Source organism: Adiantum capillus-veneris, chromosome 25 (assembly GCF_014529385.1).
Source record: "Adiantum capillus-veneris isolate H3 chromosome 25, ASM1452938v2, whole genome shotgun sequence".
Lineage (NCBI taxonomy): Eukaryota > Viridiplantae > Streptophyta > Polypodiopsida > Polypodiales > Pteridaceae > Adiantum > Adiantum capillus-veneris.
Window position 1 is genome coordinate 39,165,558 of NC_140955.1, and position 137,968 is coordinate 39,303,525.

General features: G+C 43.7%; 2 protein-coding genes across 6 annotated transcripts; one reads left to right on the forward strand and one right to left on the reverse strand.

Moving 5' to 3' along the window:
• The first annotated feature begins 12,343 nt into the window (after window positions 1-12,343).
• Window positions 12,344-15,476, forward strand: LOC147424752 (high-affinity nitrate transporter 2.1-like). The gene is made up of 3 exons (XM_086499594.1): window positions 12,344-13,645; window positions 14,141-14,547; window positions 14,857-15,476. The coding sequence occupies exons 1-3, from the start codon at window positions 12,809-12,811 to the stop codon at window positions 15,203-15,205; spliced, it is 1,593 nt and encodes a 530-aa protein (XP_086355720.1). The 5' UTR covers window positions 12,344-12,808; the 3' UTR covers window positions 15,206-15,476.
• Window positions 15,477-29,511: 14,035 nt separating this feature from the next.
• LOC147424753 (protein S-acyltransferase 10-like) lies at window positions 29,512-115,376 on the reverse strand. 5 transcript variants are annotated; one of them, XM_086500314.1, is made up of 11 exons: window positions 115,150-115,376; window positions 114,961-115,075; window positions 114,468-114,542; window positions 114,244-114,318; window positions 100,403-100,492; window positions 73,777-73,810; window positions 73,557-73,666; window positions 73,160-73,249; window positions 72,908-72,991; window positions 30,408-30,473; window positions 29,512-30,324 (listed from the first exon to the last, which is right to left on the reverse strand). In XM_086500314.1, the coding sequence occupies exons 1-11, from the start codon at window positions 115,160-115,162 to the stop codon at window positions 30,153-30,155; spliced, it is 924 nt and encodes a 307-aa protein (XP_086356440.1). In that variant the 5' UTR covers window positions 115,163-115,376; the 3' UTR covers window positions 29,512-30,152. The 5 variants fall into 5 exon arrangements, with proteins under 5 accessions (XP_086356440.1, XP_086356441.1, XP_086356443.1 ...); XM_086500315.1 differs by lacking the exon at window positions 114,468-114,542; XM_086500317.1 differs by lacking the exon at window positions 100,403-100,492.
• Window positions 115,377-137,968: the final 22,592 nt, after the last annotated feature.

The window sequence follows — 137,968 nt, forward strand, 5'->3', positions numbered from 1 at the left end:
TGGAGCGAGCTTTTTTTTCTTTTTTGAGTGCTGCCCTTCCTCCTCTTGTCGCCCATGTGCTTCCTCCTCTTCCCTTCCTCCTCCCCCTCAGCCTCCTCCTCCAAAATCCTTCCTCTCCTCCACCTCCTCTCTCTCCATCTACTCCTCTAACCACCTTCCCTTCCTCCAGCTCCTTCTCTAGAAACCACCATCCCTTCCCTAAAGTCCTCCTATCTCCTACTCCCTTCTTCCTCTCTCTTTTCTTAGTCACTCTATACCCCCCCCCCCCCCCCCCCCCCCCTCTCTCTCTCTCTCTCCCTCTCTCTCTCTCTCTCTCTCTCTCTCTCTCTCTCTCTCTCTTGTCTTACCTCTGTGTGTGTGTGTCTCTCTCTCTCACCTGCCACCCCTCTCTCTCGTTGTCTCCCCCCCCCCCCCCCCCCCCCCCCCCCTCTCTCTCTCTCCCCCCTCCCCCCCCTTGCCTTCCCTCCCTTCCTGGAGTGAGATCCACCCCTCTCTCCCCCATGTCTTCCCCCCCCCCCCCCCCCCCTCTCTCTCTCTCTCTCTCTCTCTCTCTCTCTCACACACACACACACACACACACACACACACACACACACACACACACACACACACACTAGGATGAGAGGGAAGGGTGGCAAGGGTAGACTCTCTCTCTCTCTCTCTCTCTCTCTCTCACACACACACACACACACACACACACACACACACACACACACACACACACTAGGATGAGAGGGAAGGGTGGCAAGGGTAGAGGGAGAGAGAGAGAGAGAGGGTGGAGAGAGCTATTGAAAGAAAAACAAGGCACTAGCAGTATCTCTAGTGCCTCCCTTTTTTTATAAAAGAGGGAGAGAGGGGGAGAGAAAGAGAGAGTGATAGTGGGAGGGAAGGAGAGAGGGGGGCGATTGGGAGGGAGAGAGAGATAAAGAGAAGAGGGGTGACAGGTGGAGAGAGAGTAGGAGACTGGGAGAGAGAAAGAGACGGAGTGCGCGCGGGGGGGGGGGAGGGGGGGTTGTACAGGGTGAGCCCGTCTTTCTTTAAAAAAAATAAACAATACACTTCACCTCTCTCCCTCACAATTTTGTCGCCCCCTTTTCTCTCTCTCTCTCTCTCTCTCTCTCTCTCTCTTATCGATCTCTCTCCCACTGCATCTTCCTTTTTTCTTTCTCTGCCTCTTGTCACACTGTCGCTTGAGTCCCTCCAATCCCAATGAGAAATGAAATGAAATGCTATGTTAACTGTCTTCAAAGGGCCAAAATGACCCATGCGACCAAACTGATACATTCTTGGTGGATCTAATACAATGTCTCGATACAAAATAAACTGAGAGAGAGAGAGAGAGAGAGAGAGAGAGAGAGAGAGAGAGAGAGAGAAGGGGGGAGAGGGGTCCGCAAGGGAAGGGAAGGGTTGAGCGGGCGGGGGGGAGGGGGGGATTGTGAGAGGGGGAGAGTGGAGTGTAGTTTGTTTTTTTTTAAAAAAAGGGAAAGAAAGGGAGTGCAAGGGGTGCTTAGGCCAAAAAGGTTAGAAAAAAATCATCCAAAGACTATTGCTTTGGATGACTTTTTTTTTGTTTTTTTTTGGCCTAAGCACCCCTTGGACTCCCTTTCTTTCCCTTTAAAAAAAGAAAAAAGAAACTACACTCCACTCTCACCCCTCCCCCCCCCCCCCCCCCCCCCTCTCTCTCCCTCTCACTGCAAGTTCGAGAGTTTGAGTACCACACACTTCTAGAGTGCTCAGCTTTTGGTCACATGCAAACTTACTTCCTTCACATTTTCAACCATGACCTAGACCTATACACTTTCCTCTCCCAACCATAGTGTAGGCTCTCCATTGCGACTCTCATCACCACAATTTTGGACCATCAAGAATCACTCATTATCGACACAAATACTACATCACATGTAACTTTGGTCCCATATGTCATATTTCACGTCCGAGGACGATAATAAAATCTATCTACCTACCTCTCCCTTCCCCGTTGGCCCCTCCCTTTCCTCTCTCTCCCTCTCTCTCTCTCTCTCTCCTCCCCCCTCTTTCTCTCTCATTTGCCTTTGTACCTATGCAGATCCACCAAGACCGTATAGTTTGGTCTAATAGGTCATTTTTGCCTTATGAAAATTCTTAATATAGCATTTCATGCCATTTTAGTTAATATAACAATTCATTCCATTTCGTTTCATTTGTCTCTAGGGTTGGAGGGACTCGAGGGGTGGCAAGTGGAGAGAGAGAGAGAGAGGGAGAGAGGGAGAGCAGGATAGGAGGGCATATATATATATATATTATATTATATAAAAGAGAGAGAGAGAGAGAGAGAGAGAGAGAGAGAGAGAGAACAGGGGGCAAGAGAGGGAATTGGTTGGAGGGATCATGAGAGGGATAGAAGGGGAGCGGTGAGAGGGTCTGAGTTTTAAAAAAAACAAAGGCACTAGCAAAATCGTTGATATTTAGGGTTTTTTAGAGAGACAGAGAGAAAGAGAGGAGAATTTTGATGTTATAGAAAAGATAGATAGATAGATAGATAGATAGATAGATAGAGAGAGAGAGAGAGAGAGAGAGAGAGAGAGAGAGAGAGAGAGAGAGAGAGAGAGAGAGAGAGAGAGAGAGAGGAGGTCCTTGGCTACTCCAATGGAGGGAGGGGTGGCAATTGGCGGTGGTGGTAAGAGTAGGGGCGGATCATGGTGGTAGTAAGTTAGCACTACTAACCACCAGTGGTGGGCTAGGGTGGTGGGTGGTGATGGTTGCTAAGGGGCAGCAATGGGTACACAACGTGAGATAATGGTGCTTACTATTTTCCTTCTCGCGCTTCCTACTCCCTCCTCGGTTGTCACATTGCTCAAAAATTGTCAAATCCTGTTTTTTAGCGAATTTTAGCTCTTGTATGATTTTTTTGATGGATTTCATGATATCCAAATGCAGTTTTGATTTTCTATGTCTCATATTGTAACATAAAGCTAATATTCCTTGAGTTTTGGGGCACCTAATACCCTATTTTGCATACTAGACAACGATGGTTGATTTTTTTAATTATAGAAGAAAACAAAACATTCTAGTATATCAAGTATATCTTTTTCAATATTGTTAGTTTCTTGTGACAACTACATGCATTTTGTAGGTAGTAACCATATTTAGTCATAAGGATCAAATTTGGCTAGATATTGAATAGTTTCTATGGGATTCTACAACTCATAATGTTGAGCCCAGTTTTTTCATGTTTCATGTTTGCTGTATTTAACACTTCATCTTTGTCCCCAAGATTCCCCTTGATAAGAGATGTATTATTCTTTTGACATGCTCCATGGATCCTTATGAACCTAAAGGACAATAGGGAACTAAGAGAACATGCATATATTATTTGTATTGAGCGTGGCTATAGAAACTTTGATGATAGGTTTGCAGAATGGTAAAAATTCAACTTTTTTGTACCTATTTCTTTTGGCAAAACAAAAAATAGTGAGTGAGAAGCAATCATATGTTCAGATCACCAACCCATTGAAGTTAACTAGGGAATTTATCTCAAGTCCTACAAAAATCCCTAATCTTATTTTTATGCAACAAAATGTAAGAAATGACTGTTGTGATGAAAATGTACTGGTCCATCAACTTTGGAGGCTTGGTGTGACCAAAAGATGAGAAATTTTACAAGTTTCTTATTTTTTCCATGTGTAGTAGGCCTTGAACTATAACCTCATGAAAGGATTTTTAAAAATGAGTGGATCTACTATGGTTTTGGAGGTTTTTTTCAAAACCCTGAAAGGACACTTTTATGTCCTGTTAGGTTACCAACCTAGTGTTAACCGTCCCCTATCTGAGTTAGACTCTATCTTTACTGCTCATATAACACAATGTTATGAGAATATTCCACTAACAAGTTCTTTTGGTCTTCTAAATACCCTATTTGATCTCATGCGCATAGCATTTGCACATAGAGCTACTCTTGGATATACATATATTTCAATAAAAAAGAAAACTGGTTGGGTAAAAAAGTCAAAACTAACAGCCCCGATGTTTTTAATGAAGATGATTTATATAAGTATATTACTTGGATCCTTAATAAGTGCTTTATCCAACTAGGGAAATCATGCTACAGGCAGGTTATGGGTATTCTGATGGGCTTTTCTTGCTCCTCAGTAATGTGTGACCTTTATCTAATATACTTTGAATACAAATGGCTCCTGAAAATGATAAGTAACCATGCTGTGACTCCCTTGCTCACTCACTTTATGCATTCTTTTAGATTTATGGACTACCTTTGTAGCCTTAATAATCCCCTATTTGAGGAAACACTTAAAGATATATACCCTCCTTGTCTGACGATTGAACCTACCTACTTAAACAAATTATATAGTCATGATAAGTGGGTCATTGCTAAAACTCACTTTTTGAATATCATAATCACTATGAATCCTCCATTCATGGGAAATTTTCAAACTCGCTTCTTTTGGAAGAGAAACAATCTCAAACTCATGTCTTCAGACACAATCCGTGCATCAGTCTGCAGCAAAGCATAGACTGACCCGATCGACCAAACTAATATGGGAAACATTCCAATCTGAAAGCGTGTGTGACACACACACACACACACACACACTTACTTGAGTAGGTGCTTTGATCTAGACAAATGTTATAAAGCTGAGATCACCAAGGATTTTCTCCCAAGCAGCCTCATATAATGCAATCATGCCAACCTGTAATTCATAACTGGTAAATCGACGATATTTGAAGGTTTTTACACAAAGTTTCTCTAAAGTTGTAGGTTTTCTCACCTCTTCAAATTTAAATCTTGAAGGTAAATCTCAAAATTTGTAGGTGGGATTATACTAAACCTAGGTATTTTTGGAGCATCGGTCTAGGCGATAAGTTGATCATGTCATATTCTCTAATGCAAAATAGGGCTTGATAACATAAACCTTGTATTGCAGGCCTTTGTGCTTTTGTAGTAGGACCACCCTTCGGGTGCTTTGGTTGCTTACATAGTATGACTAAGTTTTGTTGCTCACAATTTAAGATATATCACTTCTTTGATAATTAGCGTACTGCTAGCTAACATTTAAGAGTGCTCATTATGGTTATGGTGTAGGGTAAGGACTCCAAGAAACCTTTAACATGACCATGTGGCGATTAGCAGATGTCGATAGCCACCATGGGAGCGTGTTTCCTAAGGAAAGGTCTCCAAGAGGCTTTTCCCGATCCTGAAGGTTGGGGGGAGGGGGCCAATAGGTAGCTGAGATTGGCGACAATGGGTGCTCTGAGTTCAACTCTGTGTAGGTGCGAGAGCCATGGGGGAGCATGCATTGCAAGGAATGGTCACCAAGCGACAGAGTCCCCACAGAGATGAATTAGGGGGAGAGGGACCAATAGGCATGTGCCAGATGGCAGGTGACATCTACTGTCTCTTTTATTACATGCCTGACTTGGTGTGCAGTCATTGGAGTAGACAGGTGATTATTCCGAGAGTTGAGTTGCCATGCAATCAGTGGTATTGATGACTGGGAATATTGAGGAATTATTAGAGGAGACAAGCGATGCTTTCGAGTGCTGAGTTGGACACCGTACATTGGCGTGCACACTACGCCTCTGAGATTCTGAACATTAACACAAGAAGATTTAGAAATTTTCTCATGTATGAAAAGGGAGCCTTTTTTCAATGTTTTTCATACAATGCATAACATCATGAGCTTCTACTCAAGAGGCACCGCATACCTAGCTAGGTACGATTGGGGGCAGGGGACCACCGCCCCCCCCCACCGGGCTGACGGTCCCCTACCCCTAATCGTATACCTAGCTAGGTACGATTGGGGGCAGGGGACCACCGGCCCCCCCACTAGGCCGGCGGTCCCCTACCCCCAATCGTATCTAGCTAGGTATGCCGTGCCTCCCTCACAGAAGCTCAGGATGTTGAGGTAAGTCATAATGTGGGAATTATTGTGAGAATCTGTCCAAAACTTCTTGTGAATGCCAACGGGTTGGACAATGGAGACCTTTTGCCCTCCGACCCCCAACCTTGACAATGTAGTGGAAAATAAATCTCATCATGGGTATTTTTGATTTTGAGCATTGTGCCAATGGGTCTTCCTGCTCAGTTCGTTTTCTGGTTGTTTTGAGCATGTTATAAGTTGAATGGTTAATTCTCGTCAATCCTTAAGAGTACTATTCTATAACTTGGGCAATTTTTGGAGGCTTTAACAACACCTAATCGATACAGATACAAAAAAAATTTGATATCCTTGATATGGTGATTGCTGGTAGGATCCTTTTAAAAGAAAATTTGACTAAGGAAACACTAACTATTGCAAGATGAGTTTTGGTCTTGGGTTTGGTATCACTTATCGTACATATGAATTTATGCTTCTTACTGTAATAATTAGACCCCCTTTCCTAGGTATGGGAAGTGATAATAAGGTGCATCCGAAAAGTCTATGAGCTAGATATTCTTAGTAAAAGTAGGTCCTATGATGCTTGTCAATCTCAGTTGATTGTCAAATACTTATGTTTGGTTGGTTTCTTGCCTTGGAGATGAAGGTTAGCATTCCTGACACTGAGGAAAGCCTTAAAAAGAAAAAACAAAAGATTTGTCCTATAAAACTGGTCCTGCCTAGTTCGTTAGGAGCCCAAGTGTTTCTAAATAATCATTTCTATGCTCTACCAAAATCCATGAAGGACTGGGGTAGTATCTCTAATCTTGCTCTACCTAATTTTGGAAGTGGAGAGTGGCCACTACCAAGCTCAACAACAAGTGAAATCTATAGGTGCAAAATCTTTTATGAAATCCAAAAATGTTTAAATTGCAAGCAAATAGAGCAGAGTTTCAATTTTTATGCCCATCATTTTATTTGTGATTTTTTTGCAAGGGTAGATGTGAAAGTGTCTAGAACAATGATGTCAATTAAATGCTTATACGTAGAAGATATGCTAGCATTTATGGATGAAGATTGGACTCAAAAATTAGTGAATGGAATCATTTGAAATTAGCAATTTAGATCCATTGCCTGTAAATACATAATCCACACCCAAAAACTTCATTATAACATTTTTTAACAATTGGTGATATCATGTGGGGACCGACTTGGTCCCTTTAGATCAAAACATGTATAATTATCATGAGAACCCCATCCAAAACATTGATTTGTGGACAAACAATGAATACCTAGCCACCTTGAAAATAAGATCCATGTGTACATTCCACTAAGTGAGGAAGGCTATACACAATGAAGAGATAGATTTTTGCCTACATCTTTTGCTTTTGAGATAGATGGAATGAAGGTGTATAAAAAATGATTTCTTTATTTTTGCCATCCTTTGCTTCTGTGAGTCATAGTCTTACTTTCTCTTTTTTATAATATTGCTTACGGATCCAAGAAGGATTGAAAAGAAATTTCTATGCCAAAATGTGCAGAAGGGATTGTGCATCTACTTCCAAGCTTAAAGCCTACTCCCTAGTTACAACCCTACCCTATTGCCAGTATTGTTGGTAGTTTGTATCAATAGTTGCCTATAACTGGCATTTTGCACAAAATAATTTAATATCAATAATAGTTACTTGTTTGTTGTAAATGTCTCATCTTGTTTGTAAGGTTTTTCTGTGGTTGATGTGGAAAGGTGTGCCAATGTCATGCCCTCAATATTGTATGGTTTTTGTTTTTTCAAAAAAACAAAGTGCTATCTTATCACAATATTATCATCCCCTTCCTTCATAACACTATAAATAGCTCAACCCCGGTTTCCCAAAGTCACCCATCCACATGCAAAAAAGGTGTATGCAGAGCTTTTTCCAACCCCACCATATTTGCAAGGGGGGACACACTTTAAAAACTCTCAAATGACACAATTTATAAGAAAACATACTTAATAATTTGTATGGTACAATAGTATTAATGCAAAGCTCTTGATTTGGTAATGGAGAGATAATAGGGACCACTTAAAAAACCCCAGTCCAATTCAACCTATAATAGAGATTAAATGAGCGAGGAGAAAGCCAAGCTTTCAAAAATGCAGGAGAAATGAGTGGGAGAGAAAGAAGTGTGTGCCCAAGTGAAAATTAGGCAAAAATGAGTGAAATAACTTGTTTAAGGTGGCCTCCTTTTTATATAAGTGTGCATAAATACCTAAGCAAGATTTGATTTTGAAATTTGAAGCTAAAAATAGACCGTTTGGCACAAACTTCAAGGCTCATAATTGAGAGGCTATATATAGTCTAAAATTCCTCTAAACATCATTTTTACCAAATCCATCTAATTTTCTCCAAAACTTCGAGTGTGACCATCTATTCAAAATGATGCTCAAAGGACATAAAGATGCATTTCTTTTTCCAAATTTTTTTGTTGGTGTCTTCCTTACACGAATCTACAAAACATGAATGCCCATACGAGTACACTAAGCTACTCCTACACAATTTCATCAGATGCTTGTTGCATCCTCTCCCATTTCAAACGTGTCCTCCTTACGCAGATTTAATGTTCCTGGAGGCCCATTTGAGCATACTAAAATTGCATACAAAGGACGCACTTCCAAAAGTATGAGAATTTGATTGAATTTTCTCTAACATAAAGTGCGTCCTCCTTACACAAAAATAATGTAAGCGGATGCCCCTCCATACAAGATATTTTTGCATAAGGACACTTGCTTAATGCAAATGGAATAGGTTGATGCTTTGATGTGAACACCTCCGACCTCAAAGTGTCCTCTCTATGCAAATTTAGTATAATCAAATAGCCCTCTACTTATACTAGCACATAAGAGGGACACCTTTCATTAAACTATATGTTTTGATTTATAGAAGATAATGTGATGTATTTGGTTGGGTGTGGTGAATATGGTGGATGGGTTAATCACTTTTTTGTTTTTCTCTTTTTCTAGGGAAGCCTTCTGGTAGGAGGATTTTGATAGGCATGGACATTGAAGACGTCGAAAAGGATAGTTGATGATATATTGATGAACATACTCTACAAAGTCAAGCAATTGCAAATTTAGTTTACCTTTAGAAAAATCTTCAATGTTCCCCTCCAGATGGAGAGCTTCCTTGGAGGGTTCAACAATGAGACCTCAAACCTTCAACCTTCAAAAGTGTTCATTAACCTTACAAAGGATTTGAACATTGGAAACTTAAAGCAAGGACCTTAACAAAGAGCACATGGGCCAAGGAGTTCACATTACTCCAAGATGAACGGATGAAGATTCATAATCCTTGTGAGTGGCATGGAAATATGGGTTGTAAACTTGTGGTTGAAAACATTGCAATCTTGCAATTTTCAAGTCTTATTCCAATCGAGGAGGGAGAGAGCAAGCCCTCTCAAACAAAAACAGGTGTTGTGAATGATGTTGAAGTTGAAGAGACACTTGAAGATTTTAATTCTCAAGAGATTGAAGAAATGGAGAAGATCCAAAGCAAAGAGATTTTGGATGTGGTAGAGTTCAAGACAAGGAACATCACAAAGGTAGAGGAGTCCACTCATATCCCAAAGAAAGAGCTCGATCCCATGCTATGCACAAAAAATCCGTACGCCTACAAGATTAACACTAAGGATTATGTATTGTTGCATGACATACAAACTCCCTTTGATCTAAGAGAGGACTACTGCCTTGTTATTCTAGCAAAGTGGGCAGAGCATGATAAAAGATTTGTGGATTACAATACACCATGTCCATTATCAATGCTTGACATAGCATATGATAAGTTCATTGATCATTCTACTACAAGAAATCATGTAGTATATATTTTCCAAAGGTATAAAGAGCAAGGGCTTCCCATAGAGGAAGAGTTCTATCAAATACAGAAAAGATCAAGATAGAGCACATGGGAAGAAAAGTTTTAAGAGAAAGCAAAGAGCAAAAGCCGAGTTTTTCCATTGACTTGTGGAAAGAGGACCGTTTTGAAGATGATGAAAATCGTGAGGTAAAACAAAAGCACAATGTTTAGGCCAATGAAGATTTGTTTCCATTTAACTAATTTGAAGTTTCTTTATACAGATTGACATAATGTGCCTGGCAAGTTTTTAGGGAGACGGAAGGGATCCAAGCCTTTGGATCTAAAGAGAGATCAAATTTTTGGCCATTACATTGGGAAGCTCAACAAGGAGACAATAGCTATCTACCATAGAAGGCTTTCCCAGTCACCCACTCTCCCCATGCTTGCAATAATGGTTCTCTCAAGGGTGGTAGGTTCACATCCAAAACACCTTGGAGTGAAAACAATCATCCTTCTTAAAAAGCAAGAGGCTATTAGAGTTTTTGGACTTGCTCCATGATTTATAGGCTCAAGAAGGGCATTATATGGCATAGGCAAACAATCGTAGGGTTGCAAGAAACAAGAGTACTTGAAGTGGAGGGGAAAAAATGAAAACCAGGATGTTGGCTCAAGCAGCCACAACTGATCCTTGTATTATTCTCCAATTTCTTCCTTGCCTCTCTCTAGTAGAAATCCATTGTAAAAACCTTTTACTTGCAGATGACTTACTGTATGCATCTTTTCTTTCTTGTATACTCCTTTGTATAATTGTAGCAATAACACAAATGTCTAATAATGTTTTTTTGTTTCTTACAGTCTTTTTTTCTTGTGCCACACTTGTCCGTAAATCCATTGGACTACCTCAAGTAAGCTATTAGCTCTTTCAGATCCTCCATCATGTCTAGTGTGTTGAAGAACTTGGTTCTTACTTGGTAGTTGGACTTCTCCATACCTTGAGTAGACCAGATTGGCAAGCTTCCATATTTCTTTATAAACCAAAGAGTGTAGTTGTAGATAATATGTTTCACAGATAAGAAAATTCATTTAGCCACTTATGAAAGTGTTAGAGATAATATGTAAAATCATAATTCACAACTATTATCATGTAATGTGTGAAATACTCTAAGCTCCAAGCATTTGTCATAGATTTCTTGAATCTGTTGAGCTTTTTATTGAAGTTGGAGAGGTCATTCTTTCCCCCAGTGACTTTTATCCTAGTAAGGGAAGATTGCATCCAACGCTTCCCACACTCCTTCTAATTTCTTACTCTACAATCAGCTCCATGGTCCTTCACTGCAACATTTTGTAGGGCCTTCTGTTGGTTTTAGTGGACTTTGGATGAACCCCTTTCCCATGGAAACATAAGAAGGTGTTAGCTTTCACCCCGACAATAGAAGATTTTTTGGGAACATTATTTCCATTAAATGACCTCTTGGAGTCTATTTCAATCACCGCATTTCTCCCATGAAGTCCAATACTAGTCAATACCCTTTCAATACTTTCTATGGAAGTTTCTTTGGATGCTGATAGACGTTATAGTTTCCATACAAATCCTATTTAAAGGCGCACAATCTTCTCAATGATTCTACACATTGCACGTAATGTGCATAGGTGGACATTTGAGAGTGAAATATCTAAAAATACGTGAAAATTTGGATCTTTTAGAGTGTCTTTCTGAGGCTTTGATCAAATTAGGAAGATTCAGCTCCTTTACAGCACCCATGCAATAGATACAAAGGCCTTTGACATTGTCACCCTTTAATACTTTGTACATACACTTTTAGAGTCTTTAGGTCTCTCCCTATATGCCATTCCACCTTGTACCTGCCAACTTATTTATTGTTATCTTTGATTGGTCGAGTTGATTTGGGGGGCCCGGGGGTGTGGGGGGAGGGATGTATTTGCCCCATGGTTATGGGCTCAACCCCTAGTTGGTGCAACCCAAATGATTATACCCCAGTGTTTTGGGAAAAATATTTTTCACAAACATACAAAATTCCCTCTTGAATTGATCTTAACCCGAAATTTTGCAAAATAACAGATTTATTTGGGTAATGTACACTAGTTTTAGGAAATTTCCGAGTGGATTTCTACCTCTGCTATACCGGTTATTTTGATTTATCAACTGGCTCAAGGCTAAGCTGAGGCACACTTTTCCCGAACATTGATATACCCTGTGCAAATATTGTAACGGGCCAACACTCTAGCCTCTTGCTCTTGTCTTTGATATGTGGGGTGTCCTCTGTAATTAGCCGCATTTTAATAAAAAAAAGATTAAAATGTCTCAAATTTCCGAAGGTTGTTAAGTTGACTTGAGAGGAGAGAGTCGGTCTTGCTATGTTGCGATGGGGTGGCTCTCCTTGCTAGCCGATGTACCTTGAGTCTTAGGTCTGGTCTCTATCGGTTGGTGGCCCGGCTCGGCTTGAGCTGGTCAGGTGATGTATTTTTTTTTGGCTTTATTAATCTAATCTTTCCACCCACCTATTGTGGGTTTTGCTTTTTTTTTTTTTTTTTTTAAAGTTGACTTGAGAGGAGAGAGTCGTGAATCAGATGGGGTGATTCGGGTGGGGTGGGGGCGATGATGCCCCATAAGGCAGGAACTGGGCTATGGGGCATCCCAAAAGTGAGGTGTACGGTTGGGTTGACTTGCAGAGAATCTGTAGATTTGTGTGATGTGGAAACCAGAATCTAATTGGACTCATGAAGCTCATGAAGAGGAAGCCATTACTGTATGCAGAAGCTTGGGGGCCGGGGCCCTCTCTCTCTCTGTGTCTCTCTGAGAAGATCAACGCCTGTCTTGTCCCCGCTGTACTTCGAGCTCGTAGACCCCTTTTTTAGTCCGTGGCATAATATTGTGACATGAGCCGCGCCTGTTCTTGCTTATAGCCGCGTCTCTGCCTCCCTTCTTTTAATAAAACCCCCTCTCCAGGCATCAATCATATTGCATCACATTCATGGTTGCAATACACAGCCACCTACAGCACATGCCGAGAGGCACAATCCCACCCACCAGCTAGCTGCTGCTTCATCCTTGTAGCCAGCTTGTTGGGCTGCCTGTTTCCGGCCGCCTCATCCCCCCCGGCTCCCATGGCCTCCACCAACATTGGCACTGACTCCGTCGGCGAGCCCGGCGCCTCCCTCCATGGCGTCACTGGCCGCGAACCCACCTTTGCCCTCTCCGTCAGCCATGACCAAGACCCCAATGGCACCCCCTCTAAGCCCAAATTCGACCTCCCCGTCGACTCCGAGAACAAAGCCAAGAAAATCAAGCTCTGGTCCTTCAAAGCCCCGCATATGCGCACATTCCACCTCTCATGGATCTCCTTCTTCACCTGCTTCGTCTCCAGCTTCGCCGCCGCCCCGCTTCTGCCTGTTATCCGCGACAATCTCGACCTAAACAAGCGTGACATTGGCAATGCAGGGATTGCCTCTGTGACAGGATCCATCGCTTCGCGTCTGCTCATGGGTGCGCTTTGCGATCTGGTTGGCCCGCGCTACGGATGTGCCTTCATTGTCATGCTCTGCGCTCCTGCCGTATTCTGCATGGCCACCGTCTCCACGTCAGTCGGATTTTTGCTCTCTCGCTTCTTCATCGGCTTCTCGCTCGCAACATTCGTGTCGTGCCAATATTGGATGAGCTCCTTCTTCAATGCTGAGATAGTCGGCTCCGTGAATGGCATCACGGCAGGCTGGGGGAATTTGGGTGGAGGGGCCACACAGCTCATCATGCCACTTGTGTACGACCTCATTCGCGGCCCTATTGCCTCGCCCAACTTCTCTGCGTGGCGCCTCTCCTTCTTCGTGCCGGGAGTTATGCATGTTATCATGGGCCTTACCGTCCTCATCATTGGGCAGGATTTGCCTGATGGGAACTTCAAGGAGCTCAAGAGCAAGGGGACTCAAGTGAAGGACAGCTTGTGGAAGGTATATTTATACTAATTAGGGCATGGTCTAGCATGTTCATCTCTTGACACAAAATGCAGGAACTATATTGTGTGTGTGTGTGTGGGTGCGGGCTTGCATGCACGTCTATCACAAGAAGATTTAGAAATTTTCTCATGTAGGACAATGGAGTCTTTCTCAGTGTTTTTCATACAATGCATAACATCATGAGCTTCTGCTCGGGAGGCACCGCATACCTAGCTAGGAACGATTGGGGGCAGGGGACCCCCGGCCCTCCCACCGGGCCGGCTGTCCCCTGCCCCCAATCGTACCTAGCTAGGGATGCGGCCCCTCCCTCACAGAAGCTCATGATGTTGAGGTAAGTCACAATGTGGGAAATATTGTGAGAATTTGTCCAAAACTACACACCCCATAAAGCCTATTTATGACAACTTGCAACGTTTTGTGGCCATCAAAGACCGAATTACCAGGCATGTATCCATGAAATGCTTCTAATGAATGGCCATGGAAATGCAGGTGAGTCTATATGCAGTGACAAACTATAGAACATGGATCTTTGCCCTCTCGTATGGCTACTGCTTCGGAGTCGAGCTGACAATGGACAACATTATAGCCCAGTACTTCTATGACAGATTCAATCTAAATCTGCACATTGCTGGAATCATTGCCTCACTGTTCGGTATGGCAAATCTGGTGACTCGCCCATTCGGAGGCGTTTTGTCAGACTGGGCGGCACGCTGTTATGGAATGCGGGGGCGCTTGTGGGCTCTGTGGAGCGTGCAAACTTTGGGTGGAGTTTCCTGCCTTGTATTGGGGCTTGTTGGAGATCTCAAAGGGGCTATTATCATGATGATTATCTTCTCAATTTTTGCAGAGGCCGGCGCAGGGCTTACCTTTGGCATCATTCCATTCATTTCTCGCAGGTTTGAACTAATCCATATTTTATCTGTTCTTTGTCACAAATGCTTTCTAGGGCTATTGAGGTGGGAATTGAGCACAACACCTCGTGCCTCACAACAATGCACGAGTGCGTGTTTACTCAACCATCTCCGCCAGACTCTGATCTTAGACTTAGACTTGGACTCTTATGCACATCTCGTCCAACATGAGCGACACGACTTGCATATGCTCAACTCTCCAGATTGAGCTAAACGCACACTATAAGATGAAACATAAAGAAAATCTTTGTTCTGCATTGTGTATATTAATTTTTTGTCTTGTTATTGGTGCAGATCTTTGGGAGTGATATCCGGAATCACTGGTGCCGGAGGGACATTCGGGGCGATGTTGACACAATTGATCTTCTTCTCTACCTCAGCATACTCTGATGAGCAGGGCATAACATTCATGGGGATTATGATCATTGCTTGCACATTACCGTTGATTGGCGTCCACTTCCCTCAGTGGGGAGGCATGATCTTGCCCCCCTCAAAGGGGGCCTCCGAGGAGGAGTACTACCGCAGCGAGTGGTCAGCGGCCGAGCAGGACAAGGGCATGCACAATGCTAGTATGAAATTTGCAAGCAATGCCAAGGGCGAGCGGGGTGGCGGCCGTGCTGCCCCACCCACCTCCTCTGCCTGAAGACACATGATTTGAGAGCCTCTTCACATCTCCTTGATGTACATTAGGGACTTAAAGAAAACACACAGACACATACATCAAAACTTAATACTCTAATCAAGTGGCTTCACATCTAGATTGATAAATACTACCCTTCTAGCATTTTTTTAAGTGGTTACATCTGGTTTCCTCTCGACCCAAATCCCATAAAGACTTGACTCTTTGTATCAGCATCCTTCCAATGCCATTCCATAATTTAGATGAGTTTTCATCTTTTTAATTTCAATCTAAATCTTCCTCTCAATGTCTTAACTCTTCATTGTGTACTCACTCTCTTGATCAATATGTTATCCCATTATTGTGGTGATTGCAAGTATTCCCATTCTCAACCCCTCTGGTTAATTATCTCTGTTAAATTTCTTAAATTTTCAAAAAATAGAAGGCCCCTCATGTTGAACTCATGTGGTGTATTAACATGATTATATAGTGGACCCCCTGAGCTCCAAGGAAAATCATGAGCATCAATCAATCAATCATTACATAAGTTGTGGTCTCCTTTTTCATTCAATGTAGATCCCTTAGAGTCTAGAATTAGTCAAGACATAACCCTTAGAGGAAATACTATATCTAACTCTAGAATTGGTCAAGACATAACTCTTAGAGGAAAGAGAATATTGTGGTCAAGACATAACCCTTATTAAAAAAGAAGATTGTGGACAAGACAAAGTCATTTAAGTGAGAAAGAGTTGGAATGTAATGCAATTGAGAAAGAGTAGGAAAATGATCTTTGCATATCAATACAAAGAAATCACGAATTTTCTATCCTCCACAACAGATTTTAAGGCTACTCAATAAAAGTTTTTTCCTTGTAACTGTTGGAGTGTGCGAGAAACGTACCAAACATGAAAGGGCGTTTTTTCCCTTTTTATAGCTAGACATATGCTAGAGACATATTTTGTATATTATCTTCAAATGTTGAGACAAGACTTTTTATATACCATATGTGCGAGGAGGTAGTAGGGAGAAACTTTATACACATCCATGTACTTACAACTACACATTGTTGTGCAATGAAGGTAGTAGGGAGAAACTTTATACACATTCATTACACCTTGCTATGCTTCTTGGAACAAATTAATGTGAAGGTAGAAATTGCCTCAAGGAAAGATTGTAATAGAATGAAGATGTGGTAAATCAATCAATGTGCAAAGAATCTTTCATCCTGAAATTTTGTGTGGTATTGCCAAACACCAGCCTTTTGAAATTCTAAGCCTTGCATTTTTAAACCTATCATTTACAAACCCTACCCTCTAGCTAGTGTGACCTTGAAATGTGTGCTTCTATCTAACTATTTTAGGTTTCAAATTGTGTTATTGTTGATGTGCTACAATGAGTGCATATGTAGTGGAAATTGATATTTTGTTATTTATTGCAGCTGATAGGTGGAAAAAGTTGATCGAGTCTTGGGCTATGTGAAAAGACATCACGTTTATGTATATTTTATTATTCAAGTGCTCTTTATGAGCTACGGTCATTTATGTCAAGTAGGTCAATGTATATTCATTTTGAGCATTCAAAAAATCTATAAATTAATACGTGCAAAAGGAAAATGCTCACTCTTGCACGGGGGGAGATTGCACCCACTGTTTGTGTTTATTCTTCTCTCCTTTCCCGCCATGCCGGTGTAACACTCCGCTCTAGGAGGTGTACCTGCACGCACTCTTATGCTCTCATGATCTTTGTCTCCCTATGATCGCGTGTAGCTTTGCCTATGTATTGTTGAATTCGTCAGATATGCAGATCTGTTAGTTTTATGGCATATGTTATGTTATTTTTCATATTTTGCAAGGCCTTTCGCACCTCTATTTGTAGCAGTGGTATCATAGATTTGACAATGCTATGTCTATCGAAAATCGTAAATATGATCAAAGCTAAGTGATTTTTCTTTCTTTATTCATGTTTGCAAACTCTATTGATTGGTTAAGCTTAATTATACCAATAGATAATCATTAGTCATTAATTACATGAAATAACAAAAGTTTCCTTTAGATTTTTCTTTCTTTATCCATGTTTGCAAATACTATTGATTGGTTAAACTTAATTATACCAGTAGATAATCATTAGTCATTGATTACATGAAATAACAAAAGTTTTCTTTAAAGTTCGCTTCTTCTCTTTATGTGTATGAATCATTGTAATTACATTGACCAAAATGAACAAATTATATTATTATTTATTTCAAGATTGCAAATGAATCAGGTAGAATACTTTGGATTACACGAAAGAGTTTGTATATGAACATGAACGATTTTTTTTGTTTGTAATAAAGAGAATGGTCTAGAGTTAGGGTTTGAAGAAAGATTTCGTAGAGGAGAGTTATTTGGCAAGAGAGCTTTATTAAAAGAGACGAGTAGAAGAGGATTTAATGAAGCACTATGAGCAATTTCAAAGGTCCATGAAAACTTCGAGTTTGAAGTAGAAAAAGAAGAAGTAGAGATTTTTATGTCGTAGGGACAATCCAAAGAGACCTCGTATAGACAGGCTCAACAAGTCTCAAAGTTTAGACCACTTACTCAAGAAGAAATTGAGATAATCAATATACCATACTTAGAAGCTTCACCATTGTAGGAGGAGGACACCTAAGCAATTTCAACGGGTGGGACAGCACCCCACGTTGTAAATTGAAGCCTTCTTTTTTTCTTTCCAGGTTCACCTTCTTGTGTCAAGCAAAATTTGCATGCATGATGAATAAACTCAACGATGTCCGAATTGCCGATGTCGTTGCATCATCAACTACCGTCCTATGATAATGACATCCTTCGACACCTCATGAAGAAAGATGCCACGTGCTAGGGGGTTGCTCGTGAGTGCTTAAGACACAATTGATTAAAACACAATACACAAGTTCTATGAAAGAGAAGAACTGCACAGAGACACGTTTGCAGTAGTTATGTCGATTCATTTATTTTGTAATGTTAGATAGGTGCACTATGTTGCACCGTTACATAATGGTTGTATAGATTCAATTGTAATGTACCCAATATTTTTTTATTAAAAAATATTTCATTTACCTTGCAAAAATATTTAAGGTTTGCATTCTATAAAGTCATAGAGCATTCGCACAAAACAATCGGATAAAAAATTGGACTCTAGAACTATTAATTATGTCTCCTATTCACTTGGAAACAATAGGTTGATATGAGAAACTTAAGCCTCAAGACTATATCTAAAGATAAGAGTTGACCCTTAAGAAAAAAGAAGTAATTTTAGGAAAGAAAGAGTATTTTAAAAAGAGAAGGAGTACTCTCATAAAAGAAAGAGTATTTTTAGAAAAGAAAGAGGAGTGAGTCAAGTTTAGAGCTTCTTTTCTTGGAAGCCAATCTTCTTCTAAAATTAGAGACTCAAAATCTATATCAGCAAGCATGTCCGCACAAAAAGAAAAGTTTACAGTCGCGAACGTACGCGAACTTATCTCTCTGCTTTTTGCTATTCTTAGCTTGTGCTTTTGGTCCTTGAGAGACTATATAAAGACGCCCCTCTCTCAACCTCCCTCCCTCAAGCTCTCACCCTCAACCCATTTCCATCTCCAACTCTTTTTCTACCATCATCGTGCTGTCCCTCAAATTCTTGAGTTCTCTTCTCTCTTTTCCTCTTCTCTTTCGCCATACGACGACCCTGAAGCGAGTGACTCAAAGCTTGAAGGACGCTCATGCAACTCAACCTCCAAGAAAGGTGCAAAAGAAGGCATCAACTACTCCAAACGTAGCTCAAGCCGAGGTATCGACTGCAAAAGAAGTCGAAGCCGTCTAATCTCAACCATGAGAGGTAGTTGAACGTGTTGCTAATCTGGTAAAATGAATTCATAATTCTACATCATTATACATGATGATTGGTAAGTCAAGTTTAGGAATTCCCTTAAACTGTCCAAGAAACGTGATTATATTACAAGAAACAAGCATATGATTTCATAGAGTAGTGAAAGAATAGTTTGATTTATAATTATTGTTTGATAAACTGTCTCTGTTTGATATTAAAAGATTATTAATAATGCTTAAAAAATTGCTTCAAAAAAAAAAAGCTAAAAGAATATCTTATTTTCAGATGGAACTCGCGGTTAAAGAGGTAATCCAGCAGTTAGCGGAGAATAAGCTGAGATTATCATCTCTCTTTTTGTCTCTTGCGGTAATTAGGATGCCTTGCGGTTAGCGAGATGCTCTCTTGCGGTTAGTGACTGGAAAAGTTTACGTATTTCGCGATTGACAAATAAGTAAATCCTTTGCAAAAGCTCTGTTGGTTAGACAAAGAAAGTCCGTAGGTAGCGGCAAACTTTTAAGCATAATTGAAAGATTCGTTTTTGTTGAATTATAGAACTGTCGTCATTAGACCATGTTTGAGATTTTGGTAATGTTTGAAGGGCTGGATGAAAGAACATATCCCTAGAATTAATAAAGGAACATTGTTTTTATATGTAAAACAACGTGGTAGTAATTAGAAAACAAGAAAAACGGGTGAGTGCGGTGTGGAAAGTGGGAAACTAGTATCCTAACGGATTTATGTCTACGGACGGGTGGACCCAATTAGTCGAGTACTTTTCACAAGATTTTTAGTTAGTTTAGACTAAGTCTCATATCATATTTATGGTTTATGGATGGCGGCTGGCCTCTTTATTTGGCAGTTTAAGGAAGTCAAACCTTTAGTATTAAGAAAGTAATCAAAGAACAACGTTTGAATTCAAACAAGAAAAACGGTTAGCTTATTTGAATTCAAAGTTTCCCCCCAAAATCTAACAAGGAAAACCATATCATGTAGCATATCTATGGAAAGAGCTCAACACGTAAATTACAGATCTATGATCTCCACTCAATTCGGAGAGCATATGTGGAAGTTATGAAAGGCCAAAATTTGTAAAATTGTCCAACTCCTTTTTGGGGAAAAAGTGCATCCTTTGACCACTCTTACACATCTCTTACACACCCACCATTCTTGCACACATGGTGTACACCTATTCGTCAAAATGTTAATCACCTCCATAAGCTCATGACAAATAAAGAGGTCCTCCTACACCCCATCTTCTTCCTAATGATAGGCACCATAATCTCCAAGAAAAACCTCCATTGGATGTTCGAGTGGGCTATAGTCATGTAGCCAAGAGCTAACTCCGGTCTTGTAGTAGGTAGCCCCCGTATCAAGATAGCAGGTTTGAGAATTTGGTGGTCTGTGTCCAGTAGCCATGAATAGACAGAGATCAGAGACATCGTCATCAATACTAGAGTCATTCAACTCAGTAATGTTGGCTTGATTGCGCAATCGGGAAGATTTGCCACACGTAGTCTTTGTTTGGTGCCACGTTCATGTTCCAGATGTCTTTGCCTCTTGTAGAAGTTACACACTAAGGCAGGGTTAAACGAGGGATTGTAGTTGTTCCCCCTATAGTTGGGATTGCTTCTTTGCACATTGCGAGATGATGAACTAGGAGTCCTCACATCACTCAACGAGGGAGTGACCCGTTAAATGATCGACCAACACTAACACAAGGTCTATTTCTAGACCGATTAGGAATTTGTGATCCCCCAACAGTCATGACCAAAGAGGTTTGAAGGTGAGAATTTACAATTGGGGTAGACCTTGCTCTTAATTGGTGGTCTTCTTGATGCATAAGTGAGACTAGTTCAGTCACAGTTAAGGCAACATTGTTGGAGTGAGTAGTAATGAAATATTGCCAATCCTCAGGTAGGGCAGCAAGGAGGATCGTAACTTGAATCTCCTCTGGAAGCTTGAGGCCTGCAATCAGCAAGTCATCAGATGCCTTTAGCCATCCATCAAGAAAAGCATCAATTGATTTGAAAGATTTCAAATGTTAATTCATTGAATTGTAGTTTATGTAAAAAGACACGCGAAGCCATGTTGGTCCTTTGGTATTGCTGCTTCAGTAGGTCCCACATTTCATGGGCTGTTTTGGATTGCCGAACGAGCTGCAGTTGCTTTATACCCAAGATGGAGGATGATTTTTATACGTGCTTCAAGGTCCTTTTTCTTCCAAGAATCGATATCAACCTGGTTTGGAGCAGCTTGTCCTTCAGGTACAGGAGCAGTGTGATTGGATTTGGTTCAGAATCGTCGACGACGCCAAGGTTGACTACCTTTTCGAGAATCATTTCTAGTGTGAGACTCCAAGGAAGATAGTTAGTGCCATTTAGTTTCTTAATCTGGGAATACTTAGAATAAGAAGAGGAAGACGTAGCAGCCATGTCTGAGGATAACTCCGGATCAACTCGTCAGCAACAACACACAAAAATGTTTGGTTGGTGCATGTGGGACTTGGAAATCAGTGCCCTATATTGATACAATGTGAGCGCTTAAGACACGATTGACTAAAACACAATACACAAGTTCAATGAAAGAGAATAAGTGCACAAAGACAAGTTTGCAACAGTTATGATTCAGTTCATAATGTTAGATAGGTGTTGTATGTTGCACTGTTACATTATGGTTGTGTCGATTTAGTTCTCGACAACTGTTATGTTCTTTTAAAATTGTTTTCATTTGTGATCTGGATTATTTGTTATTATTATTAACGCCAACATTGGCGACTGTAGGTATGAGTTCACCTGATAGTGTGCATGGGCAACCTAATCTTTCTGTGTGTGTGTGTGTGTGTGTGTGTGTGTGTGTGGTGGCCGCCCACCACAAAACTCCCATTGCCCGTGTTTTTTAAATTCTTGTTATTTTCGCCAGCATATAACATTGGCTGTTGTGTTGTTTTACATGTGAAGAAACTTGACTCGGCATCATGCGAGTGTGTACAGCCACCCCACTTGTGGCGCACACCAAGGACCACAACCATCACTTTGTAGACTCTTTTTCTCTATCCTCCCACCCACAACTGCTATTCTATGTCACCCTTTTGGATGGGCTCTAGTTCAATTTCGGCCTGCTTGGACGCGCCACACACACACACACACAAGCCAATATCCTGGTCAGTTCGCCCCTCATTCACCAGGCGCATCCCACCGATCTCGTTTCTAGTCCCATGCTCTTCCTTTGCTTAGATTTATGAAGAAGCACATGGCCTCTCTCCCGTTTGTTGGATCTTGCAAACATGCCTTTGTCTCTTCCTGAAGATCAATGTCAATTTGGGGAGGCGATCTTTGACTTCTTTCATGGTCTCCTTAGGAACTGGTACGACAATTTCCTCCCTCTGAGGATATGCTCTATGTGTATCAGCTGCTCAGAGGATTCGCTCCCTTCTTTCAACCTCTCTTCATCTATTCCCTCTTTGGATTTGATTTGTGATGAAGCCCCTTGTACACTCCCATTGCATAATAACTTTGGGTACTCGACTTGGCTGTTTCATGAATGCATGGCGATACGGGCCAAAGTCGACGAAGCGTGTATCATTTCTTCAAGAGCTCCCATATACTCACTTTCAATAAACTATGCTCTTACAAAGAAATCTCAGATGATTACATTCCAGATATTGATGTTGAGTGGGTCGAAAGTGATGCCCTCTTCCATAAGATCAAAATCGTTGTGTATAGATGCCATGATTCGAAACTCCTTGGTGTCGACGATAAATCTTTTTATTGTCTTCATGAACTTGCACAACACCCTAACAGGGAAATTGAGGACGTCTTTGAACATGCCATTGATTTCCTACTGACACCTTTTGCATTCCATTCTTCGTGTAGAGGATGTACATTCCTTCAGTGTAGGGAAGTTGAGGGAGGGAGGGTGCTCGTGAAGTAATCTTGTGTTGTGGTCCCCATTCATAGCATCACGGACAATGTAAAAATGTGGGATTCATTTGATCTTCTACGCAAACTCTAAATTGTTGTACACAATTCTCATGCTTTTTGAAAATATTTAGAATTTCTTTTGAGCCATGCTTGTAAATAAATAATAATAATAATAATAATATATAGCGATTGTAGTTAATTAAAAACAAAAGCTTTGAGGATAGCAGCAATGCAAGTAGACTTGAGCAAGAAGAAGCATAACTCACACCACTACAATTATATGAGTACTTTGTGTGTGGTTCTTTTACTGAATGATTGACTGCTAAGTTTCTGTCGCACTGCGGTGGATAATAAACAAACAAATTACTTAATCTCTAAGTCAAGTGAAAATTTCTATGTATACATTCTCTTGCCACACTTTATGATTAGCACTTTTTTAAATTGGACGTACTAACATAAAACGGTTGTTGAAAAAGCATTTGAAATTTATCAGTTATGACCATATTTAGGAGTATGGGTATCCATCCCCTCATTGTCAGCATGTACCCAACAAATTCCTCTCTTCTTACTTTTTCTAGGAGCCGTTAACTTAAAAATGTACAATACTCTTTTGTAAAATGACTAATGTTACTCAAAATTACGTACTTATTGCTATGTCAAAATTTGATACAACAACATGTATATCACCACCCTTCCTTTTAATCTACCCAAAAAAAAAAGTCATTCACCATCATTTACCTATGTGCTTCAACATGAGATCAATAAATACTTGTTGATTAGCTTTGCACTTTATCAATTTTAGAACTCATTCCCAAGTATAATGTTATATACTTGCATAATCACTTAGGGATAGACTACTTGGCACTTGTCTAATCAAGCCCCATGGTTAAGTCTTTTATTTGGATTCGTTAATGGAGCTCAATACTATTGGAATATGAGCCCTATATCCCCACTGATTATCCAACCCTTGCATACCACTCTGTAAATTTTGATAGCACCTTTATTATCCGCTTGTTTGTACTAAAAATTTTCTTGCTTTAATCCCAACTTCGCATTAATTTTATAATTTATGGCTTTTAAAATGTTAATGTATCTAGTGTATGATTAGATTGTTGTTAAATTTAACAAGAAATCATTTTTAGTGCTTTGTTTTTTAGAAACACTTTTGCAGATAAAGCTTGATATAATGTTATCATATCAAGCTCCAGATATTCTCCAGCTATGGCCGTTTATGTCGGACCAACCAATGTGTTCATTTTGAGCATTCAAGAGATCTATAGATAAATATGTGCAAGAGAAAAATGCTCTCTCGCATGTGGGAGATTGTACCCAGTGTTGTCTGTGTCTTTTCTTCTCTCCTCTGTTGTCATGCCGGTGTAGCACTGCGCTCTAGGAGGTGCACCTACACGCGCTCTTATGCTCTCATGATCTTTGTCTCTCTATGATCGCGTGTAGCTTTGACTATGTGTTGCGGAATTCGTCAATTATGCAGATCTGTTAGTTTTATGGCATTTGTTATGTCATTTTTCACATTTTGCATCGTCTTCCGCGCCTCCGTTTGTAGCAGGATAAATTTATTTTACCCCACTCAAGTTTTTTGTTTAGTATTGGTGAAGGCACTCCAACCTTGCTCCCTGCTTTTCTTATGGTCATTTTTTGTGAACTTTAGCGTGGCATTGTCTTAAAGAAGCTTGACCAAGAGTGAATGGTAGCTTAATTAGCTTTTCATGTTAGAGTTCATGCTTGGTTCCATGAGAGTTATGTTTGGTTGCATGCTTGACATTGTACCATGTAGAATACTTGCGTCAACTACAACATGAGGCAAGTAAAGGAGGCTTAACCTTGTTCATGTAACACCACATAGAAACATAGAATAAGCATTTCATGGCCCAAACAAACTTAGTGAAATGGGGATCTTTTGGCATAATCATTGGCCTACTTCCTTCATATGTTGATAGAGAAAGATGATAGATATCGAGAGAATAAATTTTGGATCGATCAAATTTGAGATGACCCTTTGTGCCACCTCCAAAAAAAAAAATTTATTGAGAAAACAAGTAAAATATGGAGAGGACGGGAGATAAGTGAGAGGAGAGGCTATAACATGCATATACCCCGAGGGATCCACTATTTGAAATATCATGTATCATGTGCCAAGGTCTGAATTCAAATCCACTTCACACATTTTCACGAAACTAAACGACCCCTCTTTTTATAACTTGTCTTTGGATTTGGCTTTCTAAAGCCCTTTTGCACATGTAATTTTGCAACTTTTTGAAATTTTAAAAACCTCTTGTAAAAACATCTACATATTTTAAGTTGAAGTTCCCGAACATTCACATAATATGGTGGAGATAGAGCATTGGAGGTTTATAAATTTTAGGTATCTAAACAAAAATGATTACGAAGCACATGTATAGGAGGTTGAGAGTCCATATTACTATGCGCACACAGAGAGAGAGAGAGAGAGAGAGAGAGAGAGAGAGAGAGAGAGAGAGAGAGAGAGAGATTACATTGTAGGAACAATCTCCATATGACTAGTCTTGAACTCACGAAGAGAGAGGTAAGAGAATTTAGATTTTGGAGTCGTGCGATGCCACGGGTATATACACCATAATATCCACGGGTTTATGCGAGGGTAAATCTTACCGTAACTAATTTGAAATTCCAAAAAAACAAAACTTCTCCATGCATGCAATGTGCAAAATTATGCTATTTTGGATTGCATCTCCATCACCAAAAGCTCTCCATCTTCCTCTTTGTCAAGATCCACCTCCTTAAGCGCAATACCTACACAGCCTCATAAATTGTCAAGATACCCTATGTAATCTCACTCAAAAACCCTGAATCACACAATCCCTAAATAATGTATCAAAAAGATGTGTGGGAATCTACAAAGCAACAATAGATATGACACCCATGTGTTCGACCCTCAACGATACCTTGGCAGCGTAAATATGTGTTCAAGCGTAATCCTTTCAAGAATCCAACCTACATCCATACTCTGCCCCAACAACTTAGCTCATGCTCAAGCACACAAGTTTCTAGGGATCTTCAGCCTTCAATACCAACATATTAGTGCTACTACTCTTGTGTGTATGGCATCACAAAACATACTGACAGCGAAGAAAGGGGAAGTCTGAGGTCTCTTTGCCCCTCTAGAATCCCGACTCAAGAATAGCTTGCATAGCTCATGCTCTGAAACACCGCTAAAAATGCTCTCCTTTTGCCTCACAAAACAGCAGAAGGTGATATGTGCCTGTTAGTGTGTGGTATCACTAGCTCCTCTCTTGACACTCATCATCATACCACAGAGAGAGAGAGAGAGAGAGAGAGAGAGAGAGAGAGAGAGAGAGAGAGAGAGAGAGAGAGAGAGAAATGAAATGAAATGAAATGTTATATTAACGTCTTCAAAAGGCCAAAATGACCTATGAGACCAATCAGTTACAAAATAGTGAATCTAATACCATGTCTGGGTACAAAAGAACTAGAAAAGAACTAGAAGTGGAACAAAATACTACTACTACTACTACAATCTAAAACTACGTGGGTGTAGCAGCTGATACAATAGGTACCCGGTAAACTGGATGTAACAGTGTGTGAAACAAAGATGGAAGAAATGGTGAGGATCCATCCTCATCTGCACTCTGGATGTCGAGAGAGTATGGCTCGAATCTTCTGTTGTAGTCTCCGTCGATGCTGTGTAGCTCCTCTCCTCAGTCGCGGTCGTCTGTATCTCTGTAGCTCCAATGCTCGGTCGATGAGAGTGCCAGTAGTGGTCGAATGAGTGTGGGACGAGCTCTGCAGTGGTGGCTGCTCCTCTGGCTGTCCCATATCTAGTGAAAAGAAATCTGTAATGTGTCTCTGGGACTGCCTCTCTCTAGCTCTCCCCAGTAAAGTGTCTCTATACCTGTGTAACTCAAGTAGATATAGTCCAAGACATCTCTGATCCTCATAACTCATGACCCTAGATAGAGGACCAAAACCCTCTCTGAATAAGCAGTGGAAACGCCCCCGTATCTCATAGAACACTGTGCAATGACATATGTAGTGCAACTCTGTCTCTGGCTCTCTCTGGCATAATCGGCATATCCTGCTGTCTGCTGGTATCCCTCTGAATCTACCGGTCTCAATCTCGAGCTGATGTGAGGATGTGCGTATCTGACCAATGGCACAACGCAAACCATGAGACATATGTGTGTCCATGTAGCTGGGTCGAATCACAAACCCATCTCCTGTGAGGTGGAGAAGATGCTCTCTATAGAAAGCCATCTTTGTGCTCAACTCCTGAGGCGGCTCTATCCATGTCCTCCTGGTGTCGAGCTGGATCAGGTCCTGACGAATGAGTCTAGTGATCTCCACCCGTGTAAGAGACAGCGAGGGTGCCTGAAGAGAATACTGGAAAGGGGGCAACCTGTCCATGGTGAAGCCATGCGTCTGAAACCATGAAGTCATCTGTGCATACCAGCATGAAGTGTCCCCCTGTAGAGCTAACTGTCTGGAAGACTCAAGGGCCAATCTAGCATATCTGTCTCTAGTAGTATCCCATAGGCTGTGCACAAAGGACACTGATCTAGTAAGCGCCTCAATCTCCATGGGGGGGGCAGCTAGCTCTGCTCGAATGATCGCGTGAGGTACGGAGGCCTTGGCTCTAATCAATCGGGAGATCATAGATACCAAGGGCCTCTCCATACCTCTCCAACCATCCTGGCCTACAGAAGGTCCCCATACCTGTACCCCATACATCATAGCTGAGGCTACTAAAGTATCAAAGAGCCATAACTTTGTCCGAGGTTCCTGGAACTGAACCTGCGAACACATCCTCTCCAAGCCTCCCAAGGCCGCATAAGCTCTGGTCAGTCTAGTCTTTGCTGCTCTCCCCAAAGAAAACCTCGGCCCAGTGAAGACTATCCCAAGGTAAGTGTATGCATCTGTATACTCCACAATCTCTTGACCATACGTGAAGGTCGGTGCCGATCTCCTGATCCACTGCGGTGTGGTGTTAAACACCATGACCTTGGTTTTACCAAGGTTTACAGACAATCCACTATCCTCTGCAAAACTGTGTAATGCATCCAACTGTCGCTGCATACCCTCTGGTGAGTCAGAGATCAAGACAATATCATCAGCATATAACAACAATGGGATCCACGTCCCTGCCAGCTGGGCACCTCTATCACCCTCTCTGTCAATGTAATCAGACACCTCATCAACATACATACCAAATAGAGTAGGAGACAATGGGCAACCCTGTTTCACCCCGATAGTGGAGTGAACTAAGTCAGATATCCCCTCTGGGGTGCGTACATGTCCCATCACTGATCTGTATAAAGCCATAATCCCCCAAATCAACACTGTGGGCACCCCCATCTCCTGCAGTCTGCGCATCAGTCGAGCTCTCGGTACCATGTCAAATGCTTTGCGGAAATCCACAAAGCTACAATAAATCCGTCTCCCATGTGACCTGCCCTCCTCAATGATAGCTCTGAGTGTCAGAATATGGTCAAGAGTGGAGAAACCCCTCCTGAAACCTGCATGTCCCTTTGCCCGTACACCCTCACCCTCTGCCCAGTTACTCAACTGCTGCTCAATAATGGATGCATACAATCGTGCCAGTGTGTGTCCAACCATAATAGTGCGGTAATTTCCAGGCTCTGTAGGATCACCTGCCTTGAATATAGGCACAATAGTAGACAACCTCCAAGTCTCAGGTAATCCCTCACACATGGCACGATTGAACAACACTGCAAGAACCTCCATCAGCATATCCCTAGCATGTATAAAGTGCTCCGCTACTAGACCGTCATGATCGTAAGCCCTCCTGGTCCTCATCCTGTCAATGGCTCTCTTTACCATCTCAGTGGTAAAGAAGGTGCTCGTAGGTGGACATGGCTCTGTAGGATCTGGAAGGGGATCCTGCCCAGGAACCGTATATAACGATGTCGCATACTGGCCCCACACATCAGGAGAAGTAATCACTGGGGGAGGGGAGTGCTCATGGAAGAGTCGCCATGCCTAGCCTGAGTCTCTACTCAAGAACAACTGATACAAGTCTCACTCCATCTGGGCCAGGTAAGCTCGTTTCTTCTTTCGCACAAGGCGCCGGAAAGCAATCCGCGACTGTCTGTAGGTGATGACTCCTAAATGAAGATCCCTCTGAAGCTGGGCTCTCATCTCTCTGCACTCCTCATCATACCAACTATTATGGGGCATGCTCCCAGAATGTCGCCTCCGATCCGGTTGAGTGTGTGGGTATGCCTCTGATGCTGCATCATGTAGTGTCTCAGTCAATAAAGTAGTGCACTCCTCTACTGAGAGAGAGAGAGAGGATAATTTTTAACGTCATGGGCAAATATCCCAAGAGACCTCAAAGATCTATTTGACGAGAGTTGAACTCGAGACTTGTTAGTCAAGAGGGAAATGGCATACCAATCCACCAGAGAGAAATATCCTTGCAACCATGACCTAGAGATTTCAATTGCTTTAATGATAATGATATTCAAGTTACAGCTGCTAAATCATTAAGAAGACCAATAGCATAGCTATATCACAAGAAATCCGTGTTCACCAAAACCATTACTTTCTCTCCCATGCTTCAATTCTTGGCAGCATTTTATCATCACAAATAATGGGAACCTACAGCGAGTGTCTGAATCTGAATCAAATACTTAACTTTCTTCTATTCTCTCCCTCCTAATGAATTTTTGTAGCTTGATTACAACTGAATATTAAGTTAAATGTTCTTGGAGAGGGCATTGTCTTGGAAAATGGCTTGTACAATGACAAATCGTCCATAGAATCTCTAATTTTGCATTAAAAAATCTTTACAGACACATTGCCCAACTAATGTGAATAATGGAAGAGTTTGTCAGATGGGGAGCCCCATTCAAACTCCTGGCTTCTGGATTGTGATCAACTGCCTTGATGATGTAGATGTTGACGAAGGCGTGCCTTAGGGTTTCCTAGGGAACTTCATCAGATGTTACTACCTCCAGCACGCAGCCGTCCTCAGGGTGCTCCCATTGCGAAAGCTTTCATGTACATCTCTTCATGAATGCTGCAAGTTCTTCCATCTGCTTTGCCGAGTAAGGTCTGAACCCCATGGGGCCGTTCCGCCTCTACCAAAAAATCCTCAGAGCCTACGCTCGGCAGGACAATGCCTGCCTTGGCTCATGCTTTTATACAGTTTGATCCAAAGGGCCCAAAACAGGCTAACCAGACGCGTCATGATGCTAGCAAAAATTGAAATATAATGCTTCTCTCAAAGATTGGTTAGCCCTTTCCTCCAAGGCATTGATACTAGGCATCCTCTCTATCTCATAGACTCCAGAAGGTGCACAACAAAAGGAATATACATTTCTCACGCAGCCCTTACTGTAAGGTTTTACATTTTCTGGTATGTTTCTGCAATAAAGAGCGTCAGATTGGACTACTGTTCAATAGAAAAGAATGAAAATGACCCAGCTTTTAACACTAAAGATGCATACCTGAATTCCGGAATACGCTTTCTCCTTATTAACTCGTGGGTTGTTTGATTTGTTACCACCAAGTAGCTGCAAAACAGTGTAGGAAGGCATCATTGGATTGTCTCAGTAGTCAGCAAGTTCAAACAACTAGCATACCGCAGCTTGCATCAAACTGGAAGCTGTCAGTGACAATTACTAGAATACTTCAGCCATAACAAAATCTGTTTTCACGTATATGATAGTCGGGGGGTCCGGGGGACAGGCTCTCTGGGCCGTCCATCAAGACGACCTTCTGGCACAGAAACAGTGCCTGCAGCTGACGTGTCAGCCATGCCACATTTTGTACTCGTTCAAAACTTACAAAACGTTTCTTACGTCATGCTTACCAAAAGTTTGTGAAATCAATGGTTGCTATAAACATAAAAAATCATGCGCTACAGGTTTCATACGATTCTATTCCAACATACTCACGCACATTTAGCCTATATATATAGCTAGGCACTATCTTTGTGTCCAGCATTTGATGGCTCATTGGATGAGAGTTTAGACATCTTTGTTCATCTAGGATCTGACTCTTACTTCTACATGGCCGTTTGTGGAGACAATGGCCTGATCTATCAATGTTTGTTTGAACTTTGAAAGCGTGGTGTTGTAACTTGTATATAATTGTTGGCTTTGTACCTTTTTTAAGGTAATTTTAAAGTAGGAATATAGATATCCTTACATACATGATTTTTCCAGCGTTTCAAATGCTTCATACCTACAAAACGGGGTTTCGTACATACGTCCTGAATCAGCCTGGGAACACTGCACGCCAACAGCCGAAAGGAAATCCAGACTCCTCCCTAGTGTGCGCTAAGTCAGCAGCAGAAATTGCTGCCAACTCAGCACGCAGAACCTGTCGGCACTAGCTCACTGTCGGCGTTGCCACTGCACCTGTAAAAAACGCCATCTGTAAACCCCCCCCCCCAACCGACTATAAAGGCCGAGAAAGGATGGCTGATGTCCTTTACCTACACCTTAATGTTCATTGTAGTGCATCACCTACCAACAGAAAAGAACAGACTGAACAACTTTAAGCACTCAAATAACATTGATGCACAACAGACGGGACGCGGAGTTCCACCCCAAGAGAACACTGGCCCCAAACCTTGGCGCCCCTTTCGGTAAATTCTTTATATTGCTTCATCATGGTACAACTTTCATGGCTCTGCTCTGCATCTTCCGCGGGTAGACTGCCAGAGTGAGAGCCCATGGGTCATATTTAAAGGCCCTTGGCCTCTAAAAGCAGTTTACATGAAAAGCTTCAAAATCTAAAACCATCTGGTCCCAAAAGCTAACGCCCAAAGCTGCCAACACGTTTCACGGAAATTCGTACGGCTACCATGTCATCAACGTAAAATGCGGACGTCCATACAGCTGCCACGTCAGCATGTTAGCACGAATTGGGACAGTCCGTACAGTGTTTGCCACATCTGCTGTTTATGCCAGGTCTTTTTTGGGTCCTGCGTAGCTGTATTATAGGCCCCATCGAACGGGGTCCCATAAGTTGGTAAAGACTTTTTCTGTTGCTTCTTCTTAGGGTTTAGGCCCCTTGGCCGGGGTCTGCATGTTGGTTCCGATCTTCAGTGGCTTAAAAGAAGAGTAATCGTCCGCGATTACAAAATATCTGCAAAACAATTCAAGTCAGCTCAAATTTTCCGAGGTTAATTCTGAGGGACAATCAGCTTTCTCATTCCAAATCAGACCTCTTCATATCCTGAGTCATTGACTTCCCAGAAGAATCTCATCCAAAAAGGAGTATATTCTCATTCCAGATGGGAGCTCTTGATTTTCTTGCATAGCAAAATTAGCCATCACACCCAAACCACGTTGATCTCTAACGGGTGTCTTGATGCACTAAAATTACATACCAATTAGAAATATTCCATGGTTGGCACATCACAATGCAACACAAATGCTCACATATACATGTTACAAGACGCAACGAATAACGCCGCTAAGCACCCCCCTTGAGACAGATGGTCTGCGATATGAAGCTACTCAAAGACTACCTCGTCACTCCCCTCGCAAATAATCTAAAAAGGTTCAGGCCATGAGCTCAGAGGACTAACACAACCAAACGCTAACCAGACCGCAACCTGTATCGCTTGGAGGTTTCAAGCATACAACCAAACGTTCCCCAGACATCCCATCTGTGTCGTTCGGAGGTTCAAACAATACCAACACAACATTTTTCACTACTCCACCCAAGAGTAAATCACCAAGCATTGAAACCAATATTAAAACTAGAGTCAAACAATTCAAATCGGCACCAAGACACGTTTAAAACAGATACCATCCATTTCAAAAAGATCCCAAACAGAATCACCAAACAAGTTCTCAAAGAAAACTGCTAAATCAAACTGCAAAAGCATTCTCGGCATCAATCAAGCTGTCCTAAAACCTGCACCAAAAAATTAGGGTTAGGTTTCTTCCAAAAACTTGTAGCCGACCCACAGCATGGTCCATAAGCTCTTTAATTGTCAAAACTCACTTGGTCAAATAGTGTTCTTGTAGCGGTGATGATAGTCCAATGATATAGCAATCACACTAGGCCTCCAAGGTGATTGGTTTAAGAAGAGAAACCTGCTGAAAGACGTCGAGAACTTTCAAGTTGTGATCTGCTAGGGTTTCCGTGGCAAGCATTTCAAGATACCCCACTCTGCCAGAAGCTACACTACAAGCAAGATGTCTAAAGGCATGTAACTTCGGGTAAAAATTTTCTTGAAAGCTTGCCAAGTCCTTGGAGTGTGCGGCTTGGTAGCTATAGACTTCTACCACTGCATGGCACTGCTCCTGAGAAAAACAATGGCTTATGCCCCGTAAGACAGAGCGATCAAGGGTGGGAGTGCTAATAAGTTCAGTGCGGGACATGAAGATTCTTTGATAAAATTTCCTGTAAAACTCGGAAGCTCCATCTTGCTCTGTCTGCTCTTTGGTAGGACTGACATGCTTTCAGAAAAGCACACGCCTGAAGCTCTAATACCACTGTAACGGGACGGGCACCACGTGCCAACGGAAACAGACTGAACAACTTTAAGCACTTCAAATAACAATCATGAACGACACACGAGACGCGGAGTGCCTGAGTTCCACCCCAAAAGAACACTGGCCCCCAAACCTTGGTACCCTTTCGGTATTTCTTTATATTGCTTCAACATGGTACAACTCCCATGGCTCTGCTTTGCATCTCTTGTGGGTAGACTGCCAGAGTGAGAGCCCATGGGCCATATTTAAAGGCCCTTGGCCTCTAAAAGCAGTTTACATAAAAAGATTCAAAATAAAAGCATATGGTCCCAAAAGCTAACGTCCAAGGTTGCCGGCATGTTTCACGAAAATCCGTATAACTGCCATATCATCAACGTAAAATGCAGGCATCTGTACAGCATAGCAACTAAAATAAGCATATTTTATTTAGAATACGGGACGTCCCGTATTGAAACTTACACTACATCTCATAATGTTTTTCTATTCTAGCGTTTTTTTGCTCAAAAGGTATTCGATCCTAACGTCTTTTGCTAGTTGATCAAGTGTGTTTTAGAGCTTCATGGTGCTTGTTTATGTATGCTATGGTTAAACATTGACGAGTCATTGAGAAGGTGCATGAGCCACTTCATTTCTAAAAAATATCTAAAAAAGTTGACGTATTTTATTACTTATTCTCAAAAATATGTCTAGTACAAATATTGTGCACCACGTATTAAACGTCCCGTCCCGTACCTTGGCCGCTATGCCGTACAATTGCCACGTCAGCATGTCAACGTGAATTGTGGTAGTCTGTACAGTCCCTACCACGTCATCAGTTTTTTACGCCAAGTCTTTTTGGGTCTTGCTTAGCTTTATTATAGGCCCCATCGAACGAATTCCCATAAGTTGGTAAAGACTTATTTTGCTGCTTCTTCTTAGGGTTTAGGCCCCTTGGCCGGGATCTACAGATTGGCTCCGGTCTTCAGTGGCTTGACACATCAACAGTTTGTGACATCCTTAATCTCACAATGCAAAACGTGAAATCATAATTTTTAAAGCCTAAGATTATGGTAGAAGAAATCGTCAAATCTGAAACTATTAAGAGTGTGTGTCATGTGAAGCCTCTAGGTCAACAAAATTAGCAGTAGGAAGCCAAAATAAATAAGAGCATTTGAGTCTCATACGACACGGCATTGGCAAAGCACCAGAAGCTAAAACTCTATGAAAGACACAAATAGAAACTTGGCAGTTGAGTGAGCCATGGGAAGCAGGATGCAGGCACACTTATGGACAATAAACTTGAAGCTTGGACGAAGAAGATGCAAAACACATAGAAAGTGATGTATCAAGAGAAGGATGATGAGATTATGCTTCCATTTCGGAAATACAAAACAATGCATGAGTAGTGGAAAAAGATGGCTGGGAAATAAGGGGCAATCGAGCAACTCAAAACTCAGTTGTTGGCATGCTAATCAGAGATAGAACGGGTCACCAAAGAAGAGGGAGAAGTGGATGAGATGCCAAAAGTCAAAACACAAATTTTGACGCAAAAATCACATGTAGAAGAGGGATTGAATGCATGGACTGATATAAAAAACCGTGAAGAGAACATCCAATGGATTGAGGTGGCAAAGAAGCAAAAGTCCGTCTAGATGTCTACGTCTCCAAAACCAACATCTACACCTCCTAAACCAACCTCTTATGTAATCAATGAGACTTTGGAAGAATAACGAAGGAGAATAACGAGGGCACTTCACGTGAGGGGGGTGAACCGTCTAATGATGAGAACAATGTGGAGGAGGAGACTTAAGGAGCTATACAAGCTCGTGAGGCTTCAAAACCAAACCCATATGGCCACTTGGAAAGTAAAGAAGAGAAAAAGAAACCCCAATGAAGTGGGAGAAACTTCCAAAGATAGAGCCTTTATACTTCGTTTCTCAACAATGAAAACTAGGAAGTACTTTGTGAACTTGAGGAAGAGACGTAAGGATATATACATCTTTTTGCGATATGATTTCACCACTAATCAATTGGCTCATATAGGCCAAAGATTATGGCTGCCTGAAAGGAAGGGAAGGTTGCTTTTTATCGAGGAGGAAAACAATACGATCCTCGAGCCAAGTTCTAAATGACGCCATAAGACCTACGAGACCACTCTAAAGCTAGCTGTATGGAATTGTAACAGAGCACTTAAAATAGATGTTGCTACCTTCGAGGACACCTTTTGAGAGAGAGACATCACTTGTATAGAGACGGATCAACCACCAAATGGGGTCTTGCCTCCACTATCAAGCAATTTTATACAACGAGTTGCATCATAATGTACAAGAAGTATGCAAAGATGAACAAGCACGATATATGTCGATCCGGGTACGACTTGAGAGTCACACACCACTCTACATTGCCATTTGTTACTTTGCACCCATCACATCTCATTATGCTCTTCTGGGGACACACTCACCATATAAGGCCATGGATGAGGATATATGGGAGTTCTCGAGAGATGGAAATGTGATAGTCATAGGTGACTTCAATGCAAGGACCGGCAATCATTAGGTGCCCTTCTATGATACTTCGGAAGAGCTATCACAAGAGGTTGATTCACATGATTTGGGCATTGTGAGAGCTTCATAGGATGCAGGAGAGGTGACAGACTATGGTAGATATCTACTAGAGATGGGAGCAGCACATGGCTATTGCAAGAGGTTGACCCACATGATTTGGGCATTGTGAGAGCTTCACAGGATGCAAAAGAGGTGCCAGACTAGGGTAGATATCTATTAGAGATCGGTGCAACACATAGATTGGTCATTCTAAATGGCTTAGTCAGATGGCCAAGGTCTAGTGGGCTTCGCAACATGAGGTGTAACGGGACGAGCAGCAAGTGCCAACTAAAAAGAACAGACTTAGACAAACATTTAGCACTTCAAAGAACAGAACAAAGAGAGACATTTCACACGACACAAAGTGGCAGAGTTCCACCCCGAGACTCCACTGCATTCAGTTTTCTCATTCCATAACGGAGCTCCTTGATATTCTCGCGTAGCAAATTTATCCATCACACCCAGACCGCGGTGATCTGTAACGGGTGTTTTGATGCAGTAAAGTTACATACCCATGCAATCTCACCCAATTACATCACGATGCAACACAGATGCTTACATATGCATGTTACAAGACACAATAACATATAGTCGTTGATGAACGCTCCCCCCACAAATAACCAACCAGGTCCGAGCCATGAGCCATTCAACAACTCATTCATCACTCCTCCTGCAAATAACCTAAAAAGGTTCGGGCCGTGAGATATAGAGACCTTTACAACAAAACGTTCCCCAAACCGCAGCCTGCGTCGCTTGGAGTTTCCAAGAGTAAATACTTCTCAGACTATATCCAATTTTCTTTTCAATAGTCCTCCCGCAAATAACCAACAAGGTTCGGGCCATGAGTAAAGCACCACTTTTCACTATATACTCCTGTCGGAAAAGCCCGAGCCATGAGATATTCAAACATTATTAAGCATCAATTCTTCTCTTCAATACTCCTAGCCATGAGTATCCAAAAGTTTTCCAAGAATATTGAAACCACAATCAAGCAATCTCAAATCGGCAGCAATACAAGTTCAAAACAAATAAAATCCATTTCAAACAAATTCTAAACAGTATTTTCAAACAAAGTTCAAAAAGTATCTAAATCCAAAGCAAAATTCATTCAAGGTTTTCTTCTCACACTCAAACTTGTCTTTCTGCATCAAAGTGATGGTACGGTTCTGGATCTGGACGGTTGCATCATTCTTGTCACGTCACAATTGCCTAACTTCATGATGTGAAAGTCTGCCTTGCAATGGTACACTTGGATAGTGATTGGAAGAGCACCAATGAGAGGTACAACTCTTTGAGTTTGCCTAATGGCAGTTCTTCAGCTTGTGAATCGTATTTAAAGTCCATCTGCTTGAAGACGTCAGGATGGATAAAATTCTTTGTAATGTACCCAAGATTTTCCAATAAAAACTATTTCAATACTTTGCAAAAGTATTTGAGGCTCGCATTTTTTCTATAGTCATAAACAGTTAACGGAACAATCGGACCCCAGAACTATTAATTATAGCTCTTACACCCGTGGAAACAATAAGTTAATATAAAAAATTTAAGCTTTAAGTTTAGGTTTAAAGATAGGAGTTGACCCTTAAGAAAGAAGAAGTATTTTTAGGAAAGGAGTAGGAGTATTTTTAATAAAGGAGTATTTTTAGAGAAGCAAGAGAAATAAGTCAAGTTCAGAGCTTCTTTTCTTCTTTTTCTCAAATTAGACAAGCTTCTTCTAATATTAGAATCTCAAACTCGCGCATTGAGACGTGTGCGTGCGCACCCAAAAAAAAAAAAAAGGCCACGGATGCGCGCGAACTTATCTTCCTACTTTTCGCTATTCTTAGCTTTTGATTTTGGCCTTGAGAGCCTATATAAAGACCCCTCTTCCCTCACTTTCAACACACACACAAAAGCTCTCAGAAGCAGAAGTTCTCTTGCCTTGACGCCGAAGGTACTCGAAGGTACCTTCTCTCCCTCAACCTCTCACCTTCAACCCATCTCCATCTCCAAATCTATCTCTACCGCAGTCTCTCTCTCTCTCTCTCTCTCTCTCTCTCTCTCTCTCTCTCTCTCTCTCTCTCTCTCTCTCTCTCTCTCTATACGATACGACACGACACGATACAATGGCTCCGAAGCGAGTGACACGAAGCTCCAAGGACACCCCTGTCGTTCCTCCTCCAAAGAAGATGTAAAGAAAGCTATCAACTACTCCAATCATAGCTCAAGTGGAGGTATCGGTTGCGGAAGAAGTTGAAGCTGCTCAACCTCAAACATGGAAGATAAACGAACATGTGCTAATCCGGTAAGAAAAATTTGTAATTCTGCATTGTTATACATACTGACCTTGTAAGTCAAGCTTAGGAATTCTTTTAAACCGTCCAAGAAACGTGATTGAATGACAAGAAACAAGCATATGATTTCATAGAACATTAAAAGATTTGTTTGAAAAATTGTCATTGTTTGATAACTTGTTATTGCTTGATAAATTGTATTGTTTGATAACTTGTTATTGTTTGATATTAAGAGTTGGTTGATCATGTCTAAAGAATCACTTAAAGAGAACAATTGCTGAAGAAATATCTTTTGTTCCTTGCGGCTAGCGAGATGATCCCGCAGTTAGCGCGGAGAATAAGCTTAACTGCGGAGAATAAGCTTAGGTTATCAGCCGCTGAGATTATCAACCCTCTTGCGGTTAGCAAGATCCCTTATGCCTTGCGGGTAGCAAGATGGAAAGTATATGCAATTCGCGGTTAGCGAATAAGTAAATCATTTGCAAAAGCTTTGTTGGTTAGACAAAGAAAGTCCGTAGATAGCGGCAAACTCATTAAAAAATTGAATAATTTCTTTTGTTGAAATATAGGACTGTCTTTTATTGGGCCTCGTTTAAGAAAGAATTGTTTTGGTGATGTTTGAAGGATCGTATAAAAGAACCTGTACCCGGAATTAATAAAGGAACACTGCTTGTACATGTAAAACAATATGGTAGTAATTAAAAAACAAGAGGAACAGGTGAGTGCGGTGTGGAAAGTGGGAGACTAATATCCAAATGGATCTATGTCTAAAAATGGGTGGACCCGATTAGTCGCGTACTTTCTACAAGACTACTAGTTAGTTAAGAATAAGTCTCATATCAAATTTAGGGTATATAAACGACGGCCGTACTCTTTAACGTAGAAAAAAATGCATTGTTTATAAATCTCAAGTATGCCAATGAGGTTTTCTTTTTTTCCGAGAAAAAGATCCTTCTATTAGTTAATAAAACTGCCCATAGTGCTACAACCACCTCTACTAGAGAGGGCTACAACAATCATAAGGGGAGACTCTCCCCTTGATAAGCAACAGATGTACAATGAGGGCTAAATCAGGAGATGGGAGCAGAGAAAAGCCACACAGGCGGATGGTAGTGCCATTTGAGCTCACCCCGGACCATGGTGAAGAACGGCCCAGGACGCCAGAGTCGAAGAAACATCTCTCTACACTCCCGCATGCGGTCGCAGCTGCCTTTAAGTCTCTCGAACTATCCCTTGAGAGTATGGATTAACTCCAGCCAAAATCTCGAACAGTCTCTGCTGGTGGCACAAGGCAAGTCTCGAAGATGCGGAAGCAACGGGCCCGCCAAATGAACCAGAGTATCAAGCCACAGCCGAGCTCCCAACACACCTCTCTCTCATTGCACCACTCCTGAGGGCTATGTAGCAGACTGTAGGGTAGGTCGATCCTCCTGTATCACTATCATCCTGCTAGTAGAGGATAGCTCAAACTGTAGTGCAAGGCTCGTAAGAGTGGACCAAGCAACGCCCCCCAAGTATATTGTTGTGTTGTGGAAAGAGTTGGCATCAGCCGAAGAACCCAAAGCCAAACCTGTTGTGCCATGGGACAGTCCCATAGACAGTGACGCTAACTCTCCAAAGGATGGTCATAAGCTGCGCATGCTGCCGGAAGGCCACTATGTACTAGCCAGCTTCCCACTGCGATAGCTCTATGTGCAGCTAGCCACTGAAACAGAGTGACTCACCGCGGCTGTCTCGCGTCCCACAACCTCGCCCAAAAGACTGACAAGAACTCAATTGTGGGACCCTCCTCCTACCAATGAGGTGCTGCTGCACGACTAGCCTCTCTCCGAGTTGCTACTATGTGACGTCCCATTTGAGCAGTGTACTGAAAGAAAGGGACCCCTGGATGGTCGCTTGAAGAGAAAGGGTCCCTCCAACCACTCTCCAAGATCCCACTGCAGTTGTGCCAGTGGACAGCTCTCCCAAGCCCACAGCCTCCAATGGCCTGTCTCAAGAGCTGTTGGGTCGGCATCTATGACACAAGTCCTCTCGCAGATGCCCACTACTCGGATCCTCTAAAACAACACTCTGCAACCTGTGGGGCCTCTACTAAGACTCTGTGTAATCGACTCTCGTTCTGTAACTCAAAAAACATGGAGGGTACAGTATCTGAGCAAGCCCAAACTGCGATAAGGACCTCTAGTCACGTGAAGACCCCCATCCATCTGGGCGTTGCTGACTCTAGAGGTGTAAGTCACTTAGTTGGTGCTGCCTCTGTGATGTCTTGACACATGCGTTGCACCCCTCTCATGCCCTGTAGCTGGATGCTCTGAAGCTCCTCTGACAAACCTGAGAACTGCAGCCAGTCACCTAGAGTGCGTGTAGGACCCTCTGCCATGGGACCCCAAGAAACATGAGGCTGACCACCAACCAAGTGGTCTCTCTGAGTGTTGACCACGGGGTTCCAAACAAGGGGTTGTCTCAGGCGCTCCTCCGTGCAAGTGAGATGGTGCTGCTCCAGGCCTCTACGTAGCTGCTCCAAGGGGCAATCTCGGAGCTCTGAATCCAACAAGATCCTCTCAAGGTTGTGAAGCATCGTGCTCCCCTTCCTCTGTCTATCTGTCACAGTGAGGATCATTGGTGCATGGTTTGCAAAAGATGTCACAGCCAGAATGCAAACTGACCCACCCAAGTCACAGAGGTGGTCACTGGCATAAAAGCTATCTATCCTAGATAGATTCACTCCTCCCACTCTACTGTCCGAGTGAGAGAAGGCCAAGCTGTCTGGGGGCCTAACAAAGCCAGAGTGCTGCCAAACATCTGAAACCCTCAAAGTCATACATAGCCACGTGCACAGTAGCATGGCTACCTCCAATCCTGTCAAAGGGGTCCTCCAGCATGTTGAAGTCACCACCAATGCACCATTGCTCTGCATGCAGCAAAGACTCTACAATGTGAGATCAAAACTCAGCACGTGCACTCGCCACATTGGGCGCATAGATGTTCAGGAAGCCCAAGAGGCGGCCTTGAACCTGCAAAGTAATCCACTGAGCCCTGCCAGGCACATAATGCCTCTACCCACAATGGCCTACTGCCAAGAGTCCGCAATAGTCATACATACCCCTCCCTGGATACCACCAGGTCCAAATGCAGCTGACCAAAATGTCTCATATTGTCCACGTAAAAGCTGACCACAACGTCTAATGCAGCTCTCACAAAGATGATGCTCCTACAACATAAGAATATCAATCTCTCCGCCCACAAGGCATCGCTGAAGCTCCTAACGCAATCGACCCCGCTGGCGCTGAAATGGGGCCCACCTAATCCCTGCACATTCCATGAGACAATCCTCATGAAGAACGAGAAAGAACTAATGCTACAGCAGCAGCTAACAGTGCTATCTTTGAGGTTGGCTTGGATGGGGAATAATCCGCATCCGAGCGTCTCCTAGATAGGCGTGACTGCAAAGAGTGTCTGGCCCAGGCCCAAGAAGAGCGTGCCGTGCGCAGGGCAACCTCCTCTGTCTAGGAGTCCTCATGTATGTATACATAGCATGGTGGGCTCTGCGTGTCAGCAAAGAAGTGTACCACAATGTGTGTACATCCAGCCGAGTTTGGAAGTGTCATTGAGAACTTGGCCAACGGCCACATTCGGACTATGCTAAACCAAATGCTTCAAGGTAAAGGTTGACAATCTGAGGTGTATCTGCCAGGTCCTCCTGCTCCATCCACTTCGCATCCAATGCGGGTGTTAGATGCAACAGAATGAATGTTGTATTTTCTCAAGATTAGTGATCTTTATTGCTCAAGGTTCCTTTTAGTTCTTAAGGAAAGAGAGAGCTTTCCGTCTTATGGAGAGTGCTGTGATCACGAACAAAGTCAGTGGATATTGTGCTTGCAAGTGAATGAGACTGAGAGAAGGAGAGAGAAGAGATACGACACCCGAGAGGTTGTAAAACCCTCCTCCGAAGGCCCCACTCTTGTCAGCGAGAGTGGTCTAACTTTGATTGCACAAAGGTGTACAATGCGAATGCAATGGACTGATGCAATGGGACTATGCCGATGACGACGACGGTGATGGCGACGACGACTTGATGGCTGAAATCTGAGATCTTCTATGGGGGAACATCTGCAACCAATCTGGGGTTAATATGCTACTTGGCTAAAGGCTGAGAACCTGCTTTTCTTCAATGCTGAATTTGCTGCTCAAAAACGCTGGCATGGCAGCAATCCTAGCATTAGTAGTTGGCTGCAAAAACACTGAGATGGCTGGTCAAAAAACGCTGAACTGCTGCAGATACCTAGCGTTAGTAAATGGGCTGAACTGGCTGCCTTGGTGCTAGTGGAAAAACGCCAAGAACTGCAGGTTGCTGGCGATGGCTGATGGAGACACCAGGGTCTGCTAGAAGAAGAAGAAGAAGAAGAGAAAACGCCAAGGATGGAAGAGGATGGCGATGGTCTAATGCTGAGGGGGGGGTACTGCTGAGAAGTTGCATGTTGAGCGGGAAGCTCCTGCTGCCTCTTCTGCCAGAAAGTGCTAACTTGGGTTTGCTTATATATTAACTTAGCAAAATTGCCCTACCTACTTTTGTTGGAAAGTCACTTAAAAATAATAAGTGAAAATAACCAAAAATAGGAAAATAGGCTAAATGCACTGGAAAATTCCCCTAACTGATGCTAATGGATTCTGGTGGGAATTCCGATGATCGTGCTGTGTGCAACCGGAGGATATGCATCTAAGCTAAGTGACTGGGCATGCACGGTCTACGAATAGACTCACAAAAGTGCCAGATCACTGCTAATCTAGACTTGACTGAACTGACTAAACCCTGCTGTGGTGTAGCTTGTCCACGGACACATAGGGTTGGGATGTGTCACGTGACAGCGGGATAGTTCTTGAATTTAAATAACCAAGAACCGCCTTATCATTTGACCTTTTATCTTTCTATCTTTATGTGCCAAAATTTTTTCTGGAACGAGTATCTCCTCGATTTCCTCCACTTCGAGTTGCTCATCAAAAATATTGTGAATTCTCCAAGTATCTGGCGACTTTAGTCGAAAGGAGACATCATTTATCTTTTCGGAAATCTGGAAAGGTCCATAGTATCTCATGCTAAGTTTCGGAAAAAGCTGCCCTTTCCCTTTTTCTTTCTCAAGCGTGCCTTCTCAAAACGTAAGAGCACGCAATCATTCTCCTTTAATTTCAAATCGCGACGATGCCGATGTAGATCGGCTACCTTTTTGTGTCTTTCTTGAGATTTTTGCAAAGCCTCCCGGACCTTGGCAAAAGCTGTGTCCAAGTCCCGTGTGTACTCCTCGGCTTTCAAAATCTTATCTTTCGTGCTTAGGAATGGTGGAACCTTCGTAGCACCTTCAATAATCTTAAATGACGCCTTCCCCATCGAAGAGTATCGTGTTATTGTAGGCAAATTCCACCAAAGGTAAATACTTTTTCCATCAAGTCTTCTGATACGAGATGTAAGACTTCAATAAATCTAGTATCACTAAATTAGCAATCTCTGATTGCCCGTCAGTCTGCGGGTGGAATGATGACGAGAACTGTAACTGCGTGCCAATGTTCTCCCAAATAGCCTTCCAAAACAAACTCGTGAATTTGGGGTCTCTGGCGGAGACAATCGACTCAGGCATGCCATATAACCTGAAGATCTGGGCAACAAACAGTCTCGCTAAGTGATCCGGCTTGACTGTTTGCTTCACTGGAATGAAATGAGCTTGCTTGCTAAATCTATCAAAAACAGTTTAGATACCATCGTGACCACTCTGTGTTCTCGGGAGATAAAAAATGAAATCCATTGCAATACTTTCCCAGGGGCGGGTGGGTATGCGTAAAGGCTGTAACAATCCTGTGCTTTATGCCTGTCAAACTTGACCTTCTGGCATACCAAGCAACTGCGTACAAAATCGTCCACATCCTTCTTGAGTCCCGACCAAAAGAAGTATCTCTCCACTCCTTTCAAGGTGGAAGCTATGCCGCGGTGACCAAACCCTCAAAAGGTGGACAGTGGCATTCGGTTAAAACCTTTTCCCTCAACGGTTGTGTAACGCACAACCTCGTTTTCTTCATCAAGTAGCCATCCCGAATGGAATATCCCGCTACTACCTCCGAGTGAAAATATCTGCAAAATTTGTATATGTGGCATACTGATTGACCATATCCTCGAAGCTCCTATGATGTATTGCGGAAATAGCAGAACCAACGGCTTCAGAGACAAAGCATCTGCCACCAAATTCTTCTGTTCTTGAACATGGACAATCAAGAAGGAAAATGTGACAAGATGTTCGCCCACCGCATCTGCTTTTCCGATAGCTGCTTCTGTGACAAGAAGTAGCGTAAACTCCGATGATCAGTGAAGATCGTAAAATCTGCTCCGAGTAGGTAATGTCGCCACTGAGTAAGAGCATGGATAACTGCCAAAAGCTCTCTCTCATATATCTGTGTTGTCAATTCCGGCCTTGAAAACAATCGGCTCTCATAGGCAATGACATGGCCTTCTTGCATTAAGACCGCACCCAGACTACAACCACAAGCATCACAATATACTTCGAATGACTTCTCTAAATCCGGCAAAGTCAAGTTTGGTCTTGTAGTCAATTTCTCTTTCAAAGTTTGAAAGGCAGTCACCTCTGTGGGTCTACGAGAAAGGGACTCCTTTCTGTGTCAAGATATGCAAAGGGGAAGCAACCTCTGCAAACTTTTTAAAGAACCGATGGTAGTACGAACATAAGCCCAAGAAGCTTCTAACTTCACGGACATTCTTCAAATTGGGCCAATCACGCATAGTCTCTATCTTGACCAGGTCCATTCTGCACTCCTGCTGCTGAGACAATGTTTTCCGAAAAGTGTATCTCTCGTAAGAAAAATTCACTTTTCTTTGCTTTAATCACCAACTTCTGATCTCGTAATGCCTGAAAGACCTGTAGTAGATGTTTTCTATGTTCTGCCTCATCCTTGGAGAAAACAATGATGTCGTCAAAGAAAGTGTCAACAAATAGTATGTACTCTCGAAAAATCTTATCCATCATTCGGTTAAATGTCGCTGGAGCATTGGTTAGGCCAAAAGGCATCACCAAAAACTCAAATAAACCAAAAGGTGTCCGAAAAGCTGTTTTATAGGCATCTCCCGATGCGATTCGGATTTGATGATATCCGCTCTTCAAATCGGTCCTGCTGAAACAAGAGGATCCCTATAGTCAGTCTAGAATATCATCGATCCTGGGAATTGAAAATCTGTTCTTGATGGTGATTTTGTTGAGAGCTCTATAGTCAATGCACATTCTCCAAGATCCGTCTTTCTTCAAAACTAACAACATCGGAGAGCAGTAAGGTGAAGTACTCGGCTGCATAAGACCCTTTGCCAAGAGGTCTTTCACTTGGTTCATAATTTCTTCATTCTGAGCTCGGCTCACATGGTCAGGTGGCTTATTTGGTGGTGTGCTTCCAGGTATCAAATCAATGGTATGATCCTCAGGACAAGCTGGTGGCAACTCGCTTGACAGGCCCTTAGAAAAGCAATCGGCATGAGTGTGGAGAAAAGCTTGGCGTTCTTTTTCTAGATTAGACATATTTTTCCTATGATCATCATTCAACTCTTTCAAAAAGATTGAGTAAACAAACAGATTGGATTTCATTAATTTTGAAACGGTCGAAGCCGATACAATAGGGACAGACTCGCCCTTAAGTTTTACATCAAGTACAATGGTTCGGCCCTTTTCTATAGTCAAAGTCGCTTTTCTGGCCCGGTAGTTGACCACGGCGTTGTTTATATGGTACCAGGGAATTCCCAAGAGGACATCACAACCTTCCAAGGGCATTATGTAGAAGTCCTCGTGCCCCAAATACCCCTGACAATGCAACCGAAGTTTTCCAATGACAGGTGTAATGGCTACGTCCCTGTCAAGTGCCGCTAGAACTGCCTTTGCTAGTGGTCCCATCCGATCGGGTGTAATCTCGAGCTGTGCCGCCAATTCACGTGAAATAAAGTTGGCCTTGGCTCCTCCATCAAAGAAAATCAGGGCTTCTTGATCCTTCACTTTGCCCCAAGCTCGGCAAAGTTCTGTACTCTCATCAATCGTGCTTGGGTCAGTACCCATGCAATCTGGAACCAGTCCTGCTTTCATCTTGCCTGTCCGTCCACGTTCCTCAGCTGCTTTTGAACTCTCTGGCCTTTCTTCATCTTGATCTTTCCATGCCTTTTTAGTGCACTTCACGGAGATGTGTCCTTGTTCCCCACATCCAAAACACTTCCCCTCTTTGATGTAGTTGGCTCTCTCCCGCGGAGTGAGCCGGGGTCGTGCATCCTTATCTTTCTGATCTTGGGGGCTCTTCTTCTTTCTACTTTCATTTTTAGAAGTCTGCTTGGTTTTCTCTGTCATGATCTCATCTGTGGGGTAAGTCAAACTGCTTGAGTGTATGGCAAAGCCCCGTTTCGCATGACTCACTAGTTCTTGAATAGAATCCGATCGGGAGTGATCTCGAGCCGCGTCGCCAATTCCAGTGAAATGAAGTTGGCAATGGCTCCTCCATCAAAGAAGATCAGGGCTTCTTGGTCTTTCACTTTGCCCCAAGCTTGGCAAAGTTCTATACTTTCGTCCATCATGCTGGGATTGGTACCCATGCAATCTGGAACCAGCCTGTTTTCATCTTGCCTTTTCTTCCACGTTCCTCAGCTGCTCTCGAACTCTCAAGCCTTTTGTCGTCCTTGTCATTCTGTTCTTTCTGTGCCTTTTTAGGGCACTTCGCGGAGATATGTCCAGTTTCCCCGCATCCAAAGCACTTCCCCTCCTTGATGAAGCGAGCTCGCTCCTGAGGAGTAAGCTTGGGTCGTGCATCTTTCTTTTTTGAGTTGCTCTTTCTCTTTCTACTTTCATTTGTCGAAGTCTATTCAGCTCTTTGTGTCATGATCTCATCGGTGGGGTAAGTCAGACTGCCAGAGTGGATGGCAAAACCCCGTTTTGCATGACTCATCAACTCCGGAATAGAAGTTGACTTCTATTCCAAGTAGTGATCTCGGATCTCTGTAGGTAGACCCAAGGTAAACCGCTCAATCTGTTCCTTCAACGAGATCTTCTTAAATGAATAGGCGGCTAAAAAAGAGCTCCTGGATCTCTCGCAATAAGCGTCCACTGTATCCTTCTTGGTCATCCGAAGATGGTTCCAAGCAGTTCGTATATCGCGTTCATACTCTCGAGTCAACCAAGAAGAAATAAAAAGCCTCTTGAATTTCAGCCATTTAATTGGTGCAGTCTTGCTTAATAGAAGCGTGGACCACCAAGTTCGAGCATTCCCCTTAAAGTAAGAGGCAGCTCTCCAAATCTTAGAGTGCTCTGAGTAACGTCCTCTCGCGAAAGCGATGTCAAACTGCTGTACAAAAGACAAAGCCTTCGAAGCATCTCTATATCCATAAAACGTGTCAAATTTAATTGACTGTCTTCCTTAAAACTCTCGAACTTTCTTGCTTTTGTCTTCCAGAAAGTCATACTGGTTGGCTTTGTAGAAATTCTTCTTCTTTGCATAAAAGTTTCTCTCATTAGAGTCTGAACTGTTTGTAGACGAGTCCTTTGTAGAACTGTCACTCACGGAGCGAGATTTTGGCTTATTTTCCTTTTTCTTGCCCTTTCTGAAGCGTTGCTTTTTGCTTCGCTTTTTGCCTTTTCGGTCTTCTTCGATCGAGTCAGATGAGCTAGAAGAACTGGGTACTCCTTCAAATTGAACACGCTTCTTCTACTTTCTTGCTTTTTCAAAGGTAGGCTGACGACTCAAATAACCCAGGAAGTTAACGCCTTTCTTCTGCTTTTTGCCGTGCTTTTTAGCTTTGTTCTGCGCGTCAAAAAGCTGAGCAATTCGTGCATCAACCACCTCTTCTAATTCTTTCTTTGTATACTTCTTGGGAGTAGGAGGTTTCTTGAGAGAGGGTTTTGGGGGTGGTTGACTGATACTTGCCTGAAGCCATAGGTGCCGCGAAAAAAAAAAATGGGATCGCATTTCCCGTAGGAGAGAAATTGGTCGTGCTCTGATACCACTGTAACAGACTTGGACACTTCAAGTCAAGAATCTACCACGACGGCACCAAATAACCACTTCAAAACAGTTCACAGTTCACAATTTATTCGACACTGGCCCGGCGGAGTTCCGTGCCTAGAGATATTGGCCCCAAAGACTGGCGCCCCTTTCGGTATTTCCTTTTGTATTAATCTGAGTTCAAAGTACAAGAGTGCGGGCAGGCACTCACAATCAGACTCTGCATCCAGATGCTCTGAGTTGTGAGAGGCCTACCGACTTATTTAAAGAGTACAAGGGATGCCAAAAGCAGAGCCCCAAAAGCTGTTAAACTCAAAAGCTGAAAATCCAAAAGCTTTTGAAAAATAAAGCAAGTTCTCTCTCTCTAGCCAAACTTGGCCACAGAATAAAGCAAACTCTCAAAATCTTCTCAGCCAAAATTCGGTAGGATTTGAGCTGTGCTTTTTTCGTACACTTCAACGCACAAAGTGGGATTCCGTACGCTCAGCCACGTCAGCATCCTGCCGCAATGTGCGCCGCAAATCACGGAGGTCCATACACTGCAACGTCAGCCCTATAGCGTTATTTCCGGGACTGTTTTTCCCGCCAACTGGGGTGTGTGTAAACTGCTACCCATAGCCAAGCCATACCACGTCACTGATTTGTGACAGGGTACTACTAGATAGAGTTTGAGTCTTCAGAGATAACGGCCAAGGTGATTTCGATGAGCCTGATCGGCATCTGAGCAGCTTGAGTCTACTTCAGACGATGGCATCATGGTTTTGACCCCTCTACAGATGTGCTTGAGGAGGAGACAGACTTGTCGATCTCGGTCTGTTTCCCGGGCCTAAGGCGAGAGTACCTCTCTCTTCTCCCCAGGATTGGTTCCATGTTCGGGACAAATATGGAGTCTCTGCGCTCTGCAGCTTCAGTTGTGGCCGAGGGTTTACCTATTGGGTGGGTTCTTGTTCGAGACACACATTCCCTCCTCAAGGTGGTACTGTTGCCTCGAGTGAGTGGGGGATGGATCAGACAGAGTGGAGTATTCGGGTCTCCCGAGTCAGTGTTTCATTTGCAGACAGATGGGCCATTTGGCAAAGGCCTGTCCTCGCAGGAGACCTCGACTCACAGCGCATGCACAGCCTCTCAAGGCTGAGCATGCCCAACAGTCAGATACACAGGACGCACAGGCTGGTACCTCGATTGAGACCAACGATCAGACAGCTAACGGTTGGCAGCAGGTGCCTTGGCCGCAGCCGACAAGGGTGGGCTCGCCCCACTGCTCCCCTTGGTGGCCGACCTTCTGCAGCTCAGCAGCACTGGGTTCCGATTGGGAACCGTTTTGACCTCCTTGAGGAGGATCCGCCTTAGGAGGCCCCGTCCACTTCAATTCCTCCACCTCTACCTCCTCCTCCCTCGGACGCTTCCCTCGCCTCCTCCCTCTTCCCTAGCCTCCCCCACTTCCCTCGCCTCCTCCCTCTACCCCACCTCCACCCCCACCTCCCGTCCCTCCTCGCTCTTTGGTGGGGCCCACAACCTCGTCTTCCGGCCCCTCCTCCACTCCTCCTCAGACGCAGGGGACTGGACACGCGTCTGCCGCAAGGCGATCTCTTGGTAGTGCTTTCACTACGAGCCGTGTAGCTCGAGAGGGACAACCCCACTTGAGGCCGCCTTTTCTGGTGCATACTTCTCTTTTTGCAGTACTCCCTAGAGGTTTGAATAGCTTTGACATTTGTAGACGCTCGGACTTCTTCGACTACAGATTCACACGGTTCCTGGGTGACTTTTCTCCTGACCTGGAGGAGGCTTGCTTTCGAGTCCACATGCTCTTTCTTGCAGCTAGAGGCATTGAGGCTTTGGACACAACGTTGGGTTTCTCCTTTCCATTGTGCGGTAAGGATCCCGCAGAGTGGACTCTGCGCACAGTTCTTGACTGGTTCCAGATTCAAGCTACTGAGTTCTCACACCACATAGGGGACTTAGGGGTGACAGATCTGGTGTAGATACTTTGGCCTCTTGCCAAGTTCAACATGACGCCTCCGGATGCAGCGGGTTGCAGGCACGTTGTTGTGCATTTGTCTGCTGACACTCAGAGCCCTCCTTGTTATGTATTTGTACATAGGATTCTTGGACAGAGGATGTAGCCCTTCGGGCTACACACTCGGCTTGGGCCTGGGCAGAAAAGTCACTCCTTTCGCGCTTGTCTAGAGGTCATTCGGATGCGGATTACTCCCCATCCAAACCAGCCTCAAAGATAGCGAGGTTGGCTGCTGTTGCAGCATCTGTTTTCTCTCAGTGACTCCATGACGATCATCTCATGGAATGTGCATGGATTAGGAGGGCCCCAATTTCAGCGTCAGAGGGGTCGGCTGCGTTAGGAGCTTCAAAGATGCCTTGTGGGTGGTGAGATTGACATTCTTATGCTACAGGAACATCATCTTTGTGAGAGCCGCATTAGCCGATGTGATCAGATTTTGTGTGGTCGCTATGAGACGTTTTGGTCAGCTGCATTTGGAGCTGGAGGCATCCAAGGAGGGGTATGTATGACTATTGCGGATTCTTTGCAGCAGGCCATTGTGGACAGAGGGATTATTGTGCCAAGCAGGGCTTAGTGGATTACTATGCAGGTTCACGGTTGCCTCAAGGGCTTCCTGAACATCTATGCGTCCAATGTGGCGAGTGCACGTGCAGAGTTTTGGTCTCATATTGTAGAGTCTCTGTGGCAATAGTGCATTGGGGGTGACTTCAAAATGTTGGAGGGCCCCTCTGACAGGATTGGAGGTAGCCATGCTACTGTGCATGGAGTTGAGTTGGCAGCTTGGGAGAGGTTATGTATGACTTTGCGGATTTCAGATGTATGGCAGCATTCTAGCTTTGTGAGGCCCCCCGACAGCCTAGCCTTCTCTTGTTCGGACCGCATAGTGGGAGGAGTGAATCTGTCTCGGATAGATCGCTTCTACTATAGTGACCACTTCTGTGACATGGGTGGGACAATTTGCATTCTGGTTGGGATATCTTTTTCAGACTATGCACCAGTGATCCTCGCAATGATAGATAGACACAGGAGGGGAAGCACGATGCTAGGCATCCCTGAGAGGGTTTTGCTAGACTCTGCGCTCAAAGAGCGAGTGGTGGCTCTTTGAACAGAGGGCTTAGACATGCAGGACTCTCCTGCTAACAAAGTGGCCTCTGGAGTTGCTCAGCTTAGTCGGCTATTTCTTCAAGAGTCCATGGCTCGCCTGCCTATAGTGAGAGAGGAGGAGCAGCGTCTCTAACGGGGCGTTGCTTCCTTGCAGATGATGCAGGAGCAGCATGGAGACAATCGTTAGTTGGAGGAGTAGTTGCAGCAGGCTCGCCAGGAGCTTGCCAGCACAAAGGAGAGGCGCCATGAGTTTGCTTTCCATCGATAGGCATCTCAGTGGACCCAGGTGGCTAATAGAGTGACATGGGCTTTCTTTGAGACAGTGGGACCCCGACATACGCATGCCAGGGTCAGCCACTTGAGGAGGCCTAACGGGTCAACTGCTTCAAAGCCAGAGGACATGCATGCAGTTGCTATTGACTTTTACCATGACTTGCTGTCAGCAGAGCCTTAGGCAGAGCGTGAGGATGCATGCAGAGAGCAGGTTTGGGCACAGATGCCTTGTCTTGTGACTGAGGAGATGCGCCAGAGGCTTGAGCTGCCTCTTCAGCTAGAGGAGCTCAACGCGGCCCTCAGAGCACTTCCCCGTGGTAGCTGTTTAGGTGAGGATGGTTTGACTCCCAGCTTTTTCTTTGGAGTACTGGGACTTGCTTGGCTCAGATCCTTGCAACGCTTTTCAGTACATCCTATACACAGGAGAGATGCTTGCGAGCATGAGTGAGGGTTTGATCTACCTCATTCCCAAGGAGGGTGGCTCCTTGGATGAGATTCGACAGTGGCGGCCCATCACCATCCTCAACTCAGCCTACAAAATTCTTGCCAAGGCTCTGAGTTTGAGGATTCAGCCACTTCTAGAGAGCATTATACATGGGACACAGATAGGTTTTGTCAAGGAGCGTAGTATCCTTGACAATATCTTTACGTTTTGGGAGGCTTCTGCCCTCGCGCGCCTTGGTGGTGAGGATCAGGTGATACTTCTTCTTGATTTTGAGAAGCCCTACGATAGAGTTGATTGGGACTTTTTGGAGGGCACTCTACGCAGGATGGGCTTCTTAGATGCCTAGATCAGAGGTATGTCAGCTCTTTACAGACGGGCACACAGTCAGGTACTTTTGGGAGGTGGTAGAGGAGATCACTTCATACTCACACGTTCGGTCAGACAAGGCTGCCCTCTTGCCCCCTTCCTCTTTCTGTTCTATGCTGAGGCGATGAGCAGTTTTTTGGTTTCACAGCAGGTTGGTCTACGTGGCTTAGCACTCTCTATTCGCGGCGACGAGCTACTAGATGCTGAGTTTGTAGACGACTCAGCTTTGTACTTGGAGGGCCAGGAGGTCAACCTTCACACGTGTGAGCAGGCTCTTGGAACCTTTTGTTGTGCATTAGGTGCACTGATCAACTGGAGAAAGATAGTGGCTGCTTTCTCGGTCGGTAGTGCTCCTTCGCCTGATTGGCTGCCAGGTGAGGGTTTCAGATGGATTTCCCTAGGCTGCAGTTCGATACTTGGGTTGTCAGGTTGGTTTGGACTTGTCTCTTGAGCAACAGATTGCTCCCCTCCTCTTGAGGAAGTTGTTACATTGGAGCTCCGCACGACTTTCTCTAGCAACTCGAAAAGATCCAACAAGATGTGATGTACCACATAGTAGCCAACAACACTTGGTTGTCCACTACAAGTCTGCCTGCCAGGTAGACAGGCTGATCAGGAATTTCCTTTGGTCAGGGTGCGACACTCAGATAGCCCGGGCCAAAGTGGCCTGGCAGGTCATCACTCTCCTTGTTCTCAGGGGCGGTTGGGGATCATAGACCCAACACAGCAGAGAAGAGCCCTTCCTGGGAAGTTTGTTGTCATAGGATTGCTTCCAGGGAAGGAGCCTTGGAAGGAGCTTTTGCTTCATCGGCTTAGTGCTAGAGTGCCTCAGGTTGGAGGCCCTTGGAGACCTTCGATCGGATGGATTTTCGCAAGTGTGCTGAGTTGGCCTGAACAGGAGATTGGAGGACCATTTTGCCGTGAGTCTGCTCCGCTCCTGGGAGGAGTTGAGGAGAGGCCTAGAGGAGCACCAGCCTACTTGCACGGAGGAGCGTCTGCGACAACCCCTTGTTCTGAACCCCATGGTTAGCACTCAGAGAGGCCTCGCTTGGTTGGTAGTAGGCCTCATGTTTCTTGGGGTCCCATGGTAGAGGGTCCGACACGCACGTTAGGTGACTCGCTATAGTTCTCAGGCTTGTCAAAGGAGCTTTAGAGCATCCAGCTACAGGGCATGAGAGGGGTGCAGAGCATGTGTCAGGACATCACAGAGGCAGTACCAGTTGAGTAGCTCACACCTCTTGAGTCAGCAGCGCCCAGATGGATGGGGGCCTTCACGTGACTGGAGGTCCTCATTGCAGTTCGGGCTTGCTCAGAGACTGTACCCTCCCTCTTTTTCGAGCTACATGATGGTGAGGGTCGTTTACACCGAGTTTCAGTTGAGGCCCCACAAGTTGCAGAGTGCCACAATTTGAGCTATCCTCCACCAACAGGATGATAGTGATCCAGGGGGGTCGACCTACACTCCAACCTGCTATAGAGCTTACTCCACAGTAGTGGTGCAGTGAGAGAGAGAGAAGTGTTGGGAGCTCATCTTTGCGGCCTGACACTCTGGTTCATCTGGCGGGCTCACTGCTTCCGCTTCTACGAGACTCGCCTTGTACCACCAGCAGAGACGGTTCGAGATCTTTGGCTAGAGCTAATCCATACTCTCAGGGGACAGTTTGAGAGACTCCAGGGCAGCTCCGACCGCATGCGAGAGCGTAGAGAGGCTTTGCTTCGACTCTGGCGCCCTGGGCCTTTGGCAACCCTGCTTTGCAAGCCGAAGTTACCGGACAACTTCGTGCTTACGGGATTTTCCTACCTCTCCAAGAGGAGAAAGAGCTTAGGAAGCCTCTTGATGAGACTCCCAGAAGAAGACTCTCCCAGAGGAATCCAAAGAACGAGAAAGAGGTGAATCACGAAGTTCCTCTGAAGATGTGGCTCCACGAAGACGGCCATCTAGACGATCGCCAACTCCTCCCAAGAGGAAACCGCCAACCCATAGTCCTTCTCGTCACTCTGAAAGGGAAGAGAGGAAACAAAGGAAGAAAAAGTCAAGAAAGAGGTCGCTCTCTTCTCCTTCTTCTTCACCATTCTCCTCTTCCAACGAAAGCAGCGGATATTCTCGTAGAGAATACTAGAGGAGAGGACATCGCAAATCCTACCCTGCGGGGAGAAGGTCCCAAAAGCTCAAGAAATTCAGAGGAGGAGGAAAGAGTATCTCTTTTCTTACCTATGATGACACCGACAAAGTATTGGCCTGCATCCAACAATTCGACGTGGCCTTTGGAGAGTCCTCCAAGCTACGCCATGTAGCTATGCACTTCGAGAAATATGCTCGTCAATGGTGGCCTAGCCTATGTAGCAACGGCGAAGCCCCAAAGACATGGAAAACTCTACGAGTTTCCATCATGAAGCAATTCCTTGCAAGCGTTGCAAAGGACAAAGTGCTTACCGAATGGCGGAGTTTGAAGCTGCTCTCCAACGAGTCTATCCACAAATATGTGGACAAGTTTTGGGATTTACATCCCAAGGCTACTGTCTTTCAAAAGATAGACTTCGCCGAGCAAAAGTAGTAATTCTGTGCAGGATTACTTGAAGAAATGGAGTATGTCAACTCTCAACGCTTGGTTCTATCACCGAAGTAATCCACCACACTATGTTGCTTTGCACATCAATTTCCAACAAGGGGTTAAAAGGAATGTCAAGCCCATGGAAAACAAAGGCAAAAATGAATCAAGAGGGAAGAGCAATGCCCAAAACCCTTCCCAAGGCAATTCCAATAACAACAACAACAACAATCGGTCCAAGGAGAAGGGAGTTTATAAAGGTAAAAATAAACTCTCTCCTGAAGAGCTAGAAGCTTTTCGTAAGGAGCCCAGATGCTTTAAGTGTTGGGAGCAAGGACATGGCTATCGTACTTGCCCCAAAAGAGATGCCCACAATGAGACTCCTAAAGCTTCCACGATCACCTCTCTTCTATGCTTGGAGAAAGGTATGGGAGCATGATGCCTTTATCCTGTTTGACCTTGGCTCTACTCACAATTTCATATCCACAGAGTTGGCCACCAAGTTGGGCATTCAAGCTCATGAGATGGGAGATATTGTTGTTGCCGATGGATCCTTCAAGGGGCAAGAAGCCGCAGTTATTCCCTTGATTAGGAAATTGAGGCTTCATGTCCAAGGCTATGCTGACAAAAAAAATTTCTTCATCTCTCCTCTCAAGCATGAAGTTGTCATCCTAGGGGCACCATGGTTTGACCGTATGGCTGTTAATGTAAAGTTTCCTGAAAGAAGGTTGTATTTGAAGTACAGGGAAAAGAACATGTACATAGATGCTAATGAGCCTGGTCGTAGCATATCCCTTGTAAATTCTCATGCTTTTGACAAATCAATGAAAAGCCCAGTTTCTGCATACATGATTTTTGTCAAACAATCCATAAAAGGTCCTAATACATTATCAAATGAAAATGGTAAGAATCAAGAAGATTTAGACTTGTCTCATTTTCTAAATGGATTCCAAGATGTTTTTATCGATGATATCCCTATGGACTTACCTCCAAAACGAGGGGATGATGATCATCGAATTAAGCTCCTACCAAGAAGCTCACCGCCTAACAAGCCTCATTATCGAGTTTCCTAAGCTCAACAAGAGGAGATCATGAGGCAAGTACAAGAATTGGTAGACAAAGGGATGGTTAGGCCTAGCTCCTCTCCCCTTTTGTTCTCCAGTCCTTTTAGTGCAAAAGAAAAATGGTACATACCGCATGTGTGTGGACTATCGAGCGCTAAACCATATCACTATCAAAAACAAATTTCCCATACCACGGGTCGAAGATCTGTTTGATAAGCTACAAGGCTCTACCTACTTCAGTAGAATTGACCTTAAAAGTGGCTATCATCAAGTAAGGATAGTGAATGAAGATATCGTAAAGACCGCGTTTCGTACAACAACGTTTGGTCTTTATAAATATCTAGTCATGCCTTTTGGCTTGACTAATGCACCCGCCACATTTAATCGTTTAATGGAGAAAATTTTTAGATCCCACTGCAAGTTTATTGGAGTGTTCTTTGATGATATCATCATCTACTCCAAGTCTTTGGAGGAGCACAAGCAACACCTCTAGGTAATTTCTCAAGCTTTAAGGGAGAACAAGCTTTTTATCAATCAAAAGAAGAGTGAATTTTCCCTTAAGAGATCCAATACTTAGGTCATATTAAAGCATGGCCTAAAGTATGGCCTAATCCAAGGAGTCTACATGAACTAAGAAGCTTTATTTGTATGTGTGCATACTATAGACGCTTCATAGCAAAATTCTCTCAAATAGCAAGACCATTGCATGACTTAACAAAGAAGAACGTTAAGTACTCAGGATTTGCTAAAGAGCAAAATACTTTCGACAAGCTCAAAGAGAAGCTTACCTCCCAACCAGTCCTTATGCTTCCGGATCTCTGTAAAACCATTTGAAGTAATTTTTGGAAAGGTCTCTTTGAAAATCTAGGTACAAGATTGAATTTCTCTTCGGCCTATCACCCACAAACGGATGGCCAAAGTGAGATAGCCAATCTTACGATTCTCGATCTACTAAAGACTTATATACAGAAGTAGATCAACGCTCACAATAAGAGAAGTACTTACCCTTGTAGAGTATGCGTACAATAATATTGTCCATACTACTATGGGAAAGGCACCTTTTGAGATCATAGAGGGAAGACCTAAAAGTCCCTTGCTACTTAAAGTACATGGGAAGATCTTTGCTGCCGATGAGTATAGCCGTGACGGACAAGAATTTTTCCAAAAGATTAAGGAGGCTATATTCATCTCTCAACAAAGGTAAAAAGCTTCTACTGATAAGCATTGAAGGGTTGATTGGGTCTTACTCAAGTTTCCCAAGGCTCGATTGAGGCAAACGTCGGGCTAAAATCCTACGGGCCATCAAAAGTATTATGCTAAACTAGCAAAAAGATACTATGGTCCTTTTCAAATCTTGAAGCCAATCAATGACATGGCTTATCAACTCAAGTTGCCCAACCATTGGCTCATACACAATGCTTTTCATGTGAGCCTACTTAAGCCCTACAAAGGAGAGCCACCAAGAGAACCAATTATTGAAGACCCCCCAGAAATCGAAGACCAAGAAGAGGTGCTACAACCCGAAGCTATCCTTTGGTACGAGGACAAGGTATTACGACATGGTAAGATTATCCGACAGTATCTTATTAAGTTCAAAAATTATCCTTTGAAGATGCTAGATGGATGCAAGGAATACGGAGCAAATGTACATGTTTCTTTTAAATGATCAATGTTTTTGTCTTATAAGACTAATTCGCTTTTTATTGTGCACAAATTTAAGTAGTATACATGCTTAGAATCATGTTTGTGATGACGACTTCTCTCAAACACCAAGTAGAATTTGTCACTCTACTTTGGGAGAATGAAATGGACTCAAGAGCAAACATGCTTGCGGCAGCTATATCTCCCAAGCCCCAAATGGATTAGTCATCCATCTTGGAATGATGTTGTAGGGTATAAAGGGATCCTCTACTGGCTAAGAAACATCGACTAATGACTAAGGCTTTATCTTCTCTACCTCATAGTTGAGGACGACTATGATTTCAAGAGAGGTAATGTCATAAAATCTAATATCTAAGTAACCCAAATGATTTTCTCATATTAAACTCATCATTTAATGTGGGAGAATAAATAGGAACAAGCGTTAGAATATAGACATGTGCTGACATGTGCTTATGGATCTATCTCAACATGGGACCAAAGTCAATGGGTCCAAATGAGAGATGGTTTGTCAAAGAGCAAGGCTAGCTAATGGAGCTTAAAGACCTTAGGATTAGCTTCATTAAAGACCTCCAAAGATAAGCGTTTAAAGTCCTTAAACCTAGGGCCTTAGGTTAAGCTAGGCCCATGCATTTGGTGTTTAATAATTAAGATGTTAGCCATACTTGATGACTAAGGTCCTTGACCAAGCTCGCCAGGTGCTTAAGGTGTTCCAAAGTCAACAAGCAACCCTACAAGGGGGAGGGGGGGGGGGGGGGGAGCCTACAATCTACGGGCATGAAAGAGAGTGAACCCATACTCATGCTAAGCGTGTACCTGCTGACTAAGGTGCTCGAGAAGCTTCGTATGCTTGGAGGGTATGGTGCTTGAGGGGCTTGAGTCAAAGAAATGCCCTACAAAGGAGGGGACGAGTCCAAAGCTAGGGAAATGTTCGACTCAACCTCTCACTCACCCAAAGGGCACCCCTTCCTCAAGGGGCACAAGGATACATGTCAAGTTCTCCCTATACTTAGCTTCATGGGTGCTTGAATCCTATTGGCTAGGATAAAGAGGGGCCCAATGAGCATTTAGAATAATTAATTAATTGTTTATGCATTTTTCAAGCCCTCTCTCTCAAAGAGGAAAGGTGGACACTTGTTTAAAGGCTACCTCTATGGCTTGAATTGACCCCGGCTTGTGATTGGCTAGGCTTGAGAGAGCCAATGAGCACAAAGCAAGAGCTAGAATGAGGAGGTTGACCAAAGTAACTAGGGGGCTTGCTTGCAAGACTGCCAAGTGCAAGAGTTTCATCTCCTTCTTCAAGCTTGTTGAGAAGTTGAGAGCCTACACCAACACTCTTGGCTATGGAATGCAAATCCAACCATGCTTCAATGCTTAAGCTTGCCATCTTCTCCATCTTCATTACTATGCTATCATGCTATGTTAAGCAAGAAGAGTGATGATAAGTGAAGAACTATTTCTTTCTCATATGAATGTTTCTTCTTCCTCTTCCCTACCCTCATTCCCCGCTAGCTCTCTCCACCTTCAAAGGTGTTTGAGGCCTTGGGATTGAGGCCGGGGATGGTTAATGCTTTTACAAAGGATATGTTATGCTTGTGATGCATGAAGTTTTCCATCTTCATTGCATCACCTAGGTCTCAAGGAAACCAAAGATTGTATTGTATCAAGTCTCTCTTTATGGGAGAATCTATAATACAAAAGCCTATTGGAGGGGAGACCGGCTCCACATAAATTCGGTCCTCAACTGTTGTCAAGTTCTCTAATTCTCTCTCTTGCAAAAGTATTGTTCGTGCCAAGTTAATTAAGTATAATGGTTATGTTGCTACCGCAATTAACTTCACCCTCTATGTTCTCAAAGTAGTCTCATAAAAATGCTCACTCTAGTTCTCTTAATTCCGCTATTCTCAAAGTTCATAGGCCATTTCCATTACAGGGCTTATCTCCAAGGAACCTTTCAGCCTTCATCATGTCTGGTACATCGAGAAGTTAACCAGTTCATTGTCCAAAAAGTAGTCTAAAACATAAACCTCACCATGGGAACATCACCCAAGCCCTTGGAAAATAGGACCTCATTGTGGCAAATATGGCGGAGTCAATGTAGGGGTCCATCTCATAGTTATAAGAACGGGAACAAAATTGAACTGGAAACGAAATCAGAAAAATTTGGAGTTTTGGGGAGTTTCCTCTAACTAAAGGATATGAGGGGGTGGAAACAAAATAAGAAATGGGAACATTTATGGAATTTGAAAACGGTGAAAATTGTGAAGTTTCAAGGAATCTTTTTTACCTAATCACATCTAAAAGAAAGACAGAAGTTCTCTATGGAGCTTTAATTCCGGAAGATCCATACGAAAGAAGGGCTCTACTACAAGAAACTTCTTCAAATGCGCAAGAAGAAGAACATGAGAAGAGAGAATCTTGCTCAGACTTACAAAGCCAAGGGGGAAGGTACCCCGAAGGTACATATCCTAATCCCAATCCTGATCTCTCTCTTTCAAATAGAGAAGATCTAAACATACCCTCTCATACATTTTCTCCATCTGAAATTTCAGCCACCAACAAGGGAGAGAAATCCTCTCCGAGGGAAAAGACAACGAAGGTTCCACCCCACCAAAGTCAAGAGACATAAAAAAGGAGGAGACTGGATGCAAAAAGACGTTGACATCCAAAGTTGGAGACAAGACTATCCAAAGCTGGAGACAAGAATATGAAGTTCGACTAGTACAATGGGTGGCGGATTGAACCAAGAGCCCTTGCTCTCTCCGAGAATCTGAAATTGCATTTTAGAAGGCAACTTCTCAAAAAAGTCAAAGCTTCTGCACGTTAGTATGTATCTAAAGGATGCTGCAAGTATTTGGTGGATGGTTGGAATTTTGGAAGGGAAAAAGCACAGTTTCTTCTATGCCTAGTTCCTTCCTCCAAACTTTGAGAAGGATGAAGAATGGGACTGGGTATCCCAAACAGTAGCAAAAGTTTGATGTAGATTGTATTGACAGACTTTTGGAAGTCCTTCTCAAATTTACTCCCTTCATGACTTTGACAAACGAAGAGAAAATACGCAAGTGCAAAGCCTAATTGCAACCAATCATAGAAAAAAGCATGAAGTATATCCCCATGACAAAGCTTTGCCATGTGAGCATGTATCTAAAGGATACTGCAAGTAATTGCTGGATGACTCGAATTCCGAAAGGGAAAAAGACAAAGAGTTGGAAAGATGTCAAGAAGGGTTTCTATGCTGAGCTCCTTCCTCTACTAGACTTTGAGAAGGATGTAAGAAAGAATGGGATTGGATATTCAAGAAGAAACACAGTCTGATATAGATTACAGTGACATATTAGGGAAGTTTTTCTCAAAGTCACTACCTTTATGACTTTGGCAAATGAAGAGAAAATATGCAAGCTTGAAAGCCGGATTGTAACCTATCATACAAAAGAGCATGACGCTATACAATTGGACTACCGTCACCATTACAAGAATATTGTCTCTCTAAACAAGTATCAACAATGCAAGAACTTATGGGAGCAGTTAAAAGATAAGACGCTTGCTGTTGCTGCCTTCGCCCCATCCTCTGCGCACGCTCCAGCACCCCCTCTCCCTTGCCATCGCTCTCTCCCCCCCCTCCCTCCCTCGCGCTGCGCTGCCCTGCACTTCTCACTGCCTGCCAACGCGCAGCTAGCCCAACGCGCCCACCCTAGCCCGCCCGTCCGCCCCCCTCGCGTTCCCGCCTGCATTCGCCCTCTGCGCCTCAGCCCGCCCGCCCCTTGCGTTCCCGCCTGCATCCCCCCCCCCCCCCCCCCCCCCCCCCAAAACCCCTTTTCTTAGCTTGGAGGAGTCTATCCTTGCAGCCTTCTGGGAGCTTCGCGTCACTTTCGTCTTCCTCGACTTAGCAACAGACACAGAATGGCGGCTTCTGCTCCACCTTAGAGGGACTCCACTGAAGCCCCCTCAGCTGACACCGCAGAGACGACCCTTCGACTTGCTCTTTTGTTAGAAGAGCAAACGAGCTTGATGGCCGAACTGGAGCACTTGCAAGCCACTTCGGCTATCTGTAAGATCATTGGCACTCCGCCCAGTCGGGGCGAGGTTCGGGATTTACTACAGGCCTGCCTTCTCTCCGATGTGGACAAGATCACCGATGTCCAGATCCTCGTGAGAGGGTACTACTAGGTAGAGTTCGAGTCTGCAGATATGACAGCCAAGGTGATTTCGATGAACCCACTCGACATCCGAGCAGCTCGAGCTCACTTCCGAGGTTGGCATCACGGTTTTGACCCTACTACAAGTGTGCTCAAGGAGGTAGGCTTGCCCATTTCGATCTATTTCCCAGGCTTGAGGCGAGAGTACCTCCCTCTCCTACCCAAGATTGGTTCCATGTTCGGGACAGTTTTGGAGTCTCCACGCACTGCAGCTTCATTTGTGGCCAAGGTTGCAAGTTTATCCATTGTGCGGGTTCTCGTTCGTGACACGCACTCCCTCCCCAAGGTGGTACTACTGCCTAGGGTGAGTGGGGAATGGATCACACAGAGTGTGGAGTATGCGAGTCTCCCGAACCAGTGTTTCATTTGCAGACAGATGCGCCATTTGGCAAATGCCTCTCCTCGCAGGAGACCTCGACCCACAGCACATGCGCAGCCTCCCAAGGCTAAGCATGCCAAGTAGCTAGATACACTGGACGCACAGGCTGGTACATCGACAGAGACCAGTGATTAGAAAGCGGACGGTTGGTAGTAGGTGCCTGGCCGCCGCCGACAGGGGAGGGCTCGCCTCACTGCTCCCCCTGGTGGCCGACCTTCTGCAGCTCAACAGCACTGGGTTCCGTCTGGGAACCGTTTTGACCCCCTTCAACAGGACCTGCCTAAGGAGACCCCGTTCACTTCACTTCCTCCACCGCCGCCTCCTCCTCTCTCAGGCGTTGCAGGCACATTGTGGTGCTTTTGTTTGCTAACACTCAGCGCCCTCCTTGTTATGTATTTGTGCATGAGGATTCTTGGACAGAGGATGTAGTCCTTCGGGCTGCACGCTTGGCTTGGGCCTGGGTAGGACAGCCACTTCTTGCACGCTTGTCTAGAGGTCGTTCGGATGAGGATTACTCCCCATCCAAATCGGCCTCAGAGATAGCAAGGTTGACTGCTGCGTCAACGTTTGTTTTCTCGCATTGACTCCATGAGGATCATCTCATGGAATGTGCAGGGATTAGGAGGGTCCCGGTTTCAACGTCAGAGGGGTCTGCTGCGTCAGGAGCTGCAGAGATGCCTTGTGGGTGGTGAGATTGACATTCTTATGCTACATGAGCATCATCTTTGTGAGAGCCGCATTCGGCAATGTGGTCAGATTTTGCGTGGTCGTTATGAGATATTTTGGTCAAATGCTTTTGGAACTGGAGGCATCCAGGGTCGGGTATGTATGACCATTGCGGAGTCTTTGCAGCAGGCCATTGTGGGTAGAGGGATTGTTGTGCCAGGCAAGGCTTAGTGGATTACTATGCAGGTTCAGGGTTGCCTCATGGGCTTCTTGAACATCTACGCGCCCAATGTAGCGAGCACACGTGTAGAGTTTTCGGCTCACATTGTAGAGTCTTTGTCGCAGGCAGAGCAATCAACATGTTGGAGGACCCAGCTGAGAGGATTGGAGGTAGCCATACTACTCTGCATGGAGATGAGTTGGCAGCGGGTTTCAGATGTGTAGCAGCATTCTAGCTTTGTGAGGCGACTTGACAGCTTGGCCTTCTCTCGTTCGGACCGTAGAGTGGGAGGAGTGAATCTATCTCGCATAGATTACTTCTACACTAGTGATCACTTCTGTGCCTTGGGTGGGACTGTTGGCATTTTGGTTGGGACTTCCTTTTCGGACCGTGCACTAGTGATCTGCACAGTGACTGATAGGCAGAGGAGGGGGAGCAGGATGCTACGTATCCCTGAGAGGGTCTTGCTGGACTCTGCGCTCAGAGAGCAAGTGGAGGCTCTTTGGACAGAGAGCTTAGACATGCAGGATTCCCTTGCTGACAGAGTGGCCTCAGGACTTGCTCAGCTTAGTCGACTCTTTTTTCAGGAGTCTTCGGCTCGCCTGGCCGTAGTGAGAGAGGAAGAGCAGCGTCTCCGACACGGCGTTGCTTCCCTACAGAGGATGCAGGAGCAGCATCCAGACAGTCCTTGGTTGGAGGAGCAGTTGCAGCAGGCTCGCCAGGAGTTCGTCAGCACAGAGGATAGGCGCAATGAGTTTGCTTTCCATCGACAGGCATCTCAGTGGACCCAGGTGGGTGACAGAGTGACATGCGCTTTCTTTGAGGAAGTGGGACCCCGTCATATACGCATGCCAAGGTCAGTCAGTTGAGGAGGCCTGACGAGCAAGATGCAGGCAGAGAGCAGGTGTGGGCACAGATGCCTTGTCTTGTGACTGAGGAGATGCGCCAAAGGCTTGAGCTTCTTCTTCAGCTAGAGGAGCTACACACGGCTCTTAGCGCACTCCCTCGTGGTAGCTGTCCTGGTGAGGATGGTTTGACTCCCAGCTTTTTCTTGGAGTACTGGGACTTGCCTGGCTCAGATCTCTGCAGCCCTTTCAGTACATCCTGCACATAGGAGAGATGCCTGACAGCATGAGTGAGGGCCTGATTTACCTCATTCCCAAGGAGGGTGGATAAGATTCGATAGTGGCGATCCATCATCATCCTCAACTCATCCTACAAAATTCTTGCCAAGGCTCTGAGTTTGAGGATTCGGCCACCTTCTGGAGAGCATTATACATGGGACACAGACAGGTTTTGTCAAGGAGTGTAGTATCTTGACAACATCTTTACTTTTTGGGAGGCCTCTACCCTCACGCGGCTCCGTGGTGAGGATCTAGTGATACTTCTGCTCGATTTTGAGAAGGCCTACGATAGAGTTGACTCGGAATTTTTGGAGGGCACTCTACGTAGGATGGGCTTTTCAGATGCTTCGATCAGAGGTGTGTCAGCTCTGTACAGATGGGCACACAATCAAATTCTTTTGTTAGGAGGTAGAGGTGATCGTTTCATGGTTACACGTTCGGTCAGACAAGGCTGCCCTCTTGCCCCCTTCCTCTTCCTATTCTATGTTGAGGCGGAGCAGGTTTTTGGTTTCACAGCAAGATGGCTTACGTGGCTTAGCGCTCCCTATTCGGAGAGACGAGCTACTGGATGCTGAGTTTGCAGACGACTCAGTCTTGTACTGAAATGGCCAGGAGGCCAACCTTCACAGGTATGAGCAGGCTCGAGACCTTTTGTTGTGCATCAGGTGCACTGATCAAGTGGAGAAAGATAGTGGCTTTCTCCGCTGGTAGTGCTCCTACGCCTGATTGGATGCCAGGTGAGGGTTTCAAATAGATTCCCCCAGGGAGTGCAGTTCGATACTTGGGTTGTCAGGCTGGCTTGGACTTGTCTCCCGAGCAGCAGATTGCTCCCCTCCTCCTGTCCATCAGGAGGAAGTTGTTACATTGGAGCTCCGCACGACTTTCGTTGGCAGGCAGAGTTGTAGTGGCCAACCAGGCGTTGTTGGCTACTATGTGGTACATCACTTCTTGTCGGATCTTTTCAAGTTCTTGCATCAGCGAGGTAGAGAGGCTAATCAAGTACTCCTTTGGTCAAGGCGTGACGCTCAAGTAGCGCGGGCCAAAGTGGCATAGCAGGTCATTATTCTTCCTTGTTCTCAAGGAGGGTTGGGGATCATAGACCAAGTACAGCAAAGCTGTGCTCTTCTAGGGAAGTTCATCATCAGAGGACTTCTTCTAGGAGAGGAGCCGTGGAAGGAGTTCTTGCTTTAGCAGCTTGGTGCTAGAGTGCCTCAGACTGGAGGCCCTTGGCGACCTTCGACCAGATGGATTTTCATAGAGATGGGCAAAGTTGGCTTGAGCAGGAGACCGGAGGACCGCTTCGCTGTGAATCTACTCAGATCCTAGGAGCAATTGCGGAGAGGCCTGGAGCAGCGTCAGTCTACTTGCACGGAGGAGCGCCTGAGACAGCCCCTTGTTTGGAACCCCATGGTTAGCACTCAGAGAGGCCACTTGGTTGGTAGTAGACCTCATGTTTCCTGGGTCTATTGTGGAGAGTCCATCACGCACTCTAGGTGACTGGCTACAGTTTTCAGGCTTGTCAGAGGAGCTTCAGGGCATGAGAGGGATGCAGAGCATGTGTCAGGACATCTCTGAGGGAGTACTAGCTGAGTGGCTCGCACCTCTCGAGTCAACAGCGCCCAGATGGATTGGAGCCTTCACGCGACTGTAGGTTCTCATCTCAGTTCGGGTTTGCTCAGAGACTGTGCCCTCCCTGTTTTTCGAGCTACAGGGTGGGGGACGCTTACAGCGAGTTGCAATAGAGGCCCCACAGGTAGCAGAGTGCGGTTTTTAGAGGATCCGAGTGGTTGGCATCTGCGGGAGGACTTGTGTCATAGATCTTGACCTTGCAGCTTTTGCGACTGGCCACTGGAGATTGTGGGCTTGGGAGAGCTGTCCACTAGCACGAGTACAGTGAGATCTTGGAGAGTGGTTTTGGAGGGACCCTTTCTCCTCAGCAGACCATCCAAGTGTCCCTTTTTTTTAGTACACTGTTCGACTGGGACGATACATACTAGAAGCGCAGAGAGAGGCTCGTCTTGTTGCAACACCTCATTGGCAGGAGGAGGGTCTCACAGCTGAGTTCTTGGTAGCTTTTTGGGAGAGGTTGTGGGACTCCAGACAGCCGCGGCGAGTCACTTTGTTCCAGTGGCTGATTGCACACCGAGCTACAGTAGTTGGGAGCTGGCTTGTACATAGTGGTCTCTCGGCAGCATGTGCAGCTTGTGACCATCTTGTGGAGAGTAAGCGTCACTGTCTTTGGGATTGTCCTTTGGCACAGCAGGTTTGACTTCATGTTCTTCCACTGATGCCAGCTTTTCCACTGCTCGGCAGTACACTTGGGGGGAAGCTGCTCGGTCCACTCTCACGGGCCCGGCACTTCAGTTTGAGCTATCCTCCACCAACAGGATGATAGTGATGCAGGAGGGTCGACCTACACTCCAACCTGCTACAGAGCTTACGCCACATGAGTGGTGCAGTGAGAGAGAGGAGTGTTGGGAGCTCATTTGCGGCCTCACACTCTGGTTCATATGGCGGGCCTGCTGCTTTTGCATCTTTGAGGCTCACCCCAAGGTTGTACCAATCCGTACGTGCGGATCTTTACCGTACAGTACGGCCGTACTGATCGTACAGTACGCAGACTGATCGTACTATACGGCAATTTTTTTTAATAAAAAAATTTGGGTCAATTAAGTGTCCGGATGTGAGCAATCAGCATAGCGATTTTAATTTTGCACTTAGGGCAGCGAAAATTTGCCGTGCATACGTAAATTTGGGGGCGCCTATTCTGCGCGTGGCCATTTTGAGAAATCTCTGCAACGCAACAACACTTAGTGTGTGTGCAGCTTCACAATAAGGTAACTGAGCATCTCTCTCTCTCTCTCTCTCTCTCTCTCTCTCTCTCTCTCTCTCTCTCTCTCTCTCTCTCTCTCTCTCTCTCTCATCTTGTGCCACAGGCATACTGTGAGCACTCAATAAAAATTATGTCTTATGATAGCTTGGTTAGTGAATCAAGAAAACTTATGTCTTATATTAAGTTGGTTAGTGAATCTTTGGTTGATAATGTTAAATGTGTGTGGTAATCATTGATGAGTCCCCAAGCAGTTTGCATGATATACATTTTCTAAATCTGAAAATTTTGTTAAATGTTCTCTCATTTACTTGTTTTTTTACAAAGGTACATATTTTTATGTACATAAAAAATTTATCCATACGGAACAACGTACAGATATGTACCGTACATTACGTATGGTGCCACCTTGGCTCGCCCTGTACCACCAGCAGACTGTTTGGGATCTTTGGCTAGAGTTGATTCATACTCTCAGAGGACAGTTTGGGAGACTCCAGGGCAGCTCGGACCGCATGCGGGAGCGCAGAGAAGCTTTCCTTCAACTCTAGCGCCCTGGGCCTTTCTTCACCATGTTTCAGGGTGTGCTCAGATGGCACTACCGACCACCTGTGTGGCTTTTTCCTCCACCCATCTCTTGATTTAGCCTCATTATACATATGTTGTTTTTCCATTGGGAGTCTCCCCGTCATGATTGTTGTAGCCCTCTCTTGTAGAGGTGATTGTAGCCGTATGGGCAGTTTCATTAACTAATAGAAGGATCTTTTTCTCGGAAAAAAAAAAAGAAATTATGGACCATGTTGCGGTTGGATACAAGCTTATGAAAGGGAAGCTAGAGTTTACTACAGAAGATCCCCCGACAAACAATTAGAATCCTCGGTCACAACAAACAAATTCTCGGGATTCTCGTGGAAGTCCACCACAAAGGCCTCGTTTGACGCTACAACAACGAGAAACTTTGTTACAAGAAGGCCGATGTTTTGGATGTTTTCAATCAGGACATAATTTTCATAATTGTCCCAAAAGAACAGATAGACCCGCAGAGCCCACCCCTGCTCAGACAACCGAGAGAGCCTCAAGACCACCTCCGTCTACACGAGCCAAAACTTGTTCTTGACATTTATGGAATAAATCTTTAAAAGTTTTAATGAATTATGCAGAGCCTAAGGAAAAATCAATGGCTTCAAAGCACTTATCTTCTTTGACCCAAGAGGCATCGTGAATGTGAGGTCCCCAACCCGGAAAATTTGGGCGACTTGATAGATAACCTTCCTTTATTCTAAAGTTCCATTGAAGACACCCTGCTCCGATTCCACGAAGCAAGGATACGAGCAACACAGAAGAGAGGAGGTCCTCTATCCATCGTGATCGTAGTTTTAAGGGTCATACACCACAAGCTAGGTTGATAAATCAAAGGATTTGTAATGGAAGCTAATTCCTATATCATAAAGATAAAATCTCATTGACATCTCAACAAAAGTTACGGAAGACTGCACGCCATCACCTCCTCCCACTTGCCTCCCCCTAGTACTGTCCTGTCCCTGCCAGCCCCCCCGCACACCCCACCCCCCCGCGCTGCCTGCCAAGCTAGCATGCTGCCCAGTGTTGCCCATCCGCCCCTCTTTCTCCCCCCCCTTGCTTGCGCTGCTTGCAGCCTATTGCCTTCCCTCACTCCCTCCTCGATACTGCACTCACCCCGCCACTTCACCTCACTCTCATTGACGCCTTCCACTCTCCTTCGTTTGCCTTTGCAACAGCAGACATAGATGGACAATTTTGCTCCGCCACAGAGGGATTCCACTGAAGCCCCCTTGCTTGCCCGACCCCGTAGAACCCACCATCCGACTTGCTCTTTCGTCGACAGAGCAAGTGAGCTTAGAGACAGAGGTGGCGTGCCTTTAGACCACCTCTGTTATTTGCAAGATTCTCGGCACCAGACCCAGCAGAGGGGAGTGCGTGATCTCCTTCAGGCCCGCTTTCTCGTAGAGGTGGGCAAGATCCTCGATGTTTAGCTTCTCGGACGTGACTACTACCAAATAGAGTTTGAGACTCCCGAGATGGCGTCCAAGGTCATTGCGATGAGCCCCTTGGCCATCCGAGCAATTCGAGCTCACTTTTGACAATGGCGTCACGGTTTCGACCAAGCTACGGATGTTTTTGTCGAGGAGCCAGACCTTCCAATTTCGGTCTGCTTTCTCCGCTCGAGGAGAGAGTACCTTCGGCTCCTGTCCAGGATTGGCTCAGAGATTGGGACAGTTCTGGAGACACCTCGTACGGTAGCTTTTGTAGCTACCAAGGCAGCTCGCATTCCCACAGTACGTGTTGGTGTGAGACACCCACACGTGGTCTTCAGGCTCTAGGCCAGCAGCAGTGGGTTCCCATAGGGAACCGTTTCGACCCTCTACAAGGTCCCCACTCCTTCCTCCACCTCAGCCTCTCCCGCGACAGCCCCCCTCCCCCCGAGTCTCCTTCCATCCCCCCCCCCCGGCCCCCCGAACCCTCTTCCTCCTCCCCATCTCCCCCCTCTCCTTCCGTTGCTCCCTGCCCTTCCACCCCTCCATCCCCCACTACCCCCCCTGCTTCCTCCTCTCCTCCCGTTCCTACTCCACAGTCGACCCATGGGGTAGGACCTTCCTCGGCCGCTAGGAGATCTCTTGTCAGCTTTTTTGCCACGAGTCGCTTGGCGAGAGAGGGACAGCCTTTCTTGCCTATCCCCCTTCAAGTGCAGACGTCTCCCTTTGTAGTAGTTCCTCGTGGACTTACGAGCTTCGAGGTTCGTCGTAGGTGGGACTTCTTCGCCTATGACTTCACACGGTTTCTTGGCGATCCTTCACCTGTGACTTTGAGGCAGCTTTCTTCAGAGTCCATGTACTGTTCCTTGCAGCTAGAGGGATAGAGACCCTTGACACAATGGTTGGCTTCTCTTTTCCCCTATGTGGCAGGGACCAGCCAGAGTGGATGCTGGACTCAGTGTTGAAGTGGCTGCAGACAGAGGTCCTTGAGTTCTCTCACCACATGGGAGACCTATGGGTTACAGACCTGGTAAGGTAAAAGGTAAAATGATAAGGCAGTTCTTCGTTAAATTCAAGAACTATCCCGCATTGGATGCGAAGTGGATGGAGCAGGAGGACCTGGCAGATACTTCTCAGATTGTGAACCTTTACCTTGAAGCATTTGGTTTAGCATAGTCTATTCCAAAATTAAACCCCGAGCTCAACTGGGCGGAATTTGGTGCAGTGGGTATGCACGAGAGGGGAGTCGCTCCGCTCCTTTGTCAACAGATTGCCCCGATTTTGATACTAAAGTCACTGATGTCTCTTTTGAGTTTCAGGGATACTTAGAGCTGACAGTATTCTGCTGTATGACTTTATCAACTGGAATTCTCGATAATATAATACCGATTTGTTCTCGACTTGTCTAAGTGCAAGAACTAATAGACGAAATGACTGCAGCATTTCAGTCTGAAAGGCATTTCAATCTGAAAGATCTCTATAGACATGGTTGCAATAAGAATTAGTCAATTAGGCATCATTGAGGTCCCGAGTGGATCTAGATGCGATTCCTAAATACGTTGCCGATTAATCATGGTCCGAGATCCGAATGAATTTTTGAATGTGACTTGTCATGTGATGTCAAGTGATGTGACCGTCGATTGGTACGTGTGCTAGATGTGTGTTCCTAGTGCGTTGGTACTAACAGTCAGTGTCTGCTAAGACAGTTTATGGCCTCTGTCTATTTTGCAGGCGTAATCGACGGCGATTACAATGCTTTCAAGAGGGGGGTATGTCACAAACCGATGACGTGGCAGGAGAAACACACACACACCCTACCTGTGGCTGTGGCGGCAGAATTCAGAGCAGTACTGACGTGTCAGGATTTCCGGAATTTACACTGAATGCCGACGTGGCATGACTGTACGGCAGCCTCCGCGTTTTGCAACGCTTTACGGAGCTGTACGGCCTACTTTTTGCCTACGGAGGGCTGGCTGAAAACCTACGCAAGTTGCTTTATCTGACTAAGCAAGCTTATGAGAGGAATTGCTTTATTTTTAAATGCTTTTGGTGAGAGCTTTTTGGGCTCTGGTTTTGGCATCCCTTGTAAACCTTTATAAGTGTGGCTTGGGCTCCCACTTCTCAGAGCATCTGGACGCAGAGTCTGAGAGTGAGACCCTCCCACTTCCTTGTACTTTGAGCACAGATGTGAACTATGAATTGTTTTGAAGTGAATCTTTGTTGTGTTCCAGTAGAATCTTGACTTAGAGTGTCCAAGTTTGTTACATTGGACCCCTCTTTAGCCTAGCCAATAGGATTCAAGCACCCCATGTGGCTAAGCATAGGGAGAAACTGACATGTATCCTTGTGCTTCGTGAGGAAGGGTTGCCCTTTGGGTGAGTGAGAACATTCCCCTAGCTTTGGGGCTCGCCCCCTCCTTTGTACGGCATTTCTTTGACTCAAGCGCCATACCCTCCAAGCATGGGAAGCTTCTCAAGCACCTTAGTTAGCAGGTACACGCTTAGCATGAGCATGGGTTCACTCTGTCTCATGCCCCTAGCTTGTAGGCTCGCCGCCCCCCCCCCCCCCCCCCCCCCCCCCCCCCCCCCCCCATGTAGGGTTGCTTGTTGACCTTGAAACACCTTAAGCACAGGGCCAGCTTGGCCAAGGACCTTAGTCATCAAGCATGCCTAGCATCTTAAATATTAAACACCAAATGCATGGGCCTAGCTTAACCTAAGGCCCTAGGTCTAAGTATTTTTAACACTAATCTTTGGAGGTCTTTAATGAAGCTAACCCTAAGGTCTTTAAGCTCCATTAGCTAGCCTTGCTCTTTGACAGATCATCTCTCATTTGGACCCATTGACTTTGGCACCGTGTTGAGATAGATCCATAAGCACATGTCTATATTCTAGCTCTTGTTCTCGTTTAATCTCCCACATTAAATGATCAGTTTATTATGAGAAAATCATTTGGGTTAGTTAGATATTAGATTTTGCCCAACCGGTCTCTCTCAGCAGTTTGATTCTTCAGCAGAAAGGCTGCTTTGGTCACATGCTTTATCTCTCAACGCAATGCCATTCTGCGATGAGACGGCTGGTTTGGCTGCAGGCTTCAATTCTTTGGTTTCTTCATTTGGTTTTTGTGATCGAGGATGACTAAGAGCTTTGTCAGTATGGACAGTGAGAAGGATTGCATGCTATTTAGGTAGTGGTCATAGAGCTCCAATGTTATGGATGTAGGACCTTAATGAGTAAAAGTTCCCTGGTTTTTCAGTTCCTTAAAGCATATGAGGATTCCATGCAGTGTTGCTAGTGTTGTTGATGGTACATAGAGGTTGGCATATACGACTTCTGCTTGGAAGCTGGACTAACGAGCTCTCTACATCACTTGGTGCCCAAAAGACTATCTGGTTGATTTGTGCAGCTGCGACATGGTCAGGTCTCTCCCATCAGTAGCTACTAATCTTTTCATTATTGCAGTCCCTATACTGCTTAAGTACAGGGACAAACACAATAATTATGTAGAGGTTATTATATTAACATAAGGGTTATTCACGGTTTTTAGTGGTGAAAATGGTTAAAGCCCGTTTTTGTTTTGTTTAAAATAGGGAATTCAATAACTAATGACACCTTTTCGTAACGATCTTCTAAATACCTTTCCAAATCATAGAAAAGATGTTAACAATTTATGAATCACGATATTGTTTCAACTACTGTTATTTTTTAACTCTTACCTGTGAAACAAAAGCAAGAGCACTAGAAAAAGGAGGGCAGCCAGTAAAAGGACCAGCAAGATGATAACAGCAGAAAAATATAGCCTGTAAATCAACAACCATACCTTAAACAAGAATAAATTAAACAGTGTTATTTGATGCTTAAGATGTTGAAGAATTGAATAGAGCTTGATATCCAAGACATTGAGTCTGAAAGTCATGATGCAAGGATTAAATCAATTCGAACACCTAGACAAATAGGCAATTGCTTACCAAGAACTAGGTCTTCCAGTGCTACTCAAAGACATTGCATACATGACACTTGTCCAAAGACAGAGTATCGTCTCTTCAAAAATGTACCACCTACACAGAAAAGCATGAAACTAGTGAGGATCCATTAGACCAAGAACATCACCACCAATTCAAGCACACTTGAGGCTGAAATTCTCCACTTAGGCATACACAAACATTGCATTATGAAACAATTCAGCAAAAATACAGTACTTAAAAGAGAAGCCAGCTGTAAGACTGTTTTGAAGTAGCATAGGTTGCAGGAAATAAGTGGCATACAACCCTTTTTTAAGACCATTCTCAAATTTTCAAATTGCAGAGTCAACACAGTGGCTGAATCCTCTTCTAAAACACGTTGATATCATAAGAAGGTCCTTACCAGAACCTGCAATGGTTGCCATATCCCACACAAGTCCCTAGCCATGCACAGTAATGATCAAATCGCAGAACACATTTGTTACAATCATGGCAATGTTTTGATCTTGGAGGCTGCACACCAGATGCATTTCATCAGTAAAAACATGAGCACAAAAACAAAAGACCAAAAAATTTGAACAATAAGATGGTGGCAAGCAGCTATACAAGAAGCTCATGCGTACCTGGTATACACGGCAAGTGGGGCACGTCCTGTTGCTGTCCAATCCAAGAAGAGAGAGATCAATGCATACACAAAAAGTCTCCCAACACTGACGTTGACTGACACTTTGGAAAACAGAAACTTCTAGTAAGAATATGCCAGGCATAAATAGTCAAGTTGTCCAATGCTCCACCATGATTTATCCTACCTAAAGTTTGTTTAGACAAGTTCCTCTTCTCTTTACAGCAGTGCTGATGTGTAACAACCTGAAAGCGTTGTCATATAGACACACAGATATTTTGACCAGCTAGCATGACGCCTTTGCCTCTTGTCAAGACAATGATAGAGCTAAGAGGCAGGACAGACAAGGGGACCAGATGAAATGTGGATGGTCAAAGCCAAGCATAGCCAGACTAGAGTCTATATCCAGTAGATGAATAGACAGAAGACCACTTCTCCTCTAGTAACTCTCAAAACCTCGTCCCTTCTCCTCTAGTAAGTCTTAGAAACTCATCTTGGTCGTGCATTGGTCTTAACAGGTTGGGGGAAGGGGGGGGAGAGAGGAGCCTTTGCCAGAGAGAGGTGAGGATAACCTGTGGGTAGGAGGGCGTTCATCATTGAGCACTGATCCACCCTACCCCTAAACTAGTCCAAGAATCTTTCCACTCCATGGCAAATGTGGCAAGAATTCGCGGAGGAGACCAGATAATCTAACTGTGATTGTGAATGTTGAGACCCATACTTGGAAAAGAGAGATCCATGCCTATCTCCATCTGTACTAGACATGAAATGCTTTGTCTATACCCGAAGGACTTTGTGCTAGAGCCTCTCTTGCCAGCTCTACTGCCTCAAAATTAACACGCTCTCTCAAAAGGAGAGACATTCATACTCCTGAAAGATGGACTTCTTGACCAATGATACCTAGAGGTAGTCTTTCTATTGTCTACTTAACAATCTGTATCCCACCACCTTGCCTATCAAACATCAAGCTTTGAGTGTGGTTATCAAGCCATGAATAGAGAAAAGAGTATCTGCTGTGAATTTGTTATTCCCCTTAAAAGCCATCATGCCCAAGCAAACCAACTACCCACAAGGTCATGTCGTTGCCAATTTACAAAAGCCAATAAAAGATCCCATTTGCCCCCAGAAGAAACCAATCCAACCTGTAAGACAGCCAGTAGACAACGAAATATCATCCCCGGTTGAGGCTCTCGTCCCCAAAAAAGATGAGAATCCTTCTGGCTGAACACGTTGCGCCGGTTTTGCCCCTTCTACCCCCATGTTACCTCAGGCAGTGCCTCCCCTCCTAACTAACTCTTTACGTCACATCTCCTTCCCTCCAGAATGTTTTTTAATCTTTGAGAACTTATGTCGAAGGTTCTAAAATATGTTTCCACTCTACCAAACACTCTTCGTAAAGTATATTTTCAAAAGGCGGATGGCTAGTGATTGGCATCTATGAGTTCAATGGTACTATTGGCTCGAGATGTGAAGTTCAATGTGAAATGTTGGACTGCTGTGATGCATGCTAATATTTTGTGCCATAATGTGTATTGTCTGTTTGACATGAAGATGAGCGTGGCTGCCGGATGCCAACATCTACTAACCCTTTGTTTGTTTTGACCAGTATAATCAAGGACGATAACTCTTCTTTCAGGACTGTCGTGAGATTATGGAGCTACAAAGCTCAATTTCAGGTTGCTGAATCTCAGGTCTAACCTGGTCTGGTTGGAGCTGGTCTAGGATTGGTCGTGTCTAGTATCAGTTGGAGACGTCTAATCTGCACAGGTCTGACCTGGTGTTGAAGCATCCAAAAATTTGACAAAACATTTTTAAGAGAATTTACCACATTGCGCTTTGAAGTGACCACAATGTAGATTATTTTGTAGAAATCTTTCTAAACTTAAGATTAAGTGACTTTAACCAATGTCTTTTTGTAGCAACCACTAAGTAAAAGAAAGAGGCCATTGCGCCTCATTGTACACACAAAGATTGGAGGCAGATCTTGAAGAACAAAGATCCTTTCTACTTATGTCACGTGCACATCTAACCCTATATGTACATGGACAAGCTACTTCATGACAAGGGTTCAGTTCACAGTTCAGTTAGCCTAGCATAGGAAGTGTTCTGGCACTTTTGTGAGTGTTCACAGACCGTGCATGCCCAGGCACTTAGAGTAGATGCATATCCTCTGGTTGCACACAGCATGATCATCAGCAGTACCATCAGATTCCATCATGAGCATTTTACAGTGTAGACAACCTATTTTAGCCATTTTTCACTTATTATTATTAAGTGACTTGGTTGGGAAACTGGGTAGGGCAATTTGATTAAGATAACATATAAGAAAAGCTAGTGCTCGCACTTTCTGGCAGAAGAGGAAGCAGGGACCATACATCCGACAGTGCACCTTCTCAGAAGACTCCCCTCCCCGGCAGTCAACCTAGCGTTTTCAGCCACAAGAACCAGCCAGCGTTTTTCATCAAGTGCAGATCAGCCCCAGCGTTTTGCCACTTGCAAATCAGCCTGGCAACAACAGATCCCTTAGCGTTTTTGCAGCAAATCACAGATCAGCCCTAGTGTTAGCGGAAACAGCAAAATCAGCCCAAGCGTTTTTCGATCAGCATGACAACATGGCTTTTGCAGATTCTCCGCAACAGAACCAGCATAGGCATCAGCGTTTTCAGTTTTCAGCAGTCAGACTCCGCAATAGAACCCCCGAACCTTGCAGATCTCACCGTCCCGCGGCAAATCCTCGCCGCACGGTCAGATTAGCCAAGGTTTGCAGATTCAGCCCAGACAACGCAGATTTCAGCATCTGCGTTTTCAGCATGTCGTCGTCGCATCGTCGTCATCGCCGCGTCACAGACATAGAGTCAGAATTCAGCAGATACAAGATTTGCAGATTTCAGCCATTAGCGTTTTCAGATTTCAGCCCGTATCGTCGTCGTCGACATCGTTGGCAAGTCCATTGCATTGTTGAGATTTGTGCAATCAATAGTAGACTGCTCTCGCCATAGAGAGTGGGGCCTTCGGAGGAGGGTTGGACAACTCTTTTGACAACTCTTCTAGTGTCGTATACTCTTCTCTCTCTATCTCTCAGTCTCAGCACCTTTATTCACAGTGTCTACCACTTTGTTTGTGATCATTAGCACTCTCACTAAAGGAACGGAAGGCTCTCCCTTTCGTAAGTAAAAAGAACCCTTGAGCACAGTTCAGAGCACTCATCTTGAGCAAAGTTCAACTTTCACTTCCGCTGCACCTTACAACTTGGCCAGTGATTAGACGCAATAAAGAGATATTGCCAAGGGCATCTGTTTAGGGGCCATCTATCTCAAAGGTGAACTCCGCCAGTCTATTTGTTATGAGGTATTTGTTGATTCACGTACTTTCTGCTATAATGTGTGAAGTCTGTTATCAAGTTTCACCACTTGTTCTAGAAAAGCCATACAGTTACCGTCAACACGATCCATGTTCAAGATTTGGAGGTCACCTGTTGCTTTGTCACCTTGGATCTCGAATTTCAATAGGATACCATTCTACCCCATATTTTCTTATCTTCTCCATGCATCATGAAGTCGATATATTGATGCATCATGCATGCCATGTTGTTGGGGAGAATTTAACTTTTTGGCACAAGACGAAATTGATAAAAGTAAATGTGGCTGAATCATCTATCATGATCGTAGCCCGTTTGCCATTCACAATGTTGCTAAATTGACTATTTTCTTATTTTTTGAGTAGTTTCTATTTAATGAAATTAAGATGCTTAAATTTGTGCACTTGAGAACTATTAAGTTAAGAACTGTAGATCTACAAGAACTGATAAAAGCCATCAGGAACGGACATCTCTGATGTGGCATATGATGGGTGACACTAAGCATCGTGAAGGAGTTGTTCCGTAAGTTCAGTGGGAGAGAACAGGTGACAGGTATTCCCGATGCGTCGCACGATGGGTGACGGGAGCATCATATAGGAAATACCCCATTGGTCTCAAAAGGAAATCCGAACCGAGTAAGAGTTACACGTAAAGATGCAAGCACATGAATAATGTCACGTGACACATCCAAACCTTTGTGTCCGTGGACAAGCTACAGCATGATCAGGGTTCAGTTCAATCAAGTCAGTCTAGAATAGGAAGTGATCTGGCACTTTTGTGCGTCTGTTCGCAGACCGTGCATGTCCAGACACTTAGTATAGATGCATATCCTCTGGTTGCACACAGCATGATCATAAGCATTCCCATCAGAATCCTTCAAGGAAATTTTCCAGTGCATTTAGCCTATTTTACCTATTTTTGACATTTTCCATTTATTCTTTTTAAGTGACTTTTGTTGGAAAGTAGGTAGGGCAAATTGAGTAAGTCTGTATATAAGCAAACCTAGACTAGCACTAAATGGCAGAAAAGGCAACAGGAGCCAAGCTCAGCAAGCAACTTCTCCAACAAGACCCCTTGGTGGATTTCCTCCAAGCAAGAAGAATCAACCCTAGCATTTTCTCATCAGCAGATCACCGCGACCGAAGCAAGCTCAGACCTAGCGTTTCCACTCAGCATCATCACCGGAAAACCCCAGTGCATAGCGTTTTTGCATCAGCATCATCGCCAGCAGAACTCCCCATGACTAGCGTTTTTGTTCCCATCAGCCTAGCGTTTTTGAGAAGCTTCATAGACCTAGCGTTTTTGGCAGTTTCAGCAGATACAAGGCAGCATTTTCAGCAATGAAAGGCCTGCCAATTCAGCCCTCAAGAGTAGCAAATTCAGCCCGGTAAGAACCTCAGTTTTCAGCCTTGATGAACCTCAGTTTTCAGCCCTAAACCTGCATATTTTCAGCGACAAAGACCCACAGAAAACAGCCCCCAAATCAGCGTTTTTGGACTAGTCGCAGATTTCAGCCCATAGTGTTTTTGGACAGCAGATAAAAGATTGCAGATTTCAGCCCTTAGGTCGACTTCCTCATCACCATCGTCATCGTCGACATAGCCTAGACTTGCATCGGTCTCATGCATCACCATTGTACCAGATTGTGCAATCATAAGTAGACCACTCTCACCGACGAGAGTGGGGCCTTCGGAGGAGGGTTTTACAACGTCTCTGGTGTCGTATCTCTCTTCTCTCTCTATCTCTCAGTCTCATACACTTACACGCACAGTGTCCATTCACTTTGTTTGTGATCATAGCATTCTCTCATTAAGAACGGAAGGCTCTACCTTCCATAAGAACAAAAGGAACCTTGAGCACAATTCAGAGCACTCATCTTGAGCAAAGCGCAAACATTCATTCCACTGCACCTTACAAATAAAGATGGGTTCTGAGAAGCTTTGAAGGAAAGCAGGTTGTTTTTTGAGTGCTTTCCTGCAAGGGAGTCTATGTTTGCATCTATTAAATTTTCGTGTGCACTCTCGTTTGTGACACACAAAGTCACGCAGTTTGACAAGCTCCTGTGGACCGGAAGTAGGTCCCCACATAGCAGTGAGCAAGTAACACATATGTGAACCATATGCAAAACATCAACAAATTTATATCTTTCACTCTCAGTTAATGAGAGGCTCTGAATAACACTAGCTTGTTTCTTGCCCTTGTCAAGTTCTTTATTCCCTGGTCATTCCCCTTTCTCTTAAGCATAGGGCAGTTCCATTGGGCATGATTAGGGGATAGGCACGTGAAACACACTTTTGCTTTCTTAGCCCGTTCATACTCTTCTTGTCTAAGTCTAGAAGGTTTGATTACTTTCTATCTGAAAGGAAGTTTCCTTTCCATGACAAATGGGAGCTTCCTTTTGAACAGGCAACACATATGAGCATCATATGTAAAACCTCAACAAATTTATATTTTTCATTCCTAGTTAAAGAAAAGCTATAAATGACATTAGCTTGTCCCTTTTCCTCGTCTAGTTCTTTATCGTCTGCCCACTCCCCTTTTTCTTAAGTTTCGGGCAATTACATTGGTCATGATTAGAGATAGGCAGGTGAAACACACATTTTTACTTCTCAAGTCAAAAACCTTTGATTATTTTCTATCTATAAGGAAACTTGATTTTCCTTGGCAAATGGGATATCCCTTTTCTCTTTCAAAAATGGTTACGAAGTGCCAATTTCTTTGGATTTGGGCTCGTATTGGTGGGGTTATAAGCGCCATCAAAGCATGTGCCATCTTCATAAATAGTTGCAACTTTATTGCCTCCTCAAGGGTCTTTGGTGCACTCCTTTTCAATTCCCTCTTTAAGTGTTTTTATCCATTCTTCGTACAAACCCTCACATCTTTGTGGAGTCTTAAAAATAATCTCTCTCAAGACTCAACAGGCAACATAGGTGTGCATTGGCTTGCCCCTCTGTGTTATCTTGTTCGAGTTCGATTTTATGCAAGAATTGTTTCAAAAAGATTTTCCAAATCCAGCTCAATCCTTTGAATTTGGCCGGTTTATTGAGGCTCATCCTTTATTTAGACTCTTTTGGCCCAACTATGCATATTGTTAATGTGATACCATCTCCCATTCTTATCTCGTTGTTCCTCGATTCCTAAGTCAATCATGATAAAGTCAATCCCTGTTGTTTGAGTGTCAATGTCACGATTGTGACTTGTTACACTCTTCTTGATTCATTACAGATGCAGATGCGAAGTGTGACTAACCCAGGAGGACTCCTGTTCTCGAATGGTCACACCCCTTCACCCAAAAGACATACCTCTTCGCCAAAAGCCACACTCCTTCGACGACTGGTCACACCCCTTCACCATATGCGACTCTTCACCCAATGGTTGCAGCTCTTTGCCGAAAGGATGTGTCTTTTCGCCTAAAGTCATGTCTCTTCACAAAGAGACATGCCTCTTCACTGATGACTATTCAATTCCTATAAAAGGAACCCTTGTATCACACTTTCAATCAATCAAACACAGAGTCTTCTAAGTCTTGTTCTGAGTTCAATTTCAGTTTCTTAAGTCTTAATCATGAGTTTAAGTACTTAATTAAGGATTAGTGACTAGAATCCTTACATTGGTATCAGAGCAAATTTTTCCCGGGACCCGAAGGTTGTGAGCCTCTCACCCTCACCGCTACTCTCCCCCTTCCCGGAGTTGTATGGTAGCAGAAGAAAGATGGTCAGGACCCATGTCAGCATGAGGTAACTTTTTTCTCAAACACATACACAAAAATAAGCAGAAGATGGCAGAAGCTTGGGTGTTGCGGCATGCCAGTTGCACTTCTGGAGTAAGAATCTCCAAGAGTAGGTGACCCTTCGCGTGGTTCTCCCTTGCGCATCAAGCCACGAGCCCAAGCCTCCAGGCCGACCCTTCACCCAGCAACTTGCTCACGGCCGCCTACACAAGGAAGCGCTAGCTGTTTTCACCCGGCAACTTGCTCACGGCAGCCTACACAAGGAAGCGCTGGCTGTTTTTCGAAGAGGCAGCAGCTTACGTTTTTTAAAGCTTGCAGCGCAGCGTTTCATTTAAAAAAAAGCCAACGCTGGATTTTATTAACCAAGGCCACCCTTTCACTTTACAAGATTTTGGCCGGCCGCCCCACTTAATTTTAAGTGGGCACCCTTGGGCACCCCTTTGTGGAAAAAAATTTAAAAAAAAATGCCAAGAAGCCAGCGGCAGCCAGCGCAAATGGCAAGACAGTGCCATCAGGATAAAAATTCAGCGCACCCTATTCTGCTAACTTCCCACGCCACCAATTCTGGCCATCAACAGATGTGCACGTGGGCTTGTTCAGAGTCATGGACGATGATGCCTTCAATGTTCCCATCAATTTTCTCTCGTACATAGATGAGGTGCCCGAAGAAATATTGCCAGAAAATCCTCCTCCGGCTCCCGAAGTGATAATTATACCAAATACCCCCGAAGCAGAACCTGTACCCGAACCGGAACCCGCATTCTCATTTCGGATTCCCCGTCTCCGGTTCCAGTTCCAGAGGAAAGACAGGTTCCCGACTTCATTCCGGCACCCGAGCCTGCTCCTGTACCTGCATTACAGCCAACAGTGTTGCCCCAAAATTACCTGGTTTATGTCACTCATCGGCATGCCTCGTGCTCACAGGGCTGGGTGGTGTGGCATATCATCGTTACATGCGAGCCTCTTCATTTGCCACACTACGAGCACATACTGAGCCGGTACCCCCACTTGGCTTATTCTCTGACAGAGTGTCGCGTGGATTCAGTAAACGACATCATTTCCTAGCAGCCTTTAGTTCGGGTTCACAGCAAGTTACAGCTTCCGGACTACACGCCTTTGACGCCAGACGACACACCTCCTATCGACGAGGTGGAAGATATCGAGGATTCGGATCTTGGACCAGATTTCTTAGAGGAGTGGGACGCAGCATCAACAGCAGCTTCACCTTTTTACGACAACCACACCTCTCCAACTTCTCCGAGATATTCTCTCTGAGCCGTCAGAATGTCAGAGACAGGCAGTGCTGCACCAGACGATCCGATAGCCATACTCTGAGAACAAATGTCCGTCCTCCAGGAGGCCCTCTCCACCGGTCTTGCATCGATGACCGCACGTTTGGATGTCCTGCAGGCCTTTTCTTCTTCGAGGACGCAGCCAGCTACCCATTCAGTTTCTTCGGTAGCAGAGTCAGTTCCTGAGCAAGTCGACGCTCCGGAACCAGAGGTAGACAATCCTGAATTGAAATATCTTTTTAAGATAATAAACACAGCACAAAAAAAGAAGATAGATGCAAAGTTTCCCGAGCCATACAACGGTCGCCGCGATAAGCGCGTGCTGGACCATTGGCTTTTCAAAATGGAGGTTTACTTTTCAAATATTGATCTCATTGAAAGCAAGAAAGTTGCTTTGGCTAGCTCTCTACTGAAGGATACTGCATTCCTTTGGTGGCGTCGCCGCATCAAAGATGGAAAAATCACCACTACTTGGGACAAATTCCGGCGCGTTCTTTGCAAGGCTTTTGAGCCTGCAAATGCCGATTTCCACGCCCGGTCTTCTCTCCGCCGCCTGAGCCAAACTGGCTCCTTGGCCGCGTACATCTCAGAGTTTCAGAAATTAACTCTTGAGATAGAGACACTTAGTCCTTCTGACAAACTCCACAGTTTTGTTGACGGACTTGAGCCTTCCCTGCGAGATGATGTCCATAAATTTAACCCTACCACACTAGATGCTGCAATCGCTTATGTTGAGCGTCTTGTTGACAATCGGCGCCCACTCAGAAGTTTCCTTCCTGGTGATCGAGTTTCCAATTCTGCAAGCTCTTCACAACGTAATTACCAAGGACAAGGTGGTCAGAATCAACGTTCTTTCTCAGGAGCTCACTCTTCCAGACAATACTCTGCTGGACAATCTTCTTTCCGACCCCAATCTTCTGGACAAGCAGCCATTTCCAGAGCCCCCTCTTCGGCAAATAGTCAGAATCGACGAAACAATCGTCCCAATCATAGAAGGAATGGTTGTCGTGATTTTCGGCCGAATACGTCCTCTGGACAGCAATCCTCTTCATCAGCTCCTTCAACCTCCAACTCCAACCGTACAGGATTATGTACAATTTGTCATGGAGATCACAAATGGTATAAATGCCCCAAGAAGCCAAATCCTTCAAATCCTCGCCAGAATTCTCACATGGAGACCACAATTGCAGAACCTATCCACAGCCCACCTCCTATCCCAGACAGGCAGCACGTTGTGTTCGAGTTTCCAAGGTTGTAAGTGCCTTAATGATGAATGCTCGGAATCACGTTACTGCTCTAGTGGATCTTTCGAATCAGGTTCTCAGCCTCCTTGGCTTTGTTGGCAAGCAGCCAATCAACGTTCTTGTGGACAGTGGGTGTTCTACTAATTTCGTCAGCACATCTTTGATTACTAAATCGCGCCTTCAAACTCAACCTAGTGAGGCAGCTTACCAAGTAGAACTTGCTGATGGTTCCTTTCTCGAGTGCAACAAAAGGATTGAAAAGCTGGATTTTTAGACACAGGATTACCAAGATGAGCTTGGTTTTTCAGTTATGCCCTTGTCACATTACGACTTGATCCTTGGCCAATCTTGGTTATTTCAGTACGATCCAATAATCAGTTTCAGAGATCACTCAATTCGGCTCTTTCACAAGCAACAGGAAATAGAGCTTCGTGGTCTTTTCAGTGCCAAACCCATTATATTGGTTTCTGCTTTACAAGTCAAACGGCTGGTTCGAAAACATGATTGTGCTACTACCTTGATCATGTTAAGAGATGTTAAACCCGATGCAGAAGAAGCAGAAGTTAAATCCTCCTCAAATATTGCCTATTTGCAGCAACCCTTCTTTCAACCACATTTGGACTTGTTTCCCGACGAGCTACCAACAACTTTGCCTCCTCGGCGTCCCGTGGATCATCCCATTGATTTGATCCCCGGCCAACCTCCACCAATTCGAGCCCCTTATCGAGTTTCATACTCAGAGTCTCAAGAGATACAGCGGCAGCTAGAAGATTTGTTGGATAAAGGTCATATTCGCCCAAGCAAAAGTCCCTTTGGAGCTCCTGTTCTGTTGGTCAAAAAGAAGGATGGGTCTATGCGTCTTTGCATCGACTATCGTACTTTGAATAAGTTGACGATCAAAAACAAGTTTCCCCTGCCTCGCATTGACGAGTTATTTGATCAGTTATTGGGAGCAAAAATCTACTCCAAAATTGATCTAAAATCAGGGTATCACCAAATTCACATTCGCATTGGTGATGAGTATAAAACAGCTTTTCGCACAAAGTATGGTCACTATGAATTTCTGGTATTACCATTCGGGTTAACCAATGCCCCGGCCTCTTTCATGACGCTGATGAACGAAATATTCGGACCATACTTGGACAAGTTCGTGATCGTGTATTTGGATGACATTTTAGTTTTCAGTCGAACGATGGCTGACCACAAGGAACATTTGAAGCTTGTCTTCCAAGTTTTGCGAACCAATGTGCTATACATCAATAAGAAGAAAAGTGATTTCTTCAAGAATAAGGTAGAATACCTTGGTCACATTATTTCTGCCAGTGGCGTTGCAGTCGATCCCAAGAAAATACAGGTCATAGTGGATTGGCCTTTACAGCTCACCATCTTAGATGTGCGCTCCTTTTTGGGACTTGCAAACTTTTATCATACCAAGGTCCACAAATTCTCCGACATTGCAGCTCCTTTGACTGAGCTTACCAAGCAGGATAAACTTCAATGGACTGAAGAAGCAGAACAGTCGTTCAAAGCCCTTAAACATGCCTTGACGACAACTCGAGTTTTGGCTATTGCAGATCCTACTCAACCTTTTTAGGTCATGACCAATGCGTCAGATCGTGCTTCTGGAGGTGTTCTTATGCAGAATGAGCGTGTCATTGCTTTTGACAACCGCAAATTTTCAGCCATACAAATGAGATACCCAGTTTATGACAAGGAATTTTTAGCCATTGTTCATGCTTACCGCACTTGGAAACATTATCTTCTTGGCGCAGATTCCGTGGTGCAGACAGATCATCAATCATTGACATACATTTTTACTCAACCGGTGATGAATCCTCGTCAAGGACGATGGGTTGAGTTCTTGGCAAATTTTCATATGATTATTCAATACGTGCCAGGCCTCGCAAATGCAGTTGCAGATGCCTTAAGCCGTCTTCCTCGAGCCATCAACTTTGCCATTTCCAGTGTGCAGAGGGAAATACCTGCTTGTTTCAAGCATGAGTATTTGACAGATCGAGATTTTGGGGATGCATTTCAAGCCCTTAAATCCTCTACTCCGACTCCTACAGAGATGAATATGTTTGCAACTTACACCATTCTCAATGAGTTGTTGTATTACATTGATCGCATTTGTGTTCCACACAATACACCATTGCGGAAAATTTTGATCCAAGAACATCATGAAGTCCCTTTTGCTGCTCATCCAAGCATCAACAAGACATACAGATTGTTATCTGCAACATATTTTTGGCCACAAATGCAGCAAGATGTTATCAAGTTTGTCAAAGCTTGTAATTCCTGTCAAACAATGAAGGCCTCTCGACAACTTCCTCAAGGGTTACTTCATCCTTTGCACGTACCTCAAGAAAGATGGGAAAGTGTCAACATGGATTTTATCACTACATTGCCTCGTTCTCAAAAAGGCAATGCACAGATTCTCGTAGTGGTGGATCGATTTTCAAAGATGGCACACTTTATTCCTTGCAAGAAAGCTGTCTCGGCACCAGACGTTGCGCAATTGTTTGTACAACACATTTTCAGATTACATGGATTACCAAAGTCTATTGTTTCAGACAGAGATCCAAAATTCACAGGGCATTTTTGGACATCCCTTTTCAAATCCCTCGGTACAAATTTGTGAAGGAGTACGAGCGGAAGTGCGACGCGAGAGAGAGTGCGAGAAGAAGAGCACGACAATATGGTGAACTCGCTCTCCTGTAATGTGTAGAGCATAGTGAGTTCTTATTAGGTTTTTACAAAAGAATATGTGTACATACCTGGCGGCCCGCCCACTTACCTGGGCGACCACATTGGGCTTTATACCCCAACAACCTCCCACTTAAAGTCCAATGTGGTACTTTAAGTGTGAGAGAAGCTACTATACAAGCTAATATACAAGAGATGTAGAGAAGTGATGTACTACCCTACACTTAACTGCTTGCGAAAATGCGCAAAGCTCTCTGAGGGAAGTCCTTTTGTAAGTAGATCGGCAGGATTTTCTGTGGTGTGAACTTTGACAAGCTGAAGTTGCTTATCCTCGAGCATTTCCCTGATGAAATGATACTTCACATCCACATGCTTTGTCTTTGAGTGATAAACTGGATTGCGAGCCAATTGTATAGCACTTTGACTATCACAATATAACACAGGCATCTCTTCTTTGATTCCCAAATCTGTTACTAGTCGATTAAGCCAAATTGATTCTTTGCATGCCTCTGATGCTGCAACATATTCAGCCTCTGTAGTAGACTGAGTAACACAATCTTGTAATCTAGAACGCCATGATACTGCTCCACCAGCCAATGTAAAGACATACCCTGACGTAGACCTTCGGTTGTCTAAGTCACCTGCATAATCTGAGTCTGTAAAACCCTTTACACTTAGCTCCTGACTCCCATAGCATATACGCATACTCTTTGTAGCTTTCAGGTATCTCAATATTCCTTTCACTGCCTCCCAATGTTTCTTGCCTGGGTTTGACATGTATCAACTTACTACTCCCACTGCAAATGCAATGTCTGGGCGAGTAGCAATCATTGCATACATCAAACTACCCATTGCAGACGCATATGGAATCTTATCCATTTCAGCCTGTTCTTCCTCAGACACAGGACAATCTTGTTTGCTAAGTTTCACATATGGTGGCAATAGAACACTCAATGCCTTTCCCTTCTCCATATTGAAACGTTGCAAGACCTTGTCAATATACTCTGTTTGAGATAACCAAATCAACTTCTTTGATCTGTCTCTCTCAATGCGCATACCAAGTATATTACTTGCCTCACCCATGTCTTTCATGTCAAACGATTTTGCCATCTTTGACTTCAAAGCTGAAATTTCTTCCAAGTGCTTGCCAGCAATCAACATGTCATCCACATACAAAATAAGGATCAGCCAACTGCCATCCTTAGCCTTCTTTGTATATAGACAGTGATCGAACTCACTACGTTTGTAGCCTTGAGAAATCATAAACTTGTGGAATTTATGGTACCATGCCCTCGGTGATTGTTTTAAGCCATAAAGACTCTTTAACAACTGGCATACCCAATCTTCCTTGCCTTTCTCAACAAATCCTTCTGGCTGCTGCATGTAAATTTCCACATCTAAATCACCATGCAAGAACGCTGTCTTGACATCCATTTGGTGCAACACCAAATCTAATATGGCAACCAATGCAAGAAAGCATTTCAATGTAGTCATCTTGACCACCGGAGAGAAGACTTCATCAAAGTCAATGCCTTGTTCTTGCTTAAAGCCCTTGGCAACAAGCCTTGCTTTGTACTTTGGCTGACTATCATGAGCGGTGATCTTATACCTGTAAACCCATTTACAAGGTAGATCCTTTTTGCCCCGTGGTAATTTAACTAGCTTCCATGTCTGGTTTTTATGCAGAGCTGTCATCTCTGACTGCATGGCCAATTGCCACTTCCCGGAGTCCTTCATTTGCACTGCTTCCTTGTAACATGAAGGCTCATTGCAATCAGTCAACATGACATAATTCATAGATGGAACAAACCTATCAGGAGGTCGCGTGACACGTCCAGATCTACGCACAATAGGTGGCTCAGGCTCAGCCACAACCTGTGGTTCCACTCTATCCTGTCCTTGCTCCTCTTGAGCCCTGACATTTTGTCTTGCACGTGCAGGTCTATCTTCTTGGAAGACAACTCTTCTAATCTCCTCAACCCTCTCTAGTTTAGAATGATATTTGGATTCATTAAAGTGAACATCATTGCTACGGACAACCTTTCTGGATTCGGGATCCCAAAGTTTGTACCCCATCTCACCAGAATTACCATAGCCTAGAAAGATGCACTTTCTACTCTTTGGCTCAAGTTTGTTCCTAAATTCCTTTGGAACGTGAGTATATGCCTCACAGCCAAAGACTCTGAGATGCTTGTATGAGGGCATTTTGCCTGACCATACCATCTCTGGCACTGAATCCTTCTGCAAAACCTTGCTAGGAGATCTATTTACAAGATGAACAGCTGTTGATACAGCTTCAGCCCAAAACCCATTTGGCAGCTGTGCATTAGACAACATACTTCTGACCTTCTCTTGTATGGTCCTATTCATCCTCTCAGCAACACCATTTTGAGGAGGATTGTAAGGAGCAGTAAGTTCACGTTTTATACCTTTTGACTCACAAAAGTCCTGAAAGGCCTTTGAAACATACTCTCCACCATTGTCAGTGCGTAAGCATTTAAGCTTCTTGCCACTCTGATTCTCCACAAGTGTCACAAACGTTTTGAAAACACTAAACGCTTCATCCTTGTGCTTGAGAAAGTAAACCCATACTTTCCTCGAGTAATCATCTATAAATGTCATAAAGTAAGAAGCTCCCCCTAGAGATAGGTTCGGCATAGGTCCACACAAATCACTATGAACAAGTGCCAATTGTGTATCTCTTCTATTGCTTCTATGCTTATGTGGCTGCTGTGTTTGCTTACCATACAGACAATGTTCATAGAATTCAAAATCATTAAATGAAAAGCCAGGCAAATAACTAGAACGAGACAAGATTTCCATTCCCTTCTTGGACATATGTCCTAACCGGCTATGCCACAAAGAAACGTTCGGCTGCTCGGTTACATTGATTACATTTTTAGAGACATTTGATACATAAATCATGTAAAGTCCTCCAGACTTTACTCCATGTGCTACTTTCATAGAACCCTTGGATATCTTCCACATGTTCTGTCCAAAAGTGGTGATGTAGCCAGCATCATCAAGTAAACCTGTGTTGATCAAGCTCTTTGTAATTGCGGGAACATGTCTCACATTCTTCAACGTGAAAGAAGAGCCATTCTGAAACTTCAATTGAACATCTCCAACACCTAAGATCTCACATGTCTGCCCATTGCCTAGCCGAACATGATCTTTAGTGGTCACATAAGAGGTAAACCACTCCTTGTTTGGAGACACATGAAGTGATGTCTTTGAGTCTATAATCCAGTCACTCAGTGCATTTCCATCAGATGCTGTAAGAAGAGCTGAGTCCATTGTATTCTTCAAGAAGTAGATGTCTCCAAACACTAGACTGTCATCCTCTGCAACAGTGTTTGTCACATTTATTTCTTCAATCTTCACTGAGGACTTGTTCTTCTCACCATGGTCTTCAGCTTTCTCTTTGCCTTTTTCTGCTTTCCATTCTCTGCAGTCTCTTTTCATGTGACCCTTCTTGCCACAATGGTAGCATTCTATGTCACTCTTGCCTTTAGCACTGCGGGACTTGCTACGAGACTGATTCCTCTTTCCGCCTTTGTACTTTTCTTTGGTCCTTCCCCTGACAACTAAGGTTGTTCCTTGCCTTTGTCCATTGTCTTTCTATTGGTTTCTTCAGTAAGCAGACTTCCTTCTACACCTGCTATGTTCAAACCATCTGGAGGTGCAGAATTACTCAAAGCTGTGCGAAAAGTGTCCCAACTTTCCGGCAATGTGATCAACAGGAACATAGCTCTAACAGGTTCATCAAACTTGACACCTTGAGCTGACAACTGACTATAGATTGTGTTGAATTCATTCAGATGATTGGACATAGGTGTCCCTTCTTTCATCTTCAAGTCAACAAGCTTCTTAAGCCAGTATACCTGTGAAGCTGCACTCTGCTTCTCATAAAGATCACTCAGCTTTAACCATGCTTGATAAGCCGACATCTCGTCTGCTACATTGAAGTAAACGCTTTCTGCCAAAGTCAGCATAATGGTAGAAAGTGCCAATTCATCCATTTCGCTCCATTCATCTTCGTCCATATCTTCTGGTTTTATCCCCTTGAGCTTTATAGGTTTTATCTGCTTCTTTTGTACCAACACGTGCCAAATCTGCTGCTTCCACAATGGGAAATTGGTTCCATCCAGCTTCTTGATATTGTAAAGAGCAGTGTCCTGTGATCCAGCCATAGCTACGATTCACAGTAGTTTACTTTCCTGGGAAAAATTCGGCAGAGTTTCCCTTGTAAACTGACCTCTGAACCAATATCAACCTGTCAAATGAACCAAGAAAGCTTCAGATTCTGCAGAAATTTTGGCAGAGTCTCCTTTGTAAAATGGCTCTGGTGTACTAAAAACAAACCAATAAACAGCTCAAAAAACCACTGTCTCTCTAACACTGTAAGCTGTGGGTAAACCTGTCCTGCACCTGTACTGTCTCTGACTGTCCTGTAAGCATAGACTGCGACAATGCCTCAATGGCAGTAAAGCAAAGATGCAATCCCAACTGTCTAACTCACAATCAATACATCCTAGCTGCCTATCTAAGGGTGCTCGAGGGATCGCTCCAAGACCTGTATCACCGAAAGGATCTCAACATTCGAGAATCCCCCAGCTCAATAAAACCTCACTCGATCCTCAACAAAGGCTGCAGTAAATCTGACAGTACATAAACTTCCCACAAAGTCATACATCCACAAATTTCCCACTGTATGCTGTAACCGCTGCGGCGGTTGTTTGCTGCGTGACTCACAGCCAGCAAACCCTCAACAGACATCATCATCTCTGACAATACATCCCATGTGGAAGTACCTACAATGTCAGGATGAAATCTGAAATATCAAGCAGCAAACACAAGCTACCTGATGAACTAGTGGATGTCGCCTACAGTCTGTGTGTAGATGCGCCCGTGTCGTATGTGACGCCTCCAAGAACTGTGAGCCGTCCTTCGATGTGTAGACAGCCACAAATCAACACTCTGGGAGTGTCGATATCCTCAGCACCTGCAGTCGTAGGCCGAAAACCCCAAATTTGCAGAGTCGGATCTGCACCCGTCGAGACCACGTAGTCGAAAATGGCCTGCGCAGACCTTTGTCCAAGCCGAACGGTGGCCGAGATGACCTCAGAATGAAATTCTGACAACACCAAGCCCCTCGGGCTTTCCCACAAGATTTGGGGCCGTGTCTTTGCCTGTCGAATTTCACTCCAATCTAAGTTGGTGACTCTAGCCTCCTGCAGTGCTGCCCCGAGCCTCGATCTGAGCTCTGATACCAGTTGAAGGAGTACGAGCGGAAGTGCGACGCGAGAGAGAGTGCGAGAAGAAGAGCACGACAATATGGTGAACTCGCTCTACTGTAATGTGTAGAGCATAGTGAGTTCTTATTAGGTTTTTACAAAAGAATATGTGTACATACCTAGCGGCCCGCCCACTTACCTGGGCGACCACATTGGGCTTTATACCCCAACAATTTGTTATTCAGCTCAGCATACTATCCTCAAACTGATGGGCAGACAGAAAGAGTGAATCAAATTTTGGAAGAAATGCTTCGACATTACATACAAATTCGATTGGGATCATGGGAAGAGTATTTGCCACTTGTAGAGTTCGCATACAATAACTCTATCCATTCAGTAACTGACATGACTCCATTCCAAGCAGCTTATGGGCATACTCCTCTTATACTGACCAACTTTGTTCTTCAACACAAAGTAGCTCTAGCAGATCAGTTGGTTCAAGAAATGCAAGATGTACTTATTCAAGTACGTGACAAGTTGGTTCATGTCCAACAAAAGTACCAGAAACAAGCCAATAAGCATCGACGACATGCAGATTTCCAAGAGGGAGATTTGGTTTTATTATATGTAGCACCTCATCGTTACAAAACTGTGAAATCGGTCTTTCCAAAGTTGCGCCCTCGCTTCTATGGACCTTTCAAAATAATCAAGAAGTACTCAGTTGTCAGTTACAAGTTGGAACTTCCACTCTCATGGGGAAAACTTCATCCAACTTTCCACATTTCTTGGCTCAAACAATACATACAAGGAGATTCGCCAATTCCAGACTTATCTTCTTATGTGCCAGAAATTGAAGATGAACACATAATTCTTGGTTCAGAAAAGATTCTTGATGTAAGACAAAAAGAAACAAGACGAAAGATCACAACAAAATTTCTTGTCAAGTGGATGGATCTTGATGAGTCAGACTCAACTTGGCAGACGGATGAAGATATGCAGCAGTACCCAAACCTCCTTCAAGAATTCTTTGAAAAACGGAAGACTTTCATCTGAACACGGGGTTTTAATGTAAATGGGAGGGAATGTCACGATTGTGACTTGTTACACTCTTCTTGATTCATTATAGATACAGATGCGAAGTGTGACTAACCCAGGAGGACTCCTGTTCTCGAATGGTCACACCCCTTCACCCAAAAGACATACCTCTTCGCCAAAAGCCACACTCCTTCGACGACTGGTCACACCCCTTCACCATACGGATGCGACTCTTCACCCAATGGTTGCAGCTCTTCGCCGAAAGGATGTGTCTTTTCGCCTAAAGTCATGTCTCTTCACAAAGAGACATGCCTCTTCACTGATGACTATTCAATTCCTATAAAAGGAACCCTTGTATCACACTTTCAATCAATCAAACACAGAGTCTTCTAAGTCTTGTTCTGAGTTCAGTTTTAGTTTCTTAAGTCTTAATCATGAGTTTAAGTACTTAATTAAGGCTTAGTGACTAGAATCCTTACAGTCAATTGGAACGGTCTCAGGTTTTTGTTGTCTTTTCCTCTTTTTGTCTTAATGATAAACTCTCGAGAACTTGAAAAAGACCGTTTACATACATATAAGGCATTCCCCAAGACACTCTCCAAAGTGCCATGATCTACTGAAACCAAATGGGAGTAATCGTTGCCATTTTCTTGCACAAACTTTAGAGCTTGCTCTTGACCTCATCATCTGGTCATACCCCTGTCATACGTAAATGGCTATAATGCCCTTCTTTAGCTTTATAGCTCCACTATCCAGCTTCAAGAACTTGGAAAATTTCTCCTTTAACAAAAAATTGTGGTGAAATGCTTGTTTTGTTGGGAAGCCTTGCTCTAAAGCTTTTGAACAATTTCCGTGAAGTTTGAATAATCGGACATGCAAAGTGAGGAGCTATGCCTTATGATCTTTAAATACACAAACGCATGGGCCTTAGCATCCAACAATAGAAGCATTAACTTCACAGCTCTCACACAATGCTTTGCTCTCATTTTGTGAGTGATGCCATCAGTAGTCAATGGCTATCATGCAAGATCTAACTGCTATACGGTGTCGATAATCAACTATTGTATGGTGCCTGTGATTGTCGTCGTGGACACAAGGTGCTTTTTGTAGCTGTTTCCATTGGCGAGATGCTAGTAGGTAGTCAGACAAAGCACCCCTAACTCTAGCTTGCTTATCAACAACCTCAGAAACCTCCAACCAAAGATTCCCGATCTGGCTAACCTCCTCACGTTCATCATGTATATGATATATGACCCTTCTAGTGAGTTTAACATTGGCCCGTGTTCACACATGAGCGATAAGCCCCCACCAAGTGCCTCCTCAATACCATCCACATCAAAAGATCCCTGCCACCTTCCAGCAACTATAGCAGTAGTCTCTAGGGACTCAATATAGGTACCAATGAGATATCACATCCGAGATAGCAAGTGCAGGAAGGCCCATGGAACAAAGAAAAACCAAGAAGTCTACCTTCTCAACAATCACATCAACAACAAACCACAATCATGGAGCCAATCTTGGAAGTGTGCTCAAGCCTCACACCACACCCAGAGCCGGCAGGAAGGCCCATGGAACAAAGAAAAACCAAGAAGTCTACCTTCTCAACAATCACATCAACAACAAACCACAATCATGGAGCCAATCTTGGAAGTGTGCTCAAGCCTCACACCACACCCAGAGCCGAAGGGCTCATGTCCACTACCTTGGCCAAAGCCACTGTGTCTAGACTCTGAACTCTCAAACTCAAGAAGTTTTTGCAACAAGTAGTATTTAAGTAATCTTGCCCACCTTTGTAGGGAGGCAAGCCTGCACTAAGTCTCAAACTTCCCTCTGCTCGAGCACATGACAAGGCCTAGAGGTGGTCAACCTCAACTCCTAAGATCAATTGCTCCTAGGGTCTAATCATAGGGAGGAGAGGGCTATTTTGTGGCTGTAAGCGGCACACGTGAGTCTGTGAGGTAGGTTTTCCATTTCCAGCCTAATTATGCCAGTGTTTTGCTCACCATGTGCCCCTTGGTGACCCCTGGTCTAGGGTGTTTTTGTCTGATACCCTATGCCACTTATTCCTTCCAGCTTTTGGTCTTATTTTCCAGGTCGTAGAGTTCTTTGTGGAGTTCACGAAACTCTATTGGGTACTAGGGTGTTTTTGTCTGATACCCTATGCCACTTATTCCTTCCAGCTTTTGGTCTTATTTTCCAGGTCGTAGAGTTCTTTGTGGAGTTCACGAAACTCTATTGGGTACATAGGGAGGGAAGGTGCCAATGTTTTGTGCATTAGCAATGAGAGCCAATGTTTTGGGTCACTCTCTCTCCAGTTTTTCTCTCTCTAGCAACGTTTACTCTTTCTTTTTTTGGGAAAGCATCGACTACATTCTATTGCTTGACCCCCTTTGGAGCACCCAAAATGGTGCAGACACCGAGGGGAAGTAAACCTGTTACAAGGTGATTGTAGACAATTACAAGGCCGATGGCCAAAATTCATAAACCCTAAAAAGAAAAACGCCAGGAAAAAAAACCCTCCTAACGAGGATTAAAGTGCCTCGTTTTGGGTATCACATCGTTTCAGTCCATGAGCTTTGCAAACTTGGTATGGTGGTAGTATTTGGCAGACATAAGGTGTTAATTCGAGATAAAGTCTTTGGCCTGGAAGTCATATGGGGTATAGTGTTGAGTGGATTGTAACAACTTAATCCTCTTTCTTCAGATTTAGACTCACACCCAACAAATGTTACTCTCAGCCAAGTTACTTCGGACCAGATGTTACATGGTGTGCCGGACGAGAGTGGTTACATTCATAGGGAGCAACAACAGTGTGCTCCAATTGATTCGGTGCAGATGGTGGAGATACCTGATTGGATATGGGTTACTCTCCTAGATGCAAGCATCTTAGATTTGCTACCCGATGTCAACACTCGTAGACCCACATACAATTACCCAGTAGAGTTTTTGGAGAGCAGATGGAGGTCGTCTTCTTGGACGCAAGATGGACATGCCTCTTCTTCAGGTGTCACTTGGCAGCTCCACAATTGTACAGTCCAACCAAGAGCTGAGAGGAGCTGTTAAAATTTTCCACCACTTGCCGAGACCATTAGCAATAAGATTCTGTGTTTGGCTCACTCTCTCTCCATTTTTCTCTCTCTAGTGAATTTGTTCCAGATCGCCCTCCCTCTCCTGTGTCTTTGTGTTTTTGAGATTACCTCTCCTCTGGCAACGTCTTTGCACATTGAGCAGATCACCACAACTGAGTTGTTCTCGGAGGTTCCACATTCGGAAAGTGTTGTTGTCCACCATCATAGACGAGGGGCTGTGCACCCCTTGTCGTTGTTTTCAGCCATATCCGTTCATCTTCCCATGCCACTTTCGACAAGACCGGCCCATCTTCTGGTCCCCAATACTGTGTCAACAAATACCTATCTATTCCAAGGCCTTTTCGCCAGCTTCAATAAAAATTGAGCTCTTTAACAAATCTAAATTTCGAGTGCTTGTCAAATGGCTCCACCTAACTTGTCTACCAAGGATCAGGCAGACCATTTTGTTGAGAATCTTGCTATATCCTTTCCTACTAAAGTCAAGGAGTCTTTGCACAAGTCTTAGGACAAGCATAAGAAGGTAGTGGATAAGCACAAAAGGGAGTTGCAGTTAAAGGAAGGAGATTGTGTGCTTCTCAAGTTTGAGAAGGTCGTACTTAGAAAGATAAAGGGAAGAGAGAAGCTTTATCCCAAGCTTAGTGAGATACTATGGCCCTTTCCAGATCACGCTGAAGATCAGCAATATATCCTTCAAACTGGAGTCGCCAGATATTGGAAGATTTACAATGCATTTCATGTGAGTCTCCTTAGACCTTTCAAGGAACAAGTGCCAAAGGCTATGCTGTCAGAGGAACAACCACATCAAGAAGAGACACAGAAGATCCTTCAACCTGAACAAATATTAGCACATAAGGAAAGTAAATGGAAAGCTGGTCCAGAAGTACTTGGTCACGTTGGGGGCTTGGCAGATACCCCTCGGTTGTTAAATCTTTACTTGAAACTTTTGGCTTGGAGCCTGCCATGCCAAGAGTTCAAGCATATTCAGCGGTCGCGTCTAATGCAAAGGCTGAGAGCCACTCCACTCTCTTGCCAGCAGATCAGCAACGATTGTAAATAGTGTCAACTCATTGTGTCTTTGACACTCTCAAGGGTATTGAGCTAACAGTACTCTGACCAGTGACTTTTATATATGTAAGTAAAATTGATTTTTGCAGCAAATATGTTAACTCGTTTAGTGTCTTTTTCTATTATTTGAATGAATGTATGTGAGGTAGAATGTCTGCAGCATTCTATCTCAATTCACCAGAGTGGTGATGATAATTCTAGTGCATCTAAGACATGTAAAGAGTAGAGAGGCCACTTGGATGTGATGATTAGATAGATTCGGATCCCAAGTGACATCTGAAGTCCAGTGTCGACCACGACAAGTTAAATGATTGATGTCACCAGAAACCAGTGTGGATCAACATGTCTAAGACATGTATAAAGAGTAGAGAGGCGACTTGGATGTGATGATTAGATAGATCCGGATCCCAAGTGACATCTGAAGTCCAGTGTGGACCACGACAAGTTAAATAATTAATGTCATCAGAAACCAGTGTGGATCAACATGTGTGTTTTTTTTTCACCATCAGAGCGGGGAAGGTAGTAGGGAGAAACTATACACATATCATATATTTACAACTGTACATTGATGTACATTACACCCTCAAGGAGCAACCGTGGGAACCACCCCCCCAATAGGGGAGGAGAATACACCCAAGAGGACGCAACTCGTGAGCCTCGAACCCTCAACCTTGGGGTTACATCGCAAAGGTCTCACCAACTGAGTTAAGCTTCTTGGTAACATGTGTATGTTGCATGCTCTATGTTGACCATTTATGAATGGTTATGAGCATGTCTGCATGATGTCAATGTCTACTAATCACTAGTGATATGTCGGTTTTGACAAGTGCTATCAAGGGTCAATATTCTTCATTTGGTGGGTTGGGGAGCAGGGGGTGTGATGATGGTGGTTTGTATGTCACAAATTGTGACGTGGCAATAATCCCACCAACGAAAGAGACCCAAGAGCAGAGGAGATCGCTGACTGCTGATGTGGCAGCACGTATGGATTGATGACGGGGCATCCATGCAGACCTGATGGTGTGGCAACTTGTACAAACCTGATGACGTGGCAATTTTCTACACATGATTTAAATTGCAGGGTATTATCAGCCATAGTTCCTTTTGGGAGCTCAAATTGTAAATAGCAGACTGCACTTGAATGCTTTTGGGCATTTGGGCCTATAAATTAACGGTTAGAGCCCTGATTGTATCCCAAATTATGTGAGTGCGCTTCATAAAAATTTGTAGCCATGATTGTCTTGACTCGGGTGTGATTTCAAAATCTTTCCGCTGTTTTCACTTCAATTTGGTATTGTTGCAGTGATTTAACAATGTCTTCAAGTGGCCAGCCGGTTTCATATAGGGTGGCAAGCACTTCATAAATGTTACACGCATCTTTGTACCTTTCATCGCACACCGGTGAGCGCTTGTGAAAGGTTCTCCTCACAGTTGGACCATTATTACTACAATGGTGCCACATAAAGCTGTGGATGATTTTGACCACTCTAATTATAGGCCTCATGTTTACCAAGACCTATGGGGCATATCTCAAGAGTATGTCCACTGAGATGGAGAGGCTCCGCACCCAGGATAAATTGTGTTCAGGTGTAACTTCTCTAGAGTGGATCACAGCTTGATTGCTCTATGAATTTCCGCAAGGCCTATACCCAGAGTGCGCCTTTTTCAGAGGCTTAAAAGTTAAATCACAGGGGTGCTATCCGAAACGATACGGGGGATTTATGCACTATATGTGTGGGGAGGAAGGGAGAGTTCGATGCCACTGTAGATTATCAGTTACCATTGCCAACACCATTCGTGTGAAGAAGGGCTGCCCATCGTCTTCTAACCCTCTTTGGACTAGGTAGCACACTAGATACAGCATAGTGAAGGTTAAGGGTCAGAGATCCCGCACAGAGGTCCACAATATGTTATATGCTGATGATATTGTCCTGATGTTGAGTCATGCGAGAGGTTTAGGCAGCATCCATAGGCACTAGATTTTTTGCATGCATAGGCGGAAAACTGAGGCTATGATCTTCCATATCTCAGCTATATTAGAAAGCGATCTATTTTCACATCTGGATGGATATATCAGACTCATGTGTCTATCTCAGGATTACCTCCACCAGTAGAGCTAGAAAATTTTCCATGTTGTGTGTGTAGTGATAGGCGTATGCATGCTTATTTTTCACTTATGTTGCCACCTGGCCCCTTTCAAGAGCCCCACATGAAGGGTTGGCTATTTGATACAATAGCCATGCCTACATTCCCTCTATGCATCCCAGGTATGGATACCTCGCTTATCACCCCCCTCCCATAGATAGTAGAGTTCGATGCTTAACCTGCAGTGATGGAAGCATTATTCTAGATTATTGGCTTCTTTCATTGACTTAGAGACATGAGCTTTAGACACACTCCCATAGGCTTGCTTTTGTGTTTCAAGACTGTTAGCAAGGCCTAGACATCAAAGAGTATGGTTACTGGTATGCTCCTTGTTTCCACTTTAGGTTCTACTTGTCCTTCTCTCACCTTAGTCCAATTAAAAGAATCTTACATACAGGTGGACATTCCTTGACTACATCAATGACACGATCTTTAAGTTTTTCTTATGGAAGAGAAGGTGGAAATCATCTTTAACATCCATAACTACTGCTCTTGTCGTCGTGCCACAACTCCCTCTAGCCCACATATGCAAGATTGAAGGCAAAGAAGGAATCCCATCCTTGCATTGTAAAAACACAGACTGAGAGACACTCATTGAATGCCAAGAATGCTTATCAATGATTCATGTGAAGCTTCAACTTATGGAACCACTCTACTCCCAAAATTACATCACAACCGTACAAGAAAACAGTGATAGTGAATGCTTGTGCAATACCTGTACATACTCCGAAACTTTGGAGCAAATGGTACACTTGGGAGCAACTCTGGAGGCCACAACCTGGCCAGATATATTGCTGTCTTGTCTCCTCCTGACACTCCAAAAACTCTTTTTTATCGCCAAGCTACTCCTTTGGAAAACACAGACCAAGTCTGGCTTTGATTTCAGCCTAGTTGAAATTCTCCAGCACGAGCTGCTGGATCCTAGCTGCCAGCTATGACTGCAGCCTCCCTACGCAGCTCTTCTAGCAGCAGCAAAGCAGTTCTGAGGATAGCAATCTATAACCCAAGAATAGATACACTAAAACCGGCTTTCCAGTGCTTGCTCGAGATTATAAATGGCCTCATGGAAAATCCTCTACACGTGTCTGCATCACACCCTTACTTAGGGTGCCTATGCTGATTTCTAACATTTGAGCCTTATTTACCTGTAGTCCCCAAACTCGCCATTCAATTTTAGTCTTTTTTTCAAGTACTGCAAACATGACTTTGTTTCTACTGTGCATATGTTGCAGATACCACGCCATACTCATCCTACTACAGACACAGGCACCAGAAGCTCTCAACCAAGAGCATGCTTCCACAAGCTCTAAACTACATCCACCATGTGTAGCAAAACCCGGCTACAATCAGAACAATTATTGCCTACTAAGAGGTTTATGCTTAGATCAAATCGACTCAATTCACAAGAATGAACTCTGTTGTGACTTAAAGAGAGCTTTTTCCAAAACAAGGACTCATTGATCAAACCAATAAATAAACAGCTTCAAAGCTCTGTTCAAAGTGTAGACTCCTTGGCCTCCAATGCCCACCAATTCACTCTTTTTTCCCTTTTAAACCAAAATGCATATTAGTTCAAAACTTTAACTGTGCTATCAATTGATTTTTTACAACAGCTCTCACCTTACCTGCACCAAACTTTAGTTTACTATAAGCTCTTGAGTCTGTGAGTAACAAATAAACAGTCGCAAAATCAGCCAAAGCTGAAAATTCTTGATTAAGCACTTGCCTTAAGCTACTGCCTGTACCAAGCCAAAGAGTCAACCTTGTGCTTGAACTGTAGCTAGCAACACCTCGAGATCTCTCGGTCTTGGCCAACCTGTCTAGCATTCAGCATTAAAGAGCTCGTAAACAATTTTCTAACTTAATGTCAAACTTAAATAAGTATTCATTGTCTACTAGAGCGTTTCTTTCACACATGTAGAGGACATTCCTGATTTTAGAAATCTCCCAGTTTGTTGGTCGTGAATGAAATGCAGCCTCTTTTTCCATGATGATATATCACATAGTTTCGGTCACTTCACAAGCAGAAGTGAGTTTTCTATGCGACTATCAAGAAATCAAAAACGTTCTATACACAATTTCCCCATTGAATAACAGTAGTGGGCTAGAGTACTGAACTGTTGTGTCTGTGTGTGTGTGTGTGTCCTTTGGGGGGGCGGGGGGCGATGACTAGGTCAACCGTCAAAGCACCACCTAGTCACTCCTGTCTGCCAGTGACAGACCGCATCCCTAGAAAGAGGGTCCTAGCCTAACTTTGAGCCAGAGCAAGAAACGGCCCTAGATCTGATAGTTTCTCTCCAAATTGTTTTCCTCTCTTAAACAATTCTCTCCCCTGGAAAATTCTCTCACTATAGAAGTAAGCTTATTTACTCTCTAAAACAAACAGACTATTGCTTGAGCAATTAATCTCTTTTTCTCTTGTTCTTTTCTCCCATGTGGTTCCGAGAAAGCATATTACAAGATTTCATTTTCGGAATCCAAAGAGAGAGGGGTTGAGTTTTACCCTGGATGCCTTTCTCTCTTTGTTTTCTTCATTGGCAGCTTCTTGTGCCCAGATAGAGTGTGAGAGCCTAGTTTTTTTAACCAGAGGAAAATGGTATAACCTTTCTATCACCCAAGTGTGGTATATTGGTTATGCCATTTCCCTCTTGAATAACAGGTCTTGAGTTCAACTCTCCTCGTCACATAGATCTTTAAGGTCTCTTGGGATAGTTTGCCACAACGTTAAAATACTCTTCTTTTTCTTCTTCTCTTCTCTCTCTCTCTCTCTCTCTCTCTCTCTCTCTCTCTCTCTCTCTCTCTCTCTCTCTCAGACGGATAGATCTTTGAGGTCTCTTGGGATAGTTTCCTACGAAGTTAAAATCCTGTGTGTGTGTGTGTGTGTGTGTGTGTGTGTGTGTGTGTGTGTGTCGATGGGGTGTGTGTGTGTGTGTCGATGGGGTGTGTGTGTGTGTGGAGGCGAGAGAGAGAACCTGCGAAAGAGGTCGTCATCAGCCTTGCTGCACGAACTGCAGTCCTGCTCACGAACCCTAAGCCTGCGCAGACACCTCGCGAGTCACAGCCTGCCGCTCTGGTGGTCGTCTGCCCTGTTCTCTCGCCCTCTGCAGCGTTGAGCACAAACATCATCTGCGCGCCCTCAGCTTTGGGAGACTTGCACGAACTGCCTGCCCTGAGCCCCTGCGCAGTCTCCTTCCAGTGATAAGCCCTCAGCGCAGCAGTCTACCTCTGTGCAGTTAGCTTTTGGTCTTGATCGTCTGTACAGGTTTGGTCCTCACGTGTGGGATACAGAGTCTTTGTTTATTTCTCCAGCTTGGTTGCAAATTATTTTCAGTAGGCAGTCTTGTGCACAGAAGAAGTTTTTTTGATAGTGTTGTGGACAGTGTACAGAACTTTGTTTCTTGGCTTTGAGTAGCAAGGGTACATAAACGCTAAGTCTTCAGCTTATGTCCGATTTTTGTGAGCCCTTTATTAGCTCATACAAACACAGAAAACAGATAGGACCAAGACGTCAGCAATGGGTGAAATCTGAGCATGTTTGTTAGAGGATTTTGAAGGTGCACGGAATGCTTGGGAAGGGCAGGAGCCCGCTACTGAAGTGCTCATTCCTGTTCAAGTATTGATGGACCCAGTCGCACAATATGCTTTAAATGCAGTTATTTTGTTCTTCCCGGGCAAGATGCCCACTGGGCAAGACGTGGGTCAATGGGTAGACTTCCTTCTTAAACGACAAGCGGTTCGAGGCGTTTACTTTGGTGCCAGAGGATTCTATGAAGTTTTGCTAGCAGACACTGATGCCCGTAACATGTTGCTTGAGTTGTCTCCTCTATTTTTTGGTACTCAGATGACACATGTATTGCCGTGGGCACTTACCAAGGACTATCGAAGCCTAATCCGTCATAAGTGCCCCGTATGGGTGGAAATCCTTGACTTTCCACACACTTGGTGTCACTTCCTTCCTATGCTCGCCTCTCGTTTGCGAAAAGAGATTTGTCCTCCCAAACTAGATGCCAATACAAATCGCTTATGTGTGCTTTGGGACACGGATGTTCCCACCCCCGAGGGTATTACTGTCAATTCAAGGGACCCACTCGTTGCGAAACGCCTTTCAAGCTTAGATGGGGAAAATTTGCAAACTCATACTTTCATTGTGGAAAATTTGGACACATGAAATCTGAAGGTTCCGAGCCTGTTTTGCAACCCCCTCTTTCGGTTGTCCCTCAGCTTGCGGTCTCTAATGAGAGAGAAGTCCCTAATCCCAGATCTGCCACTGTTGTAGCTTCTGCATTGCCTAATGTCTTACCTTTGGAGAAAGGGAAGGTTAAACCTGCCGTTTCCTCAAATCCTCCGGGTAAAGGAAAGTCGATTTCTTCTTCGGAAACCAAAAACAAGGGGAAAAATGTGGAGTCGGCCGAAGGATCTCCTTGGGTAACCCCCAAGAAGACTGTTAAGATGCGCTCGCAGCTTTCTTCTCGTAATTATGTACCTCCTGAGGTTAAATCTGCAGGACAAAAACCCCTTCCTTATAATGATAATCGCACTCTTGCGGATGCATGGAATAAGGTGGTGCACTCTTACAGGGATGCAGTGGTTCATGGGACTTTTCAAGCATCTGAAAGCTTAGTTGCCTCTGAGACAGGCATGCAGAATTCTACGGTTGAGTCGCGGGCTGTTGATGTTGATGTGCTTATGGGCACGTCAACTTAGTCCCTTCCTTATTTTGCCTCTGTACATATCTCTTGAATGCATAGTGTTGTAAAATGCATTTCATATAATGTGTGTGGGTTATGTAACCCTGATAAGTGGAGACTAACCTGGCACTATGTACATACATGTAAGGCAGACATTGTGGTTTTGCAAGAGCATAATCAACATGATTATGCTGGGCAATGCTCGTATTTTGGGGGATATTGGATAGCATATGCTGGTTCGTTGGAATTTTTGGGTGTTCTCATTATGGCTAGGCATGAGTTGCAGCCGGTTCTGGCATATAATGACCCAGCGGGTCGTTGGATGGTGGTCCAATGCATGATCAATGGTCAGATTTATGAATTTGGTGGTGTTTACGCGCACACGATCTCGGGACAACGAGCATGGCATGAGATATCTTCTTATCCATGGCTTTCCAATGCGTTGCTTTGTGGTGATTTCAACAATGCGCCGGCTTCATCTGATAACACCACAAGACATTCTCACATGTCAAGCATAGAATTGCAAGCTTGGATAGATCTTGTGGCATGCACTCGGATGTCGGACCAGTGGACCCTCTTGCATCCTGATGTTTCGGGGTATACATTTCAACATAATGCTTTTTCTGCGTATCGTGCAAGATCAAATCGGTGGTATGTCCTTGGCATGCAACAATTTGATAAGTTTGTGTGCGAAATGAGCATAGACCATTCTTTGCTTTTATTTGATCATGCTCCTGTGGTGATGCTGATGCGCTTTGGGCAACTACATTATGATCAGCCTCTTTCTAAGAAGCGTCTGTTACACATCAACAATGCTTATCTTTCACATGAGGCATTTCGTGAGATGATCTATGAGGTTATTCCCCCTTTGGTTGCTCAAATGCATCTTGATCCTGATGTTGCCTAGGTTCACTTTATTGTGCGTGTGCAAAGTGTAATTCAAGACTATTGTAAGCATCACATGTTTCAATTACGTGGTGATGTTGAGGACGCCAAGCATATGTATCAACAACTCCAACTCTTAGCTGACACACGTTTGTTGTCGGAAACTGAATCCACGGCCCTTTGTCACGCCCAGGTGTGTCTGCTCCATAATGACAAACAAAAATTGGATAAATGGAAAACTCGTGCTCGTCATCAGGTGTTTGTAGACAAGGGATCTACCTCAAAGCAGTTTTTTAAGCACTTGCATCACTCAAGGGCCTCTCAAACTATTAAGCGGGTTATATTTCGACCAGGAGCTTGGACAGCTTCGAAGCATGAGCTTGCAGATGCCATGGTGTCCCATTTTAGGAATGTTTTTGCCGCTCCCCCCGTGGCATCTGCCGCAGTTATTCATGCACAACTTTTGTTATCTACAGTGCATCCAATTGTCCTGCCTCGGGATGCTTTGGCCATGGAGGTGGCTTTTACAGAGAATGAATTGCACTCACCTTTGATTGCTCCGGAAGATGGCGTTCTCCTGGTTGGGATGGGCTCACTGTTGAATTTTTTCTCTCTTTCTGGGAGCCTTTGAAAGGACCTTTACTTTATATGATGAAAGTTGAGTGGGCGAAACAAGATTTGCCAATGTCTTGGAAAGAGGGTTTATTGAAGTTGCTTCCTAAACAAGCGCTTTGTCAGCAGTTCTCGCATTGGCAGCCAATTTCTCTTATGCCAGTGATCTATAAAATCTTGGCTAAGATCATTGTGAATCGTATCAAGGAACCTCTTATGGCTGGTATCCATTCTGCACAATATGGCTTTATTCCTCATCGCCAGATTTTGGATAATCTCGCTAATGTAATAATTGGAATGGAATATGCCAAATATACTCAACAAGATGTTCTAGTAATGCAAGTAGACATTGAAAAGGCTTTCGACACGGTTCAATGGGATTTCATTGCTGCTACCATGCGGGCCCTTGGCTTTGGCCCAAAGATGGTCAATGTCGTTTACTTCTTGTATGCTCGCAGTACAGTCACGTGACACATCCAACACTGTGTGTCCGTGGACAAGCTACAGTATGACAAGGGTTCAGTTCAGTCAAGTCAATGTAGAATAGGAAGTGATCTGGCACTTTTGTGAGTCTGTTCGCAGACCGAGCATGACCAGTCACTTAGATTAGATGCATATCCTCCGGTTGCACACAGCATGATCATCAGCATTCCCATCAGAATCCATCAAGGGAATTTTCCAGTGCATCAAACCTATTTTTCCTATTTTTGACATCTTTCACTTATTATTTTTAAGTGACTTTTGTTGGAAAGTAGGTAGGGCAATTTTGCTAAGTTTGTATATAAGAAAACTAGAGCTAGCACTTTCTGGCAGAAGAGGCAGCAGGAGCACCTTGCTCAACAGGCAACTTCTCAGCAAGACCAACCCCCACGACAACTCTTGCATTTTCTCTCCATAGAAGGCCTAGCGTTTTTGCACCAGATCAGCCAGCGTTTTTGCACTGCAGCTTCCAGCGACAGCAGGACATCAGATCAGCCTACTGTTTTGCATTTGCAGGAAAACCGACAACAGCACAGCAGATTTTCAGCCCTAGCGTTTTTTATTTGCAGACCAGCCTCAGCGTTTTGCAGATCACCGTGACGGAACCTCAAGCAACACCAGCGTTTTCAGTTTTCAGTTTTCAGCCTTTAGACATCGCAGAAGAACCCCCGAACCTCGCAGATCTCACCTTCCCGCAGCAGTTCCTTGCCGCACGGTCAGATTCCACAAGGTTTACAGTTTCAGCCCGGAAAACGCAGATTTCAGCATCTGCGTTTTCAGCGCGTCATCGTCGTACCGTCGTCATCGACATCGTCATCAACATAGAGTCAAAATTCAGCAGATAAAGATTTGCAGATTTCAACCCTTAGCGTTTTCAGATTTCAGCCCGTCTCGTCGTCGACATCGTCGGCAAGTCCAAGCATCGTAGAGATTTGTGCAATCATAAGTAGACCACTCTCGCCATAGAGAGTGGGGCCTTCGGAGGAGGGTTTTACAACATCTGGTGTCGTATTCTCTTCTCTCTCTATCTCTCAATCTCATACACTTTCATGCACAGTGTCCATTCACTTTGTTTGTGTCCATTGCACTCTCTCGTTAAGAACGGAAGGCTCTCCCTTCCATAAGAACAAAAGGAACCTTGAGCACAGTTCGGAGCACTCATCTTGAGCAAAGTTCAAACATTCATTCCGCTGCACCTTACAAGTACATGTTCAGGCCTCCTTGATGGTGAGCTGACAGAACCTTGGCCTCTTGGATGCTCTGTCAGACAAGATTGCCCGCTTAGCGCCTTGTTGTATGCCATTGCCACTCACCCTCTCCTATTGTATTCGGATCACTTGACTTCGCTCGGTCGTCTTCATGGGCTGAAGTTACCCAATGGGAAAGACTTCGCAAGACAAGCTTATGCTGATGATTCGTTGTTCATGCCTTGTAACAACCAGGATGATGTGCATGAAATTATGCAGGCATTGGATACATTTGGCTTGACAACAGGCCTTAAGGTTAACTTTCGGAAATCTAAACTCTTGCCTCTTGCTGTTTGTGACTGGCATCATCTTCTGTGGCCTGGCGAGATTCTTGATCCGCATGTGGTGGTTACGCACTTGGGATATCCTATCGGTTGGCAGGTTACTAATACGCAACAAATTGATCAGTTCATGCAACGATTGAATGTCAAATTGCACTATTGGAAACTGTCTACATGGCCGCTGCACGTTCGACTTCGTATAGTGCAAAATATCATGATGGCATATGTTTAGTTTTACTTGCCGTTGTTGCACTGGCCTCGCTCCCGCCTCTCATTGCTCATGTCTACTATTGTATCTCACTTGTGGCGCACCAGTTCTCATAAGAAAGGCCTCCATTTGTTAGCAATGGAGAAACTTTGCACTCCAAAGCGTCTTGGCGGGCTGAATATTTTGGACCTTCATTACCATGCATTGGCAAAAAAGGCTATGTTATTGCCCACTCTTGCATTGCAGTCTCAGCCATGGACAGTTATGGTTGCTGATCTATGTCAGCTTGTGGCCACTCCTACCTTTGGTCATTGGCAAACTTCCCTTTGGGAGACTGTGTTTGGCAAGATGGTCGGTAATATTCCTCGTTGCTTGATCACCTCTGGCTTGCTCTCCGCTTGGAAAGTTGTTACGGATCATCTCTCTTGGCATGGCAGGCAGCAAGCAGGTGGGAATTCGTTGCGTTTGAAAAGCATTTATTGGGGCAGGGCGTTTTCTTTTACCTTGGTTGATCAGTCGCCTCATCAAGCCTACTTCCTCTCTGGTCGTGGCATACGCATAGTGGATGATGTGGTGGATTCATCTGGGAATTTGCTTACCTTTTCTCAAGCGGCAGCACGCTTTGGGTTGGGCCTACATTATCGTCAAATTTGGAGTTTGCTTCGGCATATGCTGGATGTTTTTCTCCCTATTCCGCCGTTGGCCGGTGGATGTCGTATGCAGGATTGGAATTTATGGGACTCTTCTTTGGATGCGATTTTTGCTCGCCATATCTATGCTTCTCTCATGCACGACTCTTGGCTGGCTAATCATTGTAATGCGCTCTGGGATTTACACAAATCCGATCAATGGTGGAGGCGGGCCCTTACTGCAATCTGGAAGTCTCGCTTGCCTCTTAAGGAACGTTTGTTTCTTTGGCGTTGTTTGCTTGGAGTTCTTCCAGTTGGAACACTCCTTGAGGCATGTCATATTAGCTCCTCTCGTTGCGTCGGTTGCTCCGCTGCTGATGAGACTGTCAGACATCTGCTTTGGGAGTGTCGCTGCACCAAGGCTTTCCTTCGCCGCGTTTCTGCTTCTCAACCGTCTTCCACAAACGATTCTGGCTTTTTGGCATTCTTCTGCATTCCCTCCAGCAATTTGTCATTTTCTTCGCATGGGTCAGATTTTGGTCGCTATGATCCTTGTGGCACCGTCGCAATCTCCGCATGTTTCACCAGCACGATGCAGATCCTTTTCCATCGTTCAAGCTTTCGCTCAGGCAATCGTTACATTTTGCCTTCGACATTGGGGACATATCCCTAGAAATCTTGCAGCTCCTCTATGTTTGCTTTTAGCGATTTTCCATCGCAGAGCACTTCAGTGTTCTTTCCCTTTGTATATGATCTTTTTGGTGGGTTTTCCTCGTCTTGAGGTTTCCCACAGGTAAATTAATCAAAAATGATATACAAAAAAAAAAAAAGTGTGTGTGTGTGTGTAATAATAGATTCGAGGCAATCCATATCTATCAAAAGGGTCAAGGTCAATAATGGGCAATGGACGGCCAATAAAAGTCAATTGGCGGATTTCATGGTGGATCATTTTCAACGGGTTTTTGCCAAGCTTGAGGCTCCCTCAAGTGAGGTTTTGCAAGCCAGACTGCAAACCAGACAGCTATTGTTGTCATATCTCGTCCTATGTTGACAATGATCGATGCAGCTACCCTTGAGGCTAGTTTTACTGAGGCTGAGCTGCATGACAGCCTGTTGCATCTTGGCCATTGGAAATCTCCTGGATGGGACGGTCTTACGGTTGAATGTTTCCTTCACTTCTGGGAGTCCCTTAAACAGCCTCTACTTATCATGATCAATCATGCTCGGACTACACAATCTTTGCCGCAGTCAGGAAAGAAGGATTGGTGAAATTGTTGCCCAAGCAAACATTGTGTGGATACTTCTTGCATTGGTGTCCGATGACGCTTATGCCGGTAATTTACAAATCGTTGTCAAAAATGATAGCTTCTCGTACTAACGGTTATCTGTTCTCAGGCATACATCCTGCTCAATATGGATTCATCCCTCGCCAGCAAATTATGGATAATATTGCTAATGCTTTCGTTGGGATTGAGTATGCAAAATATGCCAACAACAATGAATTGGTGCACTCATCTATAGTGTTTTAGATACGTCTGAGTGGTTCCTTGCCAGATGCATGAAACTTGAGCTCCGACCCACAGGTCCAAACACCAATAGCTTGAACTCCAACACAAGGGTCCAAATTATTTGTAAAGAGCTTCATTTTGCCCCTTTGCCACTCACAAGCCTCTCCCTGGCTGAAGCTAGTGGCCGTAACCCCCAATTGACTAGAAATCTGGCGTCATGGCCACTGTGGCCGCAGCCATGCTGCATGCCGATCTCCTCTATCAATTCTTTATCACCATTATCTTTGTCCATCTTGCCTTTGCCTCCTACTTTTTGTGAGTTCCTACTTTTGCCTTTGGCTTTGCATTCCCAAGCCAAACAAAGCGTTGTCACATTTATAACAACGGTTGTCGGACCTCGTGGGTACCGGGGCAGCTAATTTGTACTAGTAATGTTGTCCTTGTCAGCTTTGCATGTGTCCTCCGGCGAACTCGTGTATTTGCCTTTGGCTTCACAATCCCGAGCCAAACAAATTGACGGCTTTCCTAAGAACTTCACCCGTGCATATGCCGCTAGTTGAGAACTGGTCGATCCTCTTTCCATAGCCTCTAGTTGGTGTTGGTCGTTCAAGGTTGCCGTCAATGGAGGCCACTTTGCTATAGAAGCTTCACGAAAACACTTATTGTCATTGCCTTAGCTTCCCCAAACACCGCTCTTAAGGCCTCCTATCTCCAGGCGTTTCAAAACGTTAGGAATTAAAGACTACCCATAGTTGCGTTTCAATAGGCGCTGTAAAAGAGCATGGCACAATAGCTCCTAAAAGTCTCCCTGCAAGCTACGCTTTAAAACACTGTCAAAATAGAACAAATAGTAGATTGGCCTTCTCAGCAGGCAGCATCTCAAGATGCTATTGTTAGAAGTCCTGCAGTTGCAAGGTTTCAAAATGCTCCTGAAGTTGTTGACTCTTCTCCTAGGCGTTGCTGCATTGACATCTGCTTTTGACAACGTTTTGAAACGCTCTTCAACAAAGCACTAAGTCCGCGGCCATTGTGGTCAACAAAAACGCCAGTGTTTTGGAGGGCAACTCAGACTCCAAGAGCTATCACCAACCTCCAATCCTCTTCTTCACATGGTTCCCCTCCCTTGCGATCATCAAGAAGAGCTCTAATACCATGTCAAAGTCAACGATGCGGGAGCGTAGAGCAATGGGGAGAATACATGAGAGAGAGAGAGAGAGAGAGAGAGAGAGAGAGAGAGACCGTTGAACCAACCAACCTTGGCAATCGATTGATGATATAGTCACCTTAGCAAATTGCCCTACCCAGAGTTTGACAAAGAAGTAAAATAAATACCTAAAGCCAAAATAAATATTTGGGATCACATTGGGTAGTTCACTTGAGATGCCATAACTTTTAACAGCCTTCACACACCACACCACACACACATGAGCATACATCAATACAAAGATCTCCATATTGAGTTTTTGTCATAACTCTCGAGATGTAGGGAAGACTCAAGCATAATGAAGCCCAGTACTAATCGAAGCATTGAATAGAAGCATTGAATAGGAAATATTAGTACAAAAATAAGGTAATTGATAGGGCATAGTAGCATACGCACCACATCACATAGAAAGAATTAAGACAATATCAATTGGTCATAACTCGGAAGAAAACTTCAAAAAAGTGAAGTCTGCATGTCTACTAGACGACTAAAAAGCATACTTGGATGAATCCAGGATAAGCGCAAATTCACCCTTAAAGGAAGTGCAAGGTACAGACTTGGAGTAGTCAACCCCAAGACAATATAACCATCAAATCCATCATGCATAGTACTGACTAAATACTATGACATCCCGACTAGCGTGTCGTCAATGCCCAATAGTGGGTGTAGAACCAAGTATCGATACATGCTTCCACACACCCCACCACCCACGCATGAGCATACATCAATACAAAGATCTGCGTATTGAGTCTCTGTCATAACTCTAGAGATGCAAGGTAGCCTCAACCCTAATAAAGTTTAGCACCCTTAAAGGACCTTTAAGTGCAAGGTATAGACTCAAGGTAGACATCAACAAGACGGTATAACCATGACTTCCAACATGCATAGTATCAAAATACTACACATCCCCACTAACGTCGTCAATGCCCAAAAGTGGGTGTATCTGCGTATTGAGTTTCTGTCATAACTCTAGAGCTACAGTACAGACTCAGCCATAACGAAGCCTAGCACTAAGCGAAGCTGTAAATAGGAAAATTCAATACAATAATAAGATAGTTGATAGGACATTCAGATCACATGACATAGAAAGAACCAAGAAAATATGAACTGGTCGTAACTCGAACGAAAAATTCACAAAGTGAAGTTTACATGTCTATTATACGACTCAAAAATATACCTAGATGAATCCAAGATAAGCCCAATGAAATAAAGGCATTTGTGTTACAAAGAAAAAGGGTAGGGAATTTTAGGAATTTTGGAAAAATATAAGGGGTGTTTTGAGAATTTTTGAAATTTCAAAAATATAATTTTCCATAAATTTCAAGGGTATTTTGGTAATTTTCTCTTTGATTTATTGATTCAATGTCCAACAAGTCTGAATAGGGTCAAAAGCTGGTAAATTGATAAAAAAACATGAATACCCTAGTGGGATTTCAACATGGGCTGAAGATACATCGATTCCAATCCACCCCCATCCCATGTCATGCCAGCCAAACAACTGCCCATGCCTTGCCAGGTGGGATCCTCGTGAGTGGTTGTGGCGAGGTCCCTTTGCCTCTCCCAACCACACCTGAGAATCCTTTCTTCCAATATACGGCTCAGCTTGGCAGGCATAATTGATGTCCAAGCTGCAAGCCATTCCGGCAGCACCTAGGCACTAGCATCAGCACTACCGCACTTCCATCAGCAGGGGATTATGGATGAGTTCTTGGAACATTTTTGGACTCGGCTTTGGGCTAGCCACTAGGCTTGTCAGACATTGTCTTCTAGTGGCCGCACACACGCACAGGAACTGCACTGGGCGTCTAGCTTGCACAAGGTGGACACCCCTCAGCTTGTCCTGGCTACGGGCATCCTTTGGAAACCCAAAGGTACTGCCTGTGGAACTACCCATAGGCCCAGCAATTTTGGCTCAATATTCTGCGAGTGATGGCCTCCCTTCTGCTAGTGATAACCGTCCCTTGGAGAGCAAAAGCATGTCATCATGTCCAAGGCTAGCACTTGACTATGAGACACAGTAGGACACTCTAGGGATTAGCCTTGAGGCAAGACGAACTCAGCACTTGCCAGTGTCAAGTGCTTGATTTCATCCACAGCAGCTTGACACTGGAGAGGCCCAGATGGGAATTGATCGCCACCTGTGTGGCTCTTTCCCCCTCCCACTTTGTAATTTAGCCATTGTACTTTAACTTTCAGCATGGGAAAGTCTCACTCTTTCTCTTATATAGAGAAGCCTCTCGTTAGGGGAGATGTAGCCCATTTGGCAGTTTCAAAAAACTAATATAAGGATCTTTTTAATGCAAACTAGTATGTGTTTCATAGTCAAAGGTTGTCTAAGGCATCTATTCCGATTAAACACCCCTTGTCTGGACTTGAAATGGTTTTCCACAAAATCAAGGCACTTGGGAGGCCACTTTACTAAAGAATATTATTGAAAAACAAATAGCTATGGCATGACCACTAAAGATAGCATGTAAGACTTCACAGGGAAAAAAGTACACCCACTTAGCTAAAACACCAACGTTTTCTAGAGCACATGCTCGTTTCAATAGGAACAAAATTCCATACATTCCATTTAACAATCTTCCACGATAGTAGAAACTATACAGCAAGGCTGCAAGGCTACCCCGCACATCCTTAGGACCCAGTGTTACCAAAAAATCACCTCCACGGTTGCCTAAGACTACAAAAAAATCTATACAACCTAAAGAAGGATGTAAAAATCCTCTACACTTGCACTAAGAAATAGTGGTCCCAACAGATGATTGCTTCCCCTCACCTATTGAAATCCAAAGGAAGCGGATGCTAAGAATCTCCAATAGGACAATTTGCAAACTTATCCCCAATGAAGCAGAATCATTGCCCTGATTAGAATGAAGACATTTGCAAAAAAAACAACTCAACTCATGCATTAGTTCATTGGAGACAACCGTATGTAATAAAGGTGGAGCTCAAACCTTTTTACGTATCTAGACTCAATGAATGTGCTCGTTCTTCTTTTCTCAACCTACTACAAGAGTCCAAGAAGCTGATTCCTCGACTATTTTCTCACCTCTATCATGAACTGCTATGTCTTTTTCAGCCAAACCGAAGCAAGCATCAAGCTAACCAAAAGCAAATGGCGTATCTCAAAACTACAATGGAAACAAGTCAAGCATCCCATTGAAGTTAGGGCCACTCCTATTAGTCCCTAAGCTTCATTGTTGTGTATGTGAAATGCATTCGGCATACATGAATGGTGACCCAACTAGCCACGTCGAAAGCAATCGCTTGCAGCACCTCAATAAAGCCATAAGAACATCCAGTAAAGTTAGGTGGAAACCATAGGTCAAGGTGAGGGCCAGTACTCATGAGAAGATTTGATGGGTGGATCTTGTGCAAGATAAAACTATGCTTCCACAACCGTAGAATATCAACTATACATGAGAAATTACCACCAAAATGAGACAATCTCATTTTTTAAAATGATGTTATCTTATGCAAAGGCACTATAGAACAACAAGCAGTATCTATTACAAATCTTTAGGAATGCAAACCACTTCTCCCAGTGCTTGCCACCGTTAGCATAATGAGATGGTTCAAACCTACAAATCTTCGGGACAAGCAGCAATGCAAAACACATCCCCCACTGCTTGCTAACATGCCACCAATAGCATGATGAGATGGTAGAAACTTTAAAGGAGACCACATATCTAATCAAAAAAACTATGGATAACAAAACAAGATAACATGGTCCTGGAATAATTTCGGACCCCTCTATCTTATTGTTTCAATCACAAATCCACAGCATCAAGCAGCATGACAGTAAGAGACTTTGTAGCTTACCCTAATGAAAGATCCCGAGTACGCCTTAGGCTAGTATCAGCTGCAAGCTCATCCCTCAATGCGTCAGCAACATACCTGAATGAATTGCACAATAACGATACAGGAGACCATGCAGGTAAATCAGAGAGTCTATACCTAACCTGTGCATGCACGCCTACTTCCAAAAGAAGGTAGATTCACATCTAAAATCAACCATAATGAAGGCTAAAAGTAAAGATACTTGCCCGGGATTGGATCCTGCTGTGTATAAGTATTGAAATATTGTGAGAAGAACAAGGAATAGGTACAAGGCTGTGTACCTGAATGCATAACATTTCCAGAAGTTGGAAGTCCTCTACTTTTCTCTCACACATACAACCATTTGATTGAAGAATGGATACACTAGAGCATACTCAAACAGACCACGAGGCTAAACAATTTGTGGGCCAACCATTCAATATATAGAACATTCGAGTGTGATGTAGTCTCCTGAATAGAGGGATGGTATATATGATAAAAATAGCATGCTATTTCAAACACCAGCCAGACCTACAAAGCGCATTCTTGCACACGCAGAGAATAAAATGTCACTAATCAAAGATCTTTTACACTGATTCCACAGTTTTGTTGCTTCAGTGCCATCACGTAACTTCCAGTATTGCCATTGATATTACATCCTCTCGCTCTATAAAGAGTTTCCCGCTTAAGAAACTAGCAGTAGAAGAGACGAATCCATACCATGGATGCCGATGGGTTTGTTGCAAGAGACTATGATCCAGAAGGAATAGCGGCCCAACAAACAAAATGTGCAATGCGATCATCAATACTCTGGTTCTCCATCGTGAAAGCAGAGCTACAAGCATTTACAGGCATCTTCATAAGCTGAGAGAGCCGTAGGAGAAGAAAACTGAAGTTTTGAAAGCTTACAAAGAATCTTCATCAGAAAACTTGGGAAGTCAGCTCCAGCTCGCCATAACTCCTTTTAAAACGGAGCCCCAAATGTTAAAGCCACAGTCGCTAGTCGAGAGCTGCAGCAGAGTGGCTATGGCAACAACGCACGTGGGTAGAAGAACGTTCACTTCCGTAATCCGTTGCGTGCAGCGATTTCCTTTCTGAATCGAAGGCACTGTTTTGACCTCCATAGGACATAGTACTAACATGGCAGAGTTATTTTGAGAAAAAGTGCATTCATAGGAAGCCATCTCCCTTGCTCGAGGCATCCACTTGGCAGCATGCAATAGGTAGGCCCCTCTTGAGTAACAAGTCTTGAGTTCAACTCTCCTCGTCCTTAAGGTCTCTTGGAATAGTTTCCTACGACATTAAAATACTCTTCTCAGGTAGTGTGTGTGGGTGTGGGTGTGGGTGTGTGTGTGTGTGCTAATAAAAAGAGGGAAATGGTAGAACTATCGGCAAGAGCTTGATGTCGGGATACGCCCGCCAACTGGTATCTTCAGAGAACAAAAAGCAATAGATAAATAAAAGAGAAAGATCAATCGATGACGAAGACGATAGAAGGAGATGTCAGTCATTATAGAGACCGGTCCACTTGCTGAAGGTAGCTCTTGAACACCACACCCAGGGAGAGAACTTGAAGGAGGCTATGATGACAACAACCATGTGAAAACTTGTTGTATAATCCTTGTGGAGCGAGCAAAGAGCACAGCAGCAAGCCAAAAACCGAACAAAATAATTACATAGCACGATAATTAATGAAGAGCTCTATAGATTAGCAATGTTTATTGCATATACTTGTAATTTTTCATCTTAATGAAAAAGTTCTTTCAGGGAGGTCTGGCCTCAAAAAATCCACCCTCTACGTTGTGTTCAAGCTTGCTTGCCGTGTATGTCTTTCTCTTCAATCATCATGGTTAATTAGTGTAATTATTACAAGATTCATTAATTGCAAGTTACAATTTAGTTACATTCAGATGATTTTGTTGGCATTGATCCTATTTGACCCAAGAAGTTCAAATCGAGAGTGGGGGGGGGGGGCACTTTTCAAAATGTGTATCATATCACGTGAGTTATCGAAAAGGATTATTTATACTCCAAAACGTATACTTTAATATAGGGGTGTTATTGATAATCTCTTAAAGGCACGAGAAATAGAAATCTCTTTTATGAACGACCTCTCTCTCTCTCTCTCTCTCTCTCTCTCTCTCTCTCTCTCAAGAAAGAGGTTGATTTCTATTACTTGAAAGATCTCTTAGAACACCCAAATTGTGAGGGCAAGTACATAATTGTTTACAAAGGATGCCCAAAGACAACAAACTAGAAACTATGGAAACTGGATACAACTAGCCACATGGGAAAACTGTAGAAAGTAAAATCCAGGGGGGGAACCTCTCATAAAGGAAGTAAAAAGTGCCCTAGCAAGCCTAGTGGAGAGAGGATGGCAGCAACCTCGAAAAGATAGGCACTTCCACCAAAATCACACTCTGCAACTATATATGAAAGGGCAAGGGGACTGGAACATGCTCATCACCACCTAGCCATGCCCTATATAGGCCCTTGCCCTTCTAAATATAGGGACCCCCTTGACTGCATGTCCATCCTGGCCCTTGGCCCTGGCCCTGGCCCTTGGCCCGGACTGGTCCTACCCTTGTCCTGACATTACTCCCCCCTTGGAGAAGCGTTTTCGTCCGCGAAAACACAAGTGATGGTATCTTCATAAGAACACTAATGTTTTCTATTGTAACGTCCCACATGGATCCAACGGTTCATTTGAGCGGAACTCGGTTCAGTAGGAGGTTCAATGAAACCAAGAGTAACATCTTGATTTTCTACATTGTTGTCCATTTGTAACCATCTGATGGTACCGGTTCCTATCCAAACGTAGTGTGTAGACTCCATTTAGAACGCTCATGAGCATGGTAAACGAGTTTATCACAACACATGTTTACCAAAAAGAGTACCTCTTGTCACTTTCCATGAAAGTAACTTGTTGACATAACTCATCAGCCAATTTTAAGTCCTTGACTTGGTCCCAATTTTCATCATCAATAAACAACCCCACCCTAACGAGTGTTCAAGGTTGAGAGCCTGAATTATACATGAAGAGACTACCTAGTCGCAACATGCGTTAACTGATAGTAAGTAAACTCCAAAAAGAGCAATAAATGCTTATGAATTTGATTGCTTGGTGCTAATGTACGCACTTTGCATATCCTTTAGCCCAAGATTACACTTTGTAATCTGTCAATCCCCTTGGATACTGACAGTACTGAGGTGTGGTTCCCCCACGGTTTACAGATAGTCTTTCCAGACGACTGGTAAACGGGAAATCACAATAGCGTATAACATTGGTGAGGAATCAACAATGTGCGAAATAACCATCGTGGTTAACTTTAAAAAATCCACAAACACCCAAAACGAGCCACGACCTCTATTGGTGATTAGTAGACTCAAAAGTAATCTCATAGAGATAGTGCACATAGAGTGCAAATTGCTTTATAAGCAATAACTTGAGGAATATACATGCCGTTCCAAATCATCCTTTGCTAAACACTAGGGCCCATAACACCTAGTGTGTATGCATTTAGCAAAAAACAGATCCGAACCTGTATATCCATGGTGATCCTTGCCAATACTTATGGCAAATGTGATGCGTCTAGCACACATTAAAGAGGAATGTAAATAGTTCTGAAAAGAAAGTAAACACTTTCAGTTGCAATCTTTTTGCAAGCCTTGCTGAAATGTCTAAATCACAATAGAAGGTGAAACATTGATCACTTCTTGGTACAGACAATGAAACTTTTTCATTAACAACTTATAGCCTTGCTATATGTATAAACAACTATCTGTATTGTTGTTTAGCAATACTTGTAGCTTGAACAAGTCATTCTAAGTATCCGACAATTTTTGGCCACTGAAATTGCTCCTGATACGTCGTGCTAAAAAATGGTCGAGAAAACAGATTTGACCAGCACGTAGGGACTTTGTCGTGACACATATTTGAAATAGGGGGCGCCAGTGTCAGTCCCAGAGACTCATATTCGCCACATGTGGAATATGTCTCAACTAAGGACGGCTGAAAAAAGAACATCCTTCAAGTACAAGATGTACTTGTGTGTGGAGGTAACTCTAAACACTCTCCGACAAGAGTGAGAGGGACCCTCATTCATTTCTCCACACTAGCTAAACCGAACTCCTTGAGTTCCTAGACCATGTTGTATCCCATGTGACAACATGTGCCAAATTGAACCCTACAAGTAGGTTCGTAACAGCATAAGGCAGAAAGATAGATTGGACACTTGGCCCAAAATACTTTGTGCCGACATGCCCTTGGCCTGGCTCTGTAACATTCAAGCGTACTTATACATCTTGAAAAACCAAGCAAAGCATACTAAAAATGGAATAACATCAAATCAATAGATGCGTACCTGGAGATTTGAACGTAATGTACACTTACTTGTATTCAAATGGAGAGGAGCACGTCCCCTACCAGAAAAAACAAACGGCATTGAGCCGGAAACCCGGGGTGTTGCCCTTGCAAACCAAGCCCTTGGATTAGATCTACGTAGTCAAACCCCTGGATAAGACTCTTTGTAGAAACTGCTCAACTAGCAGATAACGGTAACCAACATAGTTAACCGTGTACAGAGTGAGTGGAATCAACTTGAAAAGTGTGTTCGTCTGCTACCGCGTGGTAGATTGCGGAATTCTTTCCTTGAAAGTATAACTGGGATCTGGGAGAGATCAACTGTAATCCTCAATGCAGATCAAACTGTGATCCTTAATGCCTATGGGGTGATGTAGCAATCACCTGCCAGGTCTTACCCCAAAACAGTATGTCCATAGACACTCCGTAGTGCTACAGAGAGAGCAGGAGATCCACACAAGTGAACTACCAATCTCTTATGGACAGCCATGCTGTCACAAATGATTGCTGCGTCTATACTCCGTGGTAGAGAGCAGCTGGTGTGAGTTTAAGATTATCAAAAACTCAACTTGAGTGTCGCACTGAAAACATGTAGTGCAAAAATGACACCCTAACCATCCGTAATGACAAGACTCTTGCTTGTCCATTAACATCAATGTATACTTCCCTGGGTAGATCTGTTCAATCTTGAAAACAATCACCCCAAAGAATGCCAATAGTTGGGTCTTACCCTTGGCCTGACAATGGCTCTTAGCCTGTTTGGCTCATAGCCCTTATGCAAATTAGTGTTCAATGGACAAACCAATGAAGACTAATTTGAGTAACATCTTAACCACGTGCTAGTTGAGAGTTAGAGCACCTTGGCTCAGGCTGATTCACGAGAAAAACACGTATCAAAAGCTTCTTAGAAGATTTTCATTATTCCCTTAAAGAGAGAGAAAGAGAAAGAAGAAGAGCATGTTGGGCTGAGGAACTTTCCTTGAACGACTATGACGTATATAGTTGATTGCCATGCTCTTGTGCATCTTATGCCTAACGTGCAGCTTATCCTATAAGCATGCAACGGTTTTCTACTATGACTCTCTCAATGAGAGAGGTAACATGAAAACACAAACAAGTCACAAAACAGACCCGCCTATCGTGTAGGTGGTTGTGACGACCCAAAAAGTCATGGTAAACAATCCAAAACTTATCGTGTCCTTGACAAAGTATCTGGTGTTATAGCGGAAGCGTAATGCATGAAGTGGTAGATTTGAATCCACCTCGCTAGCATGCCTTGCCGAGAGTGATGGCTTCAAACGTGAGAACCAAAACCATTAGTGCCTTGCACAATTTAAACTGGTAGGGATTGTGTGAGCTAATATTACCTATTGTGCCAGTTCCCCAAACTTGTGTGCCAATGCCCTTGACTCCAAGTCATTGGGCAGTACCTTGGCACAAGGGAGAAGCCTTGCTTCGTGTAAAACTGTTGTGTAAAGCTGCCAAAGCACTTTGCTTTGCACAACGACAATAGTTGCCAAGTAAAGTGGAAATATGGAATAAGAACAACTGAAACGTGGCTAACTTGGTCGTACGACTGCCATCAGTTGTCATGAAAGATGGACGAAAAAAACTCCCTCCTTGGAACGCTTCTCCAAACCGGCTCATAGCCATATTTGCGTTGTGAAAGAGAGTTGTCACATAGGCATATACGTCCTTGTGTATCATATACACCTGTGGTACGTAATGAAATAACCTGCAAACACATTGCCTATTCCTTCCCAAGTGTGTATGCTCATAGCATATGCCGAACGTGGGAATTCTCAAAGCAAAATGCATAAATTGAAGCCTTGCTTCCTTTAACTATGTCTGGCCTCATTGGCAACAAATGCGATTGACAATAGATATCATAGCAAAGAGAGTCGACCTTGTCGATCAGGTACAAAAAGTCGACCTTGTCGAATTGCAAATGTAATGGAAAAACAATAGAACATGTACAATATATGTATCTTATACCTGCTTGGCTCTATGAATGATAGCCATGATCATTCATTCCATTGCTTACGAGAGTTATCAAGCACTTGCTCAATAACTACTCTACCTCATGCTGCCAAGGGCCTTGCCCAATTTGCAACCAATTTGGAATCTTGTGAGCAACTTCAATGCTCCATTGGTGGTACACAAAGCGTGCGCCGGCCATGCCGAGCTATGTGCACCTTGAACAAGAGCGTTGCCGTAGAATCATTCAAGCCTTGCTTGATAAATTCTACCTATCTCTTGGGCGGCAACCATTGCACCAGTCAAAATTCACAAAACCAAACAAAGTGCAAATGATTGTATAAAGAATACAAAAATTAATGTTGAAACATAACAAAAATACCTGGAGCGTTAGCGGATGCACTTTGAAGCCTCGCCAAGATGCCAACCCACGACTTTGTCGTGCATGGTGTTGGATCTCTCCGGTGGGATCCATAAAGTCTCGAGTCTGGTGTCCTACCCTCATATACCCTTCATCCGCTCCGAATAGGGCAAACCTTGCCGACTGGGATTCGCTCGAATCGAAGAGAGTTTGAGGCGTGCAAACGGTTTTGCTTATGGGATCCTCGCAGCCTTGCTCGGTTATCCAATGATCTGTTTAAAGTTGAATATCATAAAACTCTACTCGACTTAAAGCCCAAGCTGTTCCCGAGATAATCAACCTTGTCGATTTTATCCCTCGAATTCTTACAGCTGTTATGTGCCGATCTGAGAAAAATGCCGAGCTTTGAACACAATTTTCTACACATAAAAGTTGCAAGAAATTCTGATTGAAATTCAGCTCAAGTGGCCTTGCCGAGGACTTCTTCGAAATGCCATCCCATCCTTGCCAAGACCTCGCCGTAGTCGATTGGCAAACCATGGGACAATGTCCTTAAAGTTTTTGGGAGGATGCCCAAAATTGGGCATCCCTAAAGTGAGAACTCAAACCAAAACAAAGCCTGGCAGGAGAGCAAAACAAACCCCTTGGGCGCTCCCGTTGTCGACCTACAGCTCTTCAGCATGGAAAGAACTTTGCTGAGTAGGCCAAGGTGCTCCCATCAAGCCTATCCATGGTGGTTTTCACGCAGGTGGTGGATGCAGTTCATGACTTGCATACAAGGGCTCGGACCCGCCTTGGAAATTAGGGAAGAGAGAGAGAAATTATGTAGCCTTGCATAGTGACATGCAAATTCTGTAGCCTTTGATGCTCCTTCCTCGCTGCAAAATTCTATAGCCTTTGATGCAAAATTCTGTAGCCTTCCATAGACGTACTTTTCCCTCTGAATTCCCATGAATCTCCAAGAGAGAGAGAGAGAGAGAGAGAGAGAGAGAGAGAGAGAGAGAGAGAGAGAGAGAGAGAGAGAGAGAGAGAGAGAGAGAGAGAGAGCATGCAAACTCCATGTGAGACCTCCATCTCCCCTCTTCCATAGCTCCCTTCTTCCTCCTCCCACCTTGCTTTGATACCAGTGAAAGGGCAAGGGGACTGGAACATGCTCATCACCACCCAGCCATGCCCTATATAGGCCCTTGCCCTTCTAAATATAGGGACCCCCTTGACTGCATGTCCGTCCTGGCCCTTGGCCCGGACTGGTCCTACCCTTGTCCTGACAATATATGAAAAGCTTGAACCACTAAAAGACACCAACAGTGAAAAGGACGAAGGAACATTTGCAATGGCAAGAGCTCGATGTCGGGACGCCTGCCAAATGGTATCATCAGACAACAAAAGGCAATGGATAAACAAAAAGAGAAAGAGCAATCGATGACAAAGATGATGGAAGGAGATGTCAGCCATTATAGAGACCAGTCCACTTACTGAAGGTGGCTCTTGAAGACCACACCCAAGGAGAGAACTTGAGGAAGACAGTGAAGGAGGCTATGATGACAACAACCATGTGAAAACCAGTTGTATAATCCTTGTGGAGTGAGAAAAGAGCAAAGTAGCAAACCAACAACCGAACAAAATAATTAGATAGCGTGATAATTAATGAAGAGCTCTATAGATTAGCAATTTTTATTGCATATACTTGTAATTTCTCATCTTAATGGAAAAGTTCTTTCAGGGGGGGACTAGCCTCAAAAAATCCACCCTCTACGTCGTGTCAATGTTCAATCTTGCTTTCCTTGAATGTCTTTCTCCTCAATCATCATGATTAATTAGTGCAACTATTACGAGGTTAATTAATTGCAAGTTACAATTTAGTTACATTCAGATGATTTTGTTCCATTGATCCTATTTGACCCAAGAAGTGCCAATCGAGGGGGAGGGACTTTTCAAAATGTATATCATATCATGTGAGTTACCAAAAAGGATTATTTATACTCCAAAATGTATACTTTAATATAAGGGTATTATTAATAATCTCTTAAAGGCATGTGAAATAGAAAGCATTTGATGAATGATGCCTCTGTGTGTGTGTGTGTGTGTGTGTGTGTGTGTGTGTGTGTGTGTGTGTGTGTGTGTGTGTATGGGTTAAACAAGGATGTCCATTCCCACCAAATCTCTTTAGACCATGCATTGATCAATTAGAACAAATGGTACTTCACTTTCTTCAACAAGAAGGTATTGAAGAGGTTATTGTTTGCAATCCGGTAATCATGTTTTTGTTGTATGTGGATGATGTAGTGCTTCTATCACATACTTTAGAGGGTGCACAAAACTTATGGTTGTCCTTGAGAACTTTTTCTTGCACAGTGACTTGATTGTGAAAACCAACCATAAGGAGAAGCCATGCTTTTATTACCATACGTATGTGGCAGTGATATGTGTGAACACACTTAGGGCCGTCTCGAGGCATTTTTTTCCTCACTAGTAGATTCTTTCCTCCGTGCATTGTATATATGCCCATCACTCTAGGGCTAACTTATCTTTCATTGTGCACTAAGAAATACATACTCTTTGTTGTGTGCCTTGAGCTTCTTCGTCTTCTCCAAGCTGTGTGCGTTTCCTTACAACCCTATTTCCAACAATTGGTATTGGAGTAGGTTGCGTCCTCCTGGGCTTAGTCGCCAACATTGCCAACACATCCTGCTCACTTTCTCATATGCATAATAGATCCTTACAATCTTCTAGGGTGGTGCTACATAGCACGTGTTGCTCTCGCTTCGTTTCTCCCCTTTTCGGGCAGTTTTCACATCAGGAGCAAGCACTCACAATAGCTTGAACAACAACACAGATGTGTTCAAGATGTTTGTTGTTGAGGATAAATTGGATAAGGACAGTTACACAATGTGGGCTTACATGATGCTTGTGTAAAAGTGTGTTCAAAATGTTGTGTAGGGCATTGATGTATGCCCTGGTTTTTTGGATACCTGCGATGTTGAGGACGTTGAAGGTTTTGGCGGCAGGATTGCTGTTGCTAGAGCTGTTTTGCCTACAGCTGAGCAGGCTCATTGAGATGTTAGAGATGCGTAGGCTCATGCATTGATTGCACTATCTATGAAGGTCACCATTACTCCTCGCATTCACTCAGCTAAATTAGCTGCTTCTCTTGGCAGCACTTCGTCTGGGAATTCTGGTGAAAAGGGCAAAAAGAAGATGTGTTTCTATTATTGTAAAGCTAATGATCACTTGATCAAGAAGTGTTCTAAGTTGAAGTCAAAATAGGCTAAGAAGAAAGAGGTTGGTTCCACTATAAGTGCACTTATTGTACATTCTTTTGTGAAAGGAGATTTGATGCTGATGTAGATGCAGAATGGGCTTTTAGTGCAAAGTGCACTTATGATCCTTATGTCCATGATGCATGTATGTCAGTTGCTACAGATGCTCATATATGGTACTTTGATAGTGGTGCTACAAAGCACATTACCTCTCATCGTAACTTGTTTACCTCTCTCAACAAGGATGTCCCTCATGGGAATACAGTCACTTGTGCCAACACGGTCAAGGGAGTTGGAAAGATTGTGCTAATTGCTACAAATGGCAGCTCTTTCACACTTGTTAGTGCACTTTATGTACCTAGGATCGAAAAGAACCTTTTGTCTATATTTGCACTTGCTAGACTTGATCTTGTTGTCAAATTTGTGGATGACAGTTGTACAGTTCATGATCTTAGTTTTGGTGATGAAATTGTTGCATTTGGCATTTTATGTCGTGGCCTGTATAAGCTCACTTTGAATGACAAGTTTGGGCAAAATTTTACAAATGCGGTTGTGGATTCAAAGGCTGTTTCAGATGCAAAACTTTGGCATGCATGTTTTGGGCATCTGAATTTTGCTAGTTTTCTACGTTTGTAGAAACTTGATATGGTTGCCTCTTTGCCACCTCTTGAAGCACTTGTGAATTATGTTTGTGAAGGCTGCATTTTGGGTAAAATGGACTGTTCGAAGTTTCCAAAGGATGGTTTAGATAGGGCTACATACAAATTGCAGCTTGTGCATAGTCATGTTTGTGAGCCCATGCAAACTCCGTCCTTGGGCAATTACCTTTACTTTATGACTTTCATTGATGATTACTCCAAGCATGCATGGGTGTATCCACTTAAATCTAAGTCCAAAATGTTTATGTGCTCCAAGGAATTTCTAGCTATGGCTTCACCAAAAATGTCGAGATGTGTGCGGTCTAGCTGGGAAGGTGCAAAACCTATGGCTGTGAGAGTTCGTGATGAGAGTCACAAACACTTTAAGAACAGCGTTTATGAAAAATCACCAACTCTCTTTCTAAAGAAAAAATCTAAGAGGGTTCGTGACAAGACAGTCACAAACCCTCTCCCCTATTGTGAGCACCCTCCGTTCAAATCGAGGGGGGGAGTATATGTCTCATGAGTTTAATGCATTGTTGGCTAGTCGTGGGATAAAACACCAAGGTATAGTGTCATATACACCTTAGCAAAATGGTGTTGTTGAAAGGAAAAACATGTTGCTTACGGAGACAACATGATGTATGGTCAAGGGTCAAGCTTTGCCACATTTGTTTTGGCTTGAGGCAATCATGTGTGCTACTTATGTACTCAACAGGAGTCCTGTGAAAGCTTTGTAGTCTATGACTCCTTATGAAACATGGCATGATAAGAAGCCATCTATTAATCACATGCACATTTTTTGTTGTTTGGCTTATGCTTTGGTGCCACAAACGTAGTGCAAAAAATTGGATGATAAGGCTATCAAATGCATTTTTGTTTGTTATAGTACAAAAAGAAAAGGTTACAGGTTATACCATCCACAAATGAAGCATATCTTGGTTTCACGTGATGTTGTGTTTGTGGAAGATTTTGTTCAGCCTTTGCTTTCATGTACTAGTAGAGACAATACTGTAAGCTCATAAGACATTTGTAACAATTTGTTGCCACTTTTCAATGGTGGAAACTTAAATGTAAATTCCAATGAGGCAAATGTACAGCCTAGGGGGGTTTCTGAAAATGCTACAAATTAGCCTATTTCTGATGCAGATGTACTTGATGTTGAAAGGCCTGAGAATGAGCAAGCTAGAGGTATGCCAAAATCGTCGGTGCATACTTTGCATGACAGTAAATTGGATGCAGCTTTTAGTCATACTCTTTCAGGTTCTTGCCATGCATCTTATGCATCAAATTGCTACGCTTTCGTTGTTTCTAGCTTATGTGATGTAGAGGAACCTCTATCTTTTGATGAAGCACATAATTCACAAAAATTGGATGGCTACCATGCAATTAGAATATAATGCACTTATAGAAAATGACTTATGGACTTTATGTGATTTGACGCATGGCAAAATGGCCATTGGTACGAAGTTGGTTCACAAGTTGAAACGCAAGCCCGATTGTGAGATTGATCCCTATAATGCTAGATTTATTTCAAAGGGTTATGCATAGCAGAAAGGCATAGATTATGAAGAAATTTTTGCTCCCACTTATTGTATGAGTATTGTGCATCTTCTATGTGCATTGGCAGCTCATTTTGTATGGGATGTACATTAATTAGACATTGTTACTGTTTTTTTGAATGGTGACATATTTGAGGAAGTTTATGTAACGCAATCTCGTGGTTTTGTCAAGAAAGGACAAGAGGATAAAGTGTGCAAATCTAAGAAACTTTTGTATGGGTTGAAGCAATCTCCTCGTGCTTTGTATGATAAAGCTGACACTCATTTGGTTAAACGAGACTTTCTTAACAGTCCAACAGAAAGCACTTTGTATGTAAAGGGTAAGGGTGATGTACTTCTCATTGTTGTTCTATATGAGTATGATTTGCTGATCACTGGTCCAAATGAGACACATATTGCTGAAGTTAAGGCTGATTTGAATGTTACTTTCAAGGTGAAAGATTTGGGGTTGTTGTGTCATTAGTTGGGCATACAGTTTAAGCAGTGTGATGGTGGTATTGCCTTGTGTCACACACATTTAGAAATATTGCTATTTAAGTTTGGACTTGAGGATTGCAAGCTTATTGTCACTCCCATGGAAACACGTTCTAATTTGTATCTTTATGATGTTGGATACCAATGCCAATGTCACACTTTACCGAGCTGATGTTGGATACCTTATTTATGTATGCAATACAAGGCAGAATATTCAGTTTGCAGTCTCATGGGTGAGCAAATTTATGCATAGCCAAGGGTCTAAGCATTGGGAGGCTCTCAAGCGGATCTTTCACTATTTGAGTGGCACTTTACATCTTGAGTTGTTTTATCCCAAGGGGGAATCATTTCCGCCACATTTACATGCTTTTTCAGACTCAGTTTTGGTTGGTTGTTATGACACACGAGTGTCCACAAGTGGTTTTTGTTTCATGCTCGACATTTCATGCATATCATGGTTGAGTAAGAAGCAACCTACTATGGCCACTTTCAGTTGTAAGGCTGAGTACAAGGCAATCTTCACAGCTATGATTGAGTGTGTATGGATCACGCGCCTTATGTTGGACATGACACTGCCAACATCATCTACACCGACAGTCAGAGCGCATTGGCATTTGCAAGGAAACCATTTTTTCATGCTCACACAAAGCACATTGAGGTGCATTATCACTATGTCAGGGAGAGACTCTCAGTAGGAGAGGTCAGCTTGGCTTATGTGCCAACACGGGACAACCTTGCAGATATTTTCACAAAGGAATTGTCTCATGAGAAGTTCGAAGCTTTTTGCAAAGCTTTGGGCTTACTCCCCTTTGTGGACTGATCATGTCCTTGGGGCATGGCACTTCCCTATACTCTATGTGTCAGCTCTCGTTCACCGCATCACTCCCAGGGGGTATTTATTACCTTACATATATGGTAGTGATGTGTGTGAACACACTTAGGATAGTCGGGGCATTTTTTCCCCTCACTAGGAGGTTTTTTCCCCCATGCATGTATATACGCCCATCACTCTAGGGCTAACTTATCTTTCATTGTGCATTAAGCAATACATACTCTCTGTTGTGTGCCTTGAGCTTCTTTGTCTTCTCCAAGTAGTGTGTGTTTCCCTGCAACCCTATTTCCAATAGTTTTGTGTACAACAATGAGACACTTGAAGTTGTTGAGAACTTTAAGTACCTTTGCCTTGAGGTTCTAGCCAATCACAAGTAGCAAGAAGGTACTATGTGTTGTTTGGAAGCTGGGAAGAGAGCATGCTATGCATTTGAGAACATGAGTAATGCGGGGGATGTCAAATGCTAGGTTTTGAAGAAGTACCTTCGTGACACATTGGTGACATTTGGTCTTCTTTATAGAGTTGGTGTAGGCAGGAGCATCTCAAAGTCTGCTTGGAAAGAGTTTGAGAATGTCCAAAAGAATTTTCTTACAAAGTTTCTTCAAATTAAGACACAAACACCATATAAGCTCCCACTTCTTGAGTTGTGATCTCTTCCAATTGAGGTTATGGGCATGGAAAGGGTTGTGGAGTACATGATAAAGATGCATCAAAGCGCCTCACATCAACTTCCTACAATTGCATGGGAACCAAGCAAAAATGTTCAAAATCACATAAAAGCAAGATCTTTAGCACGGGATAGATGCAAGACATAAAGAAGTGGTTTGGGAGATGGGATGCATTACACCTGCTATATGATGCCTCAACACACCCCCAAGTGAATGAAACTTTTATACAACACCAATGTGCTATGGCTTGGAGGAATTTAGTGGGTCGCACTTCATAAATTACAACACTTATATTGTTAACAACTACAAAGCCATGTCCTTCATTGAAAGAGGAGACTGTACTCACCCTTATATGATCAAGCCTATCCCCTTGTTGGTGATATGCACTGTCGCAATCGCTTGGCTTAGCTCCCACTCCCTTTGGTGCGAGATGTGCGTTGGGGCAATGGAGAAGAGTCACATCAGCTATGCACAATATGCTCACAGTACCACACACTACTAGAGTGCTCAGCTTTTGCTCACATCCGGACTTGCTTCCCTCATATTTTCAGCCATGAGTTAGACCTACACACTTTCCTCTCCTAGCCACAATGTGGGCTCTCCATTCAAATTCTCATTCCCACAATCTTGGAGCATCGAGAATCGCGTATCAGCCCCATACATAGTACATCACATGTATCTTTGGTCCCATAGGTCATATTTGACCTCCAAATAATAAAATCTCTCTCTCTCTCTCTCTCTCTCTCTCTCTCTCTCTCTCTCTCTCTCTCTCAGTTTCAGGCTTGTTTAATTGATCTTGAGGTTTGTTGGAATTCTTGTTGTGATGTTATCAATTATCTTCCTTTTCTTCTAGCTCCTACCACATAAATGAATCCAAGGTGGACCCAATCCACATTTTCAGACTCAGTCATCCCAGGTAGAACATCCATATAAGGGAATCTTCCCCAACATTAGTGTCGTTTTTACATGTGTAACAATACTGCAATGGGGCCGAGTGATTGTGGTGTCAGATCTATGATCAATTATAACTCTCTTTCCTAGAGGATGTGCTCTATCAATTACAAGATCAACTTGAATGACTGATTCTTGGAACTGCAAGTAGACACAGTTTGTAGGCCATCCATGCACCATTTTTGCTTCCCTCATGAAAGGACGTCCTGAGATCATCTCAGATGACATAGTGTGCTTGGAAAAATTCATAACAATGAAGGTATGCCTTATTTTGTGTCCAAAGACCTTGATCTTGAGATCTTCTAGCATCCCAATAGGTTTAACAAGAGTCCCATTGGCCATCTTTACCAATATGTTTGTAGTCCCAAGGTGAGGTCTTCCCATAGATTCCCAGCAATTTTTAGTTATAATGCTAATCCCAGCGCCACCATCGAGGATTCCCTTCATAGTTAATCCCTTGGTAGTGATTGGTATGGTCACATTGGATTCATCGTCTTCAAAGTATTGTCCCAACTTGTTAACAGGTATTTCAACAACAGAGTTCTCATCTAGGTTGGGTTGTGGATCTAAATGTTCTTCCCCTATTGACACCTCCCTAGCTCCATCCGTCTCTGCAAATTGTGGTAGCCCGACTTTCAGTTCTCCATTGAGGAAATCTCGAAGAAGTAAAAATAGCTCCAGGTCTCCATATAGTTAAGACATGACGGTGGCTCAAACTTCTAAAGCCATGAAATCCATCAATTGGCAATATTTAACAGTAGTTTTTGGGCTTCAATCCCTTGACATGGGGAAGATAAGATCTCCATTTCTTTGATAGGGTCATGTAATCCCTCTGTAAACATTCTCTCTAACAAGAAGGGAGTACATCCACTTCCCAATGACTTAAAGTCACTTTTTTCTTGGATGACACTAGGTATGGCTAGTGGTCTATGGTCTTTGTGAGGTTGATTTCGCGTAGGGAACACTATGTTCGTAATCTGGATCTGCCTAGGTGCTGGCTCTAGATCCCTTTGGGTCTCTTCTACCAAACTCATTAATCGCCTGACTCGCTCGATCTCCTCTATCAGGTTTGGGTAAGTTCTTATCTTCTTCTTGGGTTCCTTGGGTCCTGTCCGTTGTGGCTCATGATGATCTTCCCTGTTTGTTTCTTTCCTAGTGACCATTTTAGTCTCCATGTTCTCATTCGAATCAGAATCCTCTTCACCATCGTTCATATACACGGGGTCATCACCATTCCCTATGTTGGTCTTTGAACTAGGATCTCACTTCACTGGTTTTTGCAATCTCTTCCTTTATGTTTTCTTCTTCTTCTAAGATTGGGCAATTGATGTTGTGTCTCTTCAAGAATATAATTTTGGTTTTGGAGCATTTACTAGTACCAAAGCTGTACTTTATGATGGCTCCTTGGTAACCTCAGTAAAGTTCAATGGCGTGATCTTTGGTGCATTTAAATTATTAGGACATTGGGCAATCAAATGATCTATGCTACATCGATTACACATGAGTATCGGCATTGTAGTTGTACTCGCTAGATTGGTTTGCGTTAGTGTGGCATTCTTTTGTAGTCTAATAGGACACTCGGCTACACGATGTGAACCCCCATACTTGTAGCATTGAAGAGGTGGTCTCTTGGTAGTGAATTGATATTTTGGCCTCTTGCCGCAAGAGTAGCTACTTGATAGACATGTTTGACTTGTCCCCAATAGTCCTCCATGTAGGATTGTGGACTTTCTTCAAGTGCATCAATTCCATAGGCAATATTAGGGTCTAACTCATTTTCGCAATCCACACAAGCAATAGATGACTCACAACCAACTTGATTCACAAAAGTGATTCTTGGATGTGAGAGTTGCGGTCCTAGCATTGGAGGTGGTAATGGTGTTGTTTGAACAACATTCTGGGCCATATGGACCATGTGTTGTGATGGTTGTTCAAGAGGTGGGGCCGACATCAATGCAGGCACTTGAGGTGTGTCTGTCCATGCTAAGGTTGGTCTATTGGCCATCACGCGTTTAAATACTATGCAATCCTTGGCTTGATGACCATACCTCCCACATGCATTGCAAATCCCATTAATTTTACTCTAAATGTAGGGCATTCACCGATACTATGTGGACCAAAGAAAACTAAGCACCATTGTTGCTCCATTCTTGGATACATATGATTTGTGGAGCACAATTGTCTCTAAGACTTTCTTGACTGGCTTTGGTGAGATCTACTAGAGTCATCTCAGATATCTTTGGCTCCTTAGCAATAGGCTTTATGGTCATTGGCTCATGCCCCGATGCTTGCAAGCTAGTAGATTTAGGCTCAAAAAACACTCTTTCTCCTTGTATCATTAAATTGTCCTCCAATTGGATCGCATTGGTGGTGACTGCTTTCCAAGTGGTGATACCTCTAATGACTACGCCATTGTAAATATCCCCATGTCGTAGTCTCCTAATAAATCTATCGACCAATTGGTTATTATTGAAGCGCTCATTTGGATTACAACAAGAATTCAAATGCTTCAAGCGACTAACAAGTCTCTCACGGACTCCCCTTCCTCTCATTGGGTATTTTGTAGCTGAGAGGCTACACCCCAAAGCACTCCCTCTCGTATGTACTCTTTTACGAACAGTCTCCTAAGAGTAGGGTAAATCGTTTTCTCTTCCACCCTTAGGGTCCTATACCAATCCCGAGCCTTCCCACTCAAGGTCTAGGCTTAAAGAATTAATCTTATGCAAATCATTGTGTTCTCCTAGGGAATCGCATATTTGTTCAAATGCTTCGATATGCTTTCTCACATCCCTGTATCCACTAAATTTTTGTGTGAGCTTGGCTATTTGTATTGTCTTACTTTTAGGATCTCTATCAAGCATGTTACGCATATTTTCAGTAATGGATCGATCGATAGCTTGAGCAAATGTTGTCAAGTCACCCAAGTGAGCAGGTATACTGGGGACATGCGCTCTCGGGACTGCATGTGGAATGGGGGTTGGCATTGGGTTAGGCATACGGGTGATCCTTGAGTCCCAAGCTGGGTACGATGTTGTGCCATGTGGTGGCCCAAAGTTCATATTTGTGGCCCTAGGCATAGAAGACGTGGGATGTGGTATGCTAATGATAGCTGGTATGGTCCCATTGAAATAAGGGCTTGGATGTTGTGTTTGTGGAGCATAAGTTGTTGAGACAATGGGAGGGGTAGGAGCTACATGAGCATGATGACCCATAGGTGCATATGATTGATACACACTTGTAGGTACTGTTGTAGGCATTGGGCCACCATGTAGCAGTGCTTTACTAATAAATGAGGTTCATGGCGTGTTTTTTGGCATTCCGATCACTTGGGTAGGCATGGTAGCCGTGGTGTCATCAAGAGAAAGATGAGCTAAACTTGGAAAGGTAAAGCCATTGCTTGTGGGCTCAGATTGTACTGAGACCCCTGGCAAAACAACATATGGAGGATCCATCTAACTTATTGAGAGAGTCTCCATTTGTGATAAAGTTGGCTGCTTAGCCTTCCCTGTATCCAAGAATCTCATGAGAATCATTGAAGGCATGTGGATCCCTTTGTTCTGTCTCTCCATATCAATAACCCTATGGATGACATCACAAACTCTTTGTTGTTGCTTCTCTATGCTAGTAGCATCGGATGTGGATTGTGGGACATCTAACCAACCCACGTGATAGGTGTGACTTGTGTATAGATTGGTTAAAGTCTCCATTTGTAGTTCATACTCCCAATTTTCATTTAGAAACGTTCCATCTAGGATTGAGGTCCTAGGGGTGTCCATTGAACTAGATGCAATGTGGATCTCTATGGTTTGACCCTTAGTGGTTGCTAATTAAGGAGCACTTGATTGCTCGACTAGCATGGATGCCGACATAGGGGCCTTCGCCTTTAGCTCTCTCCATTGCTCTGTCTGGCGTAAGCTTTCGGTTTCCTTTTCCCTAGCTGCAAGGATATGGCTCAACCTCTTGCACTTCGGCAAGGCTTCTACCATCGAGTAATATAACCTCGGAGGGGAATAGCTCTGAAGAGTCAGGGAGTGCAGTGAATGGAGTATTCACATGCACAATCTCCAGGAACATGGGATCTACATTGGTCATGAATGGTGAATTTACTTCCCCACCCCCTTCATTTACATCGCTAGCTCCATGTTCGGAGAAAGTGGCTCTACTAAAAGTCTATTTCAAGCAGCTAAGCACGCTCGGCCCAGACCGTGGATCCATGGCATGCATGTCTTGGCTTGAACTATCGAGATTGGGCGTCAAGTAACCTTCCATGACGTCATAGTCAGAGGAAGAGTCACTAGATGCAATATGTGGGTCCTGAGTGGTACTACCTTGGGTTCTCGCCAAGGGCCTAGAGCCTAATGTGGAGGAATAATGGGTGCCCACGTAAACAGAGAAACTCTCTATATGATCGTCCTCTAGCACACGACTAGAGCATAGGTTCATGTGACCTCAACACCCTAGAAGTGTTCATGAGTGCTCATGAACGTCGCTGACCTAGTTTTTGAGTGTTTTGCAACCCAAATTTACTCTCAATTTTTGTTTTTTTTAAAATTTTTTTTAAAAAAAACCAAGCCACGGAATATGGCATGTGATAGCTCAAAATGAGCGTCTTGGTTAGAGGGACATGACATGTTTAACAACCTCGAAATCCTAAAAATAGTATTTTTCTGGTCGGGAAGAAGGCTAAATTTACCAAGTCCAAGGGTGTAAGTGTGAAGGGAAGGGTGGAGGACTTGTCCCACATGCCCTCCCTCCCTCTTGTGAGGGTAGTTTATATATATATATATATATATATATATATATATATATAGTAGTATCTATCTATATCTTAAGACTAAGGACTGAGGCCTGGGCCTGGGTTTGGGTTTGGGTCCTGATCCCTTCCTTTTAATACAAGAAAATTTCTTTTTTCCTTTTTTTTTTAAAATTTCTTTTTGATATGAGATTTTTCGAGTGTATTTTTTTACAATTATTTATTGATTTTTTTTTTGTTTTTTGTGGATAAGCAGATAAGGTTGCACTGCGTGGACGTCGAGCTCAAGTGCACAGAGCCTGCCTAACGCGCACAGCTACACCTTGCAGCAGCTACATCACACTGCACACTAACAATACTAACATTGCACAACACTGTCCACTGCAAACAACCTGTGCATTGCACAATTACTAACACTAACAAAACATGCTAAAATCTGCACATTATAGAGCTTAACAGATCTAATCCAAACTAAAAAAAAACCAAAAACAAATGAAAAGAATGCCTTCAAGAGGCAGCACAGAGTGCTCCTCAAGCTTAGTGTAAGGCAATCCTCGGCAGCAGTGCAAAAAATGTTTGCTTCTATCGCACGTGTCGGAGCCTGGCGACTTGCCGAACACTGTGTGCGAGCCACGAATGGCTGCAAGCACACAACTAGGCTATCCTAGGAAGCTCAAAGGGGAGCAATGGTGTGTCACTCATCGCTCAACCCTTGCCGTCGTGAAGGATTCTGTGCACGAAGAAGAGGGAGTCTCCGTTGCCGTGCTCAACCGCCTTGCCGCCGCCATAATGCTCTCTCTCTCTCTCTCTCTCTCTCTCTCTCTCTCTCTCTCTCTCAAGCGCACGCGCGCGTACACACACACACACACACTTAGTCGTGAGCACACAATGGAAAAGAAGGTAGAGGTAGAGCAAGAGCACTTCTTTAGCATGCACCTCAAGAATGAGGATTTTAGTCATAGCAAAAATAATGTAAAAATGAGATAAGTGGTGCGCCTCTCATTGATGATCACCTACGCACCTATAGGACCGACAAGCCCAGTCCATGACTTAAATAAAGTGATAAGGTGTCCGTCAAAGGTGATAGGGTGTCCGTAAGTGGTTAACAATTTCATGGTTCTCTCACTCATTCCCATTTTCTTGCATTCAATTAACTATTATATTTACATTCAATTGTATCCTCTTTATGTTCATAGACACTACTAAACACATACACTCTCTCTATGCTATGATGTGCATCCTAAGGCCATAGAACAAACACTAATAGAGAGTAGAAGACGTGATGCCCATCCACAAGTATTAAGTCAATGGAACTATTCAACAAATTTGATTTGGACAATGCTTGATGGATTTCCACCACCATCACTATTGGAAGTTGGGTTCTCCTTCAACGAAAGCACACAAAAAATGAGTCAGTTAACACTTACAAAGGTATGGTTAAAGACTTTTGTTTATCTGACAAACATGCAAGAGAGTCAAGAAGGTACTCATTGAACACTCATATATGCACTTTGAGCTAAATTTGTTGTTGCGAGCAACACCGACAAGCTTTCCGGTTAACTGACCAAATTAGGCATTTTCTAAACTCCACAAGAGGTTCTTTTGTTCACTAAGGTATTGTGTGATTAACTTTCACAAGTTGAATATTGTAGATATCTATCCCTCGGACAAAGAAGACTAACACCTGGTGGAATGCATAAGTGGGCATCTTTGATGTATTTCATCCATCAATATGTGAGCTTATCTACAACACTAGCTTAAAAAGGCAATTTTACAATGCTCCTTGGTCTGGGCTTTGCTCTATAACATTGCAATATCTGCCACTTCCTTCAAAGGAAAGTCTAGAGTGGCCAGTTCCTGTCTCTAAAACCTCTGAGTGTTTCAAACTAAGATTAAAGACCAAATGTTGCGAGTCATGTGGTATATGTCTCCATCTTCATGCCCATGCATGTATTTATTGACTTCTTCCATGATAAAGATCATACAAAGGCTGCTACTATGCTTATCTGCAAGTTGGAGAAATGCCTTGATTTTCTAGATGATTTTTGGAATGCCCATGATTCTGATGGAATCTTGTTCAAGGTGGATAAGAAGTTTATTGTATGTAAGCAAATGATATCCTTTCAAATCTTCATAGCTTCGTTCGACTAGATAAGGTGGCATCAAGTGAATGGTCATTTGGTAGCTATGGACCAAGATTTGCTAGATGACATTAATAGTCCTTCGAGGATGCTTGAAGTGTGGTGTGGAAATGGTTTTTCTTTTCTTCGAATTGTTGGGTAAGCTCCTCGATAGTCTCCTTACTGCCTTCCACTTGTTGCTGAGCACATTTTATGACTTTTTGGTTTAAGTTCACATTCTTGATTTCAGAACATCATTTCGTGTGACCAACCGCTTGGTGTAGCCATACAAGCCATTGTGGCCATCTCCCGCATAGCTCACCAGGGAGGTTATATCTTTGAAAGCTGGAGTGGAGTTTGTGATTGGATGCTTAGGATACAATCTGTTGTCCACCCAAAGTCACATTTTTCATGCCTTGTGATCTAAGGTTCTCCTTTGAATCTTCAAAAATGGGGTTTTGTTTGTTTTTCTCCCAGAGTGGCTCATAATATTGTGAGATCTCTACATGCATATGATACATATCTCTTCAATTCCCATAGAAGCTCTTTGTGAAGAAGCTATAAGCCTCAACTGGGACATGACTAATTGAAATTGCCTACAGAAGGAGATGAGGGCAATGGAGGAAAGAAAACTCAAGGTTTGCATGTGATAGCATGCAAGAGATAATGGGAGAGAAAATGAGCTCAAAGAGCGGGGCTTAGTTTTCAAAGATGTAGAATATTGAGATATTTGATATTGAATTCCTACCTACCCCAGAGAGTGACGTGCTATCATCACTGGATTACTTTTTGGGTTTTTTATAAATGTACCTCGGATTTTTGAAAAACCTGTGTGGAAAAGGAAAATATGAATTTCGCATTATCTCTCTCTACATTGACATGGCATTTCTTACAAGGCCCAAATTTGAGTCCAAATTTTTCCTTATGCAACAATGCTTCTTATCCACATAAGGGAGTTAGAGGGGTTGTGCTTAGTTCTACAAGTGGAATTTTTTCTAAAATTTCTGATGCTTTATATGTATTTGAGATCAAGAAGGACCTTTGGTCTATATCTGCACTTGCAAAATTTGGTCTTGTAGTCAAATTTATGGATGACAATTGTACTATGCTTGATCTTAATTTAAGTGATACTAAGAAATTGTGGCATCTACACTTTTTTGTGGGTTGTGTAAGCTCAATGCTTATAAGAATTGTGTGGAAGATTTATCATACGTAATTTTATTTCAACAAGCAAGCTTGTTTTGGTCATTTGAATCTTACTAGTTTGTTGCATTGGTTGCTTTGGTTGCCCCTCTTGACAAACCATTGAAACATGCATGTGAAGGCTATATTTTGGAAAAAAAATGCAACATTCCAAGTTTCCTAAGGATGGTTAAATGTGGGCTACTAGCAAATTGTAGCTTGTCCAACAATGTTTGTGGTTTGATGCATGCTCCATTTTTTGGGAATCATTTGTACTTTATGACTTTTATTGATGATTACTTAAGTTATGGATGGGTGTATCCACTTAAGGAAAAGTCCAAAGTGTGTCTCAAGGAATTTTGGCTTATGACTAAAAAGTATCTATGGTTTTGTAGGTGGCTATTTAAGATGTTCATGCAAGTGGGTCATGCAGTCCTAGATTGCTTCGTTGCTTGTGATGGCCTTGCTTTGGAGTGCCTATCACTACAAAGACATTGCATCATTATTAAATGGATGCCATGACTTTTTGGGAACTTTTTAAGTCTCAATAGCACTTTCCTAGACAGCTGGGTGCGACACTATTCTTT

Bases quoted from the DNA above. Each gene is read 5' to 3' on its own strand.
- LOC147424753 (XM_086500314.1), bottom strand. The intron at 100,493-114,243 runs GTAAGCTACAAA...AATGCTAGACAG, and splicing joins ACTCGGGATCTTTCATTAGG to GTTGGCCAAGACCGAGAGAT. The intron at 73,811-100,402 runs GCAAGTGCTTAA...TGGATTGGACAG, and splicing joins GGTACAGGCAGTAGCTTAAG to CAACAGGACGTGCCCCACTT.
- LOC147424752 (XM_086499594.1), top strand. From the start codon at position 12,809: ATGGCCTCCACCAACATTGGCACTGACTCCGTCGGCGAGCCCGGCGCC. The intron at 13,646-14,140 runs GTATATTTATAC...ATGGAAATGCAG, and splicing joins TGAAGGACAGCTTGTGGAAG to GTGAGTCTATATGCAGTGAC. The intron at 14,548-14,856 runs GTTTGAACTAAT...TTATTGGTGCAG, and splicing joins ATTCCATTCATTTCTCGCAG to ATCTTTGGGAGTGATATCCG.